Genomic DNA, 143420 nt, shown 5'->3' with positions numbered 1-143420 from the left:
TTAGAATATTTATTTATGTACTTACTGATTTGAATGGCAGAGCATTAAAGAGAGAGAAACGGAGAGAGAAACAGAGAGAGAGAGAGAGAGAATTTCTATCCACTGGTTTACTTCCCAAATACCTGCAGAGCCAGGCCAGGCCAAGCCTAAACCAAGAATCTGGAACTCCATCTGATTACCCCATGTGGGTGGCAGGGACCTAAGTGCTTGGGCCATTATCTGTTATTTCCCAAGACACGTCAATTTGGAGCTAGACCATACTCGGAAGAGCTGGGATTCAAAGTGGTACTCCAGTATGGGATACGGGTGTCCCAAACAGCAGCCTAATGTGTTATAGCACAACATTCACCCGATATTTAGTTTTATCCTCAACAATACTGAACATAGTATTCAGCACATAGCCTATGTTCAATATACAGGAAAGTGCACTTAGGGGAAGCAGGCATTTACCCTAGCATGTAAGGCACCTATTAAGTCACCCATGTCCTACATGGGAGTAGTTGGTCCAGCTCCTGATCTCAGCTTCTGTTAGTGCACACCCTCAGATTCAGCAGGTGATGGATAAAATAGCCAGGTGCCTGCACCCATGTGAAAGATTCAGTAACTCAACCTTTGGTCTGACCAGTCCCAGCTGTTTTGGGCATTTGGACATTTGGATGGGAGTTCTCTCCCTCTGTCTCTCTCAATCAGTGTGTGTGTGCCTGCCTCTCAAAAAACTTTTAAGTGTCTCAACATAGAAACTGAACACAGGATAGCAAAGTACTACCTAGCAAAAGAACTTATTTTATGAAGACAGTGATGACTCTGTTACCAGGAGAGTAGGTTATGTTTAAATGGTGCCTCTCAATCCTTGAGGGTGCCAGAAATTTTTTTATTCACTTTTAAATCTTATCAATAATGCAAATTCAGTTTAAAATTTTTTTTTACAAAGATGGTGTCATGGTACAATGCAATTTATACACTTTCCAAATTAATTCAAATTTCATATTAAACAGGGCTAATATATAAGATTTCACAATAAATAAAAATTCACAGGACGATTCTCTCTTTGCCAGTCCCTTAGGCCTGCTATTCACAGTAAGGACACTAAAAAAAAAAAAAAAAAAAAAAAGTTCGTAGAATCGTGAAAAGATGACTTCAAATTAGATGCCTGGTTGAGCCCACCCATGTGCTGGCCGTTGGGAGCCAGTTCGCCTGTTTCTTAGGACGTGGCCTGCAGCTGGACGTTGGTTGCAAGTGGGATTTCCAAGTTGAATGTCGCGGTCAGTGCTGAAGTGACGATATCCACTTGACTCACCTTTGAGGCGGTCATTTCTCTGGCATGAAAATTGACACAATTATCACTTAATCATCTTAACTGTTCTTGCCACACATTAGAAAAGTCTCCAGTGATGTAATTATAGGGTCTTAGCCTTTCTACTCCAACTGTTCCCCAGGTCCCACCTCTCCCCTCGCTACAACAGCGGCTCGGCTTCTGGTTAGAATCTCCTAGTTTAAAGCAGATTTAGTCCATGTATCTGAAGCCTTCTCTTTTCAATTTGTATTTCTCAGTTTGTTGGGCCAGCTGCCTTCAGCAGATGGAAATTTGGTCCCTTAAATAGGCTGTGTCTGTGTGGTACCTGCTAGCATCATTTCTTCCCATGTCCTATTGAATCACATAATCTCTGGCCACACGCTTCTCTAGTCACATTTTAAGTTATACCTAAGTTTAATTATTTCCAAATACAACCCCTAAAATCAGCAAATAAAAACAGAAAGGTAGCAGTTTGCAAGTTTCTGATATGGTGATGATATGGAGGAACAGAAAAATGGTGCACGCAGGGAATTTAAGACAGGTGACGCTAAACACAAATGTTGCTAAAACTCCCCTTCCTGCCTCCTCAGAGGACAACACAATATTTTCCAATCATGATCAAATTGTTCAGATATCCCAAGGACTTACAGAATTGAATTTTGCAGAGCTGACTTTCCAAAACCAGTTGAACAATTATACCTTTAAGAATCAAAACTAGAGGCCGGCGCTGTGGCATAGCAGCTAAGGCCACCGCGTGCAGTGCCAGCATCCCCCATAGGCGCCAGTTTGAGTCCTGGCTGCTCCTCTTCCGATCCAGCTCTCTGCTGTGGCCTGGGAAAGCAGAAGAAGATGGCCCAAGTCCTTGAGCCCCTGCAAGTGCGTGGAAGAACCAGAGGAGGCTCCTGGCTCCTGGCTTCAGATCCACCCAGCTCCCGCCATTGCAGCCATCTGGGGAGTGAACCAGCGGATGGAAGACCTCTCTCTTTTGCTCTCTCTCTCTCTCTCTCTCTGCCTCTGCCTCTATGTAACTCTGCCTTTCAAATAAATAAATAAATCTTTAAAAAAAGAGAGAGAGAGGATTGACTGAGCAATCACATAAATATAGGCATAAACACCAACTGCACTGGCTGTTAGGAGAAGGGCGTGGGCCCATGAGGGTTTATCACTGGGAGACTTGACCTCCCCAGGGGGCTCACGGGACTTCTTAAGGAGCTAGGGTTAGAGCAGAGATGGGAAAAACAGTGGGAATTAGCTAAGTGGCAGCGGGGAGAAAGAGGAAAAGGGAATTTCCAAGGGCTTGTCGTGGAAGTGAGATACTTCCAAAGAAGTTCAAGAAAAGCAGTGTGACTGAAGCAAGAGGGCAGGAGATAAAACCAGCAAAGTGGGTGACTAGCAGCCTGCAGAAAGCCTGGGCATGGCCCGGGGGGGCAGCCTGGCCGCGCCAGTGCGACTGTGCCCCTGCTGTCATCCAGACGTCACACATTTCTACGCCCACTGTCCACTGAGGCAAGGCTGCTGTACTGCGCCAACTAGTGCCCCTTGCCCACCACACGCACACACTTCTCCAGATGTCAGTCGCTCCTCTGAATTTCCCCAGGAACCAGCAGCCAAGTGAGCAAAGGCTGATATACAGGGGCCAGGTGTGAAAACACTGCTCCGTGGTGCGGGCATCTGCTCTGAGGGGCGGGGCCCTGTGCACTACTGATGGCTAAATATTTGACAGTAATGAGACAGCTTTGAGGAAGGTGACATGATCAGATACTGGTTCTAAAAATAGCACTCCAATGGCAGGGAGAATTACAGCCTGGGGAGAGGCAAAGTGGAGGCAGATGCACGAGTTAGTCGCCCATTGTTCTTCCTGGCTTCTGTGAGGGTGGCGAGTGCGGTAGAGACGGAAAGAAACAAAAAGATTCCCAGACCGAGAAGAGACCCCAGTCAGAGTCGAGCTGATTCTAATGTTTATAATAGAATAGAAAAGATCTACAACAGCAAAGTGATTTTTTCAAAAAGAAAAACAGAACTGAAGGACTTCCACCACCTGACTGCAAATCGGACTCTAAAGGTGCATGGTCAAGGTGCGGCGTCCCGTTGGCATAAGGGTGAATACGATGGGCAACACAATTGCTTTTTAATTTCCGTGCAGGTTGTTCACTGCTAGGGTAAAGGAATACAACTGCTGGTGGTGATGGCTTTCCTACAACTTTGTTCTAGAAGTTCTCGAAGTGTTTTTGTGGATGCCATGGGATTTCTTTTCTTCTCTTTTCTTTTAAGATTTAGGATTTAGGGGCCGGCGCTGTGGCGTAGTAGGCTAAGTCTCCACCTGCGGTGTCAGCATCCCATATGGGTGCTGGTTTGTGTCTCAGCTGCTCCTCTTCCGATCCAGCTCTCTGCTATGGCCTGGGAAAGCCAAAGATAATGGCCCAAGTCCTTGGGACCCTGCACCCAAGTGAGAGACGCAGAAGAAGCTCCTGGCTCCTGGCTTCAGATTGGCACAGCTCCAGCCATTGCAGTCATTTGGGGAGTAAACCAGCAGATAGAAGACCTTTCTCCCTCTCTCTCTCTCTCTCTCTCTCTCTCTCTGGCTCTAACTCTGCCTCTCAAATAAATAAACAAAAGCCTTTAAAACAAAATATTTAGGATTTCTACATTTAAGATGATGTCATCTTCATACAGAGACAGTTTTACTTTTTCATTTCCAACTCAGAACCTTTTATTTCCTTTTCTTGCCTGATTGCTCTGTCTAGAACTTCCATTACCACGTTGACTAGTAGTAGCAAAAGTGGGCATCCCGGTTTTACTCCTGTTTTTGAGAGAAAAACTTTCAGTTTTTCATCCTTGTGTATGATGTTAGTTGTAGGATTTTGATATATGGCATTTATCATGTTGAGGGAGTTTCTGGTGATTTCTAGTTTACTGGGTGTTCTTATGAAAGGGTATGGATTTTTTTCAAGGCCTTTTTGTGCATCAGTTTATATGATCATATGTTTCCCCCCCTCATTCTGCTAGTAGGGTGTGTTACATTGATTGGCTTTTTTTGAAGAGCAAAGAGACAGAGAGAGATAGAAAGACAGAGAGCTCTTGCGTCTGCTAGTTCACTTCTCGAATACCCACAAGAACTAGGGATGTGTCTGTCTGAAGCCAGGAATCTGAGACGCAACCCAGTCTCCCACATGGGTAGCAGGAACTTGACAACTTAAACAATCACCTGCTGCCTCCCAGGGTGCACATTAACAAGAAGCTAAAATTGGAAGCAGAGCCAGCACCTGAACCCTGACACTCCAATATGGGATACAGAAAGCCCAAGGAGCATCTTAACTACTGCACAAAAACCTCACCCTGTAGACTGACTGGCTTTTTGAAACATTTATTTATTTGAACAGTAGAGAGTCAGGTAGAAAGGGGGAAAGAATGGTTGTTCCACAAGTCATGCTCAAAAAACTGAATACACACACATACAGAGAGAGAGAGAGAGAGGGAGGGAGAGAGAGAGAGCGATCAAGAGAACTTGTTTATTCACTCATTCATCCCCAAATATCCACAACAACCCCTGCCTGGGGCTGGAGCTGGAAACCAGAAACACAATCCAGATCTCCCACTAAGTGGCAGGAACCCAGTAATTTGAGACACCATTGCTGTCTCCCAGGGTCTGCTGGAAGCTCAAGTCAGGAGCAGAGCCAAGCACTGGACCTATGTACTGCGATACGGGATACAGATGTCTTAACTAACATCTTAACCACAAGGTCAACTACCTGCTCCCCACCCGCCCCCCACCAATTACTGACTTATGTGTGTTGCACAACACTTGCATTTCTGGAATAAATCTCAGTAACTAACTGTTTTTTTTTTTTTAACAAAGATTTCAAGATAATTCAATGGGGGGAATGATAGTTGTTCAACTAATAGTGCTCAAAAGGCTGAATATACATGTAGAATAAAAATGTACCAGGACACTAATCTCACAGCATAATCAAAAATTATCACTACGAGTGCCCACAATGAATCACAGGCCTAAATGTAAGAGCTAAAACTAGAAAAGTTTGTTTTGGGGAAGTGCAATACATGAGAACTGGCTTCCAGAGTGGGAAGCTCTGTGAGACTACAGAGACAGACAAATGGAGGACCACCCAGAACATGATGCACCAGGGATTGATGCACAGAAGTGCATCTGGGGCAGCAGCAGGACATGAGAACCACCAAGTCCCACAGCACGGGCAGAAGGGTTTCATAGACAAAAGTGTCCACAGCCAGCAGGCGTGCACCTGGGCTTTCTCAAGAAGCTGTAACTTTTTTTCTTTTTTTTTTCTTTTTTCTTTCTTTCTCTTTTTTTTTTTTTTTTTTTTTTTGACAGGCAGAGTGGACAGTGAGAGAGAGAGACAGAGAGAAAGGTCTTCCTTTGCCGTTGGTTCACCCTCTAATGGCCGCCACGGCCAGCGCACCGCGCTGATCCGAAGCCAGGAGCCAGGTGCTTCTCCTGGTCTCCCATGGGGTGCAGGGCCCAAGCACTTGGGCCATCCTCCACTGCACTCCCGGGCCACAGCAGAGAGCTGGCCTGGAAGAGGGGCAACCGGGACAGAATCCAGCGCGCTGATCGGGACTAGAACCCGGTGTGCCGGCGCCACAGGCGGAGATTAGCCTAGTGAGCTGCAGCGCCGGCCCCTAAGAAGCTGTAACTTTTATAAGAGGCATTTTGGGCATCAGACAAGAGTAGCGGATTATCCAATGACTTTGTACACTACAGGATTTGAGATGACTTACGGTGTCACCAAGAGGGCAAGATGACTGCTCTCATGTCAAGGTGGGCACCTAACAGAATGCTGTGGCCCAGGAAGGCAGTGGAGGATGGCCCAAGTCCTTGGGCCCTGCACCCGCATGGGAGACCAGGAGGAAGCACCTGGCTCCTGGTTTCGGATCGGCACAGCATGCCGGCCGTAGCGGCCATTTGGGGGGTGAACCAACGGAAGGAAGACCTTTCTCTCTGTCTCTCTGTCTCTTTCTCTCTCTCTCTCTCTGTCTAACTCTGCCTGTCAAAAAAAAAGGAAAAAAAAAAAAAAAAAAAGAAAGCGAGCAAGCAAGCACTGGAGAAAATCTTTGTGACCTTGGGAAGGCAAAGATTTCCTGAGCAGACTTTTTTAAAAATCACAGTTTTTGAAAGATGAATAGCCTCTTTGGAAGGCAGTCTGTCAATTTCTTCCAAACTAAACATCCTTTTTTTAAATGTGAATTTTTTTCTCTTCTATTTTTTAAAAACTGTTATTCATCATTTCACTTTTATTTGAAAGACAGAGATAGACACAGAGAGGTCTTCTATCTGCTGGTTCACTCCCCATATGCCTGTAAGAGTGAGGGCTTGGCCAGGCCAATGCCGGGAGCTCAAAACTCAGCCTAGGTCTTCCATGTGTGTGGCAGGGATCCAAGAACTTGAAGCTTCACCTGCTGCCTCCCAGGACTCACATTACCAGGACAGTCAGAGGAGGAGCCAGACTCCAGCTCAGGAACTCTGATATGGGATGTGGGGTGCCTAGGGGTGCCTTAACTGCTACCCTAAATGCCCACCCCTAAACAGATTCTTACATAATCTAGCAATTCTGCTCCTGGATGTTTACCCAAATGAGCAGAAAACTTGGGCCCACACAAAACACTGCACACAGATATTTATAGCAGCTTTATTCACAATTGCCAAAGCAGCAACAGCCATCATTTGGTAGGTGTATAAACCGTGGCACATCCAGGCAGTGGAATGCTATTCAGTGCTACAAAGAGATGAACTATCAAGCCATGAAAAGACACATGGGTACAGGTGTTTTGCGCAGCAGTTAAGACACTGCTTGGGATCTCAGCATCCCGCATCAGAGTGCCTGGGTTCAAGTCCCTCCTCTGTTCCAGTCCAGCTCCCTGCCACGGTGCGCCTAGGGGGCAGCAGGTAACGGCTCAAGTAATTGGATCCCAGCCACCCACTGGAGGATCAGATTGAGCTCCAGGCTCCTACCTTTGGCCTGGGCCAGCCCTGGCTGTTATGAGCATTTGAGAAGTAAACCAGTGGATGGAAGATCTCTCTCTGCCTTTCGCACAAATGTAAATAAATGTAAAGAAACATCAAACGCATACTACAAAATGAAAGAAGCCAATCCCAAAGACCTATATACTGTATGATTCCAACTATATAGTGTTCCAGAAAAGGCAAAACTATGGAGACAGTAAAAAAGATCAGCAGTTGGTAGGGATTAGAGGGCCCTTTTAAAGTCGATCCTCTCTTCCCATGCCAGAAGTTCCTGGTAACCACTGCTTTGGGGGAATTTCAAATAAATGGAACCTTACAATGGATACGCTTCTGTGTCTGACTTCTTTTACTTAGCATAATGCCTTTGCAATTTATGTTGCTGCCTGTGCCAGGTCTTTCTTTTTTATTGCTGACTACTATTCCCCAGTGGAGATACACTATAATTTTCTTATCTATTCAGTCGTTGGATATTTGTGTTGTTTCAAGTCTGTGTTAAAGCACACAGGAATTTTAGAGCAGTAAACTGACTCTGTGTGATACTGTAATGGTAGACACATGACCTTATACAGTTTTCAAACCCATAGAATGCAAAACACCAAGTATCAACATTAAAGTAAACTATGGACTCTGGGTGATAACGATGTATCAATTTAAACTAACAATTTAAACATACCATCTTGGTGCTAGAATGCTAACAGTGAAGGAGGCTGTGAATACTTAAGGGCTGGAAGTACATAGGAACTCACTGCACTCTCTGCCCCATTTTGCTGTGAGCCTAAAACTGTTTTCAAAAAAACAAACTATTTTCAAAAAATAATATAATAGAGGCTTTGTATCTGAAAAAATGCAGGTCATACAAGGCTATCCAAAGTAAATGGAAATCCTCCTGCTTTCTCCTGTCCCCAGCGTGCTCTCCAGAGAAAAGCAGTATTTTGGGTGGTTCAGCTTCTTCCCAGGCCTGTTGCTACAGAAACCAGTTGTGGTCACATCGCACAGAGCTTAGCTTCTTGTAAAAACGCGCTCACGCCACCCGCGTTGCTCTGCAGCTTGCTGCTTCCTGCACACTGGACATCTCTCTTGTACTGCCCTCCACCCCTCACTCAGTGTTTTCAGTCTCTGTCTTGGGCTTCCACGCCAAGGTCTGCATTCTAAGGACTCTGTCCAAGTTCCTACTCCAGCCCTCCCATTCCAAGCATTGTGGTGTCGGGGGCTGAATCTGCTGAACCGGACTTGGAATTGGACCCATGCAACGGTCAGCAGGTGTGTGTGTGTGTGTGTGTGCACGCAGATCTCAGTTTTTCTCTACTGCAAATTGTGCTGCTGTCACAATTTTGTAAATAAGACTTCGTTAAAATTTTCTTTTGCTCTTCAAAAGAAATTTAGGATTTTTTTTAGTTGTATCTATGCATTTATTCGAAAGTCAGAGAGACAGAAAGAAAAAAGTGAGAGCAGATTTCCTCAAAACCAACTTATATTCAACAAAGGAGCTAAAGCCAATCCCTGGAGCAAGGACAGCCTCTTCAACAAATGGTGCTGGGAAAACTGGGTTTCCACATGCAGAAGCATGAAGTAGGACCCCTGCTATACACCTCACACAAAAATCCATGTAAAATGGATTAAAGACCTAAACCTATAACCTGATACCATCAAATTATTAGAGAACATTGGGGAAACCCTACAAGACATTGGCACAGGCAAAGAGTTCTTGGAAAAGACCCCAGAGGCACAGGCAATCAAAGCCAAAATTAACAAAAGGGATTATATCAAATTGAGAAGTTTCTGTACTGCAAAAGAAACAGGAAAGTAAAGAGGCAACTGACAGAATGGGAGAAATTATTTGCAAACTGTACAACTGATAAAGGATTAATAACCAGAATATATAAGGGGATCAAGAAACTCCACAACAACAAAACAAACAACCCAGTGAAGAAATGGGCAAAGGACTTAGACATTTTTCAAATGAGGAAATCCAAATGGCCAACAGACACATGAAAAAGTGCTCAGGATCACTAGCCTTTAGGGAAATGCAAATCAAAACCACAATGAGGCTTCACCTCACCCCAGTTAGAATGCCTTTCATACAGAAATCAACAACATTGCTAATCTACTAATCTACTATTGGTAGGAATGTAAACTAGTAAATCCACTATGGAAGACAGTATGGAAATACCTCAGAAATCTGAATATAGACCTACCATAAGACCCAGCTATCCCACTCCTAGGAATTTACCCAAGGGAAATAAAATAAGCAAATAAAAGAGTTATCTGCACCCCCTCCATGTTTATTGCAGCTCAATTTACAATAGCTAAGTCATGGAATCACCTAAATGCCCATCAACTGAAGACTGGATAAAGAAATTATAGGATACATACTCTGGAATACTACACAGCAGTAAAAAAAAATGAAATCTGGTCATTTGCAACTAAATGGATGAATCTGGAAAACATCATACTTAGTGAAATAAGCCAGTCCCAAAGGGACAAATACTATATGTTCTCCCTGATCCATGATAAGTAACAGAACACCTAAAAGGAAACCTGTAGAAGTGAAATTGACACTTTGAGAAGCAATGACTTGAATAGCCCTTGTCTTGACTGTCGAGGAACAGTTTTTCTTTTTCTTTTTTTCTTCTTAATACTATTGGTGAATTCTTTACTTAACAAAGAATTAATCATATAGATTAATAGATTAATTAATAGATCCAAGTAAAAAATAAGAGTAGGAATAAGAGAGAGAGAGGAGTAAGCTTGTAACTGTAAAACTGTACATTTCTGCATACATTCCTACAGACTTACTTCTAAGGGTACAGCTAAAAACTTGCCATAGGACTCCAATTACCATTAAGCTGGGTGATAATAATGCCATCTTAAGTGTTTGGGCTTCCATGCCCAAATCATATTAAGTGTTAAATTGATCATATAGTTAGGATTAAGTATTAAAGGGATCATATAAATAAAACCAAGTGTCTGGTAATAATAATAGATAGAATTACAAAGGAGAGAATGTTCCAACATGGGAAGCAATCCACACAGCAGACTCATAGAATGACAATTGATCTAAATAGCACTCTGACCTCAGAATCAGCCCTAAGGCAATCTGGTCTGGCTGAAAAGCCTATGAGAGCATTTCAGGCATGGAAAGCCAAAGCCAAGACACCATGGCAAAAAAAAAAAAAAATGTTCTACATGAAGGATCTCTGTGAGTGAGACCCCACTGGAAAGAAGGGGCCATCAACGAAGGATGTACTTTTCTCTGAAGGGAGGAGAGAACTTCCACTTTGTTTATGGCCTTGTCTAAATACTGATGGAGATTGTGGACTTGAAAGGTTTCGATAGCCTTGGTAGCATATGTCAAGAGCCTTGGGTAGTCACTGACACCATACCTAAGAGTATCAATTATTAATTTAACAACAGGAGTTACTGTGCACTAACTCTCCATGCAGGACCTCTGTCCTCAATGAGTTATACTTTGAGAATTAACTGTAAAACTTGTTCTCAGTTTTATATATATATACATAATATATGTTATATATTTTATATATATACATATATAGTATGTGTTCAAATTGTTGAAATCTTTACTTGGTATAGATTGATCTTCTGTGCATAAAGTTAATTGAAAACAAATCTTAATGGAGAATTGGACTGGGAAAGGGAGAGGGAGGAGGAGGGAGGAGGGAGAGGGATGGTAGTGTGGGTAGGGGGGCAGGTATGGTGGGAAGAATCACTATATTCATAAAGCTGTGCTTATGAAATTGTACTTAGTAAACAAAAGGTTTATTTGGAAAAAAAAAAGGATAAAATGGCCAGCGCTGTGGCTCAATAGGCTAATCCTCTGCCTTGCGGTGCTGGCACACCGGGTTCTAGTCCCGGTCAGGGCGCCGGATTCTGTCCCGGTTGCTCCTCTTCTAGGCCAGCTCTCTGCTGTGGCCCAGGAGTGCAGTGGAGGATGGCCCAGGTGCTTGGGCCCTGCACCCCATGGGAGACCAGGAGAAGCACCTGGCTCCTGGCGCTGGCCACAGCAGCCATTGGAGGGTGAACCAACTGCAACGGAAGACCTTTCTCTCTGTCTCTCTCTCTCTCTCTCTGTCCACTCTGCCTGTAAAAAAAAAAAAAAATAAATAAATAATGTAACATTAGAGAGAGAGAGAGAGCTCCTCCCTCAGCTGGTTCACTCCCACAAATGCCTGCAGCAGCCAGGGCTGGGCCAGGCTGAAGTGCACATGAGCCAGGAACTCCATCTAGTTTTCCCACATGCATGGCAGGGACGTAGGCACTTACGCCATCATCTGCTGCCTCCCACAGAGTATGTTAGCAGATAGCTGGATTGGAAGTGGAGCCAGGACTTGAACCCAGGCACTCTAAGGTGGGACACAGGCACCCCAGGAAGCATCGTAACGACTGAGCCAAACACCCTTTCCCTGCAAAAGACATTCGCAACAAAGGGAAGGACAAATGTCAGACTGGGAGAAAATACTTGAGATGCATGTACGTAAGATCTTACTGCTCAATAACGAAAAGACAAAGAAATTAAAAGCAACAGACACTTTCCCTCAGCAGACATAAAAATGGCAAATAAGCAGACGAGAGGTTGCTCGAAGCTGCCAATAGAGAAATGCTATCCAAAACCATAGTGAGAGACAACTACTAGAACAGCTGAAATTAAAAAGCTTGACTACATCCAAGTGTCCGTGAGGATATGGAGCAACTGGAATTCTCACACATTGCATTTGGAAATGCAAAATGGTACAAGTGCTCAGGGACCCAGCGATAGCTTCACATACTCTTACTATCAGACTCAGCAATTCTGCACCTAGATTTACTTAAGAGAAACGAAATGGATGCCTACACAAAAGCTTGTGCATAGCTTTTATGTAAAGACCACAGATTGGAAACCACACAAATATCCAATACCTGAACACCGTAAGTGAATTGTGGTGTATCTCCACTGTGGAATAGCATTCAGCAACAAAAAGGAAAGAATTGGCACAGCAACAACATAAATGTCAAAGGCAACGTGCTAGGTAAAAGAAGTCAGACACAGAACAATACATATTGTATGATTCCATTTATTCTTAAATCCCCAAAGAGCAGTGGTTGCCAGGAGCAGCTGGCATGGGGAGAGAAGACTTACAGAAAAGGGCCCAGGGAAACTTTTTGGGGCGATGAAAAGATTCTGCATCTTGAATGTGATGGTGGATGTGCAACTGTATATATTAACCAAAATTCATTGAACTGTACACTTACAATTGCTAAATTTTATGATACCTAAATTACATTCTAACAAAAAAAACCTGACTTTCAAGAAAACAAGATTTAGAGGTAAAGTTTATAGGAGTTGGTAAACTCTAAAGGTGTGAACTTACAAGAGAAAGAACAATGGTTGTGTTGCAACTCTTTGAATGGCAAAGCTGCTAGTTGCAAGAATGAACTCTGAAGGAACGGGCGGTTTGTATGGGGTGCAATCATGAGCCTGCTTTGTGTTGGTTGAGTTTAGATGCCTTTGAAATATCTAAGAATAGGCAAGGAGGTTGCTCAGTACATTGGTCTGGGACTTTGAAGATGTCTCTTTTTTTAAAAAAATGGAGTAAAAGTGTATTAGTTTTACATACTCTGCAGCAAAATGTATTCAGCACATACACAAATTTTCTTCAGATTCTTTGTATGCTAGCCTACTGTTTTTTTTTTGTTTGTTTGTTTGTTTGACAGGCAGAGTGGACAGTGAGAGAAAGAGACAGAGAGAAAGGTCTTCCTTTGCCGTTGGTTCACCCTCCAATGGCCCCCATGGCCAACGCAATGCGGCCGGCGCACCGCGCTGATCCGAAGGCAGGAGCCAGGTGCTCATCCTGGTCTCCTATGCAGGTGCAGGGCCCAAGCACTTGGGCCATCCTTCACTGCACTCCCTGGCCACAGCAGAGAGCTGGACTGGAAGAGGAGCAACTGGGACAGAATCCGGCGCCCCGACCGGGACTAGAACCCGGTGTGCTGGCGCCACAGGCGGAGGATTAGCCTAGTGAGCTGCGGTGCCGGCCACATACTGGTTTTGAAACTGAAAATATTTTGCAAGAAAATTCAATGTTCAGAGACCAAACACCACCACTCAGAGAAAAATATAACCAAAGAACATTCATTTTCCACTAAGAATTTGCCTGGAGGATGTAACTTAACTGAGCCGCTCCCCACCCCATCTCCAAGAGTTAGTGCAGTGACTGTTACAAAGCAGACCTCAACAGCCTTGAGCTCTGGAACCAACATGAACTGACCAAAAAACTTCCATCTAAATCCTCATAAAAATGTTGAAGTTTAAAAAAAGGAAGAAAAAAGGTGCAACGCAGGTGTCAGATCGAAAAAGATTCTCACACTTCATCTACTACATTCAGTCGTGGCTAGAGGGTAACAGATGGAAACAGGATCCCTGTAATACGAAGTTCCCACCCCAGCTCGCTGTACGCACCTGTTCCAAGCCCACCACATCCCCCTAATGCTTCCAACTCCATCACTTCCCCGCCTGTTGGGCCGGCCGGCGGAGGAGCAGGTGTATCTCTTGGATCCAGTCTGTTATGAGGCTGGGATGTCTGGGTATCAGCCCGGTGAACCAGGCCGCTGAGGCCTGCCAGATCATCAATAACACCGAACTGACTGGTTCCCTGTGTGAGGGACGGGCTGTTGGGATTCACTCCGTTCAGCTGTTCCTGATACAGTTTACACACACCTTCCACGCGTTCATTGGCAGAATCACGGCCGCACGCAAGCTCAGCCTTGAACACGTCTTGGGTTAAGGACAGACATTCGAAAGCTGTGACATTGCCGGAGTAATTGAAGGAGAAAAGGAGACGCCAGGCCTGGGGGGGGTGGGGTGGGGGGGTGGGCAGCATTTGAAGGCAAAGCAAAGAAGCAGGAGACGTGAGCAAGAGGCTCTATAGTCAGGAAGCGAAGCAAAAGAAGAGGGTGTCCGTACTCGCGGCACCTATCCGTGGGGATCAGAAGAGACACTTGGGCATGCGGTTGGGGGAATGGGCAGAGAAGGCAGGGAAGGGACATGCTGTCGGAGTCAGTCGCCCCAGGCAGCGTGTTAAGGCCACACTGGTGGGGTGATGTGAGGGTGTCCCTAGAGCAGCAGGGCAAGCAGGGGCCGGACACAAGCCGGGACAACAGCGAGTTGGAAGGAGCAGCTGGAGGGGAGCGAGATTCAGGGCAGAGCGGTGTTCTGGATACGAAGCGACATCGAGGGGATGCCAAGAATGAGCAAAGGGAAAGGGTCAAAAGTTGCATAAAGAGCCACGGATGCCGGCCCCGCAGCTCACTAGGCTAATCCTCCGCCTTGCGGTGCCGGCACACCGGGTTCTAGTCCCGGTCGGGGCACCGGGTTCTGTCCCGGTTGCCCCTCTTCCAGGCCAGCCCTCTGCTGTGGCCAGGGAGTGCAGTGGAGGACGGCCCAAGTGCTTGGGCCCTGCACCCCATGGGAGACCGGGAGAAGCACCTGGCTCCTAGCTTCGAATCGGTGCAGCCCGCCGGCTTGGCGACCATTGGAGGGTGAACAAACGGCAAAGGAAGACCTTTCTGTCTCTCTCTCACTGTCCACTCTGACTGTCAAAAGAAAAGGGGGGGGGCACGGATGTCAGCACTGAGATGTTTCCCTTGGAGACAACCGAAACGTGATGTTTATGTGTTAACGTGTGCCATGCCATGCCATGCTGGGTAATGCCATTATTTCAGGGGCTGTTAGGCAGACCGGCTTCATTACAGGGGTGAGAAAGAAACTAAACTGAAGAGGGCAGAGAAGCCTATGGGAGATAAAGGAGAGACTGTGGATCCGAAGCAGACAGCAGCTGAGAAATACATAGGGTAAAGGAAGTCCTTTGGATTTGTTTCTTTGATGTCTGACTTTTTGTTTCTTAGATGGGATACATTCATACCTGTCCATAAACAGACGAAAACAGCACACATTAAAAAGTTAACCGTAGGGATAGGCAGAAGTGACAGGGGAAGGGTGATGCCTGCAGGAGTTGTCAATGCACCAGAAGCCTCACTCTTCCCAGCCAAGTAGAAAACCATCCACTGAGATACAATGGAGGAGAAGAAGGGTGCTCGGAGAAGAGCCGTGACATTTGGTAAGGCCACTGTGGAGAAGGAGGGCTGGAGCAGCCCAAACCAGCCAGGTGGAGCCAGTGACCGGTGCTCCCCCAAGATCCACGCCCCTGAGAGCCTACTGTATTCCTGTCCATGGCCCTCGGTGAGCACACACGACCGGTGCCTGGAGCCCAAGGTCGGGCCAGGCTCTAGGAGTCTATTTGCTTGGAAATCCAGAAGTGTGTGGCTTTTAGGCATCCTCAAAAGCAGGAGCAGGCAAAGTGCTGAGAAACCGGGAGAAGTAGGAGTCGGGGTCCTGGGCATTGTTAAGAGGAAGCTGATTAAGTTGTGAATCAGGTTGCTTGGGTCCAGTCCTAGTGCCAACATTGTCCTTGACAAATATGATGACTTCCATGTGATTTGGGCAAAATATTTCATTTCTCTGAGCCCTGATTTCCTCACTTTAAAAATGAGATTTTTTTTTACTGTGATAAAATATACATAACATGAAATTTGTCCTTTTCAGCATTTTTAGATGTACAGTTGAGTGGTAAGTAAGTATTCACACTGTTGCTCAACCACGACCACTATCCATGTCCAGAATATTTGACCTTCACAAACTGAAACCCTGACAATAACTCCCTAGTCCTGTCTCCCCTAACCCCTGGAAATCCACAAGTTTGCTTCCTGTGTCTGTTGAGTTTGACTACTCTAGATATCTCTAGGAGTGGAATCATGCAATAATTGTCCTTCTGTATCTGCCTTATTCTACTTAACATCATTTCCTAAGTTTAAAGTTTCATCTATGTTTTAGCACATGTCAGAATTTTCTTTTAAATTTTAAAATTGTCTTTTTATTTCTTTGAAAGGCCCAAAGACAGAGAGAGACAGAGTATGTGTATTTCCGTCTCTGGTTCACTCTCCAAATGCCTACAACAACTGAGGCTGTGCCAAGGGGAAACCAGGAGCCTAGAACTCACTCTGGGTCTCCCAGGTGGATGGCAGAGAATCCAAGCATTTGAGCCATCACCTGCTGCCTCCCAGGGTGTGTATTAGCAGGAGGCTGGACTGGAAACGGAGCCAGCTCTGGAACCCAGGCACTCCAACATGAGCTGTAGGTACCCTAAGCGGAATCTCAGGTACTATGACAAATGCCCACCCCAATGTCCCTCCTCTTAACGCCAAACAATAGTCCATTGTGTGTGTATGCCACATTTTGCTTATCCATTCATTTGTCGATAGACACATGGGTCAATGCTCCTGTTGGCTATTGAGAATAATGCTTGTATGAACATGGTATACGGATATCTGCCCAAGTCCCAGCCTTCTCACTTATACCCAGAAGTGGAAGTGCTGTGCCAAATGATAATGCCAAACTTAACTTTTTGAGGAGGCAATAATTTTTGAAACTGCTGTAACGTACAGTTGGCCCTCTGAATCTGAATTCTGCTCAACCAGTTGTGGGCCAGAATTATTCAGAAAAAGAATACACTTGCACTGAACATGCATGAACTTTTTATCTCTGTCCCCATCCCCTAAACATACAGTTTCACAACCATTTTACAAAGCATTTACATTGTATTGGGTACCATAAATAACCTAGAGAGGATTTAAAGTATACACACGATATGCATATGTAATGTGCAAACACGATAGCACGTTGAGACTCAGCAGGTGTGGGTATCTGCAGAGGGTTCTGGCGCCAATCCCCAGGGGGTACCCTGGGACGACTGTATTACGTATCACGATTGGTGGTGGTGGTGATGCAGCGGTACAGGAATGAGGGGTAGAATAGCTGCCGTGACACGAAGACGTGATGAGAGACTGGAATACCATCCTCCACACTGTCAGAGGAGGAACGCTGCTAGCGGTGACAAGGAAGGGTCCAGAGGGTGACCACGTGGATGTGATAAGCAGGAACACTGGATGACTCTCAGATGAAAAGCCATTGACTGAGGGACAAAGACGAAGGTCTGTGCAGTGGCATCTGGGATCCAGGAGAATACAGAACCCTTCTTGCTGCCCTGTGGTCAGTACAGCAGAGGAGGTGGAAAATCATGGGGGAAGGAATGTTCCTAAGGGAGACCCACGTTTCTGTTAAAACAAGGAAGCTTAAGAGCCCTCTCCAAAGAGGAAGAGCCTGTGGGGAAAGAGGAAATCAGAGCGCCCCTCAGGTAGTGGGGTGAGAGGGGTGCTGCTGTGCAAGGGAGAGGGACCAGGGGGCCACCTGGACCCGAGTTTGGGCTGTGAGTCCTAGTGGGTGTGCTAGGAAGAAAAACAGGCCTCCACCGACGCCCACAGCTTAACCTCTGGAACCTGAGAGCGTGTTACCTTACATGGCAAAATGAACTGTGCCGGTGTGATTAAGTGAAGGAACTTTAGTCTTGGGAGATTCTCAGGGTGAGGCCGGTGTAATCATAAAGTCCTTAGAGAGGGAGGCAGTGGGTGCGGGTCGAAGGAGGAAAGCGTGCGATGCTGGGAACAGAGGTCGGGATGACGCTGGGTTGTAAGCCATGGAGTGTGGGCAGCCTGCAGAGGTTGGGCGAGGCAAGGGAACAGATTCTCCCCGGAAGCCCCCAGAAAGAACTTAGCCCTGCTGACCCTTTCTGGACGACTGACCCCCGGATCAGGATGATAATACATTGGTGTTGCTGGAAGCATTGCTTTATTTTTTTTTTTTTTTTTTTTTTTTTGGCAGGCAGAGTGGACAGTGAGAGAGAGAGACAGAGAGAAAGGTCTTCCTTTGCCGTTGGTTCACCCTCCAATGGCCGCCACAGCTGGTGCACCGCGCTGATCCAAAGCCAGGAGCCAGGTGCTTTCTCCTGGTCTCCCATGGGGTGCAGGGCCCAAGCACCTGGGCCATCCTCCACTGCACTCCCAGGCCACAGCAGAGGGCTGGCCTGGAAGAGGGGCAACCGGGACAGAATCCGGCGCCCCGACCGGGACTAGAACCCGGTGTGCCGGCGCCGCTAGGCGGAGGATTAGCCTAGTGAGCCGCGGCGCCGGCCGGAAGCATTGCTTTATGGAAATGGGCTACGGCAGCAACAGGAAACTACGACAGTGGGGGAAGGGATGATTCCCTGAAGTCCACGCGTGTGGAGTCAGAGGAGTTCCACAGTCTTGCCAGACGGTCACGGGTTTACTGCTCAAAAGTTACTTCAGGCTAGTGCCGCGGCTCACTAGGCTAATCCTCTGCCTGCGGCGCTGGCACACCGGGTTCTAGTCCCGGTCGGGGTCTGGATTCCGTCCTGGCTGCTCCTCTTCCAGGCCAGCTCTCTGCTGTGGCCTGAGAAGGCAGTGGAGGATGGCCCAGGTGCTTGGGCCCTGCACCCCATGGGAGACCAGGAGGAAGCACCTGGCCCCTGGCTTCAGATCAGTGCAGTGCGCCAGCTGTAGCGGCCATTTTGGGGGGTGAACCAACGGAAGGAAGACCTTTCTCTCTGTCTCTCTCTCTCTCTCTCTCTCTCTCTCACTGTCTAACTCTGCTGTCAAAAAAAAAAAAAAAAAAAAAGATACTTCACCTCAGGCCATCTCTCCCTGGTGGATAAAGGAGATGTGTCCTTTCCAAGATTGTGTTCGTTCACTACTGCTGGCTGATAAATTACCCCAAACTGTGGGGGCATAAAGCCCACAAGCATTTATGATCTCGTCTTTTCTGTAGTTCGAGGATTTAGGAGTGGCCGAGGTGAGTGGTTCTGACTCAGGGTCTCAGTGGAGCTGCAGTCATCCAAGCACTTGGCCAGGGCTAGAGGCTCCACTTAGGAGCCGGCTCGCTCACGTGGCTGTGGCGTGGGCTTTGGTCTCTTAGCACGTAGGGGATGTCCTCGCAACTGGCAGCCAGCTCCCCCCAGAGCGGACAGTCCAAGGGCGGGTGAGCAGAGGAGAAGACGCGCTGCCTCCGAGGACCAAGTTTCCCAAGGCTCACGCTGTCACTTCCACTCATTCTGTTTATCAGAAGTGAGCCACAACGTGCAGGGCAGTCCAGGGGAGAAGGATGAAGGGAATTTCGTCCATATATGAAAGCTACCATGAAGAGGATTCCCTGAGGACTGCTGCCGCTCAGACGCTGACATCCTGTTGGGACGCAGCAGGTAAACAACCACACAGTTACCTGTGCAAATAACGCGTTTAAAGGATGACAGCTGATTTTGGCAGAATGTATATCGTTGCTGACTCTAAAATTAGACAAACTAGCAAAACCCATTGCATTCATATCCACTTTGTTAATGCACCTCAGGATGAGAAATCAACACGTTAACAAAGGGCTATTTTCAGGTAACCCTGTTGAAAATATTTTTTACCATTCCTTATGTAATGATTTACAAAAAGCATCCTAAAGGGGCCAGCGTTGTGGCATAGTGGGTAAAGCCACCACTTGCCATGCCAACATCCCCCTTGTGTGCCGGGTTGTGTCCTGGCTGCTCCACTTCTGATCCACTTCTCTGCTAATGGCCTGGGAAAAGCAGCGGAAGATGGCCCAAGTTTTGGGCTCCTGCCACCCATGTGCAAGACCCAGATGAATCTCCTGGCTCCTGGCTTTGGTCTGGCCCATTGCTGTCCATTGCGGCCATCTGGGGAGTGAACAGATGGAAGAGCTCCCTCTCCTTTCTCTGTCTCTACTTCTCTGTAACTCTTTCAAATAAAGACAAATAAATCTTTTTATTAAAAAAAAATCCTGAGGCCGGCGCTATGGCATAGCAGGTAAAGCCACTCTCTGCAGTGCCGGCATCCCATATGGGCGCCGGTTTGAGTCCCAGCTGCTCCACTTCCAGTCCGGCTTTCTGCTATGGCCTGGAGAAAGCAGTAGATGGCCCAGGTCCCTGGGCTCCTGCGCCCACGTGGGAGACCCGGAAGAGGCTCCTGGCTTCGGATCAGCGCAGCTCTGGCTGTTGCGGTCAACTGGGGAGTGAACCAGTGGATGGAGGACTTCTCTCTCTCTCTCTGCCTCTCCTTCTCTCTCTGTATAACTGACTTTCAAATAAATAAATAAATCTTAAAAAAAAAGCATCCTGAAATACTGAGTATCATAATATATTTCAATTTGGAATTCGGTGGTTTTTTACATATTGAATGTTCTGCCTATAAAAAGTGTTTGTAAAATATTAAGTATTGGAAACTTTTAAACCAGGCTAAAGTTACTTCTAAACTAGAAATTGAGAAATCCTTTTTGTAACTTTCTTTCTTTTATGCTTCTTTAGTGTTTACTTTTATCACCAGATTCTCAAAATTACTTGCTGAAGTCTGACTTGACATCAAGTTTTTCTTACAATAACTAGCCTATACTCAAATGTTTTAGCTAAAAACACATTTAATTTGATCCTGTTCTTTCACATCCTTAACTATTTCACTTTTCAGAACAGCTAGAAATCTTAAACTATATAAACAGCAACTTTTCTTCTACAGTATTTCCACTGTATGTAGGTTTCCTTTCCTTGTCTTTGACATAAAGAAGAGAATAATTATTTTACCTGCTCCTAGTAGTGGATCTTGAGAGGTGGCCATCTTGGATGGATGTGCCAGCTGCCAATGTTTTTCCAAGTAATGGCCTGCGTGGTACAATTTTTGAAGACATCCACTGCTGTTCTGAATGTTTGAGAGATTATCAGCAAAAGTCACAGTCTTTCATTACACAATGTGTCTCACAGTTAAATGAAAAAGATGGCTCTTCATTTGGAACACGTCACTGGATGAAACATGTCCTGTGTGTGTTTCATTTGATTTGCACATCAGCACTGTGGTGTGATCACTCTCCTTTTAAGGCTCCATGGATAAGCGACTTGACCAAGAAGGCCCGTGCCATGTTGACAATCACTCAACTCATAACGGAGGGACCAACCTCAAACGCTGAGCTCTTTATCCCAAAGTGCTGGATCTTTCCATCATAAAAAGCTGGCTTAATTCATCCCAATACATAAATTACAACTACCAGAGGTACGCCTTAAAATATTGCTTGCACAGGCAAAGCAGGGAGACTCAATACCACAGGGACCCTAACAAATAAGGGTAGTGGCAAACCACGTGTAGCCGTCCGGGTCCACTCAGAACATAGAAACCACAGAGTAGGCTAAACAGGAATGTTGTATAAAAAGAATTGCTCAATGTGATGAAAGAGTGACTATAAGAGAATAATTCTGCAAAAGGGCTTTTAAAAAGTTCACAGAAAAGTTAAATTAAAAGATAAATAGGGGGTATTTAGCCTGGTAGTTGAAATGCCAGTTAAGATACCCACGTCCCGTATCACAGTGCCGGCATTGGGTGCCTGCCTCCAGCTTCTGACCCCAGCTTCCAGACTCTGGGAGGCAGCAATAAACACTGAGGTTGCTGGGCTCCTGGCACTCAGAGAGAGACGCGCACTGAATTCCCAGCTCCTGACTGGGAGGCTGCGGCATCCTCGGAGAAGCCAAACACCTGCCAATGACCTTGCTGAATGGATGGTGACCCTTACAAAGTTCCCGGAACATTATCTATGATGACAATAGGTAGTCCTTGTTGCACAGAGAGTTTGGTTTCTGATCTTACTCTGTCAGCAGAACTGGCCAGGAGGTTTTAATGCAGATTCCAACTCAGAATTAAATGCACCATCTTAAAAAAAGAAATGGTCAGAGAAGTTATGCAAATTCTGGAAAGCTCTCTTCACATGCCATCCCACAGAGAAATTAGAGGAAAAGTTATTTCCTCATAAAATAGGAGTATAATATCTTTTTTGATGATTCCCTGTTCATTGGTGACTCCAGCCAGCAAGCTCCCTCCAGCTCCATCTTTTTACTCCAAAGTGAATATTGAGTCAAAAGCAACTGACCTTATAGACCAAGAAAACCAAGTACTAAGGTCATTGAAATTTCTTCTCTGTGAATTCTCTAAATAGTATAGCAGTTCCTTACCATATGTCATATAAACAAATGGTGTGGATGGGCTATGAAGTTTTTCCTGGCACAAATTCACTATGACCTGGAAAACACACTTCATCATTCATGGCTAGAAAGTTCTCTCCAAGTTGTGCCAATAAAAACTCGGGATAATCCAAGAAATACTTTACATGTATGACTTGAGAGCATGCCTGCAAGAAGAGTGGCTCGAAAACTTCAAACCCACTTTTTGGCCATTGATGAAGAAAATCCAGAGTGAGGGAGAGTTTCTGAAAGGTCTTTCTCCTAGTGTTGGGGGAGAAAACGCTAGGACACAGTGAGGGTGGACTCCAGTGTCTACTGGAGAAACTGCAGAGAGAGGATGGTGTTAGATCAGGAGCCTGGGGAAGGACTAAGATTTCCTCGGGAGGAAAATCGAGGAGGACGTTCCCCACAGAGTGAGCTGCCTGCCTGAGTGTGACTGCAGTGCAACGTCTCAGAAGAGGTGTGGACAGGAGCTGAGTCTCAGGCTGGAGATGATTATTGAATGCCTTGTCTGTGGGTACGGCGGTGGAACTGTGGACAGTTTTCCTAGGAGAGCTACGTCATGACAGTAGTATACCCATGCTTCTTCTGGGTCACATATCCAGCACCATGACATGCTTTTATTTTTCAAAACCATCCTGTGGCCGGCGCCGCGGCTCACTAGGCTAATCCTCCTCCTTGCGGCACCGGCACACCGGGTTCTAGTCCCGGTCGGGGCGCCGGATTCTGTCCTGGTTGCCCCTCTTCCAGGCCAGCCCTCTGCTGTGGCCAGGGAGTGCAGTGGAGGATGGCCCAGGTGCTTGGGCCCTGCACCCCATGGGAGACCAGGATAAATACCTGGCTCCTGGCTCCTGCCATCGGATCAGCGCAGTACTCTGGCTGCAGCGCACCAGCCGTGGCAGCCATTGGAGGGTGAACCAACAGCAAAAGGAAGACCTTGCTCTCTCTCTCTCTCACTGTCCACTCTGCCTGTCAAAAAATAAAAATAAAAAATAAAAAAATAATAATAAATAAAAAAAATCCTGTGAAGTAGGTGCTATTCCCATTTTATAGGTGAAGAAACTGAGGCACAGACACATAAAATGATTTCCCAAGGTCAAACAACTAGCAAGCAGTTTTCCAATTGGATTGTCTAGCTGCAGAGCCCATGAAACCATGGTTCTTTTTCTTTCTCTCTTTCTTTTTAGATAACTTATTAATTTGAAAGGCAGAGTTACAGAGAGAGAAGGAGCAAGAGATCTTCCATCTGCTGGTTCTATTCCTGAATGGCTGCAGTGGCTGGAGCTGGACTGGTCTGAAGCCAGGAGCCAGGAGCCAGGAGCTTCCTCTGGGTCTTCCATATGGCACAAGGGCCCAAGCATCTGGGCCATCCTCTGCTGCTTTCCCAGGAGCATTAGCAGGGAGCTGGATAGGAAGTAGAGCAGCCGGAACCTGGGACTCGAACCAGTGCCCACATGGATGCCAGCACTGCAAGGGATGGCTTTACCAGCTATGCCACAGCGCCAGCCCCAGCCCCAGCCCCAGTTCTTGAGGAAGTCGTTATCATATCGCAGAAATATAACCACAGCTGTGTGCAGGGCGAATTAGAGGTGAGACCAGCTAGGAGGCCATGGAGCAGTTCCACTGAAAGCTAACAGTCCTGAACTTGATAAGCACATTCGCCCATTTTCTGTTACTATAACCAAAATACTTAAAGTTGGGCAACTTATGGAGAAAAGAAGTTTACAGCGCTCACAGTTTGGAGGCTAAAAGTCTGAACAACATGAGGCAGGCTCTGGTGAGGGCCCCTTGGCTGCACCACCTCATGGCAATGGCATCACCATGGTGGGAGTGTGTGTGAGAGGGACAGGTGGCAAGACAGGGAGCCAGAGAGAGCAGGGAGGGGCTCTTCTAGAACAGCTTTCCTGCATGAGAACCAACTTGGGGTCCCAGGAGAACAACATCCATCCCTTCTAAGGGCAGTATCTCCAGGGACTTCCCATTAGGCTTCACCTATTAGAGGTCTGCCACTTCCTCCCACTGCCACATTGAGGACCAAGTGCCAACACATGCACCTTTCGAGGACAAAGCACATCTGGAGCACAGCAATGGAATTTAATAAACAAAAATATTCAGTGGTGGAAAAGAGGGCAGAATGAGGTAGATGCTTGTGCCAATATCAGAGACAGAAAACAGAAAGGTGTCGCTCTCCGTCTTCGTGGAGGAACAACACAGGACCCTGTGCTGTTCTTTTGTCTGCTCGGCCCTCCCCGGGTTTGCTGCTGGTTCTTCCCGGGTTGGCTACCGTCCCTTCCACCTCCGTGGAAGGGCAGTTCCCCCTGCCACCTTCCCCACTTCCGCGGGGGAGCGGCACACCGCCGGCCGGCTCTCTCGGGGGCTGCTCAGGTGTTCCTTCAGATAGATGCTCCCGGTGCATGTTGTCTCTCTCCTCCTTTATAGTCCTCTTCCACCAATCCCAACTCTGCTACCCACACGCCGAGTATGCTGCTCTCCTCCAATCAGGAGCAGGTCCTGCTGTTTATTGGTTGAACTGGAGGCAGCTGAGTAGAAGCTGTTTCCTCCTCTCCCAGCGCCATATTGTGGGAGAGCAGATGCATAGAATAAGTCTTAATTCCAGTAACTTATTCTAGTCCAAGTTGCTCCCAGTTGCTCCCCACAGATTCCCCTTTCTTTTTATTTTTTTGGCGTTGATACGCGCCTGTCTTCGGTGCCCCGCGGCACACACTCTGCTCTGCTTGCTAGAGTTGCCCACAGGTGCTTACAAGCCCTACCAGTCAGGCAAACCGAATCCGGGTCCTCTCTTCGCCATGTTGTGAGGAGGTTTTTAGGCGCTGATGCGTGCCTGTGTTCGGTGCCCTGCAGCGCATACTCTGCTCTGCTAGAACTGCCTGCAGGTGCTTACAAGCCCTATCAGGCAAACCGAATCCAAGCCTTCTCATTGCCGTCTTGTGGGGAGACTTATTGGTGTTGATAATGTGCCTGTCTTCAGTGACCTGCAGCGGGTAAGCTGCTAGCCGCCAGCAGGTGCTTATCGTCTTACTAATCAGGCAGACCAAATCCAAGCTCTCTCATTGCCGTGTTGTGGGGAGGCCTTATTTTTCTCTATTTCTCTATCTCCGGGCATTCCTATTTCTCCTATTTTACTTCTATCTGCCAGCATTCCTATTTCTCTCATTTTACCTCTAAACTTCTGTTTCTCTTATCCCCGCGGCTTCCCGGCGCCCGCCCCGAGGCTGCTTCTCGGCGCCTCCCCCGCGGTGGCTTCCCGGCTCTGCACTGCTTCAGCCCATGCTTTGGCTTCCCGGCGCCCGCCCCGAGGTCACTTCCTGGCTCTACGCGCTCCGCGGTCTCCACGGCCTTCGCACTAGCCCCACGTTCCCTATCTATCCGCGCCCTGTGCACTCTCCCCACTTGTGCCCCACCCACTCTCTCTGCGCACGGCAGCTTCCGCGAGTCACACAGCCCAGCTCACGTTTCCGCCACCGGCATTCAGTCCAAGTTCCCCAGGCTAACCTGTCGAATTCCAACCTGGCGGCCCACGTCTCTGCCTCTGGTTCCAGATTTTCGCCTTTTGCTCCCCGGGCTGACTTGAAGAATTCCAAGATAGCTTACGTCTCCGCCTTGGCCTGCCCCCACGGCTTCAATTTCCCTAACATTTTTCTCTACCCAGTATGTTTCCCTAACTTTTCTTCCAACAACAATATTCCCCTCTCATTTCTCCCGGCTTCTCCCCACAGTCCGCATCCGAGTCCAAGCCTCCTCCAGGTTTCACTTTCGCTTTCAATCTCCTAGCTTCCCCGCCATAGTCCGCATCCAAGTCTATGAAAGCTTTCACTTTCACTTTCAATCCTAACTTCTTTCCCACAGTCCATATCTGAGTCTATGCCTAGGCTTTCGATAGCTTCTTCCGGCACCTTTTCCGTCCGGCTTTTCCCTAGGCTCTTTGCTAGTCTCTCCGGTATTTTCCCACTTCTTCCCATTTCTTCCCTCCTAGGTTTCCCTATCCAAGTCACGGCACCATTATGTCGCTCCCCCTCTTCACGGAGGAACGACACAGGACCCTGCGCTGTTCTTTCGTCTGCTCGGCCCTCCCCGGGTTTGCTGCTGGTTCTTCCCGGGTTGGCTACCGTCCCTTCCACCTCCGTGGAGGGGCGGGCCCCCTGCCACTTTCCCCACTTCCGCAGGGGAGCAGCACACCGCCGGCCGGCTCTCTCGGGGGCTGCTCAGGTGTTCCTTCAGATAGATGCTCCCGGTGCATGTTGTCTCTCTCCTCCTTTATAGTCCTCTTCCACCAATCCCAACTCTGCTACCCACACGCCGAGTACGCTGCTCTCCTCCAATCAGGAGTAGGTCCTGCTGTTTATTGGTTGAACTGGAGGCAGCTGAGTAGAAGCTGTTTCCTCCTCTCCCAGCGCCATATTGTGGGAGAGCAGATGCATAGAATAAGTCTTAATTCCAGTAACTTATTCTAGTCCGAGTTGCTCCCAGTTGCTCCCCACAGAAAGGGAGGTATAGGAGGGGTCGGGGGAGAAGAAAGAATGGTGGTCTTTGAGGCCACATGGTTTAAAGTATGAGGGGCAGTGAAGTGGAGGGGTGCGGCAAGCAGCTCAAAATTCAGAGCTGGAACGTGGGAGAGGTCAGGCTGAAGACAGAGAGGAGATGGATTTTCTTGAAGGTAGTGAAACTTAAGCTTTGGCACCCCCCCCAACCTGTCTGGGTTCATTCAAGCCCCTGGCAGGGGCCCTAGCAATATGTGCAGGTAGTCATATTTTTTTCAATAAAAATGTCAGAAGTAGATTATTTTAGCTGCACTTGGTTAAGATCAGGAATACTGCCTCTTTCCGCAGTAAGCCTTCCTCTTCCTCACTCTTTCTCTCAGGTCAGGTGGCACTGGAATTCTCCAGACATGGGGAGGGGGAGAGCGCTGCTTAGGGGGAAGCTGACTGAGGAACACAATATAGAATGGGTTTCATGGGATATATCTATGGGGTTTCCATGTACAATTCAGTTATTGCTAGTCATCCCAGCATACAAATTTTCTTAGAGTACCCCCCACCAACCCACACATATCAAATTGTATAAACGTCAAGTACCGCAAAACCTAGATGTGTCTTTGGATAGAGTCGGAGGTGATAATTTTATATGGATGACAATTGAAACTGACCAAATCACACAAGAAGAGCATGTTGCAGGAACATAGAAGCTTCAGGAACCCATATTTAAGCAGTAGATGGAAGAGAGTCAGATGAAGGGAAACATATCAGATAGGAGCGTCTTGAGAGTATAGTAGTTGGGCGTCAAAGAATGAGCAGTTAGATGATGGGGCGGTGGGAAGTAGTAGGACCAAATGCTGTTGAACTTAAGGAATACGTAGAAATGGGCTGAGGAGTCGCTAGGATGTAAGAAACTTGAGACAACGTGTCTAACTACTTTTTAAATAAAGTGCGATCTGCTATGTCCAAGGTATTCCGCTCGGTTCTTATGGTGGTTAATTCTGTGACGATTTTGCTGGGCCACAGTGCCTAAATATTTGGTCAAACAGTATTCAGATGTTTCTGTGAGGTTTTTTTTTTCTTCTGATGTTGGTGTTTGGTGGACTCTGAACAAAGCAGATTGCCATCCACATTGTAGGGGTGGGGCAGGACAGAACTAGCCTCACCAGTTGAGTACCTTAAGAGAACAGAGAGTGACCTTCGCTAAACAAGAAGTTTGATAGCCTTCAGTCTTGAATTTCAACAGTGGCTCTTCCCTGGGGTGCAGTCTGACAACCTGCTCTGAAGATTTTGGACATGAAAGCCTGCGTAGTCATGGATCAATTCCTTGAAGTTCCTCCTTCCTCCCTTTCTTGCTTGTTGGCTTTCTTTCACTCTCTTTCTATACACACATACACACACACACACACACAAGGGATCTTCACAAAGTTCATTGGAAAATGCGTATTATCCTACAATTATGCTTGGATTTTAATTTTTTGCACAAAAATAAGCTTATCTTTTAATATAATTTTTCCACAGATGATTAGGTTTTGTCTCCCTGGAGATACTTAGCTAACCCAATCCTGTAGGGATACAAGCTCGCCTAAGCACATCTCCAAGAAGCTGTCCAGGGAAAGGGAGGAGGAACAGGACGGTTTCACCAGAGACTTCACTTAAAGCAGGCCCAGAACCATGGATTGTATCAGGGCATGCAGTGATGGGAAGAACGACTTCCGTGGAAGGTGTAGTTGGATGAGGAAATTCATGGAGGCTCATGGGCCTTCAGCCGCAGTCCAGTTGGGATCTAGTAACTACATGTAAGAAACCAGGAGGCAGGACACGTTCACCCCAGCAGTTAAGACACCCACTGCCGCACGTCAGTGCATGGGCTTGGTTCCCATCTCTGGCTCCTGAGCCCAGCTTCCTACCAGTGCAGATCCTGAGAGGCAGTGGTGATGGTTCAAGTAATGGGGTTCCTGCCACCCATGTGGGAGACCTAGATTGCATTCCTGATGCCTGGCTCCCACCCAGACTAGCCCAAGCTGTTGCAGGCATTTGGGTAGTGAAACAGCCGGTAACAGTTTTATTTGTCTTTCTGTCTCTGGTTTTCTCTCTGCCTCTCAAACAAATAAAAGACAAATAAATAAAAGCATAAGTAAATTAAAAAGGAAGAAAAGAAAGAAAGAAAGAAAGAAAGGAAGGAAGGAAGGAAGGAAGGAAGGAAGGAAGGAAGGAAGGAAGGAAGGAAGGAAGACCAGAGAGAGACAAACCAGAGGGACTGATGCATTGGAGCCAAAATACAGATGGTGTTTCGCTCTCAGCAAGGTGGTGTTGTGATGCTTCGGGCAGTAAATGGGAAATTAGTGCAGGTCTTTGAGCCAGGAAGTAGAATGACTGGTTCCGTCCATTCTTTCAGGAAGCAAGCTAAATGCTAAGGGCACAGAAGCAAAAGACAGTCTGTGAATTCATGTAGCTGGCTGTCTATACAGGACAGGGGGAAAGTAAGAGGCCCGAGGACAAACTCTTTAATCAGAATAAAGGCATGGTAAAGAAGAATCAGAACGGAGGCCTTCTTTGGTGGATATGGGGGTGGCCTGAGGCGTGCAGCACCATAGCTTCCGGGAAGAAGTACTTTTTTTTTTAATTTTTTTTATTTATTTTTTTGACAGGCAGAGTGGACAGTGAGAGAGAAAGACAGAGAGAAAGGTCTTCCTTTGCCGTTGGTTCACCCTCCAATGGCCGCCGCAGCCAGCGTGCTGTGGCCGGCGCACCGTGCTGATCCGAAGCCAGGAGCCAGGAGCCAGGTGCTTCTCCTGGTCTCCCATGGGGTGCAGGGCCCAAGCACCTGGGCCATCCTCCACTGCACTCCCGGGCCACAGCAGAGAGCTGGCCTGGAAGAGGGGCAACCAGGACAGAATCCAGCACCCCGACCGGGACTAGAACCCGGTGTGCCGGCGCCGCTAGGTGGAGGATTAGCCTACTGAGCCGTAGCGCCGGCGGGAAGAAGTACTTTTAGTAGAGCTTTCCGGAACCCTGAATAATTTCTCATAGAGACTAGGCTGAATCACTTAAAAATGAATTTCCATTTCCTGTGCTGCATGGTTTTAAGGCCCGGCAGGTGAGGTCTCAGGAGAGGGCTTCATTCATGACTGTCTCAGAGCAGCACTTGCTGGGACACACAGCAAGAGGGCTAGGCCTGGCAACTGGCAGACCCGAAGCTGGACACACACACTGTCACCCTTTCCTGCATTGCCTTCTTCTGCCCCACAACCTTCAGCCTGCCCCGAGGCACTCAGAATTTCTTCCAAACTTCATTTGTCCCAAACTAGGACAGCAACCTGACTCGAGGGGGTCAGGCTAACGAGTGGATGACTCTCTAGGCCCTGCTCCCCCAGAGCTATCTGATTCTTTAAAAGCTGATGCTTGCCGGCGCTGTAGCTCACTAGGCTAATCCTCCGCCTTGCGGCGCCAGCATACCGGGTTCTAGTCCCGGTCGGGGCGCCGGATTCTGTCCCGGTGGCCCCTCTTCCAGGCCAGCTCTCTGCTGTGGCCAGGGAGTGCAGTGGAGGATGGGCCAAGTCCTTGGGCCCTGCACCCGATGGGAGACCAGGAGAAGCACCTGGCTCCCAGCTTCGGATCAGCGCGGTGCACCGGCCGCAGCGGCCATTGGAGGGTGAACCAACGGCAAAAGGCAGACCTTTCTCTCTCTCTCACTGTCCACTCTGCCTGTCAAAAAAAAAAAAAAAAAAAAAAAAAAAAAAAAAAAAGCTGGTGCTTAACAATCATGGGTGGAATCTTAAGTAATAAAAACAGGGCCCTTCTGTCCTCAGATAGATTTAGAAATTAAGAGTTGAGTAGGTGAGGTCTGCTAATTCTCTGCTCCTCACTGGGACAACTTGTGACTTCAGTAAGTAAGTTTCTGATTCATATTTTATAAATATTTTGTTTCTTTGAGATTTGATGAACCAAAATGAATTATGAAATTTTTTTCTAATAAATTAGAGGATTTAAAACCAGCTTCTTCAAGAGGAGTTTATGGTTCTCTGAAGTAGAAGAAATCATGATGTGATTTCGTCTGTTTCTTGCTTCCTTTGAATACTAACTTGATTGAATTACTCCATTATATATGTAGTTGCTTTTCTAAAAGGAATTAGTTTCTCAAAAAATCATGAATAATGCATATTTCATGCTTTGGGTTAAATAAATGTAATTGAAAAATCTGATTTACTTGGCTCCTCTTCCTTAAAATAATAACACTATTTCAAAACAAATAAGGCTTATTAGAATGTATCATAAAGCTTAAAACTGGAAGTTTTAAGGTCATAACATTTGTAACTTTAATAGGGGAAGGAGTGCAAGTGATTCCCAAACGCAGGTCATTACAGAGTCATCTCACCACCACCATCGTCGTATGCAATTTTATTGCATATTTAATTCACAACAGTGTATGAGATACTATTATTACCATTTCCAGCCCATAGATAAAGAAACAGATCCAGAGAGGTTCAGTAACTTGCCCAGTTACCCAGCTAATAAGTGGTGAAGCCAGGATATAAAATAAACTGCGGTCGTCTCAAATTTCCTCCCCGCTCCTTCCCACACAATTTGGATTCAGCTAATTTAGAATGAGGCCCCTGGACTCAGCACTTAAGTCTCCAGATGATTCCGAAGCAAAGTCGGGTTGGAAACTACCCCATTAAATCAATATACTGTGCCCTGGATGGCTGGCTAGTTCCTTACCCACGCCTTAGAAATAAGCTCATAGTCACGTGACTCAGGACCCTTTCATCATCCAGGTAGTAAACAATGCTGAGAAGCTGGTGAATTTTAGGAAACAGTCCCAGGCCACCTCGTTTAAAAGCACAAGTGGGAAGCCGGCAACGAGGGGGCAGGATCACAAAGGCCTGCGTAGAGGTGAAAGGCAGGCTTCCTGGGAGGGCACTGCACTGGGCTGTGACACAGGAGCACACTCTGGAGACACGGAAAAGAAGGAGGGAACACCAAGGGTCCTCTGAAAAGTGGTAGAAAATGGTACTAAAAATGCATTTATTTTGATGCAAATCAAATTAGAAATCCATACATAGGTTTTTTTGTCATACTTATTTTTCATGAATTTTTGAAGATTCCCCGTAGAGTGGATGCAATTTTTTCTTTTAAAAAGTTTTTTTTAGTAAATGTAATATACATTTTACTGAGAACAGTGCAATGTTTCATCACATGTATCGACATAAACTGATCAAATCAGGTAATTAGGATCTCTAGTTCCTGATCTTCATGTTTGGAGCTTACAAGGTTTTCTTTTCCAGGTCTTCGGCAGTATATGATACGTTATTGTGAACCAGAGTCGTCTCTGCGCCTGGAACACCAGGCTGATCACTCCTAACCCCTTTTTGGTGCCCTATGCATCCTCCCTCTAGATCCTCTTTGCTACCCTTCCCCACCTGTGGTAATCACTCTTCTAAGTTCAAATCGTCATTTTAAAGTTTCCTTATGAGAAAGGGCTTCCAAACATTTTGGCACCAAAATAAACACCTTTTTTTTCTTTTTTTTTTTTATGATTTACAGAGAGGGGCCTGTGCCGTGGTGTAGTGTGTAAAGCCGTCAGCTGCAGCACCAGCATCCTACATGGGCACTGGTTTGAGTCCCAGCTGTTCCACTTCTGATCCAGCTCCCTGCTAAGGGTCTGGGAAAAGCAGCAGCAGATGGTCCAAATGCTTGTGCTCCTACACCCACGTGGGAGACCTGGAAGAAGCTCCTGGCTCCTGGATTCGGCCTGGCCCAGCCCTAGTGGTTGTGGCCATCTGGGGAGTGAACCAGAGGGTCAAAGATACCTGTCTGTCTCTCCTCTCACTCTGTCTTTCAAATAAATAAATCTTTCTTTAAAAAAAAAAAAAGTTTACAAAGAGAGAGGGAGAAACAGAGACAGATCTTCCATCCACGGGTCCACTCCCCTGGTAGCCACAACAGCTGGGGCTGGACCAGGCTGAAGCCAGGAGCCAAGAGCTTCTTCCAGGTCTCTTACTTGGGTGGCAGGGGCCCAAGCACCTAGGATATCTTCCACTGCTTTTCCTAGGCTGTTAGCAGGGAATGGCTCAGAAGTGGAATAGCTGGAACTCCAACCGGAGCCCAAGTGGAATGCTGGTGTCGCAGGCGGCAGCTTTACCCACTATACCACAACATCAGCTTCAATCTTATCTTTTAATTCCATTTTCCATGAACCTTTTGAAGTATATTTTTTGTAAAAATTATTCATTTGTATATTTTTTCTAAAAATATTTTATTTATGTGAAATGCAGTGTGACAGAAGGAGAGACAAAGAGAGAGACTGATCTTCCATCTGCTGGTTTACTTTGCAAATGCTCACAACAGCTGGAGCTGGCCCAGACCAGATAGGAGCCAGGGACTCAATCTGGGTCTCCCACGTGGGTTTCAGGGACCCAAGTGTCTGGGTCACCTTTGGCTGCCTTCCAGGATGCATCAGCAGGAAGCTGACAATCACTGCTCCCTGACTATCTAGCAAGATAAATGGAATCCCGCATCCCTAAAGGGCGATTCAGGTTGGTATTTATGGCCCAGTGAGTAGGTCCAACAGAACTGGACAGAGCTGAGAGTTCCTCTTACAAGTGCTGGAAATAAATTTGGAAGAGTAAGTTGGGATAAGATATAGCGCACCTTACAAGTGCCAGGTCCGAGTTTTGACTGAATGCTGTACACGATGGGAATCCATTGAAATTTACAAGGATAAAGACATAATGATGCAGGAATCCGTTTAGAAGAAACACGCTCAGTCACTCGGCATGCAGGCAGGAGGACAGGGAAGACACCAGACTCGGGAAACCCCCGGGAAGGTGAAAGCAGCAACTCGGTTGTGGAAATGCCTTAGCGAAGGAGCGGTTATACTTGGACTTGAGAGTCATCGGATCAGGTTTTGCTACTGACCAGGCTGAGTGATTCAGAGCAAATTGCCTAACAACTCTCGGCCTTGGATTTTTTTTTTTTTTCATTGGGAAGCAGGTGTGATGACGACAGCGCTTGTACCCTGGAGTCTGAGCTAAAGTAGACCATGAGATTCTCCAGGAAGCCAACAGCTCTGGGATGCCAAGTGCATGTGTCAGTATTTTGAATTTGTTTCTAGACCTTTATGACTTACAAAACACGAGCCTTACAAATAGTAACAGGGAAATGAGCAGGCCTCTACTTTGTGGAAGATGAGGAAAGGAAGGGAAACTTCCTGAGTGTTCCAGGAATTATGCTGGAATTACCGTTCACCACACCCTTACAAGTAGGTGTTTTCTTAGCCCCAACTAACAGGTGACTTAACTAAAGCAAAAGATAGTAATTTGTTTCTGGATACAAACCAAGGTCTGCCTAAACCTCAAACATGGCCTTTTCCGGCTCTGTCATATTGTTTTAGACTTGTAAAGTTGTATTTTTATTTCATCGGTTTGGCCTAATAATCTTTTGAGGTTATTTTAAATTTTGATTCTGACATCTACCACATGAATTCTCTCTCCAAACACTGGGTCATCTGGAGGGCCATTGATTCTGCTGAGATGGGGAACAAAGCTGGAGGAAGGCCGTTGTGAAGTCAGAACAGAGTAGGTGGCCTTGGCCCGTGGTGTTGGAGGCAAGGTTATCTGTCCAGAATAGATGCAGTCTGGTTGCAAAGTGGAGATCGGTGTTGATCCAGCTCCTAGGAATGAAGGTGCAGGAGGAAGTCAGAAACAGGAACGGGTGTGGGGAGCTGGCAGCGTGGTGAGGCCCTGCCTGAGACACCTGTGTGCTGGGGCTGAGTGTTTGGGTTCAAGTCCCAGCTCTGCTCCTGACTCCAGCTTCCTGCTAATGCACAAATCTGGGAGACAGTAAGTGATGGCTCAAGGACTTGAGTCCCTACCACCAACATGAGCGAGCCAGATTTAATCCCCGACTCCTGGCTTCTGCCTGGCCCAGTCCAGCTATTGCTGGCATTTGCAGAGTAAACCAGTACATGAATAATTAATCGATCGCTCTCTGTCTCCCCATCTCTGTCACTCTGGCTTTCCAATAAATAAAACTTTTTTTTTTGAAACCCACAAAACAGAAGGTTTTCTGGTAAACAATAAAGGGAAAGTTGACCCATTTAGCCATTACCTTCATCTGTGGGAAGTCACAGACAAGGAAACCCCATTGAAAGAGATGGAGAAGACAGGTTAAGGAATTCGGAGATAAGTTGTCTGTGGAACACACAAGTCCCAGTAAGAGGAACCAAGGATATTACAGGAAAGCCATATAAAAAGTGGCTACATACACCTAACGATTCGTTTGACTAGGTTACTTAGAAGTGTACAGACCAAGAATTTTTCAACCCCTGCACAAATTAAGGATTCCATACTTTGGTGACAAGTTTATTTACAAACTAAGGATGCTTAACAGAGACTGACAAAAGACCCCCATTTCAGAGAGGGATTTTTCTTCTAAGAGAACCCGGTGTTCCTAGGGGAACCGTGTGGACTCTGGGGGTGGCCTTCTGCTCTGGCTGACCACTTCTGCCCCAAAGTGCTTCTACAATCTCTGCAATGTTTTGGTTTGGCGAAAACAGGAAACTGCCTCCATCCTAACTTCTGCCCAGACGACAGGCTAATTGGAAACCCTTCCTTACTCATTCAGTGGAATTAGGCATCTCGCAATCTCACTAGGTGTGAGGTAAGTCAATGCTTTCTGTTACTGGTGCTGCCAAATTTTGCTTAATATTCCAAACACCCAATCCTAAGATTATTCCTAAGGAGTGAGATTAACTACTACTGACGACACGTGAAAACAGTATTTTATAGTCACATCTCATGCCAAGCATGTCATCAAAACCTTCAATTCTGTTCTTGATGTGTGCTTACAAAGACTAAGGAAAAGCGAATCTTCGTCAAAATTTGCCCAAAGCGCGTCGGTTAAAGGGTTTGAGGAGGGGAGCCTGGTTGGGTGTATTTTAGAAAAAGACTTTTTAAGAAAGACATGCAGCCAGCCTGGCTCAGGCTTTCGGGCGCTCTTTCCGAAGGCGGGCAGGTGCACCGCGGGGAGAGCGAGGCGCGCACGTGTCGCGGGAGTCCGCGCGGATTTTCGGGACCACCTGCCCCCGCTGACTTTAAACGCCAGTCGGGGACACCGCTGCTGGTTGCGCTCCCGGTCCCCGGAGGCACGTGGCTGGGGGTAGTCGGGTTCCATGTCAGCTCTGGGGGAGTGTGTGCGCACGGGGAGGGGCAGGGGCGCGGGGAGCCCCTCTCCTCCCGCTGCTTCGCGCAGCGTCTCCAGAGGCCGGAGCCCCCCGCCGCCCCTCCAGCCCCCAGGTCAGCCCCGCTCGCGAGGTCCCGAGTGGCGGGAAGCCGGGTCTCCCTCGGAGGCGGCCCCCAGGCGAGGCGGGCTGTGAAACCTGGTGGAGGATCCGGTGCGCCCGGTGGGGGGCGGCTCGGGCGTTTGGGGGGGCCAGGGGCCACGAGACTGCAGGTAGAAACAACCCAAGCGAGCGGGGGGGACCCCGGCGGGCGGGAGGCGGCCGGGCCCCTCCCGCGCCTCAGGCTGGTGGGGCGATGGCGGCGACGGTTTCCCGGCTCCCCCGCCCCGGACGCCGATGGCGGTGCGTTCCGGCCCTCCCCCAACAGCGTCTCCCCCGCGGTCGCCGGAGCCGGTGAGGCCGGGAGGGCGGGGAGCCGCGCAGGGAAGGCGAGAGGGCGGAGGTTGCGTGGTGCAGGCGGCGGCGGCGGCGGCGGGAGGAGGAGGAGGGCCGGGCGGGCGGGCAGGCAGGGGAGGAGGAGGAGGAGGCGGGCGCCGTGTCGCACGCAGCTCCAGGCGGGGCAGCCCCGGTGGCTGAGGGACGCGGCCAGACCTTGGCGGGACGGGGGGGGTTTCACCGGGACCCAGCGACCCGGCGGAGACGTCGCGGGAGCCTTTCGGGCGTTTGGAAATGCGGGTGAGTGTCGGCGGCCCAACGGAGGCGGCGGCGCAGGCCCGGCCTCGAGCCGCGGTGTCGCAGTGACTGGGGCCGCGGCGGCCGAGCGCAGGCGGCGGGCGAGGCCTGAGCCGCCGACCCGCGGCCGGGCGGAATGGCGGCCGGGCCGGGGGCCCTCGCGGGGCGGAGGACGCCGGGGGCGGGCGAGGGGCGAGCGGGGCCCGCCCTGAGTCACCCCGGCTGGCTCGGGCCTGCCTGGCCGGGCCGGGCCGCGGCTCCGGGGCGGCCAGGCCCGGACTACGCACCGGGAAAAAGCCCGATTCATCGCGCCCGGAGGCGGCGGCCTGCGTGGCGCCGGGCTCGCCTCCCGGAGGCTGGGCCGGCGTCCGCGCCGCGCCTCGCCTCGCCTCGTGCGGCGACCCTCGCGGGACGGCCGCGCTTCGGCCCTCTCTCCCTCCCCCGCCTTCCGGCTCGCGCTTCTCCCTCGGGCGTCGCTGGCATGCTCTCCGGCGCGCCTCCGGAGCGGCCGAGCCGGTCTCCCTGGCTCTCGGGTGCCCCGCTCGCTTTGTTGCGGCCGTGCAGGGCGCTATTATTGGGTAATAGTCTCCCCTTTGCTCCGTTCTCTCGGGGGAGCGGGCCGGCGCAGACGGCGCAGGGATGCCCGGGCGGCGGCGGAACCGGACGGAGCCCCTCGGCGCCCGCCGAGCGCTCTCGACTCGGCCCCAGGCCCTGCGCCCTGGCCTCGGCGCGCCCCCGGCCCCGGCACGAGCGCGCGCCCCGAGCCGGGAGGGAGCCCCGGCCGCGGGGATTTGGGGTCCGCCAGGCACGCGGGTCGTGCGCTTCGGTGCCCAAGGCCCAGGTTAGCCCGAAAACTCCGGCTTTCCAATCACCTGTGTGGCGCTGTGCAGTGTAGACGTATGATTGAGAAAGAGAAATGCTTGGCGTTCCTTAAGATGAAGCCCCAAACTTGAGGGTGTCCCTTCTTGAGCTGGCTGTGCCAAAGAGGATTCTCTTTGCTGATTGGGTCACTGTTGCTGCCTGCAGTTCGTAGTAGGGGTTAGAGTAAGTGCGCAAATACTGAATTGCATTCAAGTTACTCAAGTATTTATTTACTCTGTGTAATTGTTCTTTGCTGCAGTAGCATTAAAATAGTCCAAAGTTATGAGTGGAGTAAAGGGTCACAGTGTTTTTGTAAATGCACTTAACAGATTGGAGAAGAGGAACTAAATTCATTCTTACTTTAAGCCAGGAGCTTCTAGCATGAGTTCCTGCCTTGCAGAAGTGTGTGCAGTTTAAAGTTTCGCAGTTAATTTTGGAGTGTCCCTCAAAATGGACCCGGCTTTCTGAAGTCCTGGAGCATTTATGTCACGTAGGATAATCCATGATGATCTGTTGAAAAAGTCGAACTAAGCATTTATTTTTGTAAAAAGTTTGGGAATGAGGTTTTTCTTTGTATTAGAAAGATTTTTGCTTCAAAGTCCTGTGTGTTGCTTTCCATAGTAAGTTGAAATAGTTGCATCGCATTTCAAATTCCAAAGCACGCAAACACAAGACTTGCTTTAACTCTATTATGCCCATTTTTGGAGGTTTCAGGAGAGTGCTCATTAAGCTTGAAAGATGGCTGAATTGTCTGCTTTTAAAAAGAAAAAGTTAAACTTTGTTTCCCTTGGTACCGTTTAAAATTTTTTTTTCCAGAAAACAAACCAACTTGAGATACACTAGGTTTTTCATCAGTGTATACAATCCACTCTGCCTGAGAGCTTTGTGCTCAGGTCCCTGTAGGCACGTCCCCCCAGCCTGCCCCAGGCTATGTGGCATCAGAGGATCTCGGCACACACGCCTGAGCCCAACTGCTGGGTGTCCTTAGGGATCAGGGCTCGAGTACTCCTCTCCACTGATGGGGTATTCCTTTCTAACTCTAACTTAGTCTTGATCAGCAAAACAGCCTTATTTCCCTTACATTGCACGTGAACTTATTGAAGGCGGGGATGCTCCTTATTTATTTTTGAATCCTCATAGTAACTCAGAACTTGGTTGTGCTGGTACCTCAGTTACTGTTTTGAATGAATGAGTGACTTTTCCGGAATACTTGTAACTTAAACCCGATGTTTGACCACTTGTGCTGACTTAGGGTGCTGGTGAATGATGCCAGCTGTGTTACTGTTATGTTACTGTTACACACGCCTTGGGAGTAAACTGTTGTCTTTCTCAGGCTCCTTCTCCCCAGCCCTTGGCGCACTGGCACCCCAGCATCCACGCAGTGCCCTGCCAGGAGAACACAAGGTTTCTTTAGCTACAGACGCCCAGGAAAGTGCCAAGAAAACAGCCTGCGATCTAGTTAGCTTTTCTCCCCCTCCAAAACTTGTAAGGCTTTGAAAGAATATTTTTGTTTTTGTTTTGTTTTGTTTTTAAAAAAACAAGAGTGGCCCCAGGCCCAGGTTAAATATAGCTCTGCCTTGCCTTTGGAATTGGGGCTGAGGCTGGCCCACTGCTGCAGTGGAGTCTGGGGAAGCCTCTATGGGAGGAGCCGGCGTGGGTCCTCAGGGCTTCGGGCACACGGTCACTCTGGGGCCAGCTGTAGTGCACCTTCCTGCAGTGTGGAAAATTCAAGTGAGTAAGCGCTGTTCTTCACAAGTCTTCAAACTTGAAACTGCAAGGCCTGTGGAAATGAAGTGTGTGTGTGTGGGGTGTGTGTGTGTGTGCGCGTGCGCGTGCCCTGCTGGCGCGGCCGGCCATGGGTCCCCGAACCATGCCCTTTCTCCCCTCACGGGAGTCCGTCTGGGGTAAAAATTGTCTCAGTGACCATTCACTGCATTTTAGGTATCTGGAGAAAAGAGTGTTAACCACTTAGGGGCCTTGCTTTTAAAAAGTTGGTAATTTATCAGTTAGGTGACTTTCTTTTTGTTTTGCTTCAAGCCTGAGAAATGATTATTAACTGAAGAAAGTAAAATCTGGATGAAACCCTTAAGGTTATTACTGAAGACCTTATAAGCTCCCTGTTTATAATATGTATATTTAATATATACTATAGCAATTATAACAATAACTTTTACATGTTTTTATTCAGAGATAGGTCCTAGTTTCTGAAAAAGCTGAATGTGTGTGTGTTCGTGTGTGTAAGAGATTCATTTCTTTTTGCTTAGTATAGAACATTTTGCTTGGGAAAAACGACAAGAGGTCCAGTGTGAATTAACTTTGTTAGTCCTGTATTTCCTCATTTGTGAGACGACATGCATTTTCATTAACACTGTTTGAGATATCTTTAGGTCCTTGAAGCATGTGGCTTCTGTTGGAATGGGATACCTTTTAGCAGTAACAGCATTTTGTAAATATTGTCTTGGAGAGCAAGGTGTATCCTCCTCATGTGCGATGGCAGAGTTGGAAAGCCCAGGTTTGCTGGTTACACTTGCCTTGGGGACCCTGGAGCAAGTGAGCCCAGCTCTGTGCTCTTTGGCTTTCACTGTCAGCTGGCAGTTCCACTTGCAGAATTTCACGTCTGTTTGCCTTTTCCCTTTCCTGCCGCCTGACAGTGCGGGCATTGCCATGTCTGGAGCGCTGGTGCTGATGCTGTGTGGGCTAGGGCTTTCCCTGGGCTGCTCTGGTCTTCTCCCACTGGGTGGCCTCCTCTAGGAAATGGGTGCTGTGGTGTGCCTCTGTTCCCATAGCCTCCGTACAGCTCCCACTTGATCTTTACAAAGCCCTGGGAAGTGCAGGTACCGCGGTGTAACCCACCTATAGAATGCAGGAGAAGGAGCTGAGGCTTTGAGTGGTTAAGGCTGGGCCTAGTAGGATGGTGAAGCCCAAGTTAAAATGAACAGTAACTCCAGAGCCTGAACTTTTAACCAGACAGTCCCTAAATGCGTGATTTATGACATGGAATACTAAAGAGATTCAAATCAAAATGCTGTAAGGATTGACATCTGATAATTGGTAATTAGAACAATTCATCATTCAGAACTAGGATTTACTACCAAGAATAAACTTGTTCTTCCTGCTCTTTTAGTAACATTGAAGGAGAATAATTGGGCACTGATGGCATGGAAGTGACCAGCTTTGGAATTTTGGGGCTATTGTTCAGTTGGGTGTGATGTTAAGATTCGTTGGGCTTGCAAAAATTTGCAAAGCCATATAAGGTTGTTCAAATCTAACCAGCTTTAATTTTTCAAAGGCCTGTGTTAGACACTTTGAAAAAGATTGTGTGAAATGGGTGCAGCCATTTAAAATGAGTAAAGTGTGTATGCACTGTTGAAAATAACACAGTAAAAAATGATTGTAATTTTAGGGTGGTGACCTTGTGTGCTTTTAAAATGTTTTTCCAAAAAAAAAAAAAAAAAAAAAACCTTAAGGGCCAAAAGATAAAAGGTGGTTGGTGCTTTCAGGAGGCAGAAAACAGCACAGTAGTCACTGTAAAGGGACAACTTTGATTGCTGTAGAATAATAAAACTTCCATATGTGCAAAGTTTATAAATGGAATTAAAAAGTGAATGGCAAACTGAGAAAAGTAACTTTCAAGCAAATCTACTTTCTTTCCTACAAAAAAAAGGACCTCTCCAACTCATGGAAAAAATGGACAGACTAGTAATTTTTAAAAGCAAGAAACATGAAAAAGAAATTTTAGCTTCACCATCAGTACTGCCAGAAATACAAGTCAGTGAGATACTGTTTTTGTTCTTTCTTCTTAAAATTTTGACGTAGATGAGAAAATAAGCTGTTTGTGGCCAGGGTATGGACAGTAAGCCCACTCGTACATTGCTAGAATGCGATTTCAGACAGCTTTTCAAAAGCAAAACATACAACAGAAGCTTGCAAAATATGTACTTTAAAATAATCTAAGGATTTAGTCTGAGAAAATACAAAAAAATTAGTAGGTTAATATTCTGTCCTGGGTATCATGTTATTCAATAAATGTTCTTTTATTGAGCATTTGTTTTCAGGTTTTTGTTTTTGCTATTAAAAAATGTGATTGCTTAAATTATTTCATCAGTGTTCAGCTAAATCTTTGCATTTCTATAATGTGATAAGTAATGAATATTAAAACATACTGTAAAACAACATATGTAGTTTTTGGGGTCTTATTGTTTGCAAATATACAGTTTTTTAAAAATACCTTAAACCAGAGATCAATACTAACTTGTCTCCATTGAGTGGTGGGATTACGGGTTATTTTTAGTTTATTCTTAGCTTATTTTTTCCTTTTCTACAGTGTCCATTTATGAGGGAACTTCAAAATGTTTTTGGAACAGGAAATTAAAAGATGAGTTAATTTTGGTGCAAAACATTTTGAAATCCATGCATACAGAGATCTTCAAAAAGTTCATGGGAGGCCGGCGCCGCGGCTCACTAGGCTAATCCTCCGCCTAGCGGCGCCGGCACACCGGGTTCTAGTCCCGGTCGGGGCGCCGGATTCTGTCCCGGTTGCCCCTCTTCCAGGCCAGCTCTCTGCTGTGGCCAGGGAGTGCAGTGGAGGACGGCCCAGGTGCTTGGGCCCTGCACCCCATGGGAGACCAGGAGAAGCACCTGGCTCCTGGCTCCTGCCATCGGATCAGCGCGGTGCGCCGGCCGCAGCGCGCCAGCCGCGGCGGCCATTGGAGGGCGAACCAACGGCAAAGGAAGACCTTTCTCTCTGTCTCTCTCTCTCTCACTGTCCACTCTGCCTGTCAAAAAAAAAAAAAAAAAAAAAGTTCATGGGAATGTCTGTTGTGCATATAAGATATCCTCCGGAGGTTCTGAAAAAAAGTGAATTTCAAAATGTTTTGTACCAAAGTAAACTTATTTTTAAATTCCATTTTCCATGAACTTTCTGAAATACTCTTGTATTTATAACACTACGTTGGTCCCAATACAATAGAGGCAGGAAGATGTTTCTGCTTAGTTTAGTGCTGAAATCACTTGCAATTTACTTCACTCCCCACCCCTTTCCACACTGCTGATGCAGTGTTGGGTACTGCTGTGCTCGGGTCTTTGCAGCCTCATCCTTGAGTTCACTCGCTCTGTCTTCCTAATCCCTCACATATTCTGGTTCCCCTCTGTGAACCTCTCTGAATCTCATGGAACTCATGTACGTTTTGGAGACTGATGAAGTATCTCCCATGAAAATTTCCTTTTCTTAGTTGGGAACTTCTGTTTTTGCTTAGTTCACAACTCTAGTGATGATAGGTGAACTTTTAAGTTGAAGACTTAAATTTAATGTCTTTATGCTTAGAAATATAAATTTGCTAAAAATTGGAAAATAATAAAATATTTTGAGAGGCCAGCATTGTTAGGCAGTGAGTTAAGCCACTGCTTTTGACACCCACATCCCATATCTGAGTACTGGTTCAGGTCCCAGCTACTGATCCACCTTCCTGCTAATGTGCCTGGGAAAGCAGCTGAAGATGGCCTAAGTGCTTGGACTGTATGGGAAACCTAGATGGAGTTCTAGGTTCCTGGCTTCAGCTTGGCCCAGCCCTAGCTGTTGGGGCTGCTTGGGGGTTGAACCAGCCAATGGAAGATTTTTTTTTTGTCTCTGTCGCTCTGCCTTTCAAATAAATATTTTTGAAAATTTTATTTGTACAATTTTGCTGTAGCTTGAGAAATAGAAAGCTTACTAATGATTACTTTAAAAGTGTATTCTAAGTGGCATGAATTAGGAATACTGTTGGAATGATGAGAATCGGTGCACAGGATATGTTGCCACATGCTAGGGGATGGGATGTCTTGACTACATAGGAATTAATTATATACTAACTAAAATAGTTGTCAGTTAGGCCTGATAGGAATCCGAAAATCAGAATGAGGGAAAAAGGCAAGAGATCTCAGCCATCCATTTCAGAGGGGATGGCAGGAGGCTTGCCGGTGTCAGGCCGGAAGGAAAGAATGGGGAGCATGGACCTGACTTCGGAGTCCCAAGGATAGATGTAGGAGCCAGGCCTTTGACCTCTCACCAAATCTCACACTTATCTTTGAGAATTAGGAGACTTTGGTTGGGGGGACGATGGAGAAAGAAGAGTCTGGAATGATGTCGTCTGATTTCTCCAATCTTAAAAGATTTAAAATATTTACAACATTGACTTGTAGGCTCATCTTGCATATAGTAACAACACTGGGTATTCAGCAGTAAGTATACGCTAAAGGCTGTGCTGCACATGTTTTATGGCCTAGCCACTGTCTAGCCTCAGCTCTGTTTCTTGCATATGCCTTGCATTGGACAGAAGTCTTTTTTTCTTTAAGATTCATTTGAAAGTCAAGAGTTACACAGAGAGGAGAGGCAGAGAGGGCCACAGGTCTTCCATCTGATGGTTCACTCCCCAAATGGCTGCAATGGCCTGAGCTGCCTGGATCCGAAGCCAGGAGCTTCTTCTGGGTCTCCCATGCAGGTGCAGGGGCCCAAGCACTTGGGCCCTCTTCTGCTTTTGCAGGCCAAAACAGAGAGCTGGATAGGAAGTGGAGCAGCCAGGTTTACACACCGGCGGCCATATGGGATGCCAGTGCTTCAGGCCAGGGTGTTAACCCACTGCGCCACAGGGCCGGCCCCCGGAAGTCTGTCTTAAGCTGTCCTGGTTGCACATAGACTTTGACATGCAGCACAGTGTCAAGCATCAGATAGAGACTCCTGAGATTAGAGTCCCGCATGCTATGGTTGACAGAAGGCTAACTGGGTACCTGATGTAGAGTAGGTTGCTGCCAGCAAGGGACCAGCAGAGAAAGAAAGGCTTAGGGATACTGACTACTCAGCCAGTTGGGCAGGTTTGGTCTGAAGCTGCCCGTCTGTAAAGACAAGGAAGTAAGAGGGAAGATGTGTGACTAAGCGAACTTGGGGAATGCTGGGTTGTGTATTGAAGGTCCTTCTATTAGTGTGCCTTGCTGGTCTTAGAAGGAGCATTTATCTTATGGGATGATGTATATAATTTTTCAGAAAGTTCACAGGAAATAGAATTAAAGATAAGTTAATTTTGGTGCATAATTGGGGGCCCTCAAAGTTCATGGAAATGCATATTATGAATTTCAAAGTGATTTTCCACTAAAATCTTTCTATTCCATCTTTCATGAATTTTGGGAAGTACTCTGTGTGTATAAAGTGTACCTTTAATAATAGTCTTTGAAGGAAGAAATTCCCTGACCATATTAAAGAACAATTTGTAGAACACATGCTGATTTTAAATAATAGAATGAGCAGGGTCATGGGCCTGACAGTACAGATTTGGTATGTAGTAAGTTAAGCTGGCATTTTCCATCTTGGGCGGAGCAGTGACAAGCATTCAAAAATGCTGGTGTTCTTTAGAGTACGGTGGGCTGTGCCATCGAGGCCTCGGGGCAAAGATTCTGATGTATATAGGCATAGGCTCGGTAGTCTAGAAGTGACTTGTTGGGGCTGGCGCTGTGCATAGTGGATTAAGCCACCACCTGCATATGGGTGCCAGTTTGAGTCCCAGTTGCTCCACTTCCAATCCAGCTCTGTGCTATGGCCTGAGAAAGCAGTAGGAAATGGCCCAGGGCCTTGGGGCCCTGCACCCACGTAGGAGACCCGGAAGAAGCTCCTGGCTTCAGATCAGCACAGCTCTGGCCATTGTGGCCGACTGGGGAGTGAACCAGTAGATGGAAGACCTCTCTCTCTGCCTCTCCTTCTCTCTTGTGTAACTCTGACTTTCAAATAAATCAATCTTTTTTAAAAAGTGACTTGTTTCAGTTTAGCCTTGTATCTGAATCCTAGATTGAAAATGCTATTACAGAGTGTCTACAAAGATGCGAAAGCATGTGGATCAGCATTAATCCATAATTGCTACTGGGAAATAACAGAATCTGTCTCGTTCACATTTCTCATCTTATTGGCACTATCATATTGAGAATATTTCTTTTTAAAGATGTATTTCATTTTATTTGTAAGGCAGAATTAGGGAGAGACAAAGCTCCTGCACCCACTAGTTCACTCCCAAATGGCTGCAACGGCCAGGGCTGGGCCGAACTAAAACCAGGAGCCTAGAATTCTATTTTTCCACATGGGTGCAGGGACTCGAGCACTTGGGCCTTCTTTAGTTGCTCTCCCAGGCACATTAGCAGGGAGCTGGGTCAGAGCAGAGCAGCCAGAACTCTGAAGTGGCACCTGTATGGGATGCCAGCCTTGCAGCCAGCATCTTAACCTGCTGCGCCCCAGCCCCGGTCCCAAGAGTACTTCCTACACCTAGAAAATAATGGTAACTACAAAGGGATTTAATTCTTCCTGTTAAAGATCTAATACTTCTTGATTTTAAAAGTAATGCTGCTATACTTTTCCTTGGTTCTTGATTTGTTAGATTGATTCTCCTGCATTTCTTAACTCTGGTTTCCAGGGTATGTGAACGTTATTCACTTGATGTGCTAGGTTGCATTTGGGGGTAGCATAACCAGATCTATTTTTTAGCACATTCTGGCCACTCTAAGGATGGGCTGTAGCTTGTACCCATTCTAGACCAAGTTTTTTTTTCTTTCCTTTTTTTTTCTTAAATAAATCTCTAGGCAGTATGGTTCAGTGGATAAACTTGAGGTTCTAATTATACCCTTCATGGGAATTCGGGAGCAGTCTCTGACTTGATTCTGTGTTCTAGTCTGTTTTGCTTTGGAGTTTTTCAGTTTTGTTTAGGCTAAGAAGTGCTCAGCAACTTAGAGCTGAGCTCAGAACCTCAGACTTCAGGGCTTTTCCAATGGCTAACCTGCCTTTACTTCCATCTTGCCCAAGCTGCTCTTTTTTTGTTCTCTAAACTATAAACAACTTCTCTACTTCCAGCATTGTATCTGAGACAGACTTGACATTTTGTCTCTTCTGTCTTCAGTGAACTACCGCTTTTTTTAAAGATTTATTTATTTGAAAGGAAAAGTTAGAGAAGGAGAGACAGATCTTCCATCTGCTGGTTTACTCCTCAAATGATCACAATGTCCAGGGCTGGGCCCGTCTGAAGCCAGGAACCAGAAGTTTCTTCCTGTCTCCCACATGGGTTCAGGAGTGCAAGGACTTGGGCCATTTTCCACTGCTTTCCCAGATGCATTAGCAGGGAGCTGGATTGGAAGAGGAGTGGCAGGGACTGGAACCATCACCCATACGGGATGCCCCGGCACTGCAGGCTCTGGCTAAACCCGCTAAGTGGCAGTGCTGGCCCTGAACTACCAGATTTTAATAATTCCTCCTTCAAAATACTCTTTTTCATCTTTCTTTTTGGTCCTTCTGTCACCAGCTTCAGTTGGCCCTGATACCCTCATACCTAGTTGCGGGGACCCAAGCACATGGAAAGTGGATTTTTTGAAACCAAGAATCATGAAAGATTACTTGTTGTGCAGTAATATGGTACTGCCTGTCACAGCAGGTGCGGTGTAGAAAACTGTAACGATCTTACCCTGTGGAATATGCTCTCTGCATACTTAAATATGGGTTTCAGTGATAAAGATGCAGCTGAACTGCCTCTGCCTCTTCTGCCCCTAAACAATACGCCTAAGGAACTATTTCCTTAATTTGTTAAAAATTAATTACCAAGTACTACATTTTTGTGAGGTACCCTTGGGTATTTCAGCACACACACACACACACACACACACAGTGCAGACCAGTCAAACCAAGCAGCCCGCCTTCCTATTTCCTGTTTTGTGCTTACAATCTACTGGCTCCCCCCCGGTTCTTTATAGGTTGTATACTGCATCATTGTGTACTACAGTGGCTCCACTGCGCTAAGAAACACTGGAACTTGTTACTTCTACCTGTGTTACGGTACCTGCTATCCAGTGTCCCTCTACCTCCCCTCTCCTCCCCTACTTAACCTCTAGAAATCACGGTAGAGCCACATGCCACATGGGCTTTTTTTTTTTTTTTTTTTTTTTGCTTCTACCCATGAGAGAAAACACGTGGAGTTCATTTTTCTGTGTCCAGCTTATTTCAGTTAATCTCCATTTCTTCCATTTTGTTGGAAGTGTCAGGATTTCATTCTTATTATGGCTGCATAATATTCCCTTGTGTGTAAACATCACATTTTCTGTATGCATTCATCTGGCATTGGACATGTAGGTTGATTCCTGATTCCGTATCATGACTATTGTGAAAAACGCTGTAGGGACCGTGGGAGTACAGGTATCGCCTTCCCATGCCGGTATCATTTCCTTAGGATATATTCTCAGAAGTGGGGTTAAATGTGTCACTTGGTAGTTCTGTTCTTGTGTTTTGGAGGAACCTCTACATTGTTCTCCGTAGTGGCTATGCTGATTTGTGTTCCCACTCACACAGTGTATGAGTTCATTTTCCTCAACCTCTTGAGCATCAGCCATTCTTACTGGAGTGAGATGACACCTCATTGTGGAAAAGAAACCACCATTTTTAAGATTCTTAAGAATTTGAGTTAGAGGGAGAGACAGAAAGGTCTTCCATTAGTTGGTTCATTCCCCAAATGACTGCCAAGGCTGGAGCTGGGCCTATCCGAAACCAGGAGCCAGAAGCTACTTCAGGGTCTCCATGCAGGTGCAGAGGCCCAAGCATTTAGGCCATCCTCCACTGCTTTCCCAGGCACATTAGCAGGGAGCTGTATGGGAAGAGGAGCAGCTAGTACTCGAACCGGTGCCAATATGGGATGCTGGCAACGCAGGCAGAGGCTTAGCCTACTACACCACAGTGCTGAACCTAAAACCACGATTTTTTTTTTAAGAATTTTATTTATTTGAGAAGAAGAGTTACAAAGAGAGGGAGAGATGGAGAGAAAGGTCTTCCATCCACTGGTTCACTCCCCAGATGGTAGCAACGGCCAGTGCTGAGCTGATCCAAAGCCAGGAGCCATCTCCTATACTGCTTTCCCAGGCCATAGCAGAGAGCTGGATTGGAAGAGGAGCAGCCGGGACACAAACTGGCGCCCATATGGGATTCCCACACAGATAGAGGCTTAGCCCACTAGCCACAGTGCCCGCCCACCCCCACGATTTTTTAAAGATGTATATTTATTTACTTGAAAGAGATTTGAAGCGCAGGTTTAAATATGCACTCTTGTTTATATCTTAACTTTAAGACAGACTGAAAATGTGAAAGCTCTGCATCAGATGGAGAGCAGTGTGACTGTTGATTCTGCTGAGCCAGTTTGTCGTAAATGGGAAATGTGTTTGAAAGTTCTCTTAGCCAGGGAAAGTTCCAGATCAGAATTTTTGAATTCTGGGTTAAATAGTTTATCTTAGTGGGAAGAAAGGTGATGAAAAGGAGTTTTTTTAATTGAAAACTCTGATAAAGGTGATGAACAGTGTCATGTTCTCTTAGTGGTGTGCTAGCTTCCAGAGCCTGCTTATTGAGCAGATGGCTTTTTGAGCCTAGTGCTTACAGCTATGGGGCAAACTGTTCACTGCATATCCGGGGAATTTGGAAGATAATTGAATAGGATTCTGGGAGCGCACTTAAATGAGAGAACATTTGCATGTCCTTCACTGGAGTGGTCCTCTGACACACCCTCACCAGGGGAGACTTGGCAGCTGGTGCACATCTGGGCTGCAGCCTTTGTGGGCTGAAGGTGATTCCCTGTACAGCAGCGTCCTGGCCATCTCAGGAGTGCAGAGATGCTTGCTGCTTGCTAATTTGTCTTCCCCAGAGTTCTGAAAAGACCACGCGGCGGCGTCGAGACAGAAGGGAAATGTCTGGGACGCTGACACGCAGTGAAAGGCCTTTAGTGGCGGCTCTTTCAGTCAGTGGCCTCTGCACCACAGAGGCTCGCCCGTTCACCAGTAGGATGGGTGTTCTGTAAAGACAAATCTGTATTTCATGGTAGGATGAGAGATTCACACAGATCTTAAGGTAGATGATATTTCAAAGAAAATCTGACCTCTGTCAGCTACTTAGGGTTTATCACCAGCTCCCTGAGGCTACCAAGACCCTCTTTATGCCAGGATGAACGTTTTGGTGGGAATTGGAGGGGAGTACTGCTTTGGTGTCTTTGGTTATCAAAGATACTGTGGAATTCAGGCAATATTGATTTTCTTCATTTTGACTTAAAAGTTACTATCCCAACTCCAGGTAGTGAAAGATACAGAAGTGAAGAAATGTGTCCAGGCTTATGTGGCTACTGAGTTGTGGAGCCAGAAATTTGCCATTTCAGATACCTATATACATTTTTTATATTAGCTATTTGAAATGGTCTTATTGCTGTGAAGTTGAGTGTCTCTTGAGTTGTCTATGGTGCAATAAATGCATTTTGTAGGATGACATAACTCAGAGTGGGGGAAAGATGCCCTGGGAAATACTTTTCTGTACCATAAACTTTTTTTCTGTTTTACTTTAAAAAAAAAAATGTCCAGTTGCAGCGGCGCCGCGGCTCACTAGGCTAATCCTCCGCCTAGCGGCGCCGGCACACCGGGTTCTAGTCCCAGTCGGGGCACTGGATTCTGTCCCGGTTGCCCCTCTTCCAGGCCAGCTCTCTGCTGTGGCCAGGGAGTGCAGTGGAGGATGGCCCAGGTACTTGGGCCCTGCACCCCATGGGAGACCAGGATAAGTACCTGGCTCCTGCCATCGGATCAGCGCAGTGCGCCGGCCGCAGCGCACCGGCCGTGGTGGCCATTAGAGGGTGAACCAACGGCAAAGGAAGACCTTTTTCTCTGTCTCTCTCTCTCACTGTCCACTCTGCCTGTCAAAAAATAAATAAATAAATAATGTCCAGTTGCTATTTACTAAGTTAATTTGATGACTTAGAAAACAATGACCTGTACTCTTCAGTCTGAAAAATAGATGTTGTGTACATGGTTCTGGTCAAATATAGTGTTTGTCCTTTAAAGTGAAAAATGCTTGAGAATGAAATATATGCAAGTACCAATCTAAACCATGAGTAAATGTAAGTCCTCTAGAATTTGAATAAGAAACACTGTGCTAAAACAGAATTAAAATTCAGTTCTTAGTGTTTAAAACTAGTGTTTTGAATAAACCAGCTAGTAATACAACACCTAGTATTTTGTTTAAGATTTGTTTTACTTATTTGAAAGAGTTAGAGGAGGAGAGGCAGAGGGAGACAGATCCATCTTCTATCCACTGGTTCACTCCCCAAATGACCACAATGTCCAGGGCTGGGCCAGACCAAAGCCAGGAGCTTCTTCTGGGTCTCCCACACGGGTGCAGGGGATCATGCACTTGGGCCGTGGGCCTCTGCTCCTTTCCCAGGTGTATTAGCTGGAGCTGGATGGGATGTGGAGCAGCCAGGACATGAACCAGTACCCATATGGGGTGCAGGCGCCAGGCAGCGACTTCACTCACCACACCACCTGTTGATTATAATGCGGTTACAACTCCTGCAAGTTTTCAAGTTTTCTAAAGCCGTTTATACCAGTGAAGCTTCTGGCACCCCATCCAAAGTAATGTAGTAATTGAAGTAGGAAAAATATAGGTGTTAACTGAATTAAGGTTCAGTTATGAATTGAACAATACTTAACACATTAGATCTTGTGTGTGGACTTTAAGATTTAAGAAGAATCTCTTCGGGGCCAGTGCTGTGGTGCAGCGTGTTAAAGCCCTGGCCTGAAATGCTGCCATCCCATATGGGTGCCGGTTCTAGTCCCAGCTGCTCCACTTCTGATCCAGCACCCTGCTGTGGCCTGGGATAGCAGTGGAAGATGGCCCAAGTCCTTGTGCCCCTGCAGCCACCTGGGAGACCCGGAAGACACTCTTGGCTCCTGGCTTCAGATCACAGCTCCAGACGTTGTGGCCATCTGGGGAGTGAACCAGCAGATGGAAACCTCTCTGCACATATCTGTCCCTCTTTCAAATCTTAAAAAAAAAAAACACACACACACAAAACTCTTCTACTTGTTCAGGTATCAAGTCTAAGAAGAAAAATTGTTAATTGCTAAGTGTTCATAAGAGCAAATTCTGTACTTAATGATATCTGAGATTTCTTAAAAGTGATAAATTAGCATGTGTGTATAACATATTGGACACAAGATTAATCAGAAAATGACTAATATGTTAATTCATTTACTGAAGCCCCTGCTAATTTTAGCAAGTGAGAGAAGGCCTAGAGTTAACTGGACTACGAAATATCCTACCCCAGAATGGTGAGTCTTAGCCTTGTTTCAGTTGTTAAAATGAAAAATTTTATAGTTTTTATGGCTTGTTTGAATAATTATATTTCTTTTTTTAAGGATTTGTTTTACTTATTTGAAAGACAGTTACAGAGAGGCAGAGAGAGGGGTCTTCCATCTGCTGGTTCACTCCCCAGGTGGCCACAATGGCTGGAGCTGTAATGATTCGAAATCAGGAGCCAGTAGCCTCTTTGGGTCTCCCATGTGGGTGCAGGGACCCAAGAACTTGGGCCATTCTCCACTGCCTTCCTGGGTGCATCAGCAAGGAGCTGGATCAGAAGTGGAGCAGCCAGGACTTAACCGGTGCCCATAGGGGATGCCGGAGCTTCAGGACAGGTCTTTAACCCACTGCGCCACCAATGCCAGCCTCTTGAGTGATTATATTTCACTTAAGTTGTATGTGTAGTGTATATGTTGTATACAGTACTGGTAGCGGGCCATTAGAAAATGGTGTGTCATTCACCACTCTTCAGTCTGTTTATGTTATAGTTCATATGCTGAGGGGTGAGTGGGAGTTGGTGTATGTGTGATGTGGTCAGAGGGTTGGGTGTGTCTCCAGACTGTTTGGAGTAATTAGTTCACCAGTGTAGGTGGAACACTTAGGCCAAAGCCCAAGCACTGCTTTCAGCACCAGGGGTTCAGCTGCAAATATGGTGCCTGACCTGCAGCTCACAGGCCAGCAGTGCTGTCCCAGAGTCCAGAAGCTGAGTAGGAAACTGCCTGTCTGCTTTGCAGAGAAGCTCTTAACACACGCACACACACACAGCACGAACACATGCATGTACACATACACACAGTTGCCTCCATTAAATCTCAAAGTCAGAAAGGTTGTTGACAAAGAATACCTTTAGTTATTGACACAGTTTTCCATTTTCATAGTAACAGATATAAACGTAAAACCCACTTACTAAGCATTCAGTATTCAAATAGCAGTAATTAGCAAAAAACCTAATTTTTACTTTAGGAAAATGAACAAGTGTTAAATATTAAATACTAGTTTTTTGTTTATTGTTTTATGCATTATAAAATATATTGCATGAAATAAAAAAGTGAACCTGTACTTTTATTAAGAAATTTTGCAAATAATGTTTAACATACTAAAAATGGCTTTGTAAAAGATTTTACTCCTTTTCTGACTAAAATAATGTAAATTAAGAGGATCTTTAAGGACAGTCCCCTGCCACTCTGTTCTTTCTCAGAAGAAAGCAAGCCATCTTTTGGGAAACCCCTACTATGTGCCAGGCATAGCAGGCTTTTTCACATGTGATGTCTCATTTAATCTTCATAGCAGTTCTGAGAATTTGGTATTTTAGTGTTTAATCCCCCTTCCTTCCCTCAGCTTTATCAAGGTATAATTGACAAAAAAAAAAAAAAAAGCTGACATTTATAGTATCGAGTGTGGTGTTTTGATACATTTATGCAATGTGGAAATGATTAAATCAAGCTGGTTAGCATCTCCAGCGCCTCAGATACCATTTTTTTGTGGTGAGAACTTTAGAAAGTCTATCAGAAGTTTTCTTAAGTAATTTTCCATTATACAGTACATGATTATTAACTACAGTCCATGCTGTGCTAAGTTTATCCTAAGTGAACATTTGTGCCCTTTGGCCAGACTCTCCCCTTCCGCTGGCCTGTGGTGTTTATTTAATAATTTTATTATCTTTTTGAAAGACATGTAGGGAGAGATCTCCCATCTACTGGTTTACTTCCCAAATGCCTGTGACAACTGAAGCCAGCAGCTGGGAACTCAGTCCTGGTTTTCCACATGAGTGGCAGAGATCCAAGTACTTGAGCTGTCACATGCTGCCTCCCAGGGTACACTTTGCTAGGAAGCTAACGTTGAGAGTGAAGCCAGGACTTGAACCCAGGCACTTGGGTGTCTCATGCAATATCTTAACTGCTACACCAAACACCTGCTCTGGTGTTCAATTTTTAAAGAGACTAAAAAACAGCAGCAGAATTGGAACTGGCCTTATAAAAGGAACCAAATGTCAACTTAGACTAAGTAAATCTGACGAGGCGGGCCTTGGGGCACAGCCAGTGAGGCTGCCACTTGCAATACCAGCATGCAGTTTTCACTCCTGGCTGCTCTGTTTCTGATCCAGCTTCCTTCTGATGTGCTTGGGAAAGCCCTGGAAGATTGCCCAGGTACTTGTGTCCCACCACCCAAGTGGGAGACCTAGATGGAAATTCCTGGCTTTGGGCTGTCCCAGACATGGCCGTCGTGACCATTTGGGGAGTGAACCACTGGATGGAAGATCTTTCTGTCTCTCCCTCTATTACCCTACCTTTTAAATACATTTTTTTAAAGATTTATTCATTCATTTGAAAGGTAGAGTTACAGAGAGGCAGGAAAAAAGACAAGTCTTCCATCCACTGGTCCACTCCCCAAATGGCTGCAGCAGCCAGAGCTGAGCAGATTCGAAGCCAGGAACCAGGAGCTTCTTCGGGGTTTCTTATATGGGTCCAGGAGCACAAGGACTTGGGCCATCTACCACTGCTTTCATGGGCCATAGAGAGCTGGATTGGACATGGAGCAGCTGGGACTCGAACCAGCATCCATATGGGATGCCATCACTGCAGGTGGCTGCTTTATCTGCTACACCACAGCACTGGCCTACATACATCTTTAAAACTAAGTAGTAATGGGGCCAGAGTTGTGGCTCAGTGGATTAAGCAGCTATCTGCAATGCCACCGTCCCATATGGGTGCCAGTTTGTGTCCCAGCTGGTCCACGTCCAATCCAGTTCCCTCATCTCTTTGTATCTGTTTTCCAAGTTAAAAAAAAGTAAATCTGACAAGTAGTGGTCTTGGGTTCTCTGTATTTGTCTCTTCTGTCATTGATGTAGTGTTTTCTCGGTGCCCTCTGGTGGTGATGTGAGTTGGGGCCACCCTGGTGAGATTGCAGGGGGACTGATTGTAGAGGGAAGCATGAACACACTCGGACGTAATATAGTTGACTTGATACCAAACTTGTGTGTTCAACTGTGAAACTTACTGTGGGGGCCGGCACTGTGGCGTAGTGGGTAAAGCTTGTTGTTTGCATCCCATGTGGGCACTGGTTCATGTCATGGCTGCTCTACTTCTGATCCACTCCCTGCTGATGTGCCTGGGGAAGCAGCTGAAAATGGCCCAAAGTGGTTGGGGCCCCGTACCCACATGGAAGATCCGGGAGAAGCTCCTGGCTTAGGATTGGCCCAGTCCTGGTCATTGTAGCAATTTGGGAAGTGAACCAGTGAATGAACGATCTCTGTGTTCTCCTTCTCTCTGTAGCTCTGATTTTCAAGTACATCTTTAAAAAATTTTTTGTATGACTGCTCTTGGAAATAATTATCATTGGTTGTACATTATTTTTGAATAAGATATGGAGTTTATTTTGGAAGTTAAAGTGTGTTATGTCTGTTCATGTATAAGTTTACAATAGTTGTGCTTTTTTTTTATTATTCTTTTAAAGACTTGTTTATTTGAAAGTTAGAGAAACAGAGAGAGAGAGGTCTTTCATCCACTGGGTCACTCCCCAGATGGCCTCCATGGCTAGAGCTGCACCAATCTGAAACCAGGAGCTTCTTCCAGGTCTCCCACGTGGGTTCAGGGGCCCAAGGACTTGGGCCATCTTCTACTGCTATCCCAGGCCACAGCAGAGCGCTGGATCGGAAGAGGAGCAGCTGGGACTCGAACTGGCGCCCATATGGGATGCAAGCACTTCAGGCCAGGGCTTTAACCCGCTGCGCCACAGCACCAGCCCCAAGAGTTGTGCTTTTTAAAAAGATTTATGGGGCTGGCGCCATGGCACAGTAGGTTAATCTTCCACCTGCGGTGCCAGCATCCCATATGGGTGCCGGTTCTAGTCCCGGCAGCTCCTCTTCCAGTCCGGGTCTCTTCTGTGGCCTGGGAAAGCAGTGGAGGATGGCCCAAGTGCTTGGGCCCCTGCACCCACATGGAAGACCAGGAGGAAGCACCTGGCTCCTGGCTTCGGATTGGCGCAGTTCCGGCCATTTGGGGAGTGAACCAATGGAAAGAAGACTTTTCTCTCTGTCTGTCTATAACTCTACCTATCAAATAAAACCTTAAAAAAAAAAGGATTTATTTATTTGAAAGGAAGAGTTACACAGAGTGAGAGACAGAGACATCTTCCTTTCTCTGGTTCTCTCCCTAAATGGCTGCAACAGCCAGGGCTGGGCCAGACCAAAGCCAGGAGCTGGGAGCTTCTTCCAGGTCTCCCATGTGGGTGCAGGGACCCAAGCACTTGGGCTGTCTTCTCCTGTTTCCCAGGCATATTAGCAGGGAGCTGGATTGGGTGGAGAAGCCGGGACTCTAACTGGCATCCACATGGGATGCCAGTGTTACAGGTGGCAGCTTTACCTGCTGTGCCATAATGCCGGCCCCTCATGTTGGTGTTTATGTACTAGCTTTGTAATTTAAAAGGAAAATTCATGTCGGGCTTTTACTGTCATTTTATGATGATGAATAAGCATTCTATTCATCAGTCTCTGAGCTAATCCCAGGAGATCCTGCTGTGATACCAGCTATCAGGAGATGCAGGTATTGTCCATTGTTCTGGGGTCAGGTTCATTTCCACAATGCTGCAACCTGGTTTTGACACTTTCTGCTCTGTTGGAGGCACCAGGCGTTCTTGAAGGCCACCAGTGTCTTGGCACTTGTTGGAGTCAGTGGCTTTTTCATAATAGGCCTTTCCTTTGGTCTGTCTCCAATTTTTGACATCATTGGACTAGAGGCTGCAGTGAACTCTTGATTTGGCTCCTACTTTCCGGCTTCCTGGTTCTCCTATCTGTATATCCTGTCTCTCCTTTTATGTGGGCTGGGAGGCAGGGGACTTACTTGTGTGCATGTCCTCTAGATGTAAGCTTCAGTTCTCATCTCTGTGTAGTTCTTTCTTTGTGCTTTGAAGGTTTTGTTCACACTCACGATAAGTGTTAACTTCTTGACAGTTACCAAATTCATTTCTTCTAATGTGATTTCTTTGGGGTTGTGGTTCTATGTATTTTTTTTAATGTTTGTTTATTTGAAAAGCAGAGTGATAAAGCTCTTCCATGTGCTGGTTCACTACTCAGTTCCCACAACAGCAGGGGCTGGGCCGAGAGCCCCGAATCCCATCCATGTCTCTCACGTAGTGGTAGGAACCCAAGTACTTGAGCCATCAGCTCTGCCTCCTAGGATGTGCGTTAGCCGGAAGCTGGACTAAAAGAGCAGTGAGCAGTGAGCATTCGGTCTTGGGCTCTCTGACATGGGATGCAGTGAACCCTCTGTGTCATGTTGCCTACCCCAGTCCTGTATTTTAAAACTGCCTGCTTGGGTGTTTCCATTTTGGTGTTTTTTATTTTTTATTTAAAGATTTACTTTATTTAGTTGAAGATCAGAGTGCTAGGCAGAGCAGTCTGCCTTCTGCTGGTTCACTCTCTAAATGGCCACAGCCGCCTTATGCCAGGAGCCTAGAACTCCTCTGGGTCTCCCACATAGGAAGCGGAGATCCAGGTACTTAGGCTGTCTTCCACTGCTTCCCCAAGCACATAAATGGAGGGCTGGATCAGAAGTGAAACAGCCAGAACTCAAACTGGTGCTCTAGTAAGGGATGCCAGCATTGCAAGTGGTGGCTTAACTTTCTGTGTACCAAAACACCAGCCCCTATTCGGTGTTTCTTTGCTTTAAATCACTAAGTGCTTTTTCTAAAATAAAGCTCTTCATTTTCCCTCTAGAGTCTGGCTTTTTCATATAATTTCTCTATTTTAATAATGCCAACTATCATATAGGGTTGTTTCTTTTTCCTTTTTAAGGAGGGAGAAAGATCTTCCATCTCTCCCTGTCCCAAATGGCCGTGATGCCTGGGTCAGGCCAAAGCCAGGATCCAGGAACTCCATCCTGATCTCCCACTTGGGTGGCAGGGTCCCAAGTACTTCAGCCATCTTCCACTGCTTTTCCTAGACACATTGTTAGGCAGCTGATCAGAAGTGGAGCGGCCAGGACTTGAACTGGTGCCCATATGAGATGCTGGCGTCACAGGCTGCGGCTTTGCTGTGCCACAACGCTGGCCCCAGGGTTGTTCCTCTGAAGCTTCTTCTACTCCCAGGGTTTTGCCAACACGAGAAGTTTTGAGTGTTTAATTTATTGAGATAAATAATTTCTTAAGACATTTATACATGTCTGTATGATGATCATTTAACCTAAAATTGCCATGAGATTTTGTTAGTGTGTTCATATTTATTTAGTTACTTTGTTGCCAGGTGATTACCTAAAGCAGAGGGCTTGGGTAGTCGAGATCCAGCAGGCCATATACGGTCCTTAGACGTTTCACAGTGTAACTTTTATCATTTAAGGTGTCAAAGTGCAGCAAACCTGTCCACACCTCAGAGTTGCATGTTTCAACTTACTTACTTCCTAGTTAAGATCTAGTGGGTAGGTTTGATAACTCATGTAATTTCAAAGTGTTGATGAGCATAAATGCTGCTGGTGTTACCTGTCATGGAATAATGAAAATCTCCAATTTCTTGCTGGTAAAAAGGCACTGCTGAAACTACTGGGTCTCTGCTACATTCTTAATTGATGAAATTGTCACATCTCAGAAGTTAGATGAGAAAGAAATTTGCATCTTTATCCTGAACTCACAGTCCTCCTGAATTCTCCCTGGGTCCCACTGAAGAGTTGCTTCTACTTCTCTGCTCCATTCTCCATCCTCCATGCGTAACCATTTTTTTCTATTTTCAATTTATCGTCCCAATTGTTCTTATTTTTTAAAAATTTATTTAAAGAAGCAAGCAGAGATTTCCCATCTGCTGCTTCACTCCCCAAATGCCTGTAGTGGCTGGGACTGGGACAGGCCCCAAGCCAGGAGCTGGGGGCTCAAGCCAGAGCTCCCACACGGGTGGCAGGGACTACTTGAGCCATCGCCGCTCTCCCCTGGTGTGCGCTACCAGGAAGCTGGAATCAGCAGTGGAGCCAGGACTCCAGCCTCGGCCACTCTGATGCAGGATGTGGTGTCTGAACTGCTGCACCAGATACCTGCCCCTCGCGTTTTCCTTCCTTTCCTTCTTTCCTTCTTCTTTCCTTCCTTTACTTCTTTCCTTCTTCTTTTCTTTCTATCTAGATTTATTTACTTAGAATATCTTCATCTCCTGGTTCATTCCTAAAATGCCTACGTCAGGATGAAGCCGGAAGCCGGGAATTGGGTTTGGGCGTGTGGGTCTCCCTTGTGGGTGGCAGGGACTTGGGTACCTGAGGCATCACTGCTTCCTCCCAGGATGTGCATTAGCAGGTGGCCAGGGAGTAGCTGGGACTTGAACCAGGCACTCTGATAATGGGATGTTGACATCCCAGGCAGTGGCTTCACCCGCTGTGCCACAACTCTGCCCCTGAACTTTTCTGGAAAGAAAAATACGTTCATACCTGTGTGTTAGTACGTATTCCCCTCTCTCCTTGCTGCAGAGAGATCTTGCTTTTTCAGTTACTGCACTACTAGAATGGAAATGGTTCTGGGACTGGCGTTGTGGCAGAGTGAGTTAAGCTACTGCCTGCGAGGCCAGCCTCTCCTATGGGTGTTGGTTCAAGTCCTGCTGCTCCACTTCCAGGCCAGCTCATGCTAATGTGCCTGGGAAAGCAGTAGAGGAGGATCCAAATGCTTTGACCGTGGCACCCATGTGGGAGACCAGGAAGAAGCTCCTGGCTTTGACACAGGGCTTGCACAGCCCTGGCTGTTGTGGCCTTTTGGGAGGTGCCCCAGTGGATGGATGATTCTTGCATCTCTCCCCCTGCCCCCCCCCATAACTCAGCCTTTCAAATAAATAATAGATTTTTAAAAGTGTAAATAGCCCTAATTTTTAAAAAAGCATGATTGCGTAATGCTCCATTCTGTAGATATGCCATAGTTCTCTGGTATTCCGTTGGATTTGGGTTGGATTTCCAGTCTTTGCAGTGACTAATCTTGAGTTACAGCTTCTTGTGGTTTTGGCTGGCTTACTTTGGGGATAGATTCTTTAAAGTGGATTACTGGGTCAAAGGGTAAGTGCATCTGTCAAGTTATTAGACACATTCAAATTCTTATTTGTAACATTGAGGGTTTCTACCAACGGTAGCTGGATGGTTTTGTATTAGTGTGCTGTCTGTCAAGTGGGGGGATCCAGAGGTAACCTGTTGGAGGCTTGAAAGTGCATGTTTGGGAGCCAGTCTTTGTCATTTTTTTTCCTTACCTATGCACCCCAGCTCTAGTGAGCTCCGTTACTGTAATGCCTACTTTGTGTTGTCTTGAGCTTCTGTCCTTTGTTCTGTTTTTCCATTGCTGTTGGTAAGTGGGGCTGTTACCTCAGTTCCCATAGTGTCCCAGTGAATTTCACTGCCTGTGTTCTCTTGCAAACTCCACGGAGTTGTCAGACTGTTCTTCAGATCACATCGGTCATGTCTGTCACTCCCCTTCCCTGGAACCTTCCAGGGCTGTGTGCAGGTGTTACCCGCAGAGTAAAGGCTTTGCGTTCCCTGTTGCGCTCGCCCACCCTGCCTCTCAGCTCGTGCACAAGTCTCCACTCGGCCTTGGTGCTTTGTTTTTCTGCCTCACACTCTTGTTCCCCTGCTTTGGTTCGAATCCTGTTCATCCTTTGTATGTGTGTGTTTTAAATGCCTCTTGATCGTTGTAGCCCAGAGTGACTTCTCTCCCCCTCTGAACTTGCGCTGCTGCTTTGTCTGTTACCTTTAATGTGGCAGTAAGTCGTGCATGCCTTGTGACTTGGGCCTGCAGGCAGATACTCTGTAGGTGCTGCAGGAGAGGATAAGCTCCTCTCGATAATGTCTCACGTGCACTTGCTGAAGTTCTCTTTCTGGTAGGACACCGAATAATAATGCTCTCAGTGCTTGTGCTAAGATCATGTGCACGCAGAGGCTGGTCGTCTTGTAGAGACTGACTCCTGTGAATGCGCTGAACTGCACCCTTAAAAGCTTACAGCTGCCGCGCTTCATGCCTACTGGTCTTTTTCTAAATAGCTTTATTGAGAAAGGCAGAGTGGGCCAGCGCTGAGACGCAGCGGGTTGATGCCCTGGCCTGAAGCGCCGGTTCTAGTCCCAGCTGCTCCATTTCCGATCCAGCGCTCTGCTGTGGCCTGGGAAAGCAGTAGAAGATGACCCAAGTCCTTGGGCCCCTGCACCCACGTGGGAGACCCAGAAGAAGCTTCTGGCTTCCCATCAGCACAGTTCCGGCCATTGCGGCCAATTGGGGAGTGAACCATCGGATGGAAGACTTCTCTCTCTCTCTCTCTCTCTCTCTCTCTCTCTCTCTCTCTCTCTTCCTCTCCTCTCTGTGTAACTCTGACTTTAGAATAAATAAATTTTTAAAAGAAAAAAAGCAGAGTGACAGAAAGTGGATTCCTGTGCATGCACGCTAGGGTGAGCTCTCCCATCTGCCGGTTCACTCCCCAAATGCCCACAATGGCCAGAGCCTGGCTGGGGTTTAAGCTGGAATGCAATCCAAGTCTCCTGTGTGGGTGTCAAGAACCCACTTAGTTGAGCCATCATTGCTGTCTTGTATATGGACAGGAAGCTTGGAGTCAGGAACCACAGTTGAGAATTGAACTGGGGCACTCTGGTGTGGCCTGCCAGGATCTTAGCTGCTAGGCTAAACACTTGGTCCTCTGTGTCTGCCTTTTGCAGGCATTGCATTCATTTAAAACTAAGAATTTCTCAACTGGGGAGCTTTCCAATTTCAACTCTCATGGCATTAAGTACACACTAACCTGCTAAGTAGTTCTATGTAAATATCAAATAGATAGTGTTAAGAAGCAAACATGCTGCTGTGATAAACACCTAAAGAACTACAGTGTTCCTAGTGTGCTAGAAATTCCCCTGCGTGTCTTTGCAGTCCCACGTGATCCTCACCAGAATCTGGAATTGCCTGCACCCTCCCCTCCCCAGGTTCCTTTGCTTTTCTATTTTTAATTCATGTGTTGTGTTGGTTTACATGATTTTTGTTAGCTTTTTATTATGGAAAATAGGAACTGCAACATGCCAGTCTATCATTCAGGCTTTTTTTTTTTTTTTTTACCCTGCAATATTTTAAAGTAAATCACAACCATCATATAATTTTACCCATAAAAGTGTGTATGTGTATGTAAGTGTGTAAACAGCGGAGCCTTGGTGGCCAGCACCCTGACCAGACATGTAGTGTAGGTCATTAGGTGTCTTCCATTCTTGTCATGGGTGTGCCATTCCTTCATAAAAGTACTCCTTTAATTAATCTAGATGTAATAATCATATCATAGTAGATGGATTCCTCTGTTGCTTTTATCCACTGTGGAATCTTTCTGAAACTAGTCCATGTATAAGCATGTAGTGGAAGTCAACTTATCTTGTGTGTGACCTGTTTTGTGACTGTCCTGCAGTTTACTAGTGGATTGTTAGTGGACGTGTGGATTGTTTCCAGGTTGTTTTTTTGCTCTTATGAACAGCATGGCAAATGTGTATGCATGTTTTCTTGTGCACCTATGCAAGAGTTTCTCTAGGTCAAAATTGTTGTATTCATTGTGTATCTGTCACACTGCAAGTCAAAGCCAGAGTGCCATGTGTACGTCTAAACAGGTGTTAGAAAATAAATTGTTTGTTGAATAATACTCAGTATCATTGAAATTTTAATCATATTTAAACTTTTACCAAACTAGAAAAGCTAAATTTAGTTTTATTTTTAACAGTCAATTTTAGCTTTAATTTCGTTAGCTCTACTACAGACTTTAAAAAGTTACAGTATCTTTCAAAAGTAAAGTATTTATTTGAAAGGCAGAGTGATAGAAGATCTCTTTCTCTGTCTTTTCTGTCTACTGGTTTATTCTCTAGGGACCACGACAGCCAGGGTTGGGCTAGGCTGAAGCCAAGAGCCTGGAACTCCATCCAGGTCTTCCACATGGGAGGCAGGGGCTAAAGCACTTGGACCATCCTCTGCTGCCTTCCCAGGCACCTTAGCAGGGAGCTCTATCAGAAACAGAACAGCTGGGCATTCAAACTGGTGCTCTGATACGATAGCCTAACCTGTTGGCCCTTGCACTGTAAAATTTTAAGTCTGTGCCTTGTTTTTATCTTAACGTCTTCAGCAATCAACCTGACCAAAGCAGCTCTACTCCTTTTCTTGAAAACCTTATTTCTTGTGTTCTGTTATAACTCTGATTTGAATTATCTCATGTTAACATTTTTCAACGTTGGCTTCTGCAGCAGCATCTGCTAAATGTGTTTGGTTTTGCATTTATGGGCAAAAAATAGTAACTAGATGTTTAGGGTATTTGATGTGAAATTGAGGTGGGAACACAATTTTCTTAAAATCTGTAGATTCCTCCCTGAGAACGGAGATGCAGTTGTGCTCATTGAGGTCTTCAGAGTTGTACTGTCCTCTGCTGTCTGTTTGGGAATTCTCAGGGGAGTGATCCCGGGGAGCGTGCACAAAGCTTAGCTAGCTGTGCAGTGAAGAAATGCCTGGCGCTGCACTGCAGTCCCAGGGCCAAGCCAAATGTTGGAGAGCAGAGGCTGCCGTCCTTCCTCAAGCCAGGGTTTAGCTCTGCTGTGGCTCTCCGGTGGGCGCTGGCTATCACAGGCCCTCAGGTTGCTTTTCCATTTTCTGAACTGCATGTCCTTATAGCTGTCTGGGACACCTCTAAGGGAGACTCCCTACCCCACTCGACTCTGTCTTGCCCGCTTCATTTCTTCTGGTGCTCACTGGAGTCTGGTCCTCGATAGGAAGCCTCTCTCAGTCCTTTATCCTTCCTCTTCCTTAAAGACTGGCTTCCTGAGGTGTGGCTGTCCACGCTTTCCCACATCCTGCAAGTCTCTGGGGTGCAGGACAGTGTCCTTCCATCATCTCTCGTGTGTTTGTAACCACAGACCCCAAGGTGTGTCCCTTGGCAGTTGTCTGCCCTGTGCACATTTTCCCTCCTTGGGGTCATCTCCTAACCATCAAATTACTGAAGTCAAATGGTCACCTTGTCACCACCCAAAGTCTTCCCCACTCCTAGTACCTGTTGTCATAGGTTGCTCGGCTTCATCGTGCCTTGACCTCTTGTTTATTGGAGTTCCATTTTATTGCAGTCATTCACAGGCACAGCCCTTCCCAGGCCTTGCACACCCTCCCGCCCAGACCAGCACTTGCAGCCACAGCCTTCTGTCTGCCTGTCTTGCGCACTCTTTAGGGGCAGAGGGAATGAGGGCACCAGAGCCTGTTGGGGATCACGTCCACCTCCAGCTTTCTTCACTTTCTAAAGAATTATTTTATTTTAATGCAAAGGCAAGCGAAGAGAGCAAAAGAGGCAGGCAGATCCCATCTACTGACTTATTCCCCCATGTGTTCACAACAGTGGGGATTGGGCCAGGGCCAGGGCCGAAGCTGAGAGCCAAGAACACAATCCAGATTTCCCACGTGGTGTCCACTGCCAGCCTTCTTAAAGATGGCCTGCATTTTCTGTCGCTCCCAGCCCATTCCAGTTTGATTCCTGCTCTTGAAACCACACTGTAACACTTTCCTTGCTAAAGTCACTGATAAGTGTTGAGTACATGAAGCTACAGAAGGTAGGGTTCAGGTACGGTAATGATGAAAATAATAGCGTGTGTCACTTAACCCTCATGACACACCTGTGCGGTGCATTGAGCTAGATGAAGGAGTTTGCCCCAGATCACACGAGTAAATGGCAGCTTTATGTGACTTCATTAGGCCTGGATGACCACTGGCTTTTCTAACCTTGGCTTCATCGTCAGAAGCTACCTGGTGTGAGACCACCTGCCTGTGGTTTCTGAGTAACTGCGTCCCAGAATCAAGTGCTGTATATCAAAGATAAACTCGCAAGTCCGTCTTCTCCTGCACTGTGATTCACCAGTGCTTCAGGGTCATCATGGCCAAAAGGAAGCTGCCACCCACAAGCTGTTCCTCCCCTGTTGTTTCCTGCCTTAGCAGGCGATGCCATGGTTTAAATCCTACTTATTATACAGATATACATAGGTATTTGTCATCTGAGCTCACTCAAGTAAGTAAAATACTTCCAAGGCTGCTTGTTGCAGCATTATAGTTCTTAAAAAGTAAAAACCTGAATACTTCGTGCAGGAACAAGTTTGACAAACGATAGCATAATGCATAGCTCACAAAAACCGTGAGGTATATTTCAGTGGGTGAAATGAGATGTAGCTCATTCATAAGTTAAAAAAAGACCAGTGAGTGTGTGGGTTAGCACAGGTCCTGTTGGTTTTTGTTTTTAAGATTTTGAGATGTAGAGTCACAGAGAAAAGTCTTCAGTCTGCTGGTTCACTCCCCAAATGGCCGAAACAGCTGGAGCTGGACCAATCTGAAGTCAGGAACCAGGAGCTTCTTCCGGGTCTCCGACATGGATGCAGGGGCCCAAGGAGTTGGGCCGTCTTCTGTTGCTTTCCCAGGCCATAGAGGAAAGCTGGATCAGAAGAGGAGCAGCCGGAGGGCCGGCGCTGTGAGGTTGTGGGTAAAGCCACCACTTGCAGTGCCAGCATCCCATATCGGCTGCTCCGCATTTGATCCAGCTCTCTGCTAATGCCTGGGAAAGCAGTGGAAGAAGACCCAAGTACCTGGGCCCCTGCATCCACGTGGGAGACCAGAAGAAGGCTCCTAGCTTCAGATCAGTGCAGCTCCGGCCTTTGCAGCCATCTGGGGAGTGAACCAGCAGATGGAAGACTTTCCTCTCTCTGCCTCTCCTGTGTGTAACTCTATCAAATAAATAAACCTTTAAATAAGAGAGAAGCAGCCAGGACACAAACGGCGACCATAGGGGTTGCCCCAGAGGCAGAGGCTACACTGCAGTGCAGGCCTCATTTAGTATTTTGAGAAACTACTCCCAAGATACCTTCTGGAAGAAATATCCTATGGCCAAGTACATTCGAGTGGAAGATGCTTTTCCTGATGGAAATTCATAAAATGTGCTCACTAGTTTACTAAGGCTTCTGGAGTGTGTAGCAAATGAAGTATTTAACTTAAGGTAGTATTTCCTGAAGTCCACTTCTACTCAGTTCAGTTTATGTTCCAATTAGTGTTCCGTAGAAGACTGCGTTTTAAAAAGACATTTCAGAATACATGGATGGAACTTTGTTTCAGTAATATCAAAGGAAATGTTTCCATGACTCGAAGGTGATTTGTTGGTTCATACTCTACTCAATGAAGAAATCCTATGCCTCATTAATCTTGAGAAACGGGCTGTTTGGTTAGTTCATGGTTTACTTGTTAGGGAGCAAGTTTAAAATGGATTTTGTTGGCTTTCATCTCCTTTTGGAATTAACAGTCTTTTTCTGTTTGACAAAGCCTTAAATATACAAACTCCTTGTATTAGACCTGTTGATTTTGGTTTTTGTGTTCCATCCCATTATCTTAAGTTCCTAGGGTGAGATGAAAGTGAATAGCAGTGGCGGAGTTGGGGTTCCTTGGCACCGGCTCTGTCAGCCAGTGCCTAGTGTGTGCAGGTGCAGCTGGTTCTGCCCTTGGTACCTGTCCTTGATAGGTTGTATTTTGTGCCTTAGTTTCCTCCCAAGAAAATGAAATGTGCCCATCTCCCGGGAATTGAAGGGAACTCTGGAGCATGACTTGGCTTCCCAGCAAACACTGAAGCTGTAAGGGGCCTGTGGCCCACTGCACTCTGCCCATTTGATTGTCTGCCAGCAGGTCAGCCCTGTGCTTCCAAGTAAGGATGCAGTAGCAAGTCTGCAGTCCCTGTGTCTTAGAACTTCTGATGTTCCTAACTACAGGTCAGTGTCCTGTGATACCACAGGTCTGCTATACCAGAGTTCTTTCGAAAATGTGTGGGGAAAATGGAATTGGAAGATAAAAGTATTTGGGTGCAAAAACTTCTCAAATCCATGCACATGTACACGTTTTGGTTTTTAGTTTTAAAGTCTCTAGGTCTTGGAGGTCCTTCTAAGGTTTCTGGCTATGTGAAGTGATTAGGGAAATTTTTTGCCTCTATCTAAAAGCCTTCTGAATCTCACTGCCTTCTATGAAGTTAAGACTGCTGTCAGGGCTCACACTGTGGTGCAGAGGGTTAAGCTGCTGCTGGAGAGGCTGGCAGCCCATATCCGTGCTGATCTGAGTCCTGATGCTCCTGGGAAGGCGGTGAGAGACCTACAGGAGAGGCTGGGATGGAATTCTAGGCTTCTGGCTTTGGCTCAGCCCTGGCTGTTGGGGCCATCTGGGGCACAAACCTGCAGATGGATGAGAGCCCTCTCTCCCCCTCCCTCTCTCCCCCTCCCTCTCTCCCCCTCCCTCTCTCCCCCTCCCTCTCTCCCCCTCCCTCTCTCCCCCTCCCTCTCTCCCCCTCCCTCTCTCCCCCTCCCTCTCTCCCCCTCCCTCTCTCCCCCTCCCTCTCTCCCCCTCCCTCTCTCCCCCTCCCTCTCTCCGCCTCCCTCTCTCCGCCTCCCTCTCTCCGCCTCCCTCTCTCCCCCTCCCTCTCTCCCCCCCCTCCCTTGGGCTTCCTTGGGCCCCTGCACCCATGTGGGAAACCTGGAAGAAGCTCCTGGCTTTGGATCAGCATGGCTCTGGCTGTTGTGGCCAGTTGGAGAGTGAACCAGCAGATGGAAGACCTCTCTGCCTCTTTCTCTCTCTGTGTAACTCTTTCAAATAAAATAAATAAATCTTTAAAAAATAAAAACTAAAATAATGGGAATGTATTTTTTTAAAAAAATAAGATAATATGATAAGCCAGATACATTCTCAATGCCCACAGATCTTTCACACCGTGCAGTGAAGGAACTCCAGGAAAGAAATGGTCATGGGGTTTGAGTCTTGAATGAGTGTTAAATAGCCCAATTATGATGGGTGAACTTGCACCTCTTCTCAAGTGCAGTGAAGTTTGGCTAGAGGACAACTTGGTGAAGAAGGGGAGCAGCTTTCCAGGCAGAAGCAGCAGCCAGAGATGCTCAGGAACAGGAAGGAGATGGTGGGACTGTGACCAAGGAAATAAGGTGAAGTTTCCTTCTTTCCTTTGTTTAGATTGATTTATTTGAGTGGCAGAGTTGGAGAGAGACAAGAGGGAGGGGTCTTCCATAACTGGTTCACTCCCCAAATGGCTGCAATGGAGCTGGGCCCATCTGAAGCCAGGGGCCAGCAGCTTCATCTGGGTCTCCCACCTCTGCTGCTTTCCCAGGCGGTTAGCAGGGAGCTGGATCAGAAGTAGAGCAGCTGGGACTCAAACTGGAACCCATATGGAATGCCAGCACTGCAGGCGGAGGCTTAACCTACTATGCCACAGCTCCGACTCCAGGTGGTTTTCTAAGAGGCAAATGGAAAGGGAGAAGAGGATCGGATTATGCCATATCAAGGATTTCCCTGGTCTGAACTGCTTTGGCTACCTACTGCTCTTAGGGAGACAATCTATTCAGAATTAGGATGATGGGAATTCCAGACTCCCAACTGCTGTCAGGAATGGGGAAAAGGATGATACAAATAAGTGGAAGGTAGGGGAGTCTAGTTAGGCTACTGAAAGCTTGGTCCGAATAAGAGGCAACCATGCTGACTACTGCAGAAACAAAGGGAGATAGTGAATGATTTGAAGTAGCGTTGGAAGTTAGAAATCAGAAATACTTGAATGTGAAAGATGAGGTGAGAGCCGTTCCCAGGTTTCTGATGTGTTGGGTTGTCATAGATGGGCAGTCCCAGTGGAGGAGAGTAGAACATTTTCTCCGTTGCAGATAGAAATTAGAAGTAGAATGTAGAAAAAGGAGTAAAGGGACAGCTAGATGGTATGAGAGAGCTTATCTAGGATAGAAGTAGCTGAACTGAGTTAGGAGAACTTAATTTTCCCCTAAGGGGAAATTATCAATTAAAGAAGCAATGGGTAAGGGGAGGGTAGATTTAAATAGTTGATGTTGTCAAGTGCCAGTACTCATCGTCCAGTGGGGTGTTGGTATGATCCTGCCCAGGGAGATGAAAGGCAGATGGGCACTACAGAGGCAGAGCTTTTGCAGAGTAGTTGCTGAGTTGTTAGTTTCTTAAAACTTGAGAGATTTTATATTTCACATTTGAATATAACTGTATGAAATAAAATATTTTTCAAGATCAGGAATGGTGCTGTGGTTTTACAAAAACATTAGTTCCATAGCTCAGATATAAATACTAAAGATTTGGATTGTAGAGGTTCAGTAAGCATAACCTACAGTCCTTAAACGTGCCTTAGATTACGAGAGCTCCATAATGCTGTTGAGGATATAGGATGTATTGAACTAATTGTTGAGGTAACCCAAACTTAGATCTGCAGGCTTTAACAACCTAGCTTAGTGTTCTAGATTTCATTTACTTATCAGCAGTTTATTTTACAAAGCCAGATGATTCAGTGCTTGATAATTCAATCTTTTTCTTTTTAAATTTTATTTAAGGGGCCAGCGCCATGGCTCACTTGGTTAATCCTCCTCCTGCAGCGCTGGCATCCCATATGGACGCTGGGTTCTAGTCCCGGTTGCTCCTCTTCCAGTTCAGCTCTCTGCTGTGGCCCGGGAGGGCAGTGGAGGATGTCCCAAGTGCTTGGGCCCCTGCACCCACATGGGAAACCAGGAGGAAGCACCTGACTCCTGGCTTCAGATTGGCACAGTTCCGGCCATAGCGGCCCTTTGGGGAGTGAACCAACAGAAGGAAGACCTTTCTCTCAGTCTCTCTCTAACTCTGTATACCTTAAATAAAATTTATTTATTTGACAAATCTCATGTTTCATATATACAGATTTAGGAACACAGCGATACTTCTAAAGCTATCCTCCCTCTTGCCCAGGTTCCTACTCTTTCTCCTTTCTCATTCTCTTTTTACAGTGATCTACTTTCAGTTTACTTTATACTCCTAACATTAACGCTACACTAAGTACAGAGTTCAATAAACAGTAAAAAGAAAAAAACACTGTTCCTGAACAGTTGAAACAAGGGTTGTAAACAATCATCCAATCTCAAAATGTCAATTTCACTCCTATATTTACATACCTGGTACTGTTAGTTACCACAGATCAGGGAAAACATGTGGTATGTGTCCTTTTTGGGACTGGCTTATTTAAGTATAATGGTTTCCAGTTGCATACATTTTGTTGCAAAAGACAGGATTTCATTCTTTTTTTTGTGGCTGAGTAGTATTCCATAGTGTATATATTCCATAATTTCCATATTTAGTCATCAGTTGATGGACATTGGGTTAATTCCATATCTTAGCTATTTTTCCCCATTGAATTTTTTAAAATTTTATTTAAGGTATACAAATTTCATGTATTTCACCTATACAGATTCAGGAACATATGATACTTCTCACCCTACACTCCCTTGTGTCCATGTTCCCACCCTTCTACCTCTTCTCTTTGCTAGTCTCACTCTTAATTTTTACAAAGATCTATTTTCAGCTTACTTTATACATAAGATTAACTCTACACTAAGTAAAGAGTTCAAAAAATAGTATGAAGGGAAAAAAGAACACTTCCGCAGTGGAGACCAGGGCTGTAAACAGTTTAATAACAGTTTAATATGTCAGTTTCACTGCTATACATTACCTTTTAGGTTCTTTATTAGTTACCACAGATCAGGGAAAACAAATGGTATTTATCTTTTTAGAGACTGACTTATTTCACTAAGTATAATGGTTTCCAGTTGCACCCATTTTGTTGCAAAAGACAGGATTTTTTTTTTAAGCAACTGAGTAGTATTCCATGGTGTATATATATATCATAATTTCTTTATCCAGTCATCAGTTGATGACATAGGATTGATTCCATATCTTAGTTATTGTGAATTGAGCTGCAGTAAACATGGGAGTACAGATAATTCTTTGATCTGCTGATCTCATTTCCCTAGAGTAAATTCCCAGGAGTGGGATGGCTGGATCATATGGTAGGTCTATATTCAGACTTCTGAGGTTATCTCCATGCTGTCTTCCACAATGGCTGTACCAGTTTACATTCCCACCGACAGTGGATTAGGGTACTTTTTTCCCCATATCCTTGCCAGCATTTATTGTTTGTTGATTTCTATATGAGAGCCATTCTAACTGGAGTGACCTGAAACCTCATTGTGGTTTTGATTTGCATTTCCCTGATGGCTAGTGATCCTGAGCATTTTTTCATGTGTCTGTTGGCCGTTTGGATATCATCTTTTGAAAAATGTTTAGGTTTGTTTTGAGTTTCTTGAGTTCCTTGTAGATTCTGATATTAGTCCTTTACCAGTTGCATAGTTTGCAAATAATTTCTCCCACTCTGTTGGCTGCCTCTTCACTTTCCTGAATGTTTCTTTCTCAGTACAGAAGCTTCTCAGTTTGCTGTAATCTCATTTGTCAATTTTGGCTTTGATTGCCAGTGCCTCTGGGGTCTTTTCTAAGAACTCTTTGCCTATGCCAATGTCTTGCAGACTTTCCGCAGTGCTCTGTAGTAATTTGATGGTGTCAGATTTTAGATTTAGGTTCTTGATCCATTTTGAGTAGATTTTTCTCTAAGGTGTAAAATAAGGGTCTTGTTTCATACTTCTACATGTGGAGATCCAGTTTTCCCAGCACCATTTGTTGAAGAGACTGTCCTTACTCCAGGGATTGATTTTAGTTATTTTTGTCAAATAGACGTTTGTTGTATGCAAGGTGTCCGACATGTAGCAAATCTTCCCAGGCAGACGAATCAATCAATTCACAAGCTTTTATTGGGATTCTGCTCCTGGGCAAGGTTCACCGGTCCCAACAGCAACAGAGCTGGGACCGGGAAAGCTGCGCGTCAAAGGCTGGGAGGGCTCCTTTTATAGATTCAGGGCATGGGGGTTAAAGGTTGAGGTGGGTCTGATGCTCATTGGTTGACCTTTAGGCACCCATGGGGACCTTGACAAGGACTTTTCTTCCCCAGAAGTATAGGTAGGGACTCTCCATTTCTGGAAGTATAGGCCCTCCCTCTTTGCGGATCCCAAAGCTACTACCATTGTAGAAGCATGGATTGATTTCTGGAGTTTCTATAATGTTCCTTTGATCTATATGTCTATTTTTGTGCCAGTACAAATTATAACTGCCCTGTAATGTTTTTATCTAGTATTGCAATGCCTTCGGCTTTGTTTTTGTTGTATAAGATTGGTTTAGCTATTTGGGGTCTCTTGTGTTTGAATTTTAACATTCTGTTGGGATCTGAGGAGAATGTTGGTATTTTGATTGGTATCGCATTGAATCTATAAATTGCCTTGGGTAGTATGGACATTTTGATAATAATTCTTCCCATCCACAAACATGGAAGATTTTTCCATTTTTTGCTGTCTCTTCTCTTTCTTTAATGCTTTGTAATTTTCATTATAGAAATCCTTCATTTCCTTGATTAAATCTATTCCAAGGTATTTGGTGGTTTTTTTGGTAGCTCTTATAAATGAGATTGATCTTAAAAATTCTTTCTCAGCCATGGCATCATCTCTCTTCAAAGGCTATTGATTTTTGTGTGTTAATTTTATATCCTGCTACTTTATCAAACACTTTTATGAGTTCCATTAGTCTCTAGTGTAGTCTTTTGGTTCCCCTATATATAGGATCATGTTATCTGCAAACAGGGATAGTTTGACTTCCTCCTTCCCAATTTGTGTCCCTTTGATATCTTTATCTTGCCTAATGACTCTGGCTAAAACTTCCAGGACTATATTGAATAGTAATGGTGAGAGTGGACATCCTTTTCTGGTTCCAGATACTGAGGGGAATGCTTCCAGCTTTTCTCCATTCAGTAGTACACTGTCTGTGGGTTTGTCATAGATTGCCTTGATGGGTTAAGGAATGTTCCTTCTATACCCAATTTGTTTAAAGTTTTCATCATAAAAGGATGTTGTAGTTTATCAAATGTTTTCTCTGCATCTACTGAAATAATCATTTGGTTTTCGCTCTTCAGTTGATAATTTGACGTATGCATTTATTGACTTGTGAATGTTGAACCATCCCTGCTTACCAGGGATAAATCCCACTTGGTCTGGGTGAATGATCTTTCTGATATGTTGTTGGATTCAATTAGCTGTATTTTGTTGAAATTTTGCATCTATGTTCACCACAAGTATTGGTCCATAGTTTGCTTTCTCTGTTTTGTCTTTTTCAGGTTTAGGAATTAAGGTGGTGCTGGCTTTGTAGAAGGAGCTTGGGAGGACTTCCTCCCTTTCAGTTGTTTTGAATAACTTGAGTTATTGGAGTTCTTTAAATGTCTGGTAGAATTCGGCGGTGAAGCCATCCAGTCCTGGACTTTTCTTTGTTGGGAGAGTCTTTATTACTGATGCAGTTTCTGTCTTGGTTATTGGTCTGTTTAGGTTTCCTATGTCTTCATGGCTCAATTTAGGTATGTTGTATATGTCCAGGAATCTACCCATTTCTTCTAGGTTTTTCAAATTGTTGGCATACACCTCTTGTAGTAATTTCTGATGATTCTTTTTATTTCTCTGGTATGTTGTATCTCCTTTTTTCATCTCTGATTTTGTTGATTTGGGTCTTCTCCCTCTTTTCTTTTTGTTGGTTTGTTCAATGGTGTATCAGTTTTGTTTGTTTTTCAAAAAACCAGCTCTTAGTATTGCCGATCTTTTGTGTTCTTGTTTTTCTGTTTGTTTTTCAGTTGTGTTTATTTCTTCCCTAATTTTAATTGTTTCTTCCTCCTCCTAATTTAGGGTTTGGTTTCTTGTTTATATGCCCTTGGGCTGCAATGATGGCTCATTTGGGGCCTTTCCAGTTTCCTGATGTAGGCACCAATTGCTATAAAATTCCCTCCTAACACTGCTTTTGCTATATCCCATAAGTTTTGATATGATGTATTGTCTTCATTCGTTTACAGAAATCTTTTGATTTCTTCTGTGACCCATTGTTCATTCAGGAGTATGTTGCTCAGTCTCCATAAGTTTGCACATGTTCTAGAGATTCCTGAATTGTTGGTTTCCAGCTTCATTCCATTGTGATCAGAAAAGATTCATGGTATGATTTTGAATTTTCTGAATTTGTTGAGACTTGCTTTATGGCCTAGCATATGATCTATCCTAGAGACAGTTCCATGCACTGGTGAGAGGAATGTATATTCTGCAACTATGGGGTGAAAAGTTCTGAAGACATCAGGTCCATTTGGTCAATAGTGTAGATTAGTTCTGTTGTTTTTGTGTTGATTTTCTGTCTAGTAGATCTGTCCATTGATGAAAGTGGGATACTGAAGTCCCCCATTACTATTGTATTGGAGTTTGTATCTCCCTTTAGATCCATTAACATTTGTTTTAGATAGCCAGGCACTGTGGCATTGAGTGCATATACATTATTTATCATAGTCACATCTTCCTGTTGAATTGATCTCTTAATCATTGCATAGTGTTCTTCAATGTCTTAACAGTTTTTGTGGTAAAGTCATTTTATCGGATACTAAGATGATTACACCTGCTCCTTTTTGCCTTCCATTAGCATGGAATATCTTTTTCCATCCTCTCACTTTCCGTCTGATTGCATCTTTGAGGTGTGTTTCTTGTAGGCAAGAAACAGATGGATCTTATTTTTAATCCATTCAGCCAGTCTGTATTTTTAACCGGAAAGTTGAGGCCATTTACATTCAATGTGACTACTGATAAGTAATGACATAGCCCTAGTATTTTTCCATAAATATTCCCATTGGTTGCTTTGGATTTCCTTTGTATTTTTACTAGATTTCCTGCCTTTACATTCTTTCATAATATGACTGTCTTTCTGTGTTACTGTGAGTAGCACATCCTTAAGCGTCTTTTGTAAGGCTGTACAAATGGTGACAAATTCTTTTGATCTGTTTGTTGTGGAAGGTTTTAATTTCACCTTCATAAATGAGAGTTTTGCAGGGTACAAAATTCTGGGTTGATAGGTTTTTTTCTCCAGACTGTGAACATGTCTCTCCATTCTCTCCTTGCCGGTAGAATTTCTGGTAAGTCGGCTGTGAGTCTAATTGGAGATATTCTGAAAGTAATCTGGCATTTCTCTGCACATTTTAGAATCTTATGTTTTACTGCTAAAAGTTTGACCACAATATGTCATAGTGAAGATCTTTTCTGTTCATGACTATAAGGAGCTCTGTTTGCTTCCTGTAGTTGGATGCCCCTTTCTTTTTCCAAATTGGGGAAGTTTTCTGTAATTATTTCATTAAATAGGCCTTCTAGTCCATTCTCTCTCTCTTTTTTTTTTTTTTTTTTTTTTTTTTTTTTGACAGGCAGAGTGGACAGTGAGAGAGAGAGAGACAGAGAGATAGGTCTTCCTTTTTGCCGTTGGTTCACCCTCCAACGGCCGCCGTGGCTGGCACGCTGCAGCCGGTGTACCACGCTGATCCGATGGCAGGAGCCAGGTGCTTCTCCTGGTCTCCCATGGGGTGCAGGGCCCAAGCACTTGGGCCATCCTCCACTGCCCTCCTGGGCCACAGCAGAGAGCTGGCCTGGAAGAGGGGCAACCGGGACAGAATCCGGCACCCCGACCAGGACTAGAACCTGGTGTGCTGGCGCCGCTAGGTGGAGGATTAGCCTGTTGAGCCACGGCGCCGGCCTAATCCATTAGCTTTCCATGCCTTCAGGAACTCCTAAGACCCACATTTTGGGTCATTTGATTGTATTCCATAAATCTCCAACACTGTTTTGAATTTTTCTAATTTCTTCTTCATTTTTTGTTTTTTTTTTTTTGTTGTTGTTTGGTCAGAGAAATTTCCTAAGGTTTGTCTTCTAGCTTTGATATCCTTTCTTCTGCCTCACCAAGTATGTTGTTAAGGTTTTCCAGTGTATTTTTTTATTTGACATTGAATTCTTTATTTCTGTATTTCAGTTTGATTTCTCTTCAAAATCTCAATCTCATGGGAAAATTTTTCTTCCATGTCGTGTAGATTTCTTTTACTCATGAATCTGCTTCTCACTGCTTCTGAGTAATCCTGTGATTGATCTTTTGGATTCCCATTCAGGCATTTCATCAACCTCTGTCTTCACTTTCTAATACTGAAGTGTTGTGTTCCTTTGGGGTAGTCATGCTGTCTTCCTTATTCTTGTTTCTTGAATTTCTGCATTTATTTTTAAGCATTTGTGGAAAAGCTTGTTGATTTTCTCTCTTGGTGGTTTTTATCTTTGACTTAATCCTCTGTGGCTTAGTGGAGTGTCTGCTCTTTCAGCGAATGCCCAGAGGCACATGCTAGGTATGGGCAGTGCTCCATGGTAGGGCCGGTATCCAGGCTGACGCTCATGTTGGATGTGGTAGATTTCCTCTGTCAGCAGAGCAGAGGTTAGGATCACCTCTGTTGGTGTAATCACACCCTTGCCTCCTCTCTTCCAAGGTTATCAGTGCTTAGGGTTAACCCACAGTGGGTGCAACACTCGCCTGCACTGTCATGTGAATTGCACTAAGGATCTGTGCAGTTGCACTAAGGATCTCTTGTGAGCCCAGATCCTGCTACAGTGTTTGCCCTGAGACTCAGCTCCACCCTGAGCCCTGTCATGTATTGACAGAGTTCCCACAGTCTCAGCACACAAGGCTCCCACAGTCATGGAGTGCAGAGGATCTGCTCTGCCCCTCGCTGATCCCATGCAGAGAGGGGTAGAGATGTTCCCAGAGCCAGCGGCTTTGGGTGCTCTGCCTTGATGGTTTGAGTCCCAGAGCCTGTGATGTTTCCAGAGGCTGGGGGCGTGTTGCAGTTCTCCATGGGTGCCCAGCTCCCTGTCAGTCCTTCCAGCCAGACTCAGTCAGTGGGGAAAACACTGATTTTCCCTCTGGTGAAATCCCTGGATCCCTGTGTGAAGGATTGCCACAGCCAGTACTCGTGTCAAAATGGCGCCCCCTCCCAGCCGTTTGCTGAGTGCTGCTGCGTAGGGAGAGAGAAAAGTGCCCTTTTTTCCCTTTTATTTTTTGCTAGGTTAGGCAGTACCTCATCCCCCTTTGGGCTCCAGGCCAGACTCAGACAGTGTGCTCTGCCGGGCTGTCCTCCAGCCGTGTCACCTGTGCACAGGCGGCTGCGGTGTGCTCTTGCCTCGCACTCCAGCTCTCGGCTGTGGGGGTCATGTGTTGTGTCCATGCTTAGCATCTTCCACGCTGATGGACAACATCCTTCCACTGCAGATTTCTCCAATAACTCATTATTGAGTCATTTTTTATGAAGCCAATTAGTTCATTGTTTGTTGATTTGCACTAAAATACAAGTAACTCTTTAAGTCCTCCACATATTGAAGTGGTGCCCGTAGACAACCCTTACAGGGCGTGTGTGACATTGTGCAATGAGAAGCACTAATTGAATCCCTAAGGTCCTTTATTTGTGGGACAAGGATCCTAAAGCAATATAGATTGTTGTAGTAGCTTCGTGTACTTCAAATAATAGCCATTACTATTTAAGTGTGCACTGCGGTAAATATTTTACATGCATTATCTTAAACTTTATAACAACCATTTGAGGAAAGAGTTCTGTCCCCATTTTGCAGAGTAGAAAATGGAGGCTTAGAGAAGCTAAGTAGGTTACCCAGTACCACTTAGCTACTTCCTAAGTGCGGTGCTGAGCTTCAAATCCAGGTCTCTGAATTCAAGATGCATTTTATTTTATTTTTATTTATTTATTTATTTGGACAGGCAGAGTGGACAGTGAGAGAGACAGAAAGGAAGGTCTTCCTTTTTCTGTTGGTTCACCCCCTAATGGCCGCTGTGGCCGGCATACCGTGCTGATCCGAAGCCAGGAGCCAGGTGCTTCTCCTGGTCTCCCATGGGGTGCAGGGCCCAAGGACTTGGGCCATCCTCCACTGCACTTCCGGGCCACAGCAGAGAGCTGGACTGGAAGAGGAGCGACCAGGACAGAATCCAGTGCCCTGACTGGGACTAGAATCTGGTGTGCCGGTGCCGCAAACGAAGGATTAGCCTATTGAGCCACAGCGCCGGCCTTATTTATTTGAAAGTTACACACAGAGAAGGAGAGGCAGAGAGAGGGAGGTCTTCCATCCGCTGGTTCTCTCCCCAATTGGCTGCAACGGCCGGAGCTGCACTGATCCGAAGCCAGGAGCCAGGAACCTCCTCCAGATCTCCCACATGGTGCAGGGGCCCAAGGCCTCGGGCCATTTTCCACTGCTTTCCCAGGCCATAGAAGAGAGCTGGATTGGAAGTGGAGCAGCCGGGAGTTGAACCGGCGCCTGTATGGGATGCCAGCATGGCAGGCCGCAGCTTTGCCCACTATGCCACAGCACCGGCCCCAGGATACATTTTAAATTGTGGTAATTCTTGCTGAATTCCCTTCTAAATGGGAGCACTCATTTCCGTTCATCCTCAGCCTCACCAATATTTGCATTCTTGCTCAGTGCTATATGAAAAATTACTAAAATTCACAGAAAACTGATGAGATTGAATGAATTTTCCTATTAGTGGTTTTCTCTCTCTTCTGGCAGTTTCCTGGGCATGTCATTTTTTTCCTTGGAGTTTTCTAATTGTTACAAAGGTCACGTGGTACCTGTCTTCGTAATTTTATGAAGTAAAAAGGCAACAGAGTCAAATTGTATTTGTGCTGAGTTTGACTCAGCATTTCTCATTAATGCTAATAGTTAAAAATGATTTTGAATGGGCTACCTAAGCAAGCATATTTCTATACACAGTCTGCATAATGTGTGTTTCCGTATATTAAAAGAATCTCTGGATAGAGTGGCACCTGTTAATACCTTACAGATTGAATATTCTGTCAGTGTGTGTCACCCCAGGATGTTAGAAATCATTAATTCCCTTTATTTCTTCTTCAGGTTTTCCTGCAATGAGATTTCATTTTCTACATTTAAAGGACATCCTTTCTGAGCTGCTGTGAATAAACTTGGAATGATACTGTATATTTTCAACTAATGGAGAATTAGTTGTACCTTGACTAAGGATTGCTGCACTGGACGACTTCAGAATATTGCTCACAATGTCATCCAACAGGAGTCAGAATCCCCATGGACTGAAGCAGATTGGCCTTGACCAGATCTGGGACGACCTCAGAGCTGGAATCCAGCAAGTGTATACCAGACAAAGTATGGCTAAGTCCAGATACATGGAACTCTATACGTATCCTCACATTAGAGCTGAGATAATCTGTTTAGAACTTTGAATATTGACAGGTATGATCTATGACTTACTAGAAATTTTACATTTTTTCTCTTCCCAGTTCATCTTGTGTTGTAGTCAGAGTTCATTTTTAGTTTTAAGTTATTTGAATAGAAGTAAAACTGGCTAGTTAGTAGCCTAATGTATTGCTGGTCAGTGTAATAGCCACTAATAACATATAGCTGTTTACAGTTAAAGTAATTTAAAACTTTGGTTCCTTATAGCCACATTTCAGATGCTCAGCCAGATAATAGAATGGTTGTATCACTATAGAAAATTTGTTGGATGGCAGTGGCTTAAAGCAGGGTATCATTCATTTATATATTGTTCATGTATTTAGGTGTTCTCTGTATCTGCCTTCATGTTACAGGGATAGAGCTGAGAGGTTGTATCAGAAATAGTCTGATCCATAAAGCTTAAAATATTTATAATTTGACCTGTTATACAAAAAATTGTTGACCTGCTCTAAATGGATAGGACCTAGAGCAAAGTTATTATGGTCCTGTATTATAGGTATGGTATTAAAAAGTTATTTCACTCCTTTAATATTTGGTTCATGATATGAAGAGGAACTATGCTCTATGCTACAAAGATTATGAGGCTATAAAAGATGTAGCTACTGCTACTAAATACTCAGAGGTATGCCATTTAACTTGTAGAGTTTCTTGATTCCATACAAACATAAAATTGAAATTAAAGCTAAGCTATTTCAGTTTACCAATTGCTGCTGATTCTAGGACTTTACAACATTGATAGTTCAGTGGAAGGTTGTCTGTAAATATGTATGCATCAGTGATTAGCAAACTAGATTATGTGCTATTCCATTATGCCTTCAAATGTGTTATTTTAGAATCCTAAAACAATTAACATTAATTTAAGTAGATAAGATTTCTATTTTTAAATGGACTTAAAGTGTATTGTGTGTACACATATTTGTATACATATATTTACACTATAGAGCACTTTTTAAACATGTTCATTGAGAGAGAATTCACGTACTATAAAATTTACTTTTTAAAAGTATTCAATATAGTGGTTTTCTGTGTATTTAGAGTTTTGTAACCACTGTCTAATTTTAGAAAAATTTCATAACCCCAGAAAGAAGCCTTGTATCTGTCGGCAGTCACTATCCATGGTTCCCTTCCTCCAGGCCTGAGCAGCCCCTAATCTACTTTGATTCTGTGACTTTACCTACTCTGGACAGTTCATATCAACAGAACCATAAAATGCAGGCTTTCGTGTCTGGCTGCTTTCACTTAGTGTGTTTCTAAGCTTTATCCTTGGGGTATTGGTCAGAATTTTATCTCTTTTAGGACTGAATTGTTTGATATTGTAAATTTTGTTTACCTGTTCATCAGTGATGAGGATTTGGGTTACTTTTGCTTTGAAGTTATTATTATGAATAGTCTTATATTGTATACAAGTTTTTCTATGGCTGTATGTTTCCAGTTCGCTAGGTATATACATAGGAATGGAATTGCTGACATATACAATATGTAAGATGCTTTTAAGGCAGAAAGAGTGCCAAGTGGGAGAATATTCTTCCAACAGGGTTCTGGTGTGATAGGAATGGCATTTTATTTTTCAAATTCTTGTAAGTAATGTTGCTGAGGATGACGATTCCAGTGGGGAGGCAGGACACGTGGTTGAATTTCTGGTAAGCAGAGAAATAGGAGCGCTACTCTGAAGACTGCAGAAATTCTGTTGCTAATCTGTCTCTGGGAAATTTCTTAAAATGTATTTTTTTACTAAATCAAATTGTTCCTTTGTCTGATAGTGTTTTTGTAGAACTGTGAGAGTAGAGGCTTTGTGTGCTTACGGAGATTACGGAGTTCTTTTATGCTATAGTCATAATTTGTAGTTGCTCAGATATTTACAATTTTAATTTTTTAGGGCTGCCACTCTTGAAGTTGGCATTCTTGTCCTTCGTTTTGTTTGACATATATTTATTAAACTTAGAGAATCCAAACTGAACCTAAAAATATCTTTGAGTTGTTAGATATTTTTGAAATAACACAACAGTATCTACCTCTTATTTGGGCTCAGCTCCCCCTGAGGGTTAGTGGGGGCAACCTTCCTCTTTGATGCTGGAATCCAGGTGTTCAGAAACTCGTGTATTGTGCTTTGTGCTGGAGAAGCATATGTGAATGTTTGCTAGGGAATGAGTCCTATTTCTGGATGTAAAACAGATATTCTCTGCCACCCCCTCCCTGCCAAAGAAACTATTTTTTAAAGATTTATTTGAAAGTCCAAGTTACACAGATTGGTCTTCCATCCACTGGTGCACTCCTCAATTGGCTGCAACAGCCAGAGCTGCACCAATCCGGAGCCAGGAGCCTCCTCCAGGTCTCCCATGTGGGTGCAGGGGCCCAAGGACTTGGGCCAGTCTCTGCTGCCTTCTCAGGCCATAGCAGAGAGCCAGATTGGAAGTGGAACAGCCGGGACTCAAACTAGTGCCCGTATGGGATGCTGGCACTGCAGCTGGCGGCTTCACCTGCTATGCCACAGCACTGGCCTTGAACCTTTTATTTAATGAATACAAATTTCATAAGTACAACTTTAGGAATATACTGATTCTTGCCACCATACCTGCCCTGCCACCCATGCTCCCACCCCTTCTCTTCCCTCTCCCCTTCCCAGAACCATTCTCCATTAAGATTCATTTTCTTTTTTTTCTTTTCAGCACTGCACTGATCCAAAGGCAAGAGCCAGGTGCTTTTCCTGGTCTCCCATGGGGTGCAGGGCCCTAGCACTTGGGCCATCCTCCACTGCCTTCCCGGGCCACAGCAGAGAGCTGGCCTGGAAGAGGGGCAACCGGGACAGAATCCGGCGCCCTGACCAGGACTAGAACCCAGTGTGCCAGTGCCGCTAGGTGGAGGATTAGCCTATTGAGCCGCGGCGCCGGCCAAGATTCATTTTCAATTAACTTTACTTGGTACAGAGTTGGTCTTCTGTGTACAAAGATTTCAACAGTTTGCACACACAGAGAGAACAGATTTTACAATTAACTCTCATAATACAACTCATTAAGGACAGAGGTCCTACATGTATGACATCAGTGATAACCCCAGGCTCTTGACGTGAGCTGCCAAGGCTATGGAAGCCTTAAAAGTACCTCCTTCTTTGATGGCCACTTCTTTCCACTGGGATCTAACTCAGAGATCCTTCATGTAGGACATTTTTTGCCACAGTGTCTTGGCTTTCCATGCCCTGAAGCGCTCTCGTGGGCTTTTCAGCCAGACCAGGATGCTTTAAGGGCTGATTCTGAGGTCAGAGTGCTACTTAAAGCAATAAAACAAATATTCTTAACACCTTTAAAAACCATTTGTGATTGTCATTACAGGAAGATGAGTTATTACGCCTAGGTACCTTTCTTGAATGACAGAGGAGAGGGGGAAAAATGCCCAAAGCATCTGCCAACAGAAAGATAAGGTTCAATAACTTTGTTTCTAGCCCTTCATGAACATTTTGTTTTCTTAAGTATTGTGCCTTAAGCCCTTGCTTTCTACTACTGTCTACTTCTAGTTTTATGTGATGCCTTTCATCATATATAGAGTTCCAATGCAACAACTTTTTTTTTTTTTTTTTTCAATTTGAAAGGCAAAAAGAGAAAAATGTTTCCATTTTCTGGTTCACTGCCCCGATGCTTGTATAGCCACAGCTGGGCCAGTCCAAAGCCAGGGGCTCAAAACACAATCCAGGCTCCCATGTGGGTGACAAGAACCCAAGTATTTGAACCATCACATGACGCCTCCCAGGTTGCACACTATCAGGAAGTTGGAAGCCGAGCCAGAACTGCAACCCAGGCATGCATACGGAATGCAGACGTACCAGTCTTCACTGCGGTGACAGACCCCCATCCCGCTGCCGTGTGTGTGTATGTTCTGTGTAGGTTTGCAGGTGATAGATTTCCCTCCTTTTGTACTTAAGCATTCATTTTATTAAAACCATTAAATTTTGGGTGCCATACTTGACCAAGAAAACAAACATGGATCCTGACTAGGCAAGAGGTATTTAGAGGACACAGTGGAGTATGGCGGTCCAGCTGAGCTAGTCCGGGCCTTGGGTCATCTGTGAGAGGTTTTGGTTCAGTTTTGCTGGACTGCAGACTTTCTCCTTTCTGCAGTAGTCATGTGCCTCAGATCCATAACTTCAGCTTCTCTTGGAATCAGGGTAAACTTCCATGTTGATATGCTTTTTTCCTCCGTCTACCTAAGTTGTGATAAACTGAAGTTTTTCTTTTTCTTCCGATAGTGCTGTAAATTGCAATGATTTGTTCTGTTTTCTTAACCTGTTTTTCCCGAAGTCCTGTTTTCACCCACTAGTTCACAAGGATCACATTCATGTCTCCTGGTCTTGTTGCTTACGTCTCCAAGTCGTAAGATCACCGTGCTCAGAATGCATGTTGAATCCACCGTTCTGATGCGGGAGGACTACTCCCAGAGCGCGGGCTGCTTTTTCACCCGGGGTCACTCTGCCAAGCTCTTGGCAGGCTGAGCTGTGTGCAGGTGTGTGCAGGACAGCATGAAAGGACACGCTCAGCACCTGTCGGCTGTGCAGTCGTGTCACCGCTGCTGCCACCGCTCTGTACACTTTGCCCCTTGCCTCTCTTGTGTAGGAGCTGCGGGTACAAGGGGAGTGCTCCAGGTGGCAGGCTTCCTACTTTGCCTCACTACTGCATATTTCTCTTTCCTTTCTAGAAAATGAAAATCTTGTAGAACAGCAGATAACAGAGGGAATAACAGATTGTTTCAAACCTTCTGACCCAACAAGTGTACAGTCATGTGTCACTTAATGACAAGGATGTGTTCTGAGAAATGTTTTTAGACAAGGTCATGGTCGTGTGAACATCCTAGGATGACTACAGCATCACCATGTGATTTAATCTGAGGGAGACCTTTATCATGTATTTGTCTGTTGTTGACTGGAACAGTGTGTGGTTCATGACCAATTGGCCATTGCTCTTCTTGCACTCTTTATTTTCAGCTTTGCTTTTTTAAGGAATCTTACGTTAATCTAATTTTGTTCACCTGACGAGCATGGCTTACATCAAATGAACCTAAACAGAAGTTTTTATATATTTTCAGATGTAAAGTGTCATTTCCATATGTATTAATGCTTTCAGAACAAGGCTCAAAAGATACACAATGGGTTCACAGAAAGAAAAAAATCAAAATAGCCTATGGGAAAATGTTCAGCCTTGTAATGTTAAAAAATTAGATTGGGGAAAAAAAACTGAGATTTAAATAGTTTTAAAGAAACAATAGTCTGTGTTGGCAAGAGGGAGGGCGCCCAAGCTCCTACTGTGCAGGTGCAAGTGTGTGACCTTTCTGGAGAGACATTCAGGAATACATTTCTCATTGTCATGAATCCCTCACTTTGTGATAGTAATGTCTGTTTCCAAGAAAAATTAGTATATATATGTATGCTCATTTTTGAAGTGTATGTGGAACAAAGTTAAACTATTAAATTTTAAAACTAAAACATAGGGACCAATGCCGTGGCTCACTTGGTTAATCCTCCACCTGCGGCGCTGGCATCCCATATGGGCGCCAGATTCTAGTCGCGGTTACTCCTCTTCTATTCCCGCTCTTCTGTGGCCCAGGAGGGCAGTGGAGCATGGCCCAAGTGCTTGGGTCCCTGCACCTGCATGGAAGACCAGGAGGAAGCTCCTGGCTCCTGGCTTCGGATCGGCACAGCACCGGCAGTAGCGGCCATTTGGGGAGTGAACCAATGGAAGGAAGACCTTTCTGTCTCTCTCACTGTCTGTCTGTCAAATAAAAAAAGAAAAAAAACTAAAACATAAAAATTCTAAAGGCAAAAATATACTCGAGCCCAGTGATTTTTTAAATTTTAACTCTTACCCTAAGGAAATAGTTACATGCAAATTGCTGTGTGCAAAACTCTTCAACATATATTAAGAAGAAATAATGAAGAGTAACCCCAATCTGCAACACTAAGAATTGGATATATCAGGGTACTTCAGAAGGTTTATGGGAAATGAAATTAAGCTTACCCTGGTACAAAAATTTGAAGTCCATGTAGTTTTTCCTAACAGGAACGTCAAGAAGACTCCTTGGAACCGTGAATAGTCCTTCCAAATGCAGTGAAGACAGACTAGTGCAGTCTTGCTGCGGAAAAGCAGGCTATCTGGCGGCACGTGGACTGTGAGCCCCAGTGCCCCTGCCTGCTGTTAGAGAGGTCTCTCCACGCCATACTGAAAATGGCTGTCGATGGGTGTTGGGTTTTCATGTGACAGTTTTTTTAATGATCCTTCATTTATGTTTTTTAAAGATCTTATTTTGTATTTATTTGAAAGAGTTGGAGAGGAAGAGAGAGATCTTCCATCTATATTGCTTCATTCCCCAAATGGCCTCAGCAGCTATAGGCAGGCCAGGCCGAAACCAGGGGCCTGGAGCTTCTTTTAGGTCTCCCTTGTGGGTGCAAGGACACAAGGGCTTGGACCATGTTCCACTGCTTCCCCAGGAAGATGAACAGGGAGCTGGACTGGAAGGAGGCCAGCGTGCTCTTGAACCGGCCGGCCCCCATGTGGGATGCCAGCATCACAGGCAGAGGCTTAACCTGCTACACCACAACCCTGGCCCCGTACACATGACTTTTTTTTACAGGCAGAGTGAACAGTGAGAGAGACAAAGAGAAAGGTCTTCCTTTGCCGTTGGTTCACCCTCCAATGGCCGCCGCGGCCGGCGCGCTGTGGCCGGCACACCGCGCTGATCCGATGGCAGGAGCCAGGAGCCAGGTGCTTATCCTGGTCTCCCATGGGGTGCAGGGCCCAAGCACTTTGGACCATCCTCCACTGCACTCCCTGGCCACAGCAGAGAGCTGGCCTGGAAGAGGGGCAACTGGGACAGAATCCGGAGCCCCGACCAGGACTAGAACCCGTTGTGCCGGCGCTGCAAGGCGCAAGATTAGCCTAGTGAGCCGCGGCGCCGGCACATGACTTTTTAAAAATGGTCTATGCCTTTTGGATTTTCAGTATAGAGCATGCATTTTAAAATATAAATTTACTGGTTCTCCTCATTACAAATGTAAATGTTAATTATAGGCACTTGTAAAATTCTACCTTTCACTGCCGACCTGGTACTAAAAATGGGTTTTATGATTGAGAAATGGTATCATCTTCAAGTGAGAACCCACAGAAATTACCAGCTTCTGGTGTAGTTCCCTTAAGAAGTGATTTTTTTGTTTTCATTAGTATAAATTTGATCAGATTTTTTTTCTCTTAAATTTGTTTCATGGTAAATGTGCACAGAACACTTTGAACATTTTTAAACAAATTTTATAGTTTAGTACAAACAATTGCAAGTAGTCTTTGATTTTGAGGTAGGCTTTTAAGATGGGAATTTATTTCCTTTATATGGAATATTCCTTTTCAGAAATGTGCCTAATCACTCGCTGGGGAGAACTTTATTTTATGACTTTCCAGGCTGGTATTGGGTGATACGTGGCCTGCTGCTGTTGCCATTTTATAAACTTGTTGATGAGGAAGGACAGGAATTATTTTTAATACAACTTCTAAGTTTTTCCAGTCACTTAAAAGAGGTTAAGATACATTTGGGAAAGAGCTAGTACTAAGGGGTTCTGTTCTGTTTGATTTTGCTTCCTTAAGCAGATTGACTTTTAGGAAATGGAAATAGTCGGTGTTTGGTAATAACTAAAAGTTGAGAATTGATTTGGTGGATGTACCTGCTTCAGAGATAAGACATAGTACTTTGGGGTGACAGAGACATCTCCCTGTTCATGAGATGTTTACAGTCTCTTGAGAAGACCTGTCCCCTTCTGCTCACCTTGTACGACAGCTAGTTGTGTTGGGGGTCAGCTCCATGAAGGCAGTTTCTCCTGCAAACTTGAACTTGCATAGCACCTGGTGCAGGACAGGTGCCCAGTGAGCTCTGCTGCAAAGCTAGAGTCTGACAGCTTTGACTCTGACAGGACCCTTACGTGGTGACTTGTCCCTACCAGTCATGAAGAACACCTTGATAAACAGTCCAGGGTGACAAAGAATTGGTTGTAGACACTCCCTCACATACTTAGCACCTGCCTGCAGTAGAAGACACAGGCACATACCTGCTTAGAACCCTTCCGCTTTCTTGCCAGAAAAACTCTTTTGTGCAACCTTTGGAAAAGAAGGTCGAAGTTTTACAAGTTAAAATGTGTGTGTTGCGGGGAGGGGTTGCTAGACTCTGTGTCTTAGTTAAAAACCAGCTAACCCATTGTCTGCTGGATAAAGCTTTATTTTATTGCTTTTGGTATTTTTACTTTTTTCCCTGGTGTTTTTTTTCCTTATTTTCTTTTTTTTAACTCCTGTGTTTAACTTTTATTCATATTCTAATTTTTTTACTTTGAGAGTAACTTTAGAGGTGAGCATTTTTCTTCTAAATATTCATCATATTTACTTTTTATACTTGTCTGAAGTATGGTTTATTAACAGTCTGTGCATGTGTTGGGACAGCAGATGGTAAGGGAGCAGCAGAATGAGCTTGGTTCATTAAGAGCAGTGCCTCGCACTTTCCTCATAGGGCCCCTTTGGGCTCGCTCTGTAGGAAGAAGCCACTCCCAGTAATTCAAGAATACATCTGTTTAAAAGTCCTTCTGTGGACGAGGGTGATTCTCTCCTTCCAGATGGTGCACTTGAATTATTAGAATGGTACTTTGCCCCCAACCTTTTCCTTTTTCCTTTTTCCTTTTTTTTTTTTTTTTTTTTTTTTTTTTTTTTTGAGACAGAGTTCCCATCTGCTGGTTCGTTCCCCAAGTAGCACAATGGCTGGGGGTTGGCCACGTTAAGCCAGGAGTTCAGAATTCAGTCCAGGTCTTGCATGTTAATGGCAAGTACCCAACTGCTAGAGCCATCACCTTCGGCCTCCCAAGGGGTGTGTGTGTGTGTAGGAAGATGGAATTGGGAGAGAGCCTGGACTCAAACCTAGCCACCCAACTATAGGATGTGGACATCCCAGCTAGCATCTTAACTGATAAATTAAACACGGGCCCCCTGAATGGTGCTCTTCCCTCAGGCCTCACACCAGTGAGACATGAGCAAGTTCTGGGGCCTTTGGCCAAATTTCTGTTAGACATTTACTCATGTACATTAACAATCTGCTTTTTCCTTAGCTGCAAACATTTCCCCACGCAGTTACTTGATTAAAGCTAAGAAAACTAACTGGCAGTGAAGGTGGTGTGCATCTCCTGAATCGTCCTGGATTCAGGTTGATCCTGTTGTCAGGGTGTCTTACTACCCGTGAGGACTGCCTCCTGGGAGTGCCTTTCACCTGCTGGGTGACCATGTGTATGTCTTCTTTTGTGAAGTCTCCAACTCTTACTCCACTTATGGAATACTTGACTTATTTCATCATAGAGGATTTTATTTATAAATGTCTTAAATATCAGTGTTTTACCAGATATATTTTGCTAATATTTTCTCAAAGTTTGAAGCTTGCTAATCATTTTCTTAATGGCATATCTGGGTGAGTAGATGTTTTTTATTTTGAGGAAACCTAATTTATTTTTCTTTCTTACTATCACTGCTTCCTGTGACCCAACAAGTCTTTGCCTAAGTCGCAAAGATATTCTGTATTTTTCTCTTAAAGCTTTATGATTTGCGTTTTCACTTTTAGATCCTGTAATCCATCTAGAGTTAGCTTTTGTGGAGGAGGGGAATGAGGTAGGGCTTGAACTTATTTTTCCTATACCTGTCTATTCAGTTATTCCAGCATCATTGCTTGCCCCAGTGGGTTACTTTAGTGCCTTTGTTAAAATTAAATGACAATAGAAGCATGGTTCCGTTTCCAGGATTCTGTTTAATATGCTGATCTTTATGGAATGAAAAATTTTACTTCTTGGGTTTTTTTGCAACTATATTCATTTGGGATATTGATTATGTTTTCATTTTTTATAATGTCTTATTTTATTAAATTTTTTTCTTGAAAATTGGGCATGTAGTTTCTCTGTGGGTTTTCTTTTAGTTTTTTAATTTATTTGAGAAGTAGAGTTACAGAGAAAGGGAGAAATGGAGAGAAAGGTGTCTTGATTACTCTGGCATTGTGAAAACTCGAAGATAGTGTAAATCTCGCCGCTTTGTTCTCTTTTCCTCTGATTATCACGATTCTTTGCATTTTTCTGTATACTTATATTTAGCCTGTACATTTCTACTCAAAGTTGTGGAGTATGATTGTAATTGCATTGAATTTTTATAAAAAAATAACAGCCTTATTGAAATGTAATTCACATGGCATACAATATACCTGCTTAAAATATAAATTTCAGTAGTATTTAGTGTATTTTGCAAATGCATCTGACCAGCCACAATTTTAGAATATTTTCATCTCAAAAAGAAACCTGTACCTCTTAGCTACCATTCTTTTTCTTCTCTACTCCCTATTAATCTACTTTCTATCTCTATAAATGTGTGTGTTTTGAAATTTTCATTACATAATATGTGGTGTTATGAACTGAATTGTGTCCCTCAGTTCATATGTTGAGTCACCAGTCCCCAGTGTGGTAATGGGATTTGGAAGTGGGCCCTTTGGATTATCAGTTAAGGTTAAATGAGGTCATACAGTAAAACCTTACTCTGGTAAGATTTATAGGAAGAGAAAGAGACATCAGAGGGTGCACATAGAGGGAAAGCCATGTGAGGACAAGAGGGCGACTGCAAGCCAGGCAAGTCTTCACCAGAAATTAACCCCGACACCACCTTGCTCATGGACTTCTAGCCTCCAAAATCGAGGAAATAAGTTCAATTTTTAAGCCATCCATCTGTGTTCTTTTGTCATAGCAGTCTGAGCAGACTAATACATGTGGTCTCTTGTGACTGCCTTTCTACCTAACACTTGGCATAGCGTTTTCAGACTTTGTCCATGTGTAGCATATATTAACTTAACTCATTTTTATGGTCCAATAATCCCTCTTATGGATATGACACATTTTGTTTATCCAGTCATCTGTTGATATTTGGATTATTTCCACCTTGTGACCACTACACATAATATTGCCATAAGCATTTGTGTCCAAGTTTCTTTGTGGACATAGATTTTTACTTCTCTTGAGTTAATAATTAGGAGTATAGTTTCTGGGTCGGATGATGGCTCTGTTTAGCTGAAAATAATCTGAATTGTCAGATTATTTTCCAAAGTGGCTACATCACTTTACCTTCCCACCAGTAGTATATGAAGTTTCCAGTTTCTCCACATCCTAGCTGACAGTTGTTATATAATTTATGATTCTAGCCACCCTGGTGTGAAGTAGTATCTCACTGTGGTTTTGGTTTGCATTTCTCTATTGACTAAGCATCTTTTGATATGTTCCTTGGCCATCTATATATCTTTCTTGGAGAGATGATTTTGTCCACCTTTTAATGGGGTCATTTTTTAAGTTATTGAGTTGTAAGAGTTCTTTTTATATTGTAGATACAAATCCCTTATCAGATATATGACTTAGAAATATTTTCTTTGATTCCAAATGGGTTGTCTTTTCACTTTCTTGATGGTGTTCTTTAACACACACACACACACTGTTACTTTTATTTGAAAGGCTGACTGACAGAGAAGGAGAGAAAGAGATATTCTTTCCACTGGTTCACTCTCCAGGTGGCTGCAACAGCCATGGCTGGGCCATGCGGAAGCCAGGAGCCAAGATTGGTCTCCCCATGTGGGTGGCAAGGCCCAAGTACTTGGGCCATCCTCTGCTGGTTTCCCAGGCACATTGGCAGGGAGCTGGATCAGAAGTGGAGCAGCTGGGATTCAAACCAGTACTCTAATATAAAATGCTGGCGTCACAGGCAGCCTCTGTGTCACAGTACAGGCCCTCAGAATTTAAGTTTGAATAAGTCTAATTTATTTTTTTCCTTTTGGCTATTTATACTTTTGGTGTCATTTGAAGAGTCCCTTGTCAATTCTGAGGTTCCAGAGGCATGCCGCCTTCTAAGAATTTTATGGTTTCAGCTTTTAAATTTAAGTCTTTGATCTATAGAGTTAATAGGTATCTGACAATATTTTGTATGTAGCTATCCTGTTGTCCTTGTATCATTTGTTGAAAATCCCATTTTTTTGTCAGTTGAATAGTCTTGGCACCCTTGTCAGATCAGTTGTCCACAGACACGTGGGTTTATTTCTGGATTCTTAGTCCTTTTCCATTGATTTATCAGTACCTCACTGTCTGAATCACTATAGTTTTGTAGTGAGTTTTGAATTCCTGACATGTGAATCCTACAACCTGTTTATTGCCAGGATTGCTAGGGGGATTTAAGGGTCTCTGGAAATTTCATAGGAATTTCAGAATCACTTTGTCAGTTCCTGTAAAAAAGCTAATTGCAATTCTGATAGGGATTGTATTGAATCCGTAGATCAACTGGGGGAAATTTGCCAGTCTAACAATACTAAATCAATCTACCTTCTTTCTGATACAAGTAATTGAAGGCATATATATAAGGATTTTTAGCTTTATTCCACCAATTTTAATATGCTGTGTTTTCAGTTTCTTTGGTTCAAAATGTTTTATAATTTTCCTTTTTGTCTCTTTGACCCTTGAGTTACATTGAAATGTGTTGTTTAATATAAAAATACTTGGGGTTTTCTACCTAGTTCATTGTTGCTGATTCCTAACTAATTCCATTTTGGTCTCAGAACAAATCTCTGCCCTTTTAAATGTATGATGGCTTTTTCAGTGGCCTATCTTGGTGAATGTACTACGTATTCTTAAAGTACGTGCCATCTTCAGTTGATTAGGTTTGGACAACGTTTTTCTGGAGTGAAATCATGCCAGCTTCTGGGAGAGAATTTTGCACATCTTTGCCCGACTACCTGTTCATAAATGTCTTGTTGGTAGCTTGCAGTCCGCCACGGTGAGACTTGGGTCTGTAAGTCAGGTTTTGTTTTTTTTTTGTTGCCACCTCTAGTCTGTTTTTCTTTCAAGGAGCCGGTTTCTCCGCATGCCGCTGAGTGTAGAATGCCATGACTGTCCATTAAGTGAAGGTTAATGATGGTGTTATCAGATAATCAATGTCTTGAGTGATCCCTCCCCTTTCATCTTTGCAGAGAGATGTTGAAAATCTCAATCTGATTGTGAAATTATGTCCTCCTTTTTGTATTGTCACATTTTGTTTCATGAATTTTGAAGCTCGGTTTTTAAGAAAATAAACACAGTTGTTTAATAACTTGACATTTCTGTTATATTGCAATGTCCTCCTGTGACTGGTAACATTTTGTTGTCTTACAGTTAGAGCCTTCTTGGTATCTGCGTTCATTTACTTTCAGCCTGTAAATGTGTTTATATTTAAATTGTATCTCGTATCATTAGATGGCCATAGTCTTGTTGGTCCATGCTGACCATCTGTACCTTTGATTATGATTGTAGCCCATTAACATTTATTATATTAACAGGTGCGTTTTAAGGCTATCATTTCTTTTTCCTCTTAAAGCTTTTTGTTTTTTGCCTTCATCTCTTTTAGATTATTTGAAATTGTGTAGAATTCTGTTTTAGTATATCTATGACTTTTAGCTTTAGCTCACTCTGCAGAATGACTGTATGTGAGAGCATGAGATTGCTCTAGGGATTATAACATACAGTCACACATCACTTAGTGATGAAGATAAGTCTGAGAAACGTGTCATTAGACAATTTCATCGTTGCGCCAGCATACGTCAGTGTCATAGGTGATAGGTTTATGGGACTGCTGTTTTGTATGCAGCCCATTGTTAACACGGTGCACACCTGGACACCATTTTTTCCTTTCTTAACTTACTACTTAGAGTCCTTATTGTATAACGTCACAGGAAATATAGCAACATTTTAGTTGTATAAGGGTAGTTCACAAAGTTCATGGAAAACAATGAAAAAATAAGTTTAATCACAAAAAGGCTAAAATCCATGTATATGAGAGGTCTTAAAAGAGTTTATGGAAAATGGGTATTTTGAAGAAAGTGGATAAATTTAAAAATTTTCTTGCACCAAAATAAACTTTCCTTTCAGTTCCACTTTGCATGAGCTTTTAAATATGCCCTTGTATAGATGTATTTACTACTACATCCCTCTTTACTTGTTTGTTTGGTTTTTTTTTTGTGTGTGTTTTGTTTGCTTTGTTTTTTTGTTTTTTTAACAGGCAGAGTGGACAGTGAGAGAGAGAGAGACAGAGAGAAAGGTCCTCCTTTGCCGTTGGTTCACCCTCCAATGGCCGCCGCGGCCAGCGCACTGCGGCCAGCGCACTGAGCTGATCCCATGGCAGGAGCCAGGCACTTATCCTGGTCTCCCATGGGGTGCAGGGTCCGAGCACTTGGGCCATCCTCCACTGCACTCCCGGGCCACAGCAGAGACTGGCCTGGAAGAGGGGCAATATATTTTAAAACTTATCAAAAAAAATCAAAGTCAGTGTTACAAATTTTTGTTTGAAACTTTCCTTTATATTTTAAAAAAATTAAGAACAGTCTTTGGTGTACACCCAGATCTTCCTGATGCTCTCCATTCCTTTCTCCTACAGATGTAGGGTTCTGTGTGGTGTCAGTTCCCTCCAGCCTGAAATGCAGGTCTGGCCTGTGTGAGTTCCCTTAGTTGTTTTATCTGAAAAAAAATGTTTATTTTTGCCTTAATTTTTAAAGGATATTTTCACTGGATTTAGAATTTTGGATTTATAAGGTTTTTGTCTTCAAGCATTTAAAGATGTTGTTCTACTGACCTTTATAGTTTTTGAGGAGTAGTTAGTGATCATTTGAATTCTTTTCTTAGATTTTACATGGAATTCTTTCCTGTCTGCTTTAGCCCCTTTGATGTCCAGTTGCTTTTTTTCTCTCTAGAATTAATCATATCTGTTTGTGTGTCCTAGAATGTGTGACTCTTGCCTCCATTTGCTGTCAAAGCCATCCAATAATTCTAAATTTTGTGTATTTCAGTTCTAGAAATTTTAGTTTTTATTTAGTTCTTTTACCTGATTTCTATTTTTTTGCTGCAGTTAATTTTCATTTATTGTGAACTTATCTTCTTTTATATCCTTGAGTTGTTTTAAAATCCTAGTCTCCTAATTCCAGCATTTGGGTGAACCCCCACGTGATCTCTGTCTTTTCCTCTTCTGAGTAGATCTTATTTTTGTTTCTTCTTACATCACAGATGTTCAGTCATGCTGTTGCCTTTCTTTTTTGGGACAGAATCTGGCGCCCTGACCGGGATTAGAACCCCGGGTGCTGGCGCCATAGGCGGAGGATTAGCCTAGTGAGCTGTGGCGCTGCCATGCTGTTGCCTCTCTTCCAATGCTAGGCTACCCTTCAGTGTAGGCTGCCTTTTGGTGTTTTTTGGTATCCAAGGGTAGTTGTTTCTAGGAGTTTATAGTTTATAGCCAGAAATGTATTTAAATACCTTGATATGAGATTCAGAACCATGGATTAAGTATAGCTAAAGTTGCAAAGGTGACCCTTAATGATAAAGATTTGACTGGAGGTAGAGGGTAGAGACAAGATATTTTCTGTTAGCAGAAATTCAGTAACTTATGCAAACATTGACAAGTCAAAAATACAGACATATGATTTAAAGCTGTGTACCTATCTACCTGAAAAAGAACTAAGTCCAGAAATCATTAGAAATGGTTGTTGCTACAAGTAGGAAGGGGTGAATAGTAGCACTCACTTTATTCTTTTTGTTGCATTATTTTATCTCTTTAACTAGATATAAGCCAATAGAAGAAAACCTGAACTTTAGTAAACAAGAAATGTATCCATTATTATCCACTCCTTTCCATGATTGGATAATAGTGAGGGATGATGCTAGTTTTGGAATGAATGTGGAGTTAAACTTTGAACAAAAACTTTAAAATGGCTTTTAGAGATTTTCTTTCCGTCAAAATTATGCCTTTCAGTCTGTTCTGTTGGACCCCTTGCATGTGCCTTGGAGGAGAAAGACGTGGTGGGGAGAAGGGCGTGTCTGTGCCCTGGACTTTGCTCCCCAAGAGCACCAGGTGGGAAGGAGGATTCTGTGGCCAGTTCTTTAGGACTCACAGCTCTGCTTTCCAGCAGGAACTGCTATCTGTGTCTGAACACACCCAGCCTTTTACCTACATGGGCAAAGGGACATGATCGCTTTTTCAAATTAAAAAAAAAAATCTTGGTTACCGAGAGAGGAGGAGGAATAGGGAGATCTTCCATCTGCTGATTTAGTCCCCAAATGGCAGTAACCACCAGGGCTGGGCTGGAGCCAGGAGCTTGTTCGGTTCTCCCAGGTGTGTAACCTCCACTGGCTTTCCCAGGCGCATTAGTAGGGAGCTAGATCGGAAGTGGAGCAGCTGGGACTCAAACCAGCACCCACATGAGATGCTAGCACTACAGGCTGCAGCTTAACCGAGCTGTGCCACAGCGCTGGCCTAGGAGCACTGTCCTTTTTAACAACTTTTCCAATGTGGTCTGTGGTTGTACCACATGGTGCATTGATTGAGGCACATGCTAGAGTCGGTGGCACAGCACAGTAGCTGGCCAAGTATTGGTAATGATCATAACACATTTGTCATTATCTGTCCCTGTACACACTAGAGTGCAACGTTGTTCTGTTAGCAAACTGTATAAGAAATACTTGAACAATCTGCCCTGAAAGGAAAAAACATTAAAAATTTGCTAATGTGGAAGGAAGAGATTAGAAGAAAATCCTGTGATCCATTTCAGACCACTACTGAAGAGTGCTCACACACTTAGTGGCTCAGAGGGCAGACAGACACCTTTAACAAGTCAGTGATTCAGAAGGATTAGACTCCCTGCAAAAACATTTTAGCAAGATCTTAATCACGTTGCCTTTTCCTTATTTTCTTGTGAGAATGTTACAATGAATCTGTTTAAGTCTGAAACCAATAACCTTTCAGTAACTAAAAGTAAAAATTCCACCTGACAGGAATGCATGTCATTTTAAGTGGCAGTATTTTCTGGTCCTTAAAGCAAAGGTTGGTGGTGTAGTAGTGGGAGCTTGAAAAATACATTTCAGTCTTTTTAACTGCTGTGTATTCTGTGAAGTTAGAAGCTGTAAACTGTATACACAGGTGAATCCTACCGTGGATGTAACTAATTCTCTGTTAGATTGCTAGATGTTTTGTCATTATGAGCAGTATTAGCTAAGTCTTGTGTGCTCCGGTGATGGTTTTCTATGATAAAGGCTCTAACTGCACTCCAGGAACGTTGTGATCGTGTGTGCTGTCCGGCCTTCAGTGTACAGGAGCTCCTGTTTTCCTGCACTTAGCTACCGTTGGGTTCACTTGTTTTGTTTTTAAGATTTATTTATTTTATTTGAAAGGCAGAGTTAGAGATTGAGCTTCCATCTGCTGCTTCACTCCCAAGTGGCCACCACGGCTGGGGCTGAGCCGATCCAAAGCCAGGAGCTTCTTCTGGTCTCACACCTGGGTGCAGGGACCCAAGCATTTGGGCCATCCTCCTCTGTTTTCCCAAGCACGTTAACAGGGAGCTGGGTTGGAAGTGGAGCAGCCAGGACTTAAACCAGCACCCATATGGGATGCCAGCGCTGCTGCTATGCCACGGCACCAGCCCCTAATGGTTTTTTTTTGTTTTTTTTTTGTTTTTTTTGTTTTTTTTACAGGTAGAGTGGACAGTGAGAGAGAGAGACAGAGAGAAAGGTCTTCCTTTTGTCGTCGGTTCACCCTCCAATGGCCGGTGCACCGCGCTGATCCGAAGGCAGGAGCCAGGTGCTTCTCCTGGTCTCCCATGGGGTGCAGGGCCCAAGCACTTGGGCCATCCTCCACTGCACTCCCTGGCCACAGCAGAGAGCTGGTCTGGAAGTGGGGCAACCGGGACAGATCCCGGCGCCCCGACTGGGACTAGAACCCCGTGTGCTGGCGCCGCAAGGCGGAGGATTAGCCTATTGAGCACGGCGCCGGCCTCCTAATGGTTTTTTAAAAGCCTTTATTAACTTAATAGCTGGAAAGTAATATTACCAGGAAACAGAAGTCAGACTGAAACTAGGTAACCTAAGCAGTCCTGGAACCAATCCTCTAGAACTGGTTGCTGGGTGAATTGTACAGCAAAATATAATAAATGTTTGGCTGGCTTGGCACAACGAAGCACTGACAGGTACGAGCCTCTGGGTGGCAGCATGAGGGTTCTGGCAGGATACGAAGTCTTGGGCCTAGTGAGGAGGGGGCTGGAAGGTGATGTTGCCATGGAAATCCAGAAGACTGGGAAACCCAAATAGTCTTTAGTGAAAAGGTAAACTGAAAAAATAGTAATACTCATGACCTGCTCTCCCAGGGGGCAACTAGGAAAGTATCAACGCTGAGTTCTAGGTGTGGAAAGGCTAGGGAGAGTGTGTTTGGAGACTGTCACCTCGTGATGTTGAGGGTTTGAGTTGGTTTTATCAGCTTATTTGAGGATTTCCCCAAGTAATTAATGTGGAAGTCCCACCAAAAATGAGCTCAAGTTAGAAAGCGCAGGAGAGGCCACCGTGAAAAAGTCAACACGGAAGTTTTGACTCAGGTAAAATGGTGGCTCGTTGGTCGTAGGCGCCACAGGCCATGAGCTAGTAGCTGCCTAGTTAGTGGGGAAGTAAAGCAGAGAAGTGGAGGCGGAGGTCATATAGGGGAGAGTTGGTATCTAAATCTGAAGTCTTCAGCAGTTTCATGGAAAGTGAGTGTCCTCTTTTAATTTCATTTTTCCATGAGCTTTTTGAAGTCCCCTCACAATTCAAACTTTTCTTTATGGGAAATGTTTTTTTTTTTTTGTAGTTGCCAAATTTGTATCACTGGAATCTTCAAATAATGATTTTACTTTGATAACTAAACATAACCTGATGGAAATAACCTGGATTTTCAGTTAGTGTTTTTAAAAATTTATTCCTACAACAGAATTAGACCATCAAGAACTTCAAATAAGAGGATCTATAGAGAGCCTGTAAGTTCAAAAGAAGTGACATAAAAGAATAAAAGATATGAAGGAATAAAACACTATAGAAAATAAGATTTTTAAAAAGACCGGTTCTATGAATGTAAAATTTAGTAATTAAAATTAAACTACAAACAGCACAGCTGAAAGTTACTTAACCAGATGGCAGATTAAGAAAAACTAGGGGGCCGGCACTGTAGTGCAGTGGGTTAAAGCCCCAACATGAAGCGCCAGCATCCCATATGGACGCCAGTTCTAGTCCCGGCTGCTCCTCTTCTGATCCAGCTCTCTGCTGTTGGCCTGGGAAAGTAGTCGAAGATGGCCCAAGTCCTTGGGCCCCCTGCACCTGTGTAGGAGACCTGGTAGAAGCTCCTGGCTCCTGACTTCAGATTGGTTTAGCAGCTCCCACCGTTGTGGCCATCTGGGGAGTGAACCAGCAAATAGGAGACTTCCCTGTGTGTCTGTATCTCTTTGTAACTCTTTCAAATAAATAATCTTTTTTTAAAAATGTTAAGTACATACTAGATTCTTAAAAATAGGAAGTTTGGATGAAGATAAAGTGATGAAAAATGATTGAAGACGTTAGGTATGAGAATAATGTGAAAATGTCCAGCATTCACGCAGTGGGAGAGCTGGGAGGACATGAGGGAGCAGAGATGTGTGAGGAGATAGTGGCCGAGAGTGTGAGAACCGGCAGCGGTGAGGTGTGCCCGTCACGTTGTAAGGTACCGTTCCAGGAACACAGAGTGTAGCTTCAGTGTCAGACGGGAACGGGGATGCAGCAGGTGCATCCGTTACCACGTCACTGCATAGAAACAGAACTGAGATAGAAAGTACAAAATGGGATGTTGGGACCTGAGCCGAGTAGCAGTGTAAGACAGTTTATTGGGAAACCAAACTTGCCCGTAGAGACTGGCAGACTTTTTTTCCCTTGCTGTTGTAACTTCCAGTAGATATACGAAAACACAGAAGCAGAAAGCTTCAGAATGAAAGCATGGAAGGAAGACATCTGGGGGACAATTTCAACCACAACCGAACACTGCTGTGTTATCAGATACAGTAAGTTGTCTGGCCAAGCACCAGCTGTAGCCAGCAGTCGGGGCCTCTCCCTCTTGCTGTCTTTCTCTTGAATCGATTTGAAAAGAAAATTTAAAAATATATAACACTGCAAAGAATTATTTTTTAAATGACCAAATCTGTGGGGAGCAGGGCCCCGTCTGCCGCAACGTGGCGAAATAAGTACTGAGACTACCGAGACTAGACTAGACCACTGAGACTATTAAGACTAACTCTATGCATCTGATCTGCCATCATATGGCGCTGAGAGAGTAAACAAGTCTTCCACAGCTGTTTCATTAAATAGCTGATTCCTGACCCAACCCCTTAAAAGGGGGTGAGAGACAACATGCGCGGCCGCGCCCCCCTGAGAGAGCTCGCTGGTGCCGCCTCTCCGAGAAAGCCGGGGAGCGGCTGCAAACCTGGGAAGGGCCGGGGAAGAACAGCGCAGGGTCCGGTGTCATTCCTCTGCGAGAGGGGGAGCGACACAAATCATTCTTGGATTGGGTAAATTTCTCAGTAGTCAGTAAGAATACAGAAGACCAATCGGTGAGAATAGAGTATTTGAAAGGATTGGCCAGCTTTCCCAGGGAGTCCCTGTCCCCAGAAAGGAACGGCCTTTTCAGGCACAGGTAGAGTGTGTTCTGGTTTTATTTAAAAATGAAATTCTATGAGGGTAAAAAATACACGATAGAAATTAAACAATGTAAATGACTCCTAAAAGAGAACTAGTTGGGAAAGGTAACACAGAATAAGGAAAATATGAATATAAACATGAGATTTAGATGATGCGTCCAAAGCAGTGCATAGAAGAAATTGTAGAGTAACTATTTTTATGTAAGTATTTTAAATGCTTATATTAAAAAGGAACAAAGAGAGGAAATGACGGTTCTCAACCGCAGCAATACTTTGTAAGAAAGAACAACTGTAAATCCATGAAAAAGTCCAGAAATGAAAGATAACAATGACAGTTAAAAACTGGCTCTTTGAAAAGGCTAGAAGGAAGCCAGTGCTGTGACATAGCAAGTAATGCCACCACCTTTGATGCCGCATAGGATTGAAGACTTTACGTTTGAGGATATATGGGCACCAGTTTGAGTCCCAGCTGCTCCACTTCCCATCCAGCTTCCTGCTAATGGGCTGGGAAAGCAGCAGAAGATGGCCCAAGTGCTTGGGCCCCTGCACCCGCATGGGAGACCTGGAGGAAGCTCCTGGCTTCAGCCTGACCCAAGTCTGGCTGTTGTGGCCATTTGGTAGGTAAACCATAATGGAAGATCCCCCTCTCTATCTCTTCCTCTCCCTGTCTAATTCTGACTTTCAAAATATATGAATAAATCTTAAATGGAAAAAAAAAAAAACAATATTAGGGAAATTACAGGAAAGTTTTTTTATAAAGGGAACTTTGCCATTGTATAAGGCAGTGTATTTGAAAACAGTTGAAACAGTTTTCCAGAAGTAGCAAAACATATAGTGAGGAAAGGATAGACCATTTATAAAGTGCATGGTTTGTGAAACATTAGTTATGCAAAGAAATATAAGACTTTTCCTCATTGCACAAGGTCATTCTGGATAGATGGGAAACCTCAGTGAGAAAGTAAGCTTTAAAAAAAATGGCTGGTGCTGTGGCACGGTGGATAAAGCCACCACAGCTCTGTTAACTCTGCTTCTCAAATAAATGAATCTAACAATAAAGATTTATTTGAAAGTAGAGTTACAGAGAGAAAGAGGCAGAGAAAAGTCTTCCATCCACTAGTTCACTCCACAAATGGCTACAATGGTTAGGGCTGGGCCAGACTACAGCCAAGAGCTTTGGTCCACCACATGTGCCCAGGGACCCAAGTACTTGGGCCGTCTTCCACTGCCTTCCCAGGCGTGTTAACAGGGAGCTGGATCAGAAGTGGAGCAGCTGGGACTTGAACCTGCACCCATATGGGATGCTGGTATTGCAGATGGTGGTTTAACCCTCTGTCACAAAGCCAGCCCCAAGAGATGGATTTTCACAATAAATTAACTGCAAGTCCAAAGGACAACTCAGTTTTCCTTTCTTTTTAGTATGTGGTACAAATACTTGCTTACCTTTTTAAAATGAAGTGTTAAGGCAATAATTATATACTGTAAAATGCACAGATCTTAAGTGTATGATTTGAAGGTTTTTTTTTTTTTAAGATTTATTTATTTGAAAGTTGGAGTGACACAGAGAGAAGAGAGGCAGAGGTCTTCTGGTTCACTCCCCAAATGGCCGCAACAGCCAGAGCTTCTCTGATCAGAAGCCAGGGGCCAGGAACTTCTCCGGGTCTCCCATGTGGGTGCAGGGGCCCAAGGACTAAGGCCATCTTTCACTGCTGTCCCAGGCCATGGCAGAGAGCTGGATTGGACGTGGAGCAGCCAGGTCTTGAACCAGCGCCCATATGGGATGCCAGCACTTTAGGCCAGGGCGTTAACCCACTGCGCCACAGCGTCAGCCCCAGTTTGAAGTTTTTAACACATATTCATGTAAACAACACCCTAATCAAGACACAGGTTGCCTCAAGAACCTTTTGTTCTTTATTTAGTTTTCAAATCAAAAGAACTTTTCTGAATTTTGTCACCACCTTATTTTTACCTGTTCTAGAAGTTTGTAAAAATGGATTCATATGTCTGGCTTTACACATTTCCCGTGTTTTTGAGATTCATTCATGACGTGTGTATCAGTTCATTGTTTAAACTACTGAGTAGCATTCTATGAATATACCCCAATTTGCATAAGAAATTGCCATACTGTTTGTACCATTTTGCCCTCCCATCGTTAATGTCTTAGCGAGCTTTTTTTAACGGTGAAGGATATGAGTGGGTGGTATACAGAAAAGAAAGTGAAAATGATAAATTTCTAAGATGCTTAGTCCCACCGTAATTAGGGAATGTGCACTGACCCTGGGGTGACACACGGTACACATGAGTGAGTGAGGCTGTGGGTGTTGAAGGCCCGTGCACGGCTGGGACCGCACAGCCACTGGTCACCCAGTGACCGGAACTGCATGTACACGCGGCATTAGGCTGCTGCATGAGGGCTGCAGGAAGCGAAGCTGCTGCAGTGATCCTGCCTGCTGGAATGATGCTTAGCAGGGTTAGTCGACAGGAGGATGTGTAAGTTTGTTGGAGGATCTGCTGTAGAGGATATTACGTACAGCTGTGGATTGCTCGCGTGGTATCATGTGACAGTTTGTGTCAAATGAAAGCATACAGCACACAGGAGAGTGCGTTGCCTGTATCCTTATCTAGTAAAATAAGAATGGTCGTAGGAATGTCACCTACCACACGGTGGAGGTGCTCAGGGTAAAGAAGAGGGGTGGGCCTGGGGAGAGCGTGGTGTTTGTTTTAATTTGCAATAGTGCATTTCCTAAAAAGTTGAGGTGGGCTGTAGGTGGCATATAAGACAAGTGTGGGAATGCAGGAAGATTCGTCAAAGCTGGGCCACGAGGTAGTCCCTTATCATAATCTGTTATTCTCTTAGAGTGGAAACATTGCATGAAACGATTCATTGTCTTAACACATAGTTCTTTGATTACTATTGAAGGTTTGGATATTTTATTAGGTTTTCAGCTATTAATAAAAATGTCTTTGGGATTTTCTGTCAGTGTATTTTACCTGTGTTTCTCTAGCAATCCATTTTTATATTGCACCTGAATTTACTGCAGATAGTGGCCTTTTGTTTACAGTATTTCTTGGTGTACATAAATTAAAAACTTCAGAGTAATTGTATGCCTTTGCTTATTAGGAAAGGCTTCCCTAACTTGAACAGGTAAGTGTTCCTGTATTCCTGTGTGTCGTCTTAGCTTTATGGTTTTCATTTCTTTTTTTTTTTTCTTTTTTCTTTATTTATTTGAAAGGCAGACTTACAGAGAGGTAGAGCCAGAGAAAGAGAGAAGTCTTCCATCTGCTGGCTCACTCCCAATTGACCACAACAGCTGGAACTGGGTTGATCTAAAACCAGGAGCCAGGAGCTTCCTCTAGGTCTCCCATGCAGGTGCAGGGGCCCAAAGACTTGGGCCATCTTCCACTGCTTTCCCAGGATAGAGCAGAGAGCTGGATCCAAAGTGGAGCATCCAGGACTCAAACCGGTGCCCAAATGGGATGCACTTCAGGCGGTGGCCTTACCCACTACGCCACAGTGCTGGCACCCCTGTAGTTTCCATTTCTTAATCCATGTGTAATGTGTTCTGAAATATCTTTACCTAATTCTACATATTTATTTATTAAATAACCTTTTGCCTGCTGACTTGAGATATCTTTATATAATAAATTTGTTAATGTACCTAAATATTGGGTTTTGTTGCTTCTTACTCTATTTTCTGGATCATTCTTTCCAAGTCAGTGTCATTGGCTTTCTGTGAATTTTATCCAATTAGTGTTTGCAGATAAGCTCATAGGATGTAAACGTTGAAATAAAATGCGGGCATTCTTTGCCTCACCCATCCCTGTCCCCGTCCCTCTCTGCTGTGAGATGCAGCTGTATTTCTCAGTAGTACGTGCACTGCTATTGTTGCCCGATGAGTTTTGGACATCTGTGACTTCCACTGTGAGAATGTGGCTCTCGTGTGCGCCATTGCTGTCTGTCTGCTTTTCATCCCTCATCTTCAAAATGTGGTTTTGTTTAATTCATTTATAAGCCACGCAAAAGTATTTATGATGTGCACTTCTGGGAACGTTATTTATAGCCAGACATCAGAACAGTTTGTGGTGATGAGTAGCTTTCTGTTTTCCTAAATACTGGAATTGCTTTTTCTTTTTCATTTGTACCTGTGTCTTTGCATATGCTATGCCAGTTCTTTTCACGCTAGCACACGCAGAGCAGTATTCTACAAGCTCAGTCACGTTAGGCAGTCTACAAGATCTGGATTATTGGATTATTATTTCTTTCCCTCCCCCCGCCAGGAGGGGGCAGTATTCCTCCTGGCACATTCCACTATTCTCCCTAGGCTTCCAGACAACCTTGTGAACCGGACTTGTTGACTTTGTGTCCATTGATAGTATGAATGGGATCTTTTTCCATCCTAGTTTTTTAAAGGTTTTGGTTGACACATTGGGACTGTTGAAACTGAAATATAAGCAAATGTGTTCATAGTGATTGCTGTCAACAGCTGTGCTACACACTTTCCTTAACTTTCCTCCAAGTCATGTTTATAACTACTGCACGAGCGTGCACCAGTCCAACCAAGCCCGGGGGGCTGGTGGCCCGCCTTCCAAGTCAAAAAAGGGGCAGACACCTGGAGGAGCTCAGTTTGTTGGCTTGGAATTATACAAACGACTTAAGGAATTTTTGAAGAATTACTTGACAAATCTTCTTAAGGTAAGATGTTTTATGTCTGTGCTGAGCAATTGTGATAGAATGCAAAAAAAAAGTGAATTGATTTTAACCTAAATGTTAGTTTGTTGACTTAGATGTTAGCATGTGTCTGAAGGTGGTTTGATCTTGCCTAGCCTTTTTTTTTTTTTTTTTTTTTTTTTTTTTTTTTTTTTTTTGACAGGCAGAGTGGACAGTGAGAGAGAGAGACAGAGAGAGAAAGGTCTTCCTTTTTGCCGTTGGTTCACCCTCCAATGGCCGCCGCTGCAGCCGGCGCACCGCGCTGATCCTGGCAGGAGCCAGGAGCCAGGTGCTTTTCCTGGTCTCCCATGGGGTGCAGGGCCCAAGCACCTGGGCCATCCTCCACTGCACTCCCTGGCCATAGCAGAGAGCTGGCCTGGAAGAGGGGCAACCGGGACAGAATCCGGCGCCCCAACCGGGACTAGAACCCGGTGTGCCGGCGCCGCAAGGTGGAGGATTAGCCTATTGAGCCACGGTGCCGGCTGTCTTGCCTAGCCTTTTAACTGTCATGAGGACGGAATCTTTGTAACATACTGTTTTATTATTTGTTCACATTAAAAGGTTTTGATAATCTTATACCATAATACCACTTTCCTTAAAGGATTTAATGGGTTTGTATTTGTTAGAAGTTGGTGAGCTTTTTCAATTAAAGCATGTAATTCTATATCCAATTACCTGTGTTTTATTTTGACCCCAATGTGGTGTTCTCTATCAAATGATATATAAATAATGATGACGTTGCTTATACTTTGGTAATCACATTTTTCCAAACTGCTGTGACGTGCCCTTGACTAGTTTGGGTTTCACTCCAAGTATCCATGTCCTTGAGTATGGTGCTTCCTGCTTCGAGCCTGTGCGTGGGCAGTGGTGGAGTCTTCCCCCTCATCTTCTGCCTTTCTCTTCCTCAGTCTTCCTCCCCTGTAGCAAAGGCAGTGTGATGCCTTACACCCAGCCACAGGATGGGCAGTGGCTCCTTCAGCTGGTGCTACCATATCATATAGAGTGAGTGAAGACCTCTGTACTCTCTACCCTGGGAAACTTGCAGGGACTTTTCTGTGTATATATTTTAAATTTTTTTATTTACACAGATAATGTGCAAAAATTTCACCATGCTGAAAAATTGTTTATTTGTTACAAGCTAATTGGAAACTGAAACAGTTTCTGACAGACTCTTAATTGATCACAAATTGTGACAAATTCAGTGATCATTTTCATGTTCCCCTAAGGGTGTTTCTAATGTCTTGCTCTCACGCTTTGTAAAGTGAAAGCTGTAATTCAGTTCTGAAACGAAAACAGCAGATCGTGTAAGCGTGTCGATAGCCATGCCTTCAGTGGTGTCTTTGCATTTTTAAAAAGGTCACATTTCCATTATTGAGAATACCTTAACTTTACATTTTAAAGTTTATTTCATATTATTTAAGTAACAAAGCTGTGGTTGTGTCAAGATCAGATTTTTACCTAGATGGTCACTTGTGTACTGCAGATTTATGGGGCTTCAAGTCTTGTTTTGCCCACTTGAAGTCACTGCAGCCTAGAGGCGTTGAGGGGCTTAGGCCAGGCCCTGACTACAAAGAGCAGGCCCCACCTCTCTTGCCTTCCTCCAGCCCATGTACGTGGTAGTGCTGTACAGTGCTCAGTTTTTAAAGGGTGAGACTTCGTAGATGCCATTAATACCCAATAAAAAATTTAAATTGATTTTCTTCAAAAAGTCTGTGATTTTAAACTATGGAAGTCTCAATAAAAATAATCTTAGTGAATATACATTTTATTTATGAGGTCTCCTTAAAGAAGAAATGTACTATTTTTACAAAAGCACAACAGATTACCACAAAACACAAAATGTTTATAGTTTTTAAGTAAATTTAAAGAAAGAAGAAGATACAATTTAATAGTATTGGCTTCATGGTTAAATTGCTAAATTAAATTGCATGTTAATTTTTTTTTAACAAGAAAAATATCGAGGTGATTTTTCTTGAAATACTTTAAAGTTCAGGATACTTTTTATTGAGTGTGTACCTATTATGAAAGCATTTGTAGTTTAATTTGAAAGAATTTTTTTGCTGTATTCTTGAATTTGTTAATTAGCATGTTTTTTACACAAAATAAGTTAGCCTTATGCATTCATGTGTTTTAAGGCTATCAGTTTGTTTTTGCTTTCATCTTTAATTTGTTAAAATGCAAATTAGTCATCTTAAAGTTTGAGTTAACTTATTTTTAGGATGGAGAAGATTTGATGGATGAGAGTGTACTGAAATTCTACACTCAACAATGGGAAGATTATCGATTTTCAAGCAAAGTGTTGAATGGAATTTGTGCCTACCTCAATAGACATTGGGTTCGCCGTGAATGTGACGAAGGACGAAAAGGAATATATGAAATCTATTCAGTAAGATTTCCTTTAAAAACCTTTCACATGTGTATTTCAGAAAGATACATCACCTTTCAGAAAGGGGATGTAAGCAAATATGAGTCTGTTTCAGAATAGTAGACGGTTTGTCTTTGTTTTATCAACATATTACTCTTAAATATTTGTAGCAAGAAAGTGGAAGGGTGGGTGAATTGGGAGTTCTAAAAACACAACTTGTACACCTCTGCGTTTGCTGTTTAAGGTCTCTTCTACCATCATTTCACAGACCATCATGTTTTGCCTGGGACTCTGTTTCTGCTGAAGTCCTGAGGCCTGGTGGTCCTGGGCCAGTCAGGTCCCTTACCAGAGCTAATGGCCTCAGGAATGACCCTCACCCGCAACAAACTATGAACTGTCCCACATTCCGATATTTCCTCAGTCAACAAAGGTGTTTTCAGAGTGTGATCACCACGCCTGCAACATCAGCGTCACCCGGGCACCTGCGGCCTTGTCCTGCGCTGACTTCATTAGATGCTTGAGACGGGCCGTCCGAGTTTTGACAGCCTTCTGGGTGATTGTCATGGCACACCCAGTTCTGAGAAACACTGTTCCAGGGCCGTTAAGGGAGGACAGAGCGAGAGTAGCAAAAGCGTTCTGTGAAATAAGCACACTGCCTCCTTGAACCATGCTGTTAAAGTCTCAAATTCTGAATAATAAGCTTATCTCTATATTCAAGAATGTTGCCATAGTGGCAATATTTTATTGCTTAACTTTTGAAAATTTGATTAAAAGAAACAGTGCTTCTCAGAATCATGACTTATTTTTATTGTTTATATAGCTCAATGTCTGTGTCAGAGCTGATACTGCTTCATACTGGTACTTTGTTATGTATTACAGAGTTTTGGGTTTGTTTTTGTTTTTTGTTTTTAAGATTTATTTTACTTACTTGAAAAGCATAGTTAACAGAGGGAGAGAGATAGACAGAGCTCTTCCATCTGCTGGTTCATTCCCCAAATGGCCGTAACAGCCGGGACCGGGCCCGGTCGAAGCCAGGAGCCTAGAACTCCATCCTGGTCTCCTACAAGGGTGGCAGGGGCCCAAGTGCTTGGCCCAACTTCCACTGCTTTCCCAGCACAGCCAAAGTGCTGGCCCCTTAAAGATTTTTTTTTTTTAATTTATTTATTTTCATTTTATTTTAAAGGCAGGACAGAGAGAACAAGATCTTCCATCCACTGGTTCACTCCCCAAAGGCCCACAGCAGGCAGGGCTAGACCAAACCAAAGCCAAGATCTGGAAGTCAGTCCAAAGGGACAACAGGGGCCTGAGTACTTTGCCATCACCTGCTGCCTCTCAGAGTATAAGTTAGCAGGACGCTGGGGGAGAAGCAGAGAAGCCAGGGTTGGCCCTGGCACCCTTTGGGATATAGGCATCCCAGGACGCTGGGGGAGAAGCAGAGAAGCTGAGGTTAACTCTGGCACCCTGTGGGATATAGGCGTCCCAGGACACTGGGGGAGAAGCCAGGGTGGACCTTGGCACCCTGTGGGATAAAGGTGTCCGAAGTGGGAACTACTATACCAGACCCCTGTTCCAGCATTACTAAGTTTTTAAACTTTCTGGGGTTAGCTTTTTTGAGGTTTTTTTACTCGTTTTTTTTCTTTATTTCTTTTTAAACATTTTTTCAGTTGGCAGAAGTTGTGTATGTTTATCATGTACAACATGTTGCTTTGAAATTGTATCCATGGTGGAATGACGAATAGGCTTTTCTTATCCACGTACAAATCCTTTCTTAAGGCTCAGTGCTCTCAGTGTAGGACCTGCATGGTTTTGACTGATTTATTCTCGGAAACCTGCTTGCCCTAAAACACCCTGTGTGTCCTACAACACCACCATAGACTTTTTTATATAGAAAACTTTTATTTAATAAATATAAATTTTTTTAAAGATTTATTTATTTTACTTGAAAGAGTTAGAGGAGAGGCAGAAAGAGAGAAGTCATCCATCTGTTGGTTCACTCCCCAATTGGCTTGGCTGCAACGGCCAGAACTGCACTGATCCGAATCCAGGAGCCAGGAGCTTCCTCCGGGTCTCCCACGTGGGTACAGGGGCCCAAGCACTTGGGCCATCTTCTGCTTTCCTAGGCCACAACAGAGAACTAGACAGGAAGTGAAGCAGCCGGGTCTTGAACCTGCACCCATATGGGATGCCAGCACTTCAGGCCAGGGCGTTAACCCACTGCACCACAGCGCTGGCCCTTAATAAATATAAATGTCAAAAGTACAACTTCCGGAGCCGGCGCCGTGGCTCAATAGGCTAATCCTCCACCTTGCGGCGCCGGCAAACCGGGTTCTAGTCCCGGTTGGGGCGCCGGATTCTGTCCCGGTTGCCCCTCTTCCAGGCCAGCTCTCTGCTATGGCCAGGGAGTGCAGTGGAGGATGGCCCAGGTGCTTGGGCCCTGCACCCCATGGGAGACCAGGAAAAGCACCTGGCTCCTGGCTCCTGCCAGGATCAGCGCGGTGCGCCGGCTGCAGCGGCGGCCATTGGAGGGTGAACCAGCGGCAAAGGAAGACCTTTCTCTCTCTGTCTCTCTCTCTCACTGTCCACTCTGCCTGTCAAAAAAAAAAAAAAAAAAAAAAGTACAACTTCCGGATTATAGCAGTTCTTGCCCCCATAACCACCCTCCCACCCACAAACCATCCCATCTCCCACGCCCTTTCCTATCTCATTCTTCATTAAGATTCATTTTTAAATTATCTTTATATACAGATCGACTTAATATTTACTAAGATTTCAACAGTTTGCACAGATACACAAGTATAAAGTACTATTTGAAGATTAGTTTTACCATTAATGCTCATAGTACAACACATTAAGGACAGAGATCCTACATGGGGAGTAAGTACACCGTGACTCCCATTGTTGATTTAGCAATTGTCACTCTTATTTATGACGTCAGTAATCACCCAAGACTCTTGTCTGGAGCTGCCAAAGCTATGGAAGCCTCTTGAGTTCACAAACTCTGACCTTATTTAGACAAAGCCATAGTCAAAGTGGAAGTTCTCTCTTCCCTTCAGAGAAAGATACCTCCTTTGATGGCCTCTTCTTTCCACCAAGGTCTCCCTCAGATCTTTCATTGAGGTCATTTTTTGCCACAGTGTCTTGGCTTTCCATGTCTGAGATTTCTCTTGAACCACAGACTCTTAAAAATCCCTAGTTTTTAACTTCTCCTGTACTATGTTTAACAATAGTTACAGAAAGTACAGAGGAAGTAGAGGGTACTTTCTAGAGTATGTCTGTCATGGCTCACCTTTCTTTAATTTACCTTCAAAACCCACGCATTCTACCTTGTTATGTTAGGCTCGAGTGTATATTATGTGTTATTAATATTTCCTTTAATATTGCTTTCATGTTATTTCTTACATTTTTAGCAGAATTGCTACTTTGAAGTTCTTTATATAGATTAAATTTGCATATAACCTTTTCATAAATACAATATGAATATAAACCCAGTTGCACCTCTAGTTAAATTTGGGAAAAGTAAGGCTGATTGTGTTTATATTTAAATGAACTTCTCAGCATTTTGTATTCTTGTGTTAAAAAATCTGAATTTCATTTTAACTGGATAATCTCCCAACAAATAATACCCATGTATGAATTCTAATATTCCTGTTTCAGAGAATGTTTTATATTATTAGTTAATTTGCTAACATGACTCCTGTGGGGAGTTTAGAGAAATGGATAAAATAAACCATATCATCTTTGAATGTTTTCATTAAAAAGAAGTCACATATGCATAAACACATGCGAGGAAAAGTAGGAATCTGAATAATTAATCTATAGTAAACCACATCCATTTGAAGTATGTAAAATTTAAAGTTATTATTTATAGTTGTGTGCATCTGTATACCATCACCACAAAAAAGAACTTGAAAGTTGATAGATTTTTATAGTCTATAATTTATTTTGCAGACTATTAGGAAACCATGATGATAAATGGAATTATCTTTATTCTTTTAGGTCAAATATTAAAATTATTTGATCCAGGGAACACATTCATAGATTGAATCCACTGTTGTCTTTTAAGCCAGTATGAATTGTCTCTCTAAATGCAAAATTTCCTTTAAACTTAAAATGTGAGCTGATACCTTTTGAAGTTCTAGCTCGTGCAGTAGTCTGATTTCATCATGGTAATAAATTTTTGCCAGGTTATAATCTGGACACTTTGATGAAATCTTATATTCAGGTTATTTCCTGTGACTTCAGATGTCTTGGGAAAACAGTGAGTATAGGCATTTTACACTTTTTTTTTTTCTTTTTTTCTGTCCAGCTTGCATTGGTGACTTGGAGAGATTGTCTGTTCAGGCCATTGAATAAACAGGTACCCACTCTGAAGAACTTTGTGTGTTCTCTTTTATGATCCTTTGCCAGCTTCCTGCCTCTGTCCTTTAGAACATCTTGAGAGTATCCCTTATCTCACATTGTTAATGGCTCTGAATGTTTAAGGGACATGGGATATTAAATATTAAATACTGTAATCTCTAATATATTTCATGTTTCCTTTCTAAAGGTAACAAATGCTGTCTTAAAACTGATTGAAAAGGAAAGAAATGGTGAAACCATCAATACAAGACTGATTAGTGGAGTTGTACAGTCTTATGGTAAATAATTTCAGTTATTTGGAGTTTTCATGTCAAATTACAGTCACAACAGTGCCATACCAGATTCATTTAAAAAACATTTAATATCATCAGGACTGTTAGCATTTACAGAGGTACTCATAATTCCTATTTGGTGATATTTTACTTGATTTTACCCTCTTAAAAGTTGTTTGATCCTTATGCCTTTGAGAAACTTTAATGAAATAGACATTTGAGTTTTCTGATCTCATAATTAGCTACTGGCTAATGATAGAATGCTATTGAACTGAATGATAAATAGAAATCTATCAGCTTGAAACATTGAGGAACTGATAAGTTAACACAGTATTTAAAACCTTGGATAGCATGGTATTTCTTTGAAAGTTTAAATTAGAGGTTTTTATTGCTTTTGGAAATACGAAGTTTTCCAAATGCACTTCATGATAATTCTAAAGGATACCTGGTATGAGTCAATTATTTTTGTGTGTCCTGGCTTTTTTCTTCTATTGAGCGATGCACTTTATTATTAGTGAATAATAATTACCTTATGCTCTGCCATTCACATTTACCTTTATGCCTAACTTAATCTTTTATCTAAGTATATTCTGTGAAATACAACAAAAAATAGGGTAATTGAAATGCAGCTCATATTTATTTCTAGTGGAATTGGGGCTGAATGAAGATGATGCATTTGCAAAGGGTCCTACGTTAACAGTGTATAAAGAATCCTTTGAATCTCAATTTTTGGCTGACACAGAAAGATTTTATACCAGAGAGAGTACTGAATTCTTGCAACAGAACCCAGTTACCGAATATATGAAAAAGGTAAGCTTAAATATAGTACTTAAAGTAGACAAGCTAAAAATGTGCCATTCAGATGAGTTACTGTTTAAAATAGCATATGCACTTTTCTTCACACAAGTCATTTGTTGGGCATTGTTGTCCTAGCATGTCTTCAGCAGGTGTAAATACTTCTTCTAATTCTCCAGGGAGCTTTTTATAAATTTGTTTGCTGACCATGCCTGAAAGTTCTGGCTGTTTTACAGATATATAAAAGCTGTGTGACTTTTGTTTTGAACTATTTTTCCTAGAACGTAAATATCTTAGGGTTGTCTCGGTCTTACCATGTTAGTGAGAACATTTTCAGATACAAATATTCTCAGATTTGTGAGTAAGTTTTTGCTTTCTTCTAACATGTCTCCCTGAGAATCTATAACAGTTTCAGGTTGAAGGTAGAGGAGTAGTCTCTGACACACAGGATCCTGTTTCTCATGTGGGACAAGACCTAAGATTAAACCAGGGTTCCCAGTCCTTTTCTGTACCGAGTGATATGACCAAGTTCTAACAGATTTGTTCTGTATTCACTTTCTTAGAAATACAGGAATCCTGGACTTGGGCTCTGAGGAAAGACCTGTGTCAGGAGTCAGCAAACGTTTTTTGCCAGAGACTGGATAGTAATGCTTGAGGCATTGTGGGCCATGTGGTCTCTCTTGGTGCTGCAGGCAAAAGCAGACGTAACATCCTGTGAATAAATGGGTGTGGTTGGGTTCCAGTACCACTTCATCTGTATTTAAGAAGAAAAACAAAGGTGGTAGGCGGGATCTGGCCTACGTGGAAGTTTGCTGATCCTTGAACTAGATGAGTTAGATTTCTAGGGAGTCTGGGTCTTGTTGGTCTGGTGGCTGCTTTGATCTTATTCCCTGTGCACCTGGTGAGGGACTGCAGACTCGCCTCCTCTTGTATGATGTGAGAAAATAAGCGATAAAGTCCTGTCCAGTTTGTGGTGTTCTGAATGTGTTGTCTCATAGGAGATAGCAGTTATAATTGGGGCTTAGAATAACAACAAAAACTGATAGCTCAGAATCTAAGAAAAAATGGATTGGTTCAGAAGTATTATACTTGAAATATTAATAGTTCCTTGTGTATGTGTATTTTGGGGTTAAATGGACTTTGTATGCTGACCTGGAACCCAGCCAGTTCATTCAGCATTTCAAACAACTGCCTGACAGATGAGCTTTTGAAACGTAATCTGTTTTGAATCTTAGCATTGCCTGTTATTTCATTTTATAGTTTGACAGTGAATATATCTCTTGCTGAAGTCTCCTGTGTGGTGACTCCTTTAAACCATATGTTTTTAAGGTGGAACCTGTTATCAGAGTACATGTATGCAGTGGGGGAGCAAAACTGTCCTACTTCAGGCTTCTGAGTAGATTATGATGATTATTAAAGTCAGCTCTCTGTACTTAGGACGGTGGTAGCTCTCTGGTGCAAGGAGACCAGCTTTATAGGACAGAGCTTTGTAGGCATCCCAAAGCAGAGAAATCTGCTTTTAAAATCAGCCCTAAAGCTAAAGGCAACTTGAGAAACTAGCGTTTCCATCCAATGGCCTGAATATTTTCAGTCCAGCATGAGCCCCGCCTCAGGTAGCAATATGCTTCCTGCTTCCTGGTTCCCATAAAGGTATTTTTTTCTAGAGAAGTTAAAAGTTCAGTTCATATCTGCTTGGATCGTACCAAACATGCTTTCCATCACATTCTCAGAGTCTGTAATGCAAAGAATCTATAAACATGAAATGAGAATTTAGCCATGTGAGCAGTTCTATTCTGTAACCTTTCGTCTCAAACTGGGACGTGAATCTTAATTTTAAATCCGTACTCTGCCATTTACTTAGGGGACGACCTGAACCTTTCTCTTCCGTAATTTCTTCATTTATAAAAAGGGAATAATAATAGGTAATGAAGATTAAATAAGCTTTAATTTTTAAATAATTTACAATAATTTTAAAGTGTATGTGTGTGTGAGAGAGAGAGAGAGAGACAAAGTGCTAGAATAGTGTGTGGCAAGTAGCAAGCCCGGTGTGTTTGGTGTTACATACACACATCTCACAGAACCCCTAGTATGTGCCTGAGAGGGTACAAAGCCACGTGGCAGAAGAGAACAAATGTTACTCAGTAACTTGGGAAGAAATGTTTATATGAAAACATACATTTTATCAGGAATTACAGTAAAACATATCATGAACAATATTGAGATCAAGTATTGATTTTTTTAAGACATATTCTTGAGCAGCCAGTTGGGGCTAGATTCACAGATTCCCTGGTGGCCTCAGTATGCTCTTCTCTGTAGGCAGGAGAATTTTAGTGGGAATATCTGAGACTCCTTGGCTTGTCTTTCTAAGGGTGGCTTTGATCAGCAAACAAACCTAAGCCATGGCAGTATTTTCATGGTGTCTTACTATCTCACATGGTTGAGATTAATCTGAACTATTAAAACTTTGCATGATTTCAGGTTTGTAACATTTTTTTAAGATTTTTAAATTTTATTTAAAAAATTTTTTCTATATTTGACAAGTAGAGTTACAAACACTGAAAGAGAAAGAAAGATCTTCCTTCCGTTGGTTCACTCCCCAAATGGCCTCAATGGCTGGAGCTACGCCAGTCTGAAGCAAGGAGCCACGTGCTCTTCCAGATGTCCCATGCGGGTGCAGGGGCCCAAGCACTTGGGCCATCCTCCACTGCTTTCCCAGGACATAGCAGAGAGCTGGACTGGAAGAGGAGCAACCAGCACTAGAACCGGCGCCCATATGGGATGCTGGCACAGCAGGCAGAGGATTAACCTAGTGCGCCACGGCGCCGGCCCCAAGATTTTTAAATTTTCAAAATTTATCTGAGAGGCAGAAGGAAGAAGAGCCAGAGCAAGTCTCCATCTCTTGGTTCACTCCCCAAATGCCGACGGTGGCCAGCGCTCGGCTGGGACTGGAGCCAACTCAATCCAGATCTGTGTGGCAGCAAGAACCCATGCCTTCAGCCATCACCACTGCTTCCACTGTGCTGTCCGCATGGGCATACAGCTGGAATCGGAAGCCAGCAGCAGGGATCAAGCCCAGCCACCGTGGTATGGGACTGAGCTGTTTGAACCACTAGACCCAGTGCTTTCCCTTCTAATTTAAAACTTTAAAAATAAAATGCCTTGTTTACCAATTTTTGCTTACCTCTTTTTTTCCTTTTGTTTTTACTGAGACCCAGATAAAATTCAAAAGATGCAGTCTTTGTGTAATCTTGCTCAGTTATCTGGATTTTATCTTGATGTTCTATTATAATTCTCTGCCAGGTACAGTGATGACCAGAAGTTTATCTGGGGCAGGTGGCATGACATACTGGCCAAGCCACTGCTTGGGACACCCACATCTCGTATCAGAATGCCTGGGTCTGACCCCTAGCTTTGCTTCTGATCCAGCTTCCTGCTGGTACACACTTTGAGAGGCAGCATGTGACGGCTCAGTTACTTGAGTCCCTGACACCCATATGGGAGACGCAGGTGGGATTCTGGACCCTTGGGTTTAGACTGGCCCAGCCTCAAGAGTTGCAGGTATTCGGGGAGTGAACCAGCAGATAGGAGATGGAGGACTGTCACTGTCACTCTTCTTTCAAATAAATACATATAGATGAGTTAAATTATGCTTAGAGGGAGTTTACATGACTTGGAAGCAACCAAGAATGAAAATGGCTGTCCTTCCTGCGACTTAATGACACTCAGTGCCTAGGACTTTGGTTTCTTTACCAGTACATAAAACATGCTGCTCTCTGCACGGGAGTGTCTCTGTGGTCACGGAGATGCCTGTCTTTTCCAGAAGTCTTAATTGCTGGTGCTTGTCTGCATGTGGCCATTTCAGGGAGTATATTCGTGTGGCTCTTGACATAGGTTAGCTTCCCATACAAAGTAGAACTGCTGAAAGTGGGTCCACACCCAGGGGAGGGTCCCTGGGGTTCTCCGTGTCAGAGGGAGGGATAGTACCCCCAAAAGGTGAATTGGCACTTACCTGAAGGAAAAAATTGATAGACAATTGGACTCCTATTGATGATAATAACATCGTTAGGGTATTTAAAGAGGAATTTTAAATGAAAATATATTTTGCAGAGAAAAAACACATCGGTGATTGTTTAAATATGGTTGGTATTTACCCTCAAACCAAAGAACCTCTTACTTTTTTTCTTAATCTTACTTCATGAGCGCATACTTGTGATTGAATCTGCCATTATTCGCAGAACAGTTGTTAAAAATGAGTCAGAACCACTCCCTGAAATGTCCTGCTCCACAGGCAGAGGCGCGCCTGCTCGAGGAGCAGCGGAGAGTCCAGGTCTACCTTCACGAAAGCACCCAGGACGAGCTGGCGCGCAAGTGTGAGCAGGTCCTCATCGAGAAGCACTTGGAAATCTTCCACACGGAGTTTCAGAATTTGCTGGATGCTGACAAAAATGAAGGTGAGTCGTGAAGCCTCACGAGTAGGTATTTGTTATCATCTGCGGTTTGGAAATTCTATCCTGTGAAGTAACGTTATTTCTAAGGCCATGTTTCTCAGGTCAGCTGCACGTGCGCGTATTTGCGTGTACCCAGTAGGTCTCTGACTTGGCCAGGGTGCTTCCGGGCGACTCGGGGAAGCGCGTGCTCTGGGGTTAGCGTGAATTACGACCTGTCCCATACCCCTGGTTTTTACCCTGAGTAGCTTTCCTGTGAAAATTCTGAGATGATTTCATGTTTTCCTTCACAGCATGTTTTACTAGGACGTGTTAGAAGCTCAGTAAAAGGTAGATGTTCAAGATTTGGGAATCTCTTTTGTCTTCGGTCCTTGTAAATTGAACATATACCATACACAGGTTTAATGAAGAATTTGGAGGACTTTTTAGTGACTTCTTTATGTAGTTGAGAGGTTTATCTGTAGTTTCCTTGAATTTATTCTTTTTTTTAAACAACTATTTGAAAGCTTACTATGTGTCAAAATAAATAACAACTTGATCTTGGGAATTTGGGGAGGCATTAGATATGATTTCAGATTTAAAAATTTCTCTAATGTTAATGGTGTTTTACACTGAAGAAAAATAATCTTCACAACAACATGATCTCATTTTAGCCAAGTATACATAAACCAAATAGAAAACACTAGGTTATGATTGTTTTGGTTACTAAGATCTAAATGCATGGTGATTTCGTGTCAGGGTATCTCTCGTCATAATGGAAATGCGTAGTGAATGGAGTGGGTATACAGTTTGTTTCAGTGGCCACCTTCCTCTTTCAGATCTGGGGCGCATGTATAACCTTGTCTCCAGGATCCAGGATGGCCTAGGAGAACTGAAAAAACTGCTGGAGACACACATCCACAATCAGGGTCTTGCAGCAATTGAGAAGTGTGGAGAAGCTGCTTTGAACGTGAGTAATACGCAGCTGTGGACCTAACTTCACAGTGGACTGCAGCCACATATTCTGCACCTTTCTGTGCCAAGGCAGAGAGTAAGATTGTCCCCAGAGGTCGGCAGAGGGCCCTAGTTTCACCTTTCTGAAGTGGAGCATTCACGGGCACCTTGGGTAGCACGTGCTGCCGTAGGTTTTCTTGTACTGTTTATTCATTGAGGAGGTCACTGGTTTTTTTTTTTCCTTAAAAATTTTCTCATTACTATTGTGTTCTTATCCTAAAACAGAATTTTATTGTTTCCATAGAATAGTTTTTATATTGTACTCACAAAATGTTTTTAATTAAGAAAAATTATTTTTCAAAGATTTATTTATTTGAGAGGTAGAGTTACAGACAGTAGGAGAGACAGTGGGAGAGGTCTTCCATCCACTGGTTCACTCCCTAATGGCCATAACAGCTGGAGCTGAGCCAATCTGAAGCCAGGAGCTTCCGCCAGGTTTCCCCCACAGGTGCAAGGTCCAAGCACTTGGGCCGTCTTCTACTGCTTTCCCAGGCCATAGCAGAGAGCTGGATCAGAGGAGGAGCAGCCGGGACCTGAACCAGTGCCCATATGGGATGCCAGCACTACAGGGGGTAGCTGTCCTGCTATGCCACAATGCTAGCCCCGAAAGATTATTTTTAGAGCGAATACTATTCCTGGATTTCTGCAAAAAGAATATTTTCCCAAATGTTTCTTTGCTCATGGCTGTGAAGTTTCAGACTGCCGAGTTTGTACTGCACAACCTTTCCAGCTCTGGCTTCCTACCTGTTGCCTCCATTCCCAGTGATAGGATAACCCATGAACTTGGGGAAGCTCGAAGAAGAACAGATGTACCCATTGTGTGGCGGGCACACAGTGGGTGCTTAAATACTTGTTGTAAAAAAGAATAATAGAATAAGTAGGTCTGCCAAAAAATAATTAAAGTAGGTAATAATTGTGATCATATGTGGTAGGTGTAAAAGATATAACACAAATATGGTGGTTTTCTAAAGCCCACTGTTTCAAAAAAAGCTTGTTTTGAATTAGTGAAAGTTAAATTATTCCACATAGTTATAAACAGGATTTAAATACTTTGAGAACTCAATTTTTAAAGTTAAAAACTTTTGCCTGATTGAGTTGAACCATTGTATCTGAGAAGTACTTATAATCAGCATATTAAATGCCATAGAAGAAACTACTTAATGATTTTTTAAAAAAGATTTTTTTATTTATTTGAAAGGCAGAGTTACAGAGAGGCAGAGGCAGTCTTCCATCCGCTGGTTCATTCCCCAAATGGCCACTAGGGCCAGAGCTGGGCCAATCTGAAGCCAGGAGCTTCCTCTGGGTTTTCCACGCGGGTGCAGGGGTCCAAGGACTTGGGCCATCCTCTGCCGCTTTCCCAGTAGAGAGCTGGAACCGAAGTGGAGCAGCCAGGACTCAAACCAGTGCTCACACAGGATGCCAGCACTGCAGACGGTGGCGTTACCTGCTGTGCCACAGCACCGGCCCTTAAATGATTTTTTAAGGGCAAAAAAGTTCTTACATGCTAATCCAGTGTCTTGGTCTAAACTGAAATACTTTATGTTGCACCCAAATTGTCCTTTATTAAATAAGATCCTTTGAGAGGTCTTCCCCCAGCGTTTCTTATTCACCTAGGCCGATAATTATCTGCTTAAAAACTAGCTTTACTGTTAAATATCTGGGCTAGATTGAAATTATTAGACTGCAGATTCATAATGTGATTGAAATAGTATCTTTTTGTTACATGCTTCAAAACATGTTTATGAATTTTTTCTTAAGATTTTTGTTCTCATAGTTAAAACTGATTTAAAAACTAAAGGCTGTTCCTGAATAAGTGGCTCAGAGGGGGATTTCCCTCGTGGTGTCTCCCTGTCTGAACCTAAATAAAAACTGGCAGTCCTCCTTGATGAAGCGTAACTGGAGAGAGAGCCCTCCAAACAGGTACTATTTTTAGCTGTGCTGTTTCTTGTACCCTGCCCAGACACCCTTGCCAGCTGCTGCCCTGGGCATGCAGGTGTCGGCTCCTCATGGAGAACAGGGGCTTCCGGGCTGTGTGATGTTGACGTAGCGTACTGCCCCCATCCTTAAGGCATCCAGCATGTTTGGAGTTCTCCCCAGCCTAGATTGGGGTTGAGAGTGCTGACACCCTACTGCTGTGCCAGAAATGAATGACCATGTTGCTATCACTGGGGAAACTGGTACACAAAGACATGCAAGGATGGGGTGTAAAACTGGTTTATTATAGCCAAGCAAAGAGGATCAGTAATTATTTAATAGACAAGTTACCCCGTGTTTGACTTTGGACTGAAAAAACAGTGGGCATGATGGTAAAGAGCACATTTTACATGGCATTAACTCCATTGAGGGGCCCACATTGTGGCACAGTGGGTTAAGCCACTGCTGGATGCTCTGCTTCTGATCCAGCTCCTTGCTAATGTGCCTGGGAAAGCAGCAGAAGATGGCCCAAATGCGGGGCCCCTGTGCCCACGTGGGAGACCCGGATGAAGCTCCTGGCTTCTGCTTGGCCCATCTGGGGAGTAGAACAGTGGTTAGGAAGATATCTTTCTCTGTGCCTCCCTCTCTCCAGCTCTGCCTTTCAAATAAATAAAACCAAAACAAACAAAATTATTGGTAGTCAGAAACTTAAAATCTTGTGTGCTTGCAGGGGGCGGGGCAGAACACAAATGTGTTTAGTAGTTGGCAGTGTCGTGTTATAGAAAGCACTGTGCACTAACATAGGAAGAGAGGTGCCATCCCCTTGGGGAGCACCCTAAAAGTAGACCGTTCCTTCCAGCTGTGTGTCTGGCGCCACCCTCGGTTCCTAGTTTTTCTTTGTTTTTTAAGTCCACTGAGGCAGCTAGCAGACTGGTACTAGTTGGTGTTACAGCTCAAAGGGCCAACAAATGTTGCAGATAAAATTGAAGTCATTGTTTTCACTTATTCAGCAAGCATTTAGGGAATTCCTTTGAATAGTTGAAACTGAAATGCTAACCTTTGTCTTCTCATCAGATCCTGATGAGCTCATGTGCCTAGCGTAGTGACTACATTGTAGATCCTTTTATTTATTTATTTTTTGACAGGCAGAGTTAGAGACAGAGAGAAGGGTCTTCCTCTTTCCATTGGTTTACCCCCCAAATGGCCGCTATGGTCCGCACGCTGTGCCAATCCAAAGCCAGGAGCCAGGTGCTTCCTCCTGGTCTCCCATGCAGGTGCAGGGCCCAAGCACTCAGGCCATCCTCTACTATCTTCCCGGGTCACAGCAGAGAGCTGGACTGGAAGAGGAGCAACTGAGACAGAATCTGGCGCCCTGACCGGGACTAGAACCCGGGGTGCTGGCGCCGCAGGCAGAGGATTAGCCAAGTGAGCCACAGCCCCGACTGATCCATTTTTTTAAAAAAAGAAATTAACTTATTTGAAAGAGTGACTGAAAGGGAGGGAGGAAGAGAGAGTTTCTGTTCACTGGTTCATTCCCCAAATGGCTGCAGCAGCCGGAATTAGCTCAGACTAGCCAGAAGCCGAAACTTGATGTGAGTCTACCGGGTGGATGGCAGGGACCCCAGCATGTGAGCTGTCATCTGCTCCCAGGTGCATTTGCAGGAAGCTGGGTTGGCTTGCATCCTCTGTTTCACTGCCCAGAATGGCTACAGCAGCCAGGGCTAGGCCAGGATCTTCTTCCAGGCCTCCCATGTGGGCTCAGGCGCCCAAGTCCTTGGGCCACTTTTCATTGCTTTTCCAGGGAGCTGGCTCCGAAGTGGAGCATCTGGGACTTGAACTGGCGCTCATATGGGATACCAGTGTCCCAGGCAGTGGCTTAACCAGCTACACCCAACACTGTCCACAGCATTTTAATCTTTGTAAAACATCATTTAATGCTTTAATACTTTTGCTCTGCAGTCTTTTTTTTTTTTTTTTTTTTTTTTTTTGACAGGCAGAGTGGACAGTGAGAGAGAGAGAGACAGAGAGAAAGGTCTTCCTTTTGCCGTTGGTTCACCCTCCAATGGCCGCCGCGGCCGGCGCACCGCGCTGATCCGATGGCAGGAGCCAGGTGCTTTTCCTGGTCTGCCATGGGGTGCAGGGCCCAAGCACCTGGGCCATCCTCCACTGCACTCCCTGGCCACAGCAGAGAGCTGGCCTGGAAGAGGGGCAACTGGGACAGAATCCGGCGCCCCAACCGGGACTAGAACCCGGTGTGCCGGCGCCGCTAGGCGGAGGATTAGCCTAGTGAGCCGCGGCGCCGGCCAATGCTCTGCAGTCTTGATCTTTTGTTTTAAACAGGAAAAATAAAACTGTTCCTTCCATGATACATGAAATCCCTGTATCTAAATTGAAATCCTCTCCGACCCACCCCCGTTTTCCTGAACCTTGTCTTCCAGTGAACTGTTCTGTCAGCTTGTGTCTTCCCCCAGATTCTGTGCACTCGCTGGTTAGACTCCCGGGAATGTCTCTTGATGACAGTCATCTCTGCTCTCTGCTGGCTTAGTCCTGCTGGCTAGGCCAGCTCCAGTCCTCGCTTCGAAGAACTCTGTTTCACTACTCCATTCTAAGCCCCTAGCAGGGGTGGGGAAGGCCCAGCCTGCAGGCTAGCCCTGCCCGGGCAACCACAGGTGGAACTTGAAATTCAATAAATTTACAGCAGGCTAATTTTAAGCTGATAATTTTGTGTGGCCCGAAGTGATGTTACAAATATCCAGATGACCTTGGCAAAGAAGAGATTCCCCTCCCCTTCCCTGTGGCATTTATACACTTCTCTCATTATCACTTGGTTTGCTTATAACTTCCGTGTTTCCTGTCTGTCTGCCATATATTGCAGATGTCTCGAGTGAAGCTCATACCCTCATTATAGTTGTATCCTCTCTGTAATCTTAGCACCTAGCACTTAGCTCATCAAGTATTCATTGATGATGATGGTGAAGAAGAGCTGTCTTCTCCACGGCCACCTCTCCCTTCCTGGTTGTGTGTGTTGTCTCAGCTGGAGCCCTCACTGTTTGTAAATGTGCTTTTCTTGACCTTCCTAGTTCTGTTAAACACCTGTCGTCTATGGTTCAAAATCTAGCTCGATGCCATTTGTTGCAAAAAGCCTGTCCTCGGTCACCTTAGAATCTCCCCCTGGAATAATAGCATGTTGGACTATTTAAGTGATATTTGGGTCACTTTACAGTTCAGTTATCTGTGTAGTTTTCTAACAGAGGGGCAGGCATTAGACATAGCAGTTAAGCAGACATTTGATACTGGAGTGCCTGATTCAGGCCCTGCCTCCTCTGCTTCCAGTCTACTTCCTGCTAGTGTGTATCCTGAGGGGCTGCAGGGGTTGGCTTACATGCCACCCACACAAGAGACCCAGATTGAGCTCTGGGCTCCTGGCTTTGGCGTGGCCCACACATGACTGTTGCAGGCATTTAGGGAGTGAGCCAACCAACAGATAGAAGACCTGTCTCTGCCTTGCCTCTGTCTCTCTGACTTTCAAAGGAAATGAAAGTAATTTTAAAATAAAATTTCAAAGAGTAATTGAAAAATAATCAAGTACCATTTTTGAAATGCTTCTAGCAGAGAAAGATTTACCCACATGTGAATCCTCAGTTTAGCACAGTGCCCTGTGTAGAGTTGCAATATTGTTAGATTTCAATTGCACTCTTTATTCTTCCCATTTAGGGGCTGCTTGCACAATGTGTAAAATTTGGGGTACACCAAAAAGAGTAGATAAATGGAATTTAAACATTGATCTATTTGGGTGCAAAAAATTTTTGAAATTCATGCATAGTTTTTCAACAGCATTTTCCATGAATTTTTTGAAGACCCCCTCAGGATAAATCAGAGTAGCAAAGTAAGCATATGGAACACAAGGCAAAGGTTAAGTGGGCACGTAAAGTGCAATCAGTGTACTCTAACTCTTGGTAAGGGTGGGTCACATATTTGCCATTGAATTTTCCTAGTCAGTACTAGGAAGTATGATCAGCTGGCAACTCAGAACAGTTTTTCCTATTCAGTTCTTTCTCCAGTCTCATCTGGAGGCAACATCCTAAATGTAGAGTGAATCTCAGCAGTACGCTTAGAGGTAAATACAATGTTGACCCACTGGATGACTTTGCAGTTTTCCTTAACAGCAGCTTAGAGCAAAATGCCAAAAAAAAACTGAGGGAGGGAGTCAAATCCTGCACACTTGTTAGTACTTGTTAATTAGCTCTTGAGGATAAAACTGAAGCCATCTTGATAATTACATGATTCCTCAGGATGTGAATGCTGTTGTCCTCTCCTCAAAGGTGGTTTCCTAAATGAACATAAATTGGGTCACAGCAGAATGTGTCACTGCTGTCGGTAGGGTCACAATGGCAACAGGAAAGCATAAAACCGTATCTTAATTTAGCATCCTTGGTTTAACTGCTGTTGAAATGTGATCCAGCAGAAATGGGTGTGTAGGTATTTTGATGTCCAGCAAGGCTGTTTGGTCTAACGTGGGGATATTAGGCTGTAGAGACTGACCCAGAAACCAAATCATGCATATTTATTTTCAGCTTTGAAGGAGATTGTGTCTTGAATGAAATCCGAGGACAAATCGCCAGGAGCGGCTGGTCTCAGGGTTGTAATGATAGTGCTTGCAAGAGGGAGAACTTAACATGAAGAATTTTATAGGCAGAAATAAAACCAGGTAGCTCCAACAAGCATGTTTTCCAGTATGGCGTTAAAGGCAGGAGTGTTTAAGAACTTATCGGAATTATGAAATGTTCTATGGTCCGTATTGAGAGCTTGAGTTGTAAGTAGTTATAAAACCCTGGTCATGTGTGAACTTAGGCTAGAGTGAACAGAGTAACACAGTACTGGATACTTGCGGGAGGTCTGGATCTGCTTTGTACATCTGCGATTCCCTTTGTATTCCACAGTCAACTGCATGCCAGGATCCAGGAGCTTCTTGTGGGTCTCCCACACTGGTGCAGGGGACCAATGACTTGGGCCATCTTCTACTGCTTTCCCAGGCCATAGCAGAGAGCTGGATAGGAAGTGGAGCAGCTGGGTCTCAAACCAGCACCCATATGGGATGCCAGCGCTTCAGGCCAGGGCGTTAACCTGCTGCACCACAGCGCTGGCCCCTCTTAATTGCATTTTTTCCATAAGTTTTTTGAGGTGCCCTATTCTTAGTGGGTACTCCATGAGGGAATGTGCCCCAATGTCTGTGGATGTGTATTCCACTTACTTTAAGAACAGAATAAAGTAGACATTAGTGAGACTGTCCTCGTTTATTTTCTCTCCATATACTGGCTTTCCAAATCCTTTTAGTGGGAATGTGTGGGGTAAAGCGTAATAATTCAGATCATCATTACATTCCTGATTTAGTTGTTTTGGAAATCTTTGGTGCTGCCAGCTTCCCCGAGCACTTAGAACAGCAGTGTAGGCACAGACTGGTGTCCCGGGGGCTCCACTGGCCAGTGCCCTGCAAGAGAGGCAGCTGTTAGCAGACTGCAGGTGGCATCACATAGCATGGAGACCAAGTGAAGAGGTAGAGCTAGCTGGGTAAAGGGGATCCCAGAGAGCACAGCCCTTCAGGCTGACCCCAGACACGGCGCGGCCGGGGGTGAGAACCTTGACCTTGAGAGTAAGCGTGAGAGGGTGATGACCTCGGCAGATCCGGGAAGCCCTTGAAAGCCCTTGCTAAAGAGATTGGCTCATCCTAAGGGCAAGCAGAAGCCAGCTAAGAGAGCATGGAAATAAAAAGATGGAATTTTTATTTTTTAAAAATTGTTCGCATTTTCCATGTGGGAAATGGATGAAAAGGGAGAAGTTTGCCTCAGTGGTTCATGTGGAATGAGCATGACCACAGCCGAGGAGATCTGGGTGGCCTGGAGAGAAGGAATTAGGGAGGATGGGACACTGACAGAGGCAGGCTTTGTGTCTGGATCATTGCCAACGCTGCATGATGAGTACACAGGGCAGATTTCACTATTTGTAGTTAACAATATTTGAAATTTTTCCGCAGTAAAATGTTGAGAAAAGAGGTAGGGTCATCAAGTCATCGGATGTTGGAAAGGAGGAGTCGCCGTGACTCAGGGTGGTAGGCGGCACTTACTGAGATGAGAGGGAGGGCTCCGGAGGCAGAGGCGGGGAGAGCATTGGTCATTTCTGACATGCAGAGGAGTTTGGGAATTCCATGCAGCATCCAAGGGCAGTTGAAGCTTGTGGGGAGGTTTGGTCTACAGATGTAAATGTGTCGTTGGCATAGTGATGGCCATGGAAACAGTGCCAGTGGCCCCTGGGACAACCCTGTGCGATGGTGTGTTTCATGAAAAAGCTCCTGTGTGTGAACGAGTAAAGGGATGTTCATGAATTAGTTATTACTCTTTGGAAAAAAAAAAAACCACTCATTTTAAGATTTAATGTATTTATTTGAAAGACAGTTACAAAGAGGAGAGAGAGGTCTTCCATTTGCTGGTTCACTCCCCAAATAGCTTCAATGGCTGTTGCTGGGTGAGGCTGGAGCCAGGAGCTTCGTCCATGTCTCCCATGTGTCTACAGGGGCCCAAGCACTTGGGCCATCCTGTGCTGCTTTCCCAGGCCATAGCAGAGAGCTGGATCAGAGGAGGAGCAGCTGAGACTTGAACCAGAGTCCATATGGGATGCTGGTGTTGCAGAGGGAAGCTTAACCTCTTCTACACCTTAGCACCAGCCCCAGTGTTATCACTTTAAGGGGGATTATTTAGAAATGTTACCTGTGATTACCCGTCAGCATTTTAAGTGATATTCATTTGGCAATTATTTTTGCATTAAGTGCTTTTTCCAAAAAATTCATTTAGGGGCCAGCATGGAGTAGCGGTTAAATCTGCCATCTCTAATGCTGGCATCCCATATGGGCACTGGTTAGTGTCCCAGTTGCTACACTTATGATCCAGCTCCCTGCTAATGAGCCTGAGAAAGCAGCGGAAGACGGCCCAAGTGCTTGGGCCCTTGCCACCCGAGTAGGAGACCTGGTTGGAGTAGGAGACCGGGCTTTGGCTTGGCCGTTGGCGGCTGTCTGGGGAGTGAACAGCAATGAAAGAAATCTTGCTGTCTGTCTCTTCCTCTCTCACTCTTTCAAATAAACAAACATGTTTTTAAATATTTACTTATTTGAAAGAGAGAGGGTTTTCCCATCTGCTGATTCACCCTCCAGTTGGCCACAGTATCCAGGATTGGGCCAGACTGAAGCCCAGAACTCCATCTGGGCCTCCCACACAGGTGGCAGGAACCCAGGTTCCTGAGCTGTCCTCACCACTGCCTCCCAGGTGCACATTAGCAGGAAGCTGAAATGGAGAGCAAGGTCGCGACTCAAATCCAGACCCTGCAGTAGAGGGCACAGGGCACCCAAGTGGGCTCTCAGTAGGCCAAACACCCCACCCTTAAGTTCCCTCTTAGTGTTTTTTCTTCTCAGATGTTTGTATCAGGTGGAGACCATAATTGCATTTTACTGATTTTTTTAAGATTTATCTGTTTGAAAGTTTCAGAGAGAAGGAAGGACAGAGATATCTTTACTCCCCAGGTGGCTGTAATGGCCGGGGCTGAGGCAGGTCAAAGCCGTGAGCCAGGAGCTCCCTCTGAGTCTCCGACGTGAGTGCCCGGAGCCCGTGGCGCACTTGGAGGTGCCTTCTGCTGGTTTCTCAGATGCATCAGCAGGGAGCTGGATCGGAAGCAGAACAGCCAGGGCTAGAACTGGTACTGTGACGCAGGATGCTGGTATTGTAGGCCTCAGCCTAACCCCACTGTGCCACAGTGCCAGCCCCTAAATTATCTTATACTGTATTTCTTCATAATAATCACATTTATCATCCTTTTTGTTTTACAGAAAAACTATGCACTATTGCTGGTTACCATTTAAAGTCAAAACATTCTAAAAGCATGCAAAATAATTAGAATTAGAGGATTCTGGTCTCATTGCTGAATTACAGGAAATTAATGTCAGGCATTTGGAGACATTGGCGACCCATTGCAGCCATCCACACCGCAGCCCTTGTATCTGGGGTGACAGCTCACCCGGCTGTGCTGTGACCACCCTCCTTCCTGGATGATGTGTCCCCTCTCCATCATGCCGCCTCCCGGGCTGCTACCACGGCTTACCCGGCTCGTGTCTGACTTGGCATGTGGGCCTCGTCTTGTTCCATAGCTGTTGAGGAAATGCTGAACTCGGAAGGTTGGGCTGCCTGGGCCCACAGCTGATTCTTCTGCGTCTCATTCTTGGCAAGATACTTAGCTGTGACTTAGTTTCTTTTATCTGTGTAGTGGGGATAAAAGTAGCTGCCTCGCTGTGTCTGGAGTGTGCTAGTGCTCAGTCTCCGCTCTGCCCCCTCTGTCTCAGCGCTGTCTCCTTTGGCACTGACAGAGAACCTCCCCGCTGGCTGATCTTCCCACTTGATTGCCGTCGCATCGTCCCTTGTGTGGAGTGCCCAGTGGTCTCCAGTCTTCCCGGCTCTGGGTGCTCGGTCCCTGTCCTCCCCTTCCCGTTGCCGGTCCCCAGGAGTCTTCTGGTTGGCTCTGACCTCAGTGCCTGCTAGAATGCCCTTCCCCATGGGCTTGTTCCTCTGACATTATCTGCCCAGCTAAGTTCTGCGTTGCCGGCTGGCTACTGATTGTGGCCATTAATGTCCAAAATGTGAGTTCGTAACAACACAAGGTTGGCTAAGCAAAGCAGTCACTTTGAAAATTTTGTTTTCATGATTCTGCTGAGGTTTTGCTGTTTGTAGTGCAGGCTTGAAATTGGTGCTTAATTTTGAGTGTGGAAAAGATATTTTCTTGACTTACGCGTTGAGACAAAATGTGCCTTGTGCTTCAGTGATACAACCAAAAGTTGGGTTTTTTTTTATCTTATTGGTTAATGTCTTCGAAGAAAAAGCTGAACATTCTAGAATGCTGTATAGCAACACAGTAGTAGATAATGTAATCCAGTAACCAACTTCTGATTCTGTTTCTCTCCTACCGAAGGACCCCAAAATGTATGTACAGACAGTGCTAGATGTTCATAAAAAGTACAACGCCCTGGTGATGTCAGCATTCAACAACGACGCTGGCTTCGTGGCTGCGCTTGACAAGGTGAAGTATGACTTGTGACTTCACTATAGTGCGAGAGTGTGTGAATCAGAATCCTTCTCTAACTGTGTCTCACGTCACACAGGCTTGTGGCCGCTTCATAAACAACAATGCAGTAACCAAAATGGCTCAGTCATCCAGTAAATCCCCTGAGCTGCTGGCTCGATACTGTGACTCCTTGTTGAAGAAAAGGTATTTAAGTGACTTTGTTTTTTCTGAGTGAACCTGTTTGAAATACCAGCTTCTATTACATTACATTTTACAAACAAAATGATTGTATTTCATTCCTTTTGAGAAAATACTTTTAACGTTATACTTTTTGACATTGAAAACCTGCTTTAGTGCCTGCAGGCTGTTTATTAAATCTAAAGTTTCTCTATGTGCTACAGTACTTTTTTTATTTGGTATACTTTCAAACTTTGTTCTCATCTCATGAGTTTGTGTTAGTGCTGTGTCATAGTCTGTGCTTCTTAATCAACTGACAGTTTTCCTAATCAGTTTATGTGTACTAAGAGTTAGAGGCAACATCATCTAATGCGGTTTTCACCTCTGTCTGTGTTGTGTTTTTAAAGTTCTCTGATTTTTTGTTTCTGTGTTTGTTCTGACTTTCCTCTGCTGCTTTCACTTTTAACAGTTTCTGATCAGAAATGCTCAAGGTGTATTTCACTATTCCAAGCAGCAATTAGCAAAAATGAAAGATTCTCCTGCAGGAGGAATAGTCCTCTTCTGGCTTTCTGTTACGGTGGCTTGCACATGAGTCAGTCATGTTTTAAGCAGCTCTCTGAGGCTAGCATAAGCCCATTAGCAGAGACCAAGAAAACCTGCACCTGGCAGAATAGGAAGGCTGCAGACAAGGCTCACTTACAGATCTGTAGAAATTGTCACTGGCGTGCCGGCAGACCAAACCGGCCAGTGGGCTAGGACACAGCCTCCCTTCCAGGTTCCAGGAACGCAAGGGTGGCTCAGCAGCGGCGAGTTCAGTGTGATTTCCTGAGATAACAGAACCAGGTGGGAACCATGTGGACGTGTTGGTACGTGACGAGGAAACATTTGGTAGAGATTGGTAGCTGTGTGTCTTCTGACTTTGCCACAAAGCCATTTGCCCAGAGCCAGTGAGAAACCAAGTATTGGATTTATTTCCTGTGTATTGCAATGATGATCTAATATATAATTAGCAATTCTGGTCAGATCCTCTAATGCATTTTTTTCTAGGAATGAAACGGGGCTTTAAATTGGAATGTGTGTAATGACTTGATTTTTATTTAGATTATGTAAAGTGTGAATTTAAACAGCGAGAGAACTTCCTCAGTTTCTGTGAGAGAACACTTAGTGTCCCTCACCGAGTCCACTGATAGGTCATTGATTAAGGCTGCCGAGCCAGACAGGGCACGGAGACGGGGCTGGCCGTGTCTGATGAGCCCGTGTTGGTGAGTTTCACCTGGAGTCAGAGTGCAGCTGCTCTTGGGACAAACAAACAGCCCTGACCTACGGGGGTGAAGAACAGGACTGAGCTTCCTGAGCCAACTGTCGGGTTAGAAATGCCTCTATAGAGCTTATTTGGTGACGGATTTGTTTTAGATGAAGTAGGTGATTTTGTTCATAAAGGACTCTTGTAGAAAAACTTTTTAAAAAAATCCATTTATACTTAAATCATATTTAAAGAAATGCTTGTTCATTGAATGAATCAGTTACTGAAGGATAATCTGTTTTGTAGACATGACTCCTAATGGAAGGCCTCACTTCGGCAGTAGTCCGAACCACCGCGTTAATTTTATCAGGCTGATGAAAAGGAAACTGTAAATTGTAGAAAGCAATTGGAGAAGTGAGACTCATTTACTTACATATAAATGGATTATCTTAAAGGAAAAGTTCTTTGGGAACCGTTTTGTTTGGAGACTATAAACATCTCTGTTGTCATCTTGGATATTCTAAGTAACTGATTCATAACCTATTTTGTGATGATGCTACAGTATGAAATTGCCAGCTAGCTGTAGGTAAGGAAGGTACCCTTCCCTCTTCCCCTGTACTAATCGGAAGAGAACTGATCACTTGAGTGCGAGTGCTCGATTCCACATCCTCATATGGGAATTTGGTAAGTGGTGCTTGTTACAGTGTTCGCTGATTTGTTTCACAACACAGTGTCGTCTTAAAAATTTCAGTTCCAAGAACCCAGAAGAGGCTGAGCTAGAAGACACGCTTAATCAAGTGGTAAGGTGCTTCATTATCACATGTGTTTTCCGTAGCAATTGATTACACAAATTGTTTGTAACGTTATTCACATAGGGCATCTGAAATGGGAAAGCAATAACCACAGATTTTATTTCAAATCTACAGTTTTACTCCCTAAATTGAGTCATTAATTTTAGCATTTGTATTTTGATCACTATTACTGAGTCTGGTACAACTTGATGTGATTTTAAGGGGTTGATGAAAATATTTAAATTTAAAGTCTTTGGCATAGTTTTTTACCATATAAATGTTGGCAAACAGGCCCAGCCAAAACCAAGCACACATCTTGGCTCCTGGCGTGTGGCGGGTGACAGGCTGCCTGTGAGTGTGCTGTGTTCAGTGTATTCTCTTGGGCTTTGCCAGATGGTTGTCTTCAAGTACATCGAGGACAAAGATGTGTTTCAGAAGTTCTACGCGAAGATGCTGGCCAAGCGACTGGTGCATCAGAACAGTGCAAGTGACGACGCTGAAGCAAGCATGATCTCCAAGTTAAAGGTGAGTTTCCTCTTGTCCTGAGAAGTTCCCTTTTCTCAGTCATTCACAAAATAGTTCTTACTCACTCCAGGCTGCGTGGTGTGCAGGGGAGTTTGTACAGTAGTGTGGGCTCTGCTGCTCCAGGCAAAAGTCCATGCTAGCTTTTGTGGCCAAGCCAGCTCCTCCGTGATCAGGCCTCAAGGACTCTCCCAGTGCTTCCCCACCACGCTTTGGGGCCTTCTGTCCCTTCCAGACACCATCCGCACACCCCCACCCCGGTTCCTGGGTATTCACTTTTCGTTGGCTTTGAGCTGATGGGATGCTCTGGTTTGCCCTGGATTCGGTTGACCGTCTGCAGCCCTGCGTGCAGGAAGGCAGGACCATGAGTGCGCCCTTGCCACCGAGTAGTTCTTTCTCTGCTTCCTTCGCGTTCATCCCTGTGTGGGTGCCTCTGTCTGCTCAGACTGCCAGAGCAAAATACCGTAAACAGGGTGACTCAAACGCCACAGAAACTGATTCTTCCCAGTTCTGGAGGCTGGAGGGTACACGATCAGGATGCCAGCCGATTGGCTCCTGAAGAGGGCTGTCTCCCTCACACGACAGCGCAAGTCTGCAGCTCTCCTGTGCATCTTGTATAAGGACACGGATGGCACCGGGAGGGCCCCAGGTGAGGTTTAGACCTCATCCAAACCCAGTCATCTCCCGCACAGACCATCCGCGAGCAGCGTCACACTGGAAGGGGCGGGGGGAAGTGGGTACCCAGATAAGGGCTGTCTAGCTTCTAGTTGCACTGGTTTTCATAGTGTATAGTTGTAATGAATGGATACTCACGGTGTTACTAACTTTTAGTAGGAGTTTCGTACAGTCGGGTCTGTACCCTGTGCTGTGACCTCCCTTGCGTGCGTAGATCTCTGTACAAGTCAGTGAGACCATTGCCTGGATTCATTTCAGCAAGCTTGTGGCTTTGAGTACACCTCTAAGCTCCAGCGGATGTTTCAGGACATCGGTGTCAGCAAGGATCTGAACGAGCAGTTCAAGAAACACCTGACGAATTCGGAGCCACTAGACCGTGAGTATCTGTGTGAGTCTAAGCCGCTTTTACGGACAGGATTCTTTGCAGCAAATGGGATGACAGGTACAGTGTTCAGAAAGGATGGGAGAGGCCTCTTCCGAATTCAAGGACTCAGAAGCAGGAAGTTCCTCCCAAATGCCCCTCTCTCCTGGCCCGAGTGTGACCTTAAGAGATGGCAGGATGGGGTCACCACGCTGGGAGTCGGGGAGACCATGCAGGCGACCTGCATTGAGGCCAAACCTCTGGACTCTTGCCACCCCACACACAAATGAGACTCATGGGCTTGTTTTATTTTGCTTTCAAACTTGATTTGGATCTCTTTTAGCATTTTTTTTAAGCTAAAGGAAACTTGCTTGGCCTATGTAGATAGTAAAACCAGCGAGTTTGTGACTGCAGGTTTAAAGTAGGAATTAATGCAGTTGGACTGCAGAAATCCATTCCCCCGGGAGAGGCAGCAGGGCATATCCTTTAGGTCATTTTTTTAAACATTTATTTATTTATTTGAAAGGCACAGTTAGAGAGGGAGAGACAGAGATCAACCATCCACTGGTTTACTCCTCAAATGGTCACAATAGCTGGAGCTGGGCCAATCCAAAGCCAGGAGCCAGAAGCTTCTTCCAGGTCGCCTATGTGGGTACAGGGGCCCAAGCACTTAGGCCATCTTCTGCTGCTTTCCCAGGCGCATTGCAGGAAGCTGGATTGGAAGTGGAGCAGCCGGGATTTGAACTGTGCCCATATGGGATGCCAGCACCATAGGCACTGGCTTTACCCATTACACCACAGTGCCAGCCCTATATTCTTTAGGTCTTGCCGTAGCAGGATGGCGTACTTATGCTTAAATCATCACATGATAATTTTTGTCTTTTTAAATGAAAAAATGGGAAATTTTGTTTTTCTCAGACCGAGAATGCTATTCCATTATTAATCTTAAAAGAGTTTTACAAGAGAAGATTTTGGCTATCTGTTAAGATGAAATTACTCTTCTCTCTCTTTCTCTCTCTTTCTCTCTCGCTGTCTAACTCTGCCTGTTAAAAATAAATAAATAAATAAATAAATAAATAAATAAATAATGAAAATACTGTTGGGGCGGGCACTGTGGCATAGCGTGTTGATTACAGTCCCAGCTGCTCCACTTCCCATCAAGCTCTCTGTCATGGCCTGGGAAAGCAGTGGAAGATGGCCCAAGACCTTGGGCCCCTGCACCTGCGTTAGAGACCCCAAAGAAGCTCCTGGCTCCTGGCTTTGGATCAGCTCAGCTCTAGCTGTTGTAGTCAATTGGAGTGAACCAGTGGATGGAAGACCTCTCTCTCTTTGCCTCTCCTTCTCTCTCTGTGTTATTCTGTTGAAATAAATTGGTTTTTTTTTTATCTTTTTGTTTTGTTTCATCTTTTTTTGAGAGAGAGATGGGTGGAAAGAGCCTCAGGATGGGTGTGGGGGTCATCATGCCAGTCATGAACTCACTCAAGTTTTCCTCAGGGGGAATTTGATCAAAGTAAGGGTAGGGCTTTTTTTTTTTTTTTTTTTTTTTAATAGGCAGAGTTAGTCAGAGACAGGGAGAGAAAGGTCTTCCTTCCGTTGGTTCACCACCACCCCCCACCAATAGCCGCCACAGCCAGCGCTGCGCTGATCCGATGGCAGGAGCCAGGTACTTATCCTGGTCTCCCATGGGGTGCAGGGCCCAAGCACTTGGGCCATCCTCCACTGCACTCCCTGGCCACAGCAGAGAGCTGGCCTGGAAGAGGGGCAACCGGGACAGAATCCGGCGCCCCGACCGGGACTAGGACCTGGTGTGCCAGCGCCGCAGGCAGAGGATTAGCCTAGTGAGCCGCGGCACCGGCCAATAATTTTTTTTTCTTTAAGAAAGAGAAGAAATTACTATTGCAGTGTGTGTGTGTGTGTGTGTGTGTGTGTGTGTTTACTCACAATGGTAGTTAGATGTTTACATCTGCATTTTTGCTTCCTTGAGTGTGGGGCTGTACGGCCCTGCCGAGGCGACACGGGTGTGGCTTGAGACGACTGAAGTTGTCCTTGACCGAGAATGGAAGCCAGGGGAGCCACCAGGCAGAGGCTGCCACAGTTGAGCTGGCGGTCAAGTGGAGAAACTGCCTCTCTGCAGGGAAAGAATTTCTGGCTCTTCTTAAACCTGTACTACTAATGAAATAAAATAGACTGAAGTTGCGTAGGTCAGTGCTTGGTTTTCGGTTCAGGCAGGGTCTGGCGTTTCTTGTGTTTGCTGGTGAGAAGCGGTGCGCGTTGGCCCGGCGCGTCCCGCTGACAGACTGACCGCTGTTTCCTCCCCAGTGGACTTCAGCATCCAGGTGCTGAGCTCGGGGTCCTGGCCCTTCCAGCAGTCCTGCACGTTCGCCTTGCCCTCGGAGGTAGGGGCCGCGGCCGCGCGGCGGGGCAGGGTGGGCCGCGAAGCTGGGCGGCTCCCGGCCGGGCTGGGCAGTGCAGCCCCGGTCTGTGTGACGAATGTACGTCACGTCGCGATAGCACCTTGCGTCTGGGAACGGGAACCGCGCCGTTTGTCGTGCGCGGGCGGGAGCGGCGGACGGGCGGAGCCGGGCGGGAGGACAGGCCTGGCGCAGGCCGGGCACAGGGCAGGTGCCGGGCCGGAGGGGCGCGGGGCCGGGCCGGCGCTCCCCTAACGCTGTCCTTGGGCGCAGCTGGAGCGGAGCTACCAGCGCTTCACGGCCTTCTACGCCAGCCGGCACAGCGGCCGGAAGCTGACGTGGCTGTATCAGCTGTCTAAAGGAGAACTGGTCACCAACTGCTTCAAGAACAGGTACACCTTGCAGGTAAGGTCGCGCTGCATTCGGAGCCTTGCGCGGTCCGGATGACGGGAATCCCCGGGAACCCCGGGCTGGGGTCGGCCGGGCTGCTTCCAGCCTTCCGGGCCCGCGGGGTCGGCGAGCGGCGGGTGTGACGGAGTGACACAGTGTGGGCACAAAGACGCGGCATGGGCCGGCGGCTCCAGGAAGCCCTTGGCGGCCGGGACAGAGCAAACAGCGCCTGCTGCAGTGCCAGCGCCGGGCGGTGGCCGCTGACACTGCCCTCCGTGGGTTCGAAAGCGGCTCCGGTTACGTCAGTGACCTCCCTGGAAACCGGTCTTTGTGCTGGCGCTGCTGCGAAGGGGGCTTCGCCGTGATGGCTTGTTTCAGGCTCCGGAGGGCCCCGGTGAGCCTGTAACAGTGACGGGGATGTCTGCAGCTTCCAGGATTCTCTTGTGATCCCCCCAGTCGCGCTGGGCTCAGAGGCGCGCTCCGTTCGCGTGTGTTACTGCGAGGCGGGTGGAGTTGTGTTTATTCCTGTGCACAGAAGACGCGGGGTGCTCGTGCCAGAGTCCCTGCGTGTCCCTGCCCTGTGTCTGATCAGAGGCGTAGCGCAGGGTGTCTGCCACAGCTAGCGTGGCCCAGAGCAGGCGCGCTGTAGGATACCGGCTACAGTGCTCTTCCCCTGCCTTTCTGCCTCTGTTTAGTTTCAGTAGGGTGCTTTTTCCTGGTGTTCCTGGATTCTTGTAAAAAATACTGACATCAACTTTGTTGATCACTTACATGCTAAAAGGCAGGTGTTTTAAGTACCCACTTTGAGTCATGGCTAATGTTTCACCTGTGTAACCACTCCCAAGACAGATCGTTTCTTTATTATTGATTTTTCTTTTAAGATGTATTTACTTATTTGAAAGAGTGAGAGAGGGAGGGAGAGACAGAATCTTCCATTTGCTGGTTCACTCCCCAGATGGCCGCAACAGCCAGGAATATGCCAGGCCTAACCCAGGAGGTTCTTCTAGGTCTCCCACGTGGACGCAGGGGCCTGAGCACTTGGGCCATCCTCCACTGCTTTGCAGGCACATCAGCAGGCAGCTGGATCAGAAGTGGAGCAGCTGGGGGCTCAAACCAAGTCCACGTGGGATGGCGGCTTAACCCACTGTGGGCCAGGTGCCTGCCCGACAGGGAACATTTCTGTGAGGTTTGTTTTTGTTCCCTCGGTCACCAAGACATGAGAGCTGCCTTCTTTGACAGCTCCTGCTCATCTTCCTAGGACTTGAACCAGTGCCCATATGGAATTATTACGTTGTATTCCACTATAGTTATAATATATTCCTTTATCTTTACATCGATACGAAGAGTTTGTTTCCTAGATTAGATCTTCAGACCCAGGCTGCATACTTCTCAGTTTCTCCCACGCATTTAATCTTCTCTTGCTTTTATGTCGGCGCCTCACAGGCATCCACGTTCCAGATGGCGATCCTGCTGCAGTACAACACGGAAGACGCCTACACGGTCCAACAGCTGACTGACAGCACTCAGATTAAAATGGTACTCTCTTCACAGCCTGAGGGCTGCGTGTATTGTGGGGGAGGCACGGGAGAGAATGTGGTGTCTTGGATTTGAAATACATTTGCCTCATGGATGTGAATATGCTCTTAGTCTGAGTTTTAATGTTAAAAGACTTAATTTTTAGTTTCAACATAATACCCACTCCTGCCCCATGACAAGTTTCCCTCATTCATTTAACCAGTTCTTTTTCTTTTTGAGATTTGTTTATTTACTTGAAAGGCAGAGTTAGAGAAGAGAGAGAGATCTTCTGTCTGCTGATTCACTTCCTAAATATTAGGCTGCAACAGCTGGGACTAGGAAGTCAGGTGCTTCACTCAGGTCTCCCATGTGCATGTGGGGGCCCAAGTCCTTGGGTCATCTTCTGCTGCTTTCCCAGGCACATGCCCAGGGAGCTGGATCAGAAGTAGAGCAGCCGGGACTTGAACTGGCGCCCATATGGGATACTGGTGCTTCAGGCCAGGGCTTTAACCCACTGTGCCACAGCACCGGCCCCAGTACTTCTTTCTGATAGTTGACCAGTGTTCGGTCTATGGGTGGATGTTTGAATCGCTTCTGCTTTTTGCTGATTTTGAATAATCCCTCCATGAGTGTATGTTTTCCGTTTTCCTGGGTATAGACCTAGGTATGGAGTTGCTGGGTCATGTGACAACTTTGTGCTTAACATTTTAAGGAATTGCAGAACTGTTCCACGGTGGCTGGACAATTTAATATTCTCACCAGCATCGTATGAGAGTTCAGTGTCTCTAACTCAACGTTTGTTACTTTCCATTTCTTCTGATTGTCATCCTAGTGGGCATGAAATGATACCACTCTTATGATTTGCATTTTCCTAGCAACTGCTCCTGTTCAGAATGTTTGCATTTGCTTATTAGCTGTTTGTGTGAAACATCTTCAATTCCGTGGCCCATTTTTCCATTGGGTTATTTCTCTCTTCATTGTTGTCGCAGGAATTCTTCATGGTCTGTATCTTTTTTTTTCTCTTTTTTTTATTTATTTATTATTTTTTTTTTTTTGACAGGCAGAGTGGACAGTGAGAGAGAGAGACAGAGAGAAAGGTCTTCCTTTGCCGTTGGTTCACCCTCCAATGGCCTCCACGGCCAGCGCACTGCGGCCAGCGCACCACGCTGATCCGATGGCAGGAGCCAGGTACCCATCCTGGTCTCCCATGGGGTGCAGGGCCCAAGGACTTGGGCCATCCTCCACTGCACTCCCTGGCCACAGCAGAGAGCTGGCCTGGAAGAGGGGCAACCGGGACAGAATCTGGCGCCCCGACCGGGACTAGAACCCGGTGTGCCAGCGCCACAAGGTGGAGGATTAGCCTAGTGAGCTGCGGCGCCGGCCCATAGTCTGTATCTTAAACCCTCTGGACACCGTGACTGGGCTGTGTTCTCGCCTTGTTGTAGGCCGTTTTGATTGTGATGAAGCCCGCTTTGTTTTCCCTCCTGCTCTTGTGAGCCGGTGTCTGGGGAATGCCTGCCTGCCGGAGGTCACCGGTCAGTGCCGGCAGCTCTGCCGAAAGGCAGCTGGCCATAGACACTCGAGTGCATTTTTCTAATTTCAGTACTTCGCCAGTGATCTGAAGATCTCCCCTTGGCCGGTATTTACTGTCTTGGTTACTGTTGCGTGGTGAGTGCGGACACTGAGACTTCTAACTGTGCTCTGTGCTGGTCTGGGTCCCTTCTATCACCATATGAACTGTGACACTTCTTGTACATTTCTGCACAAAGAACAGTCAAGGTCCTGATAGGACGGGCACTGAAACTGCAGGCTGCCTTGGGCCTTACTACCGTGGCAGCAGCACTGTCTTCCAGTCCGGGAGTGGGAGGTGTGTTTCCGTCTAACGAGGTCGCCTTTAGTGTCTTTCAAGATGTTTCATAGTTCTCATTGCTTCAGTCTTGCACTTCTTTAGTTAAATTTATTTCTAAGTATTATTTTTGATGCTGTTGTAAATGACTTTGTTTCGCTCTGATTTCTACTATGAAGAAATCCAGTTGATGTGACCTGTAACTTTGACAAACTCATTTATTAGCTCTGGTACTTTGGAGGGTGAATTCTTTAGGATATTTTTAAAAATATAATCATGGCATCTGCAGTTTATTTCTTCCTTTCCCTATTTTGATCTTTTCTTTTTGTTTTTGCCCGGTTCTTCTGAATGAGAAGTGCTGATGTATTGTTGAGTGGAAGTGGTTAAAAAAACGTCCTCGCCTTGTTCCTGCCCTTTGGGGGAAGCTATCCCTGGGGAGTGAGGGGCTGTCGGCTTTCCAGCGCGCCTTCAGGATCGAACTGGAGAGTCCCTGTTGTTCCTAGCTTTTCATGTGTGTTTTCGAGCTCATGAAATAATGCTGGATTTTGTCGAGTTCTTCTCCCTGCCTTGAGGCAGCCATGTGCCTCCTGGTTGTCGGCGGAGCGCAGCCTTTTGAGCGATGGCCCTGTGCGGAGCCACCCCCGGTCGTTTCTTTTGTACACTGCAGGGCCTGATTGGCTGCTCCAGGCTCAGCAAGCCTAATCCCAGAGTCCAAAACGTCTCAAAATCCCAAACCTTTCGAGCACCAACTTGCTGCTCTGAAAGTTCCATCTTTTGAAGCATTTTTGATTTTTCAATTAGAAACGTTGAACTGATCGAGTCTGTGCCGATATTCTGGAGTCTGAGCCACTGGTCGTCCCAGGCGCGCGCTTTGGTGAGGGGCGGCTGCTGGGCCCGTGCAGGTTGTTCTGTCGGGGAGAGTGGTCTGGTTTCTCGTGGCTCCTTTGGTGCAGCTCAGTGCTGACCCTGGAGCATGGCGTCGGGAAGGTTCGTCACAGGTGTGTCCTCAGTGTCTGTGTGGAGAGTCTGCTCACCTTCACCCACATCAGAACGAGGAGACGCAGGTGCCGCCCAGACCGGACAGAGCCGCTCACTCCCTGCTCCGCGCTGGATGGGCCGACAGCCGGACTCTGCGGTCCCTCCGCTCGTGTTCATACTAGACTCGCTTGTTGGGGCCACAGCTGCTCTCTCCCTCCCACTGTGGAGTCGGATCGGCCTACGAAGTGAGCCCTCCCTGGCGTCACTGCTGTGGGATTCCGAACCACGTGGCCCTGAGAGCTTGGGCAGTGCACCGTGGGCCAGCAGGGCTCCCCGTTGCGAGGGCAGCCCATGGCTGGCTGTGGCCGCTGAGGCTCATGGTACGCCTGGACCATGGGGTCACAGAGCTTTGGGCGACGCCCGGGCTGCCCGCTGCTTACAGATGAGAGGCCACACCCCGGCACGTCCGGCACAGTCGTGAACAGCACCGGACCTCCAGTCCTGCTGAACATGTCCGAGAACAGCTGACAGATGAGAAGTGGATAGTGTGGTTCCCTTGCCCACAAAGGAACGACACTGCTCCCAGCTGATCGGCCTTCAGTAGGCTTTATTTAAACAGGAAGAAAGAGAAACCCTTGAGCAAGGGGAGCTCCGAAAGAAAGGGGAAGCTCCCGTCCCATATCACAAACAGCTTATATAGTATAACATTGCAGAAGCATGTAAGCAAGCGTAGTCCATGCTACAGTCCATGTGGCGGCGCTCCAGTCCGGTGCCTGATCACGCACAGTCCATGCGCTCCTTGTCCAACCATAAAGGTGATCACGTGTCTTCATCCAATCAAGCTCCTGGTCACGTAACAGGCGGCTCGGACGCCAGCAGAAAGCTTATCGTTGCTCCACCTGGTGTTTTCTCAACTCTTGGTCAGTGGGAAAAGAAGTACGGGAAGCCCCAAGGCCATAGTTGTTTTGACTCTAGCCTGGGGTTATGGAACAGTCCCGATATCACAGCTCAACAGAAACCGTAAACATCCACACAGCAGTAACTATTGCAAACGGTCAGCAAGCTAAGCCTTAGCATGGGGGCCCATGGCCGGCTCATGGGTCCCCACAGGTAGGTTCCTGTAGGTTTAATGGAAGAAGTCAGTTGTGCATGGTGTCTGATATTTAAATATGGCAATTATCCATGTTCATTATTGAGTAATGGAAACCAACCAGGAAGGGGTTGGTTTTGTATTCGGAGGTGGGAGGAAGTGGTGGGTTCAGAGAATCCGCTGGGCGTCCCCGGGGGTGGTGGTTGTCATTACTGTGCTTTTCATGGGGAAGTGGACCCCGGGGGTTGCCGGTGGTGGTCATTACAAAGAGAAGTGCATTTTCCTTTTCCCTTACCACCTTTTTCTTTAATTGCAGGACATTTTGGCCCAAGTCCTCCAGATTTTATTGAAGTCAAAGTTACTGGTACGTTTGTACTTTCTATGTGAAGCTACAAGGAAGCGCCTCCCGGAGATGGTGTGGTGACAGCATTTCCTTCTTACAGGTCTTGGAAGATGAAAATGCGAACGTCGATGAAGTGGAATTGAAGCCGGACACCTTAATAAAATTGTATCTTGGCTATAAAAAGTAAGGAAGATCTAAGTAGGTGGTCCTAGGCCTTAGGCGGGTGCCCTGGCACTGTGGGGACGTGTCCATGTGAGCTGGGGCAGAGGGCAGACTCAGCGTGAGATGGGCGGGGCCCTGCGCCCTGAGCTTGGCGTAGGCCTTTGCTGCCACTTGGTGACCCTAGGGGTGTTTCTCTGGGTGACTCGAGTGTGCGGGCAAGTACGTCTCCCTACATGGCACGCGCGGAAGGTGCAGACTCTCGGGGCCAAGTGTGCTATTTTGTGTTGCTTGACAGCGTTTGGGGGAGCAGCTTTCCTGTCACAGATGTCCCCGTTGGTGGCAGAGCGGGAGGCTCGCGGGGCTCCCAGGAGGCCCGGCCCCAGGTGGGCGGTGGGGTCGCGCAGGAGCAGAGCCGACCTCTGTCGCCTGCCGGTGGAACCGCCGTGATGGCGTCCCCTCGTTTCTCCACAGCAAGAAGTTAAGGGTGAACATCAACGTGCCCATGAAGACGGAGCAGAAGCAGGAGCAGGAGACCACGCACAAGAACATTGAGGAGGACCGCAAACTGCTGATCCAGGTGACCGGCAGCGGCAGCGTCGCGGTGGGGGAGGCGCGCGGGCGGCGCCTGTTGGGTGTGGCCGTGGTTCTGTGGTTCTGTGCGCGGAGGGAGTCGCCGGGGGCGCTGTGAGGCAGGCGGAACCCACCTGTTCTCTTCATGGGGCAGCAGCCGAGGGCGCGCCGTCGGGTGGAGAGGGCGAGAGCCCCCATGGCCGCGGAGTGCGCTTCCGTCTTCCTTCCGAGCTGCCGGGTAATGAGAGGGCTCGGCAGGTCGCGGTGCGCTAAGGGCCGTGCGCCGGAAGCGAGCGTGGACAGGACTCGCGCCTCCGCGGCGGCCGTGCCCGGAGGGGACCGCGGCGGCGCGTGTGCCCCGTGTGGCCGTGCCCGGAGGGGACCGCGGCGGCGCGTGTGCCCCGTGTGCCCCGTGCGGCCGTGCCGGAGCTGACCGCGGCGGCGCGTGTCCCCGCTCGCTCGCACAGGCGGCCATTGTGCGAATCATGAAGATGAGGAAGGTGCTGAAGCACCAGCAGCTGCTCGGCGAGGTCCTCACTCAGCTGTCGTCCAGGTTCAAGCCGCGGGTCCCGGTGATCAAGGTAGGGAGGCGCGCGGCGGGGCTGCTTCCTGTGAAGCGGCGTCTGGGAGGAAATCCGCCCACTTGTGACTCCGTGTATGCAAAGCGCACCGCTTGCTCACTCACGCGGTGAACCTGTGTAGAAAGCACCCAGCGCCGGGGAGAGCCTGGCCGGGTCCACAGAGCCCGCTACGCAGGGGGGCCTCGGGCCGGAGCCGAGAGGGGCTCCCCCCAGCAGATCCCGGAGCCGGCGAGGGGCGGGGCGGGGCGGGGCAGCCGGGCTCCCTCAGGCTGGGGGCTCGGAGACCCCTGCGTGGGCGCTGAGGGCTCGCTCCCTCGGCAGGCGACAGGCGAGGAGGGGCCGGGAAGGCAGCGTCAGCCGCCCGGGCGAGACCTGCCCGAGCTGAGCCCGCCCGCGGGGCAGCGAGGAGACGGTGGCCCGGCCCGTCCTGATGGTGGCTTGTCTGTCTCTTTCCTTTCATTAAACGAACCCAGAAATGCATTGACATTCTGATTGAGAAGGAGTATTTGGAGCGCGTGGACGGCGAGAAGGACACCTACAGTTACCTGGCCTAGCCCTGCTCCGGGTGCGCCGCGGCCCGCCGGCGGCTCGGACGCACAGGAAAGCGACTCGGTCATAGCAGCCAGCCTGCGCCGTTTGGACCTCCCTTTTTAAAACCGAGACCAGAACTCCCACCGGTGGTCTCAGTACATCAGAACTGCTCAGGATCGACACATTTCAAGTCTGTAAATAAGGACACCGATGCCATTTAACCTAATTTAAGAACAGAGGGGACTGAACCTCCCACGCTGAGGGCTGCATGCTACTGCATTTAAGTCAATACTTGGCTACCTGGTTCCAGCTGCCGCGGGGCAGCGCTTACGGAGAGCGAGGCTGAGGGCCCACGTGTCATCTGCTATGAAGATCCATTTGTATAGTGTGTTTCATTTTCTAATGTGTGAAATAAAGAAAAGTAAAGGATTTCTGTACAAGTCGCATTTGGTTTTGTTTTAAGTTTTACTAATTTCTATATGTAAATAAAAAGATATAATGATTGTGCAAATTCCTACTCCTAGTGTCTTGCTGTAGTCTGAAAGGGCCACCTCCTCTGGACTGACCTGGGCGACGTGGCCGCGGGTTGACGTTGGGCGCCTGCGAGGGCTGAGTTGTGCCGCTGACACAGGCGGGAAGCGTCCCTGCCGGCCAGCGCAGGGAGCGAGGCGGGGACCTGGAGGGGCAGGTGGGCTCCCGGCCCGCGCTCCCGCCCCTGCTACCACCGAAGTCGGCGTGGAGCGGACCCTGCCCTCGGTCGTCCTGGGCTGGCCGGGCGGACGCCTGAGCGTTCCCTGGTGAAGATCGCCGCGTCGGAGACGACACGGCTTCCCGGCCGCCTCCCCACCCGGTGAGCATGGAGCCTGACGCGTGTGTGCCCAGGACAGCCCAGGCCGGAGAGCCCTCGGACGCCGGAGCGGTGGAGAAGTGGGCTCGGTGCTGGTTCGCTTCTGTGAGCTCTGCCCTCTTCGGAGTTGGGTGACCAACTGGGCTGGACGCGCCCGAAGTCCAGGCATAGCTCAAGGAGTGAGGGCCAGCTCTCGGCTTCTCCAGGCAGCCTGGCG

General features: G+C 45.5%; 1 protein-coding gene across 10 annotated transcripts; it reads left to right on the top strand.

The window, feature by feature from the left end:
- Positions 1-35379: 35379 nt before the first annotated feature.
- On the top strand, positions 35380-142867 carry CUL1 (cullin 1). Of its 10 annotated transcripts, none has more exons than XM_089329586.1 (22): positions 35380-35409; positions 78329-78629; positions 103742-103916; positions 106150-106317; positions 110603-110653; positions 110843-110933; positions 111574-111737; positions 116011-116173; positions 116986-117116; positions 128078-128185; positions 128268-128374; positions 130342-130390; positions 130775-130906; positions 131837-131954; positions 134259-134335; positions 134624-134755; positions 136184-136276; positions 140486-140533; positions 140613-140695; positions 141146-141251; positions 141712-141825; positions 142299-142867. In XM_089329586.1, the coding sequence occupies exons 2-22, from the start codon at positions 78490-78492 to the stop codon at positions 142377-142379; spliced, it is 2331 nt and encodes a 776-aa protein (XP_089185712.1). In that variant the 5' UTR covers positions 35380-35409; positions 78329-78489; the 3' UTR covers positions 142380-142867. The 10 variants fall into 10 exon arrangements, with proteins under 10 accessions (XP_089185712.1, XP_089185708.1, XP_051704989.1 ...); XM_089329582.1 differs by lacking the exon at positions 35380-35409 and adding an exon at positions 35757-35893; XM_051849029.3 differs by lacking the exon at positions 35380-35409 and adding an exon at positions 35890-36044.
- The last annotated feature ends 553 nt before the right edge of the window (positions 142868-143420 follow it).

Source organism: Oryctolagus cuniculus, chromosome 3 (assembly GCF_051225735.1).
Source record: "Oryctolagus cuniculus isolate XC-2025 breed Fujian yellow rabbit chromosome 3, ASM5122573v1, whole genome shotgun sequence".
NCBI classification, from domain to species: Eukaryota; Metazoa; Chordata; class Mammalia; order Lagomorpha; family Leporidae; genus Oryctolagus; species Oryctolagus cuniculus.
This window is presented reverse-complemented; position numbering and strand designations above follow the sequence as displayed.

Coding starts and splice junctions, on each gene's coding strand:
- CUL1 (XM_089329586.1), top strand. CDS start 78,490: ATGTCATCCAACAGGAGTCAGAATCCCCATGGACTGAAGCAGATTGGC. Junction 111,738..116,010: donor TTACCGAATATATGAAAAAG/GTAAGCTTAAAT, acceptor CCTGCTCCACAG/GCAGAGGCGCGCCTGCTCGA. Junction 134,336..134,623: donor CGTTCGCCTTGCCCTCGGAG/GTAGGGGCCGCG, acceptor CCTTGGGCGCAG/CTGGAGCGGAGCTACCAGCG.